The sequence below is a fragment of the Pelobates fuscus genome, chromosome 13, assembly GCF_036172605.1.
Source record: "Pelobates fuscus isolate aPelFus1 chromosome 13, aPelFus1.pri, whole genome shotgun sequence".
NCBI lineage: Eukaryota > Metazoa > Chordata > Amphibia > Anura > Pelobatidae > Pelobates > Pelobates fuscus.
Window position 1 is genome coordinate 97,061,852 of NC_086329.1, and position 135,868 is coordinate 97,197,719.

The 135,868-nt window shown below is 42.4% G+C and overlaps 1 protein-coding gene across 1 annotated transcript; it reads right to left on the bottom strand.

Moving 5' to 3' along the window:
- Nucleotides 1-26,664: 26,664 nt before the first annotated feature.
- LOC134582656 (uncharacterized) lies at nucleotides 26,665-96,984 on the bottom strand. Its single transcript, XM_063439310.1, has 8 exons — nucleotides 96,042-96,984; nucleotides 88,954-89,277; nucleotides 35,042-35,299; nucleotides 34,420-34,551; nucleotides 32,273-32,316; nucleotides 30,129-30,230; nucleotides 28,139-28,243; nucleotides 26,665-27,220 (listed from the first exon to the last, which is right to left on the bottom strand). The coding sequence occupies exons 1-8, from the start codon at nucleotides 96,982-96,984 to the stop codon at nucleotides 27,170-27,172; spliced, it is 1,959 nt and encodes a 652-aa protein (XP_063295380.1). The 3' UTR covers nucleotides 26,665-27,169.
- Nucleotides 96,985-135,868: the final 38,884 nt, after the last annotated feature.

The following is a 135,868-nucleotide window of genomic DNA, read 5'->3' on the forward strand; positions in this document are numbered from 1 at the left end:
TGGCCATGAGGCGACAGAGGATCAGGACAACCGCAGCCGTCGCAACAATATCAGGATACTTGAATCCCCAGAGGGAGAAAACATAGAGGAGATACTCACCTCCCTATTACGCATAATCTTGAGGGAGGACACACCAGCACTTATTAGTGGAACAGAGGGGGTGGAACAGGTACTCTGACAAGGGGTAGCTAAAACACAGGCACGAGACTAGGGGAGAGGGCCCCCCCCCCAGGTGCGGGTAGGCATCAGACTTCGCCTTTGGGCTGACCGAACCAAGGGATATCTCATCTATATATGGGTCCCCCACACCACAACAGGGTAATAAAATAAAAATAAATAAATTAGGATACTGTTATACTATAGCCCCACGCAATTAGATATCGGATAACCAGAGGAAAGACGAAGCGGGGGAGTAGGACCTTTGGGGAGGGGGGCCAACGGAGGGGAGGATGGGGACATAGGGATTGGGACCTATGGACTTCCTGCAGAATTGACTCTCGAGAAGACTAGAGGCAAGAGAGAGTAATTACTTCGTACAGAATGTATGGTTGATTTTGTGATCCAAGACTTCCCCTTGCTGTGTATTTACTGAGAGTAGCCTATTCTGACTGGCAAGACTATGCAATATTACTCTGTACTTTGCATCGGACCCCATTTACATCAAAAGGCCTAGATGTATATGCAACATACGCCCAAGGAGGTCTTTGAAAAACGCACAACCACAAGCACTTCTATTAGACCGCAAACTGGCGAGGTCTACTACCACCCACAAACGACACCTATGACTAGGGGGCACTAGATAGATGACCAGCCCTCCCTAGCAGCCCTCAGTTCTCCCCACTCCTCCATATCACCAACATCAACCACCCCACGACACATTATCGAAGACCATACTAACGCTATGATTGCTCTATCACCCCCTATACGTCCCAGACATAACCACTAGAGATTACAGCAACAGCCTAGAGAGGAGACGGGACACACGGGCAACGTCAGGCGAGGGGGAAGGGGGTGAAAGGCTGAACGTAGAGAGACGATACCCTAGAGAAGCAAGGCAGTTAGAGCATAGAAATAGGGAGGCACATGGGGGGGAAAGGGGAGGGATGGGAAGACAGACAGGGAAGATGGGGAGAAAGGAGTAGGAGAAGAGGGGATGGATAGGAGGGAGGGTATCGGCGGGGGGACAAAACACAAATAGAAAACACAAAAGTACAGACGTAACGACACAGTTATGAGGAGGGGGGGACCCATACTATACATACCCCGAAGAGAGATCCTCAAGTCCCTATTCTGACGACACGCAAACTACCCTCAGGGGGAATCCCCCTAATAGACACCGCAAAGGCGCAACATACAGGCATAGTGCTGACAACACAGCAAGCACAAAACCAATGACACTAGTGATGGCTACACAACAACTCTACTACAGTGAACGGACGTGGCAACCCCACACGGAAACACACTCCTACACAGTTAACGGAACACACAGACGATCCACAACCTTTTTTACGGATCAATCCTACAACTAACATTGCATATACCACATAGACACCCTTGCCTTGATCGATAGGGGCCCAGGCACGCTACCCACATATCTCGGTGTGCACACTTGATACTACGGGGGTCGGCTGGCGCACCATCGGAATATATCTCGGGGTGACCACCGACCGAAACCGTAGGCACATGAACTCCCTCTCCACGGAGAGGCCCACCTACCCACAACACCAAGACACGCACACCACATCTATTCTACCCTCCGACACCCAAATCAGAAACACACACTTTCACCACACGGACCAGGCTCAGAACCCAACATAACCGAAAGGCACTGAACTCTAGCCGACAAAACTCTCCTAGCTCACAGAGGAGCGGATAACTACGCCTCACGAACACTAGCCATCTCACTTGCACCCACAATCCCACAACCTACCCGAACACCCCACCTATCCCCCCCCCTGGCTCCTGACCCGGCCGGCGCCCCCGCCTCGAGTACCACACCCGCCGGAACCAGGGTACCAAACAACAAGGAAGACCGAGGCTCAAGCTGCGGGGCCCGGCTTCCTCGGCCGACTCCAGCGTCCACATTGGGGCGGGGCACGTGCGAGGGACCCCGGTACCCAACAGGACTCCGCCCCTGCACAGGGGCTCAGGCAAGATGACGTACAGTCCGGACCCGCTAAAAATCATCACGCAAAACTGCAGAGGATTAAATCTCCCCGAACGCAGAACTCATCTCTTGAGGGAACTTCAGAGAGAGAGGGTTGCAATAGCTCTTCTCCAAGAAACCCACTTCCGGTAGGGAGCAGCCCCAATACTCAAGAACAAACACTACCCCACCAATTACTACAGCAACCACCCTACAGCGAAGAAGGCAGGGGTCGCGATCCTGATAGCGGCCCGATTACAATTCAAAGAACAGGACCACCTTATAGACCAAAACGGCAGATACGCCTTCGTCAAGGGGGATATCTCAGGACGGTGCTACACATTCGCGACATTATACGTCCCCAACAACAACCAATCTAGATTCCTCAAAAACACATTGAAGACATTAGCAGACTTCACGTAAGGAACATTGATCGCGGGAGGAGACTTTAATGTCACACTGGATCCTACAGTAGACTCCTCAACGGGACACAGCAGCATCCCACAAAGAGAAATAAGAACCATTCATCAAACCTTCAAAACACTACGCCTGGTAGACTGTTGGCGAACACTGAACCCACTAGACAAAGAATACACCCACTATTCCACAATACACAAAAGATACTCCAGGATAGACTTCCTGCTAATGCAACAAGAAGCTCTGATAAGACTCCGGAGAGCGTCTATACTCGCCGCGACATGGTCAGACCACGGACAGGTTTCGATAGACCTTGCATCTCCCCTCACAAGACCGACGAAAACGTTGTGGAGACTCAACGACTACCTCTTAACTGACCTCCCATTGAGGATCCAAATCACCGAAACACTAACGGCATACTTCTCCGTGAATGAGACGGAAGACGTCTCCGATATGACAGTGTGGGAGGCCCACAAAAGCGTACTCCGGGGCAAACTAATCCAACTCGCGTCCCAACGGAAGAAAGAGGCAGGCACGATTATGTCTAACATCTTAGACCGGATCCGTACTCTAGAAACGCAACACAAACGCCACCAGGTAGAAGATACCTACAAAGAACTATTAGAGGCGAGAAGACAACTACACGCATTACTACTCAAGAGGCACCTACGACAACTCCGCAGATCTAAAGGATTCTTCTACTTGCATGCTAACAAAGGAGGCAAACTCCTCGCGCAAATGCTCAGGGGACAGCAACACCCCGCACAGGTCCACAAACTAAAAACGCATGGAGGCACAACCACCCAACATCCTGAGAAAATCGCCAAAGAATTCCTAATCTACTACTCATCACTCTACAATACACATAAACAAAGCGATGATGAAGGCAGACGTATCAAACAAGGCCGCATAGAATGCTTCTTAAGGGAATATCTCCACAGACGCAGAAACCCTAGACCGTCCGATCACCGAAGACGACATTAAAACAGCTATCAAAATGACGAAGACAGGACGTGCCCCCGGGCCCGACGGACTGACGCTAGACTACTACAAAAAATTCCAAGATATACTGGCCCCCAAACTCACAAAGGCTCTCAATGCCATCACCGAGGGACATGCATTCCACGCCGAATCATTATCGGCTACGATTACTGTAATACCAAAACCGGGAAAAGACCCGGAAACCTGTGGCAGCTACAGACCCATCTCCATGTTAAACGTGGACACAAAACGCTTCACCAAGATATAAGGTACCCGACTTAGCAACCTGATGCCAACACTAGTGCACCCCGGTCAAACAGGGTTTATACCGGAACGGGAGGCTCAAGATAGCACCCTGAGAGTCCTCGCTATACAACATCTAGCAAGACAAAACAAATCCCCACTCCTGCTTCTATCCACAGAGACAACGAAAAGGCGTTCGACCGAGTGGACTGGGCATTCCTGAAAATGGTGATACGCCTCTTGGGATTTAACGACAACATACAGAAATGGATCGGAGCGATTTACAGCACCCCGACGGCGGCGGCACGCGTCAACGGAGCCCTGACAGAGTCCTTCCCAATTTGAAACGGTACGAGGCAGGGTTGCCCCCTGTCCCCGTTATTGTTCGCACTAACATTGGAACCTCTACTGGAGGCAATCCGGCGAAATACTGTATTAACATCTCAGGCTACACCTGGAAAACCACCACGCACAAGGTTGCCGCGTATGCGGACGACATGTTATTCTTCATTACACAACCAAGACTCACTTTGCCTTGCCTAATGGACGAACTTGAAAAATACGGACACCTCTCGGGCCTCAAACTTAACTTAAGCAAATACGAACTGCTCAACATCACTGACCCGTCGGGGGAACACAGAGCTATAGCCTCGGCCTTCCCGTTCCGGTGGTGCCACTCCCAAATGAGATACCTAGGGATATGGGTGATGGCGGACCCCAGCGCCATCTACCAGAAACATTTCCTTCCACTCCTCACGCACATTCAACATGATCTCCGAACATGGAATTATCCACACATCTCATGGTTCGGCCGCATAGCGGTCATCAAAATGAATATACTACCCAGGCTACTATACTTATTCCATACAATCCCATTGGCACTGCCGATGACCTTTTTCGCGACACTAAAAACCGCGTTCCTGACCTTCGTCTGGAGAGGATGCAGACCACGACTGAGATATGAAATACTATGCAAGACCAGGAGACAAGGCGGACTGGCACTTCCAGACCTACGCAAATGCCACCAAGCGACAGCCCTACAACGGATACTGGAATGGCACACTAGCCCAAGATGCAAACAGTGGGTGGCCTTGGACAAGGAATCAGGCGGCCCATCCATATTTGCACCCCTATGGAATCAGAAACTGCCACGAAACAATGATCCCCGCACACCCTCCCCGGCGAGCCAAACCCTCCAAACATGGTCGACAATGAGGGGTACGGCGACCATCTCCCCAACACCCAGTCCGATGACCACGATAACACACAACCAAACATTAGGAGGAGGCCTCCCGATTAAGGCTTGGGACTTTCTGCAGGGTGTGGACTTCATCCCACTCCACAAAACGCTAACCGCCACTGGACTGACCCCCCTGGAACAACTGATGGAGGGCCCACCAACGCCCATGCGCAGATTCAGATACTCCCAGCTGACGCACTTCTATCACACACTACCGAACAAACAAGAGGTGCACAGAGCCCTCACGTGGTTTGAGGACATCTGCGACAAAAAAACACCAATCCAGAAACCAACGGCGACACTCTACCAATACCTATTTACGGATGGTCAACAGGCAACACGAAGATATAAAGAAAAATGGGAAAACATCACCGACAAAGTCTTCACCGACGCACAAAGGGCCAAAATTCTCATCCTTCAACACAAATCTACGATTAGTTCAAAATCCCAAGAAATGAACTATAAGCTATTAACATTCTGGTACAGAACCCCAGACCTTCTACACAGAATATTCCCCAACACCTCTGCGACATGCTGGAGATGTGAGACAGATATCGGAACGCTAAAACATATCTGGTGGGACTGCCCCAACTTCAGACCGTTCTGGAACCAGATTACAGCTCGCATTAAAGATGTGCTAGGGGCCACGACACAATTGTCTATAGAAAAAACTCTTGCATCACACTAGGGACCTGATCTCAAAATACAAACGATCCATCCTACGTCACCTACTTGACGCAGCCAAGGCGTTAATCCCTGCCCTATGGAAAACGACACACGCCCCTACCATGGAGCAATGGTTACACAGGGTAGAAGAGATCAGATTCGCAGAAGAAATGCACGTGACCGTGCGAGACACCCTCACGAAACACATAAACAAATGGCAACCCTGGATAATGTACGTAGCGAGACGAGACGGGAGGGACGCGGCGGGCGGGGTAGGGAGCTAAGGGGACTCCACCCCCCCCCCAAACACACGACACGCACCGCGCACACTACAGCTACAACACTCCCATGCACAACACACTACCCACGTACAGCCACCCCACAAACACAACCCATGAAGCCGCAAACAAAACATAGCAGCATACTGTACTCGCAATAACCTCCCGAACCCGATGAACAGAAACACACAGACCGTACATAGAACACAGGCCACCATAGCCGACTCACACACCACTACCCAAGATGGGACTAGACAACAGGAGACCCAAGAACGAACCACACACACTACTGCCCTAGAGACTGTATACCTTGATCTCAGAGCCACGATCGCATGCGGAATGAGGATAGTTCTCCTTTCTAAGGAACTCACATCGCACATACAAACAACCCAGCTATCTGATGAGCACAAGGCTTGGACATACGACACAGGAAGGTGAGGAGGGAGGACAACATAATTGGGATGGACATAGAAGCCCAACACACACTGAAAACAAACACCACTCGCTCCAACCATCCACGACCGCCAGACACACAGGTCACTAGAGTTATACCTACATGTCACTTACTGTTTATCCAAAAAATATACCGCACAGAATACTGATTACTAGGGAATACGAATTTAGAGGCCGGGACCTTGGAGCCCTTAGGAGCCACCGACATATGTGCCCATATAGATATATCACGCACTTAACTAATACCACTCTATGCAAATTTAACATAGGACCTACGTAACCCACACGATCCATACCACGAAAACATATTACAATCTGATGAACCTAAAAAAAAGAAACTAAAGTGAACCCCAAGCGAGATATTAAATACTTCTCCTATTTGATCGACCTGTCGAGTCCACAATGTTTTTCAAAGTAATGACGAAAAATGTTCAATAAAAAATAAATTTACAAATAAAAACTCACAATTCAGTTTTCAATTATTATTACTAATATTTATTATTATTAATATTGATAAAGTGCCAACCAATTCCGTAGCGCTGTGCAATGGGTGGAGTAACAAACAAGTATTTGTTACCAGACGAGTTGGATGCACAGGATTCCATTCTATACTCTTCACCACAGAGTGAATAAGATCATAAGAATAGTTTGGAAACACATTTTTTTTGCAAGAATTTCACATGTCAACTGTTTACTGCATGTGACTGAGTAATATGACTTTATCCATTCTCTGTCAGTTCCCATGTGGGCTTTTTATGGAAAATGTGCCCAAAATAAAAATTCCCACGTGATTCATTCACCACAAGGCTCTACGTTATACACACACTGCTGTAAAATGGTAGCAATGGTTACATCGAGGACCACGCGTGGGTGATAACGTGTAAATTGTACCTTAGTACGGTGGGTGGTGGCATTTTGGAATCTCGCCCTGGCTGCTAGATTCTCTACAAAGTGTTGTGGTGGAACCAGCCATTTTTATGAATTGCCCATTTATCACCCAATAAATCGTATTATTCCAATAGTCACACCTTGACTTCTTGAAACTGTTACTCAAGTGGATCGTGACAGGTTCAGCCAATCAGTGGTTTAAAGAACTATCAGGATTAATCAGAGAGGACTTTATGGTTTTACATTTCTGCGTAACCATAATCCCACTTAAGTGTAATAATTAGTCATTTCCTGATATGCATTTTCTTTTCTTGCATTAGTGATCCTTTCCATTAAGTAGAAAAAGATCATTGATGTGCTGTTTAGTCAAGTCAAAACTATTCTTAATTAACAGATACATATTTAGCATTAATAGCATCTGGCAATCATATGATAAAATGAGTGATGGGAGTGAGCTCACAACTTGTCTTTTTGTATTTGTATTTACTTTGTATCACACAGCCTTGTTACAATGCTGCCGCCCATCTTATGTGTTCCCTATTAAGGGTTAATAAGTATATAGGGGTGTATATAAAAAATACCCCTTTCTGTCTTATTAGAGATATCTTTGCCAGAAGCTCAAGGAAGCAAGGTGAAGGGTCAGCGTAGGACCCGCTTAGGGGGGGGGTCTGCCTTGACGTTGGCATTCCCTCCAATGGCCATTGGAGTAACTAAATGACCTCCATTAGTCTAAATATACGTAGGGATTAAGGAGAGAGCACAGGTAAAAAAAATTTTCTCTAACAGCTGTTTTAAATGTTGGGTTTTTAGGGGACTGATCATATTCTGATCAGCATTTATTGGGTTAATTTCCTTATCGTCACCTGGTGGGAGGTTCCTATTGGTCTACCTGTGTGACAATGAGAGTTGTGGCTTTTACCTATTAATGCACGGCTGACTGCAGCATAGCTAAACTGATATCGATGAAGTATTCCCTAAAATACGGGACTCGTAGATGGTAGCGATTAAAAGCATCCCGAGGGGATCTCCGACCTCTTTATCAGTGGAGTACATTAGTATGGAAGCTATTGCTATTGGAGATGTTCTCATGTTTTTATTCCCTACAGGGTGAATGCAAGTTTCTGCTTTTTAATTGATTGGAGTATGAAGATTTCCATCTGTATTCAGAGCGGCTGATGTATTTGTCCTTTGTTTGATTCCCACCGACAATCCTGAAGATGTACGGCTATTGTGAGTACAATACTGCTTTATATTTGGTCTTGCTTTTTCACTGTAATACCCCAGTGTCGTTTTAAAATACAACCAGGTCAGGATTTTTTTTTGTACTTAAGCAATTTGATTTGGAGAACATAAAATAGTTCTGCGTGGGTTTAGTGGGAGTTACAGTTGCCAAGATTAGAACGTCCCAGTCCTGCTCGAGGTTAAGACCCCCAGTCTGCTTTGCAGTGGTCCGTGCATTACCCGTTCATTGAGGAAAGTCATTTCGTGGGTGAGGTCACAATCCACGCAGTGCAAAGTTTGAAAACAGAATCTCCCCCAATAAAATAAAATATAATATATATAGAGCTTACAATTTCCAATCCTAGGCTACTAGCCAGGGCTTAAAAGTTACTTGCCACTGTAAGGATGGAGGGACTAAGGCACACTCACTTGCCAGGGAGTGAATTAATTAACAAATATTTAGGACAGGAAGGTGCATTATGGGTGTATAACACCAGTCAAAGTGTTCCGTAGCAGATCAAACGCTTACCCATGAAAATACAGAAATATGAAAGGTTACATACATTATAGTTCATGTGGTTTACCACTGGTTTGTTGCCACGTGTATTCTCAAAGGTTGTGTGAATACAAACCCTCGCTGAATTTCCTGCCAGTTCTACCTTTGTAAGTGTATGTCTTGTATGGAACTCCACAACCTCTGCTTGTAAAGCCTATTTTATTGGGTAAACGTTTGAGAAATAGCTGTCTATCACCTTTAGACATTTATTTAGAAAACCCCCAAAACCCCACACACATTCATATTATATATATATTAATAACTTATTTTTGTTTTTGTTTTTTGTTAAACCCCCCACACACATGCATATATAAATGTGTGTGTGTGTGTATATATATATATAATATACTATATTTACTCTAATCTAATGCGCATTCAAATTTTAAAACCTAGAAGCCATCATATGTTTTCTCTTGTGAATGTAATGCACATCTACAAAGAAACTACTACTATACAATATGTCGATAATAAAGAACTGCCCTCGGACCGGGGCAAATTTTGCCTGTACGAAATTCACTGGGGTGAAATTTTAATTCGCATTGCGACCAAGATGCCAGATTCAGCTTTACTGTTCACAGAAACCTAGTCTTGCGTTCCTGTTGCAGTGATGCAAATGCGAATTTCGCCAGTGCGAATTTGCGTTGTATGCCCTTCGTATCTAATGCACCGTTCGTACTTGAATCTAATGCGCGTTCAAATTTTAGAGGCTTTACGTTGCCAATAAAGGTGCGCATTAGGTTAGAGTAAATACGGTGTGTATATATAAAAACTAAGAAGACTCCATTCATATTAACACGATACATTCTAAGGGTTCTGCTGGTGACAGTTAATAGAACATACAAAATCCAGCACACTCACTCAAGAAACGCTAGCTTCAAAACTCACTAAATTTATTACTTTTAATTTTTTCATTTTATTTTAACTCTAGCAAAACGGGGATTTTGATACAGTATATGCACATACATTGCATACGCCTGCCACAATGCCAATGTACCCTTTTTTTTTTTTTTTTTTTTTTTTTTTTAGCAATCTAGTCCCTGCTCTCATGAGATTAATCCACTTACTTGGGAGATTATTCCTCCTAGGGCTGTCTGCAGTGCAAGGTTGAACACAGTCCTGGAATGGGACACGTGTGATGTAGAGGGGGAAAAAAATAGGGTACATTGGCGTTGTGGCAGGCTTATGCAATGTATGATTATACACTGTAACTAAAGCCACATTATTTATTAATTTTAAGAAAACAATTACATTTTCTGAGCTTAGAAGCTGCTGGTAATATATATATATATATATATATATAATACAATCTGTAAATTAGGTAGCACTCAGAGGTCTTTAGCCAATGTTATTTATTGTGTTGATTATATCAGATGCAAAGTGTAAAAAAAAATATTATAAAGCACAATTGTATGTGTCTGTCACTATAGACTAGTACTAAACAAAATAAGCGATATGGCAGAATAAATACTGTAACATAAACTACAGCCGGTATAGATTCTGTGTATCCAATAAGTCTCTCTTTGCAAAAGTTGTTTGGATCCATCACTACCTCTGGATGAAGGTGGTATGTCATCTATTGTCATGAATGGAACGGAGTCTAAGCTGAAACTGATTTATTTCCTTCTCAGAAGGCAGTAGTAATGGCTGAACAATGATTTCTAATACAGTAAATGATGTCGCCAGTTTATCTGTTGCCTAGTAATCATGTATTGGTTTGGACGTCATCATGCATATTCTCACTTCTGGGTTTGTCTCAATTGAACGCCACACACGGGTCACTGGTAAGTGCCATTTCACAGTATTTTATTTAAAAAAAAAAAAAAAAAAAAAAAATAATAATAATAATAATAATAATAATATATATATATATATATATATATATATATATATATAATAAACAATACACAAGAACGGACGTTCGGTAGATAGCTGGGGTCTGAGGGCACATTTCGTGGGAATACCGTTCAGATCCCAGCTAAAACAACCGAACGCCGCACGAAATACACTTTCTCATTAAGTTCATCTAAAAGTACCGAACACCGATGGGGAACCACAATAGGGGAAGACCGGAGCTCCCGAACGGCCTGGAAGTCCAGCGGTGTTCGCGCCTTTGAGTAGCCGTTTTCAGTTCCACGCGCTCGACGACCAAACACCGCTGGTGAGACAAAGGATCCAAGATGGCCGACCGCTGCGTGGTCGGTAGTCGAACGACGGCCACCCAGGAAATCACTTAACTACCGATTGCAACAATGTTGCAATCTGGTAATTGGTGCCACACGACCCTCAGTGTGTGGGCTCGGGTTCGGTACTTGGTTCGTTTCACAAACAGCCGGTAAAGTTGCTGTTCGTGAAACAACCATGTAAATGCTAGCGGCTTTCGGCTGCTAGCATTCGAATGCTCTAGGTATACAGGCAAACCGACATTTCCATACAGTAGCAAAATACGTTTAAACATAATAGTGCAGCAGTGTTCTGGACAACCTTTAAAGTCACAGCCATATAGTCTGAAGTGGCTAGGTTTGCCACCGAGGTGCAGTTGCATACACGACATCCTCATAGTCATTTGCTGTAAAATTAATTTTTTATTTACTGTGGGGTTTAGGCAGGATTTGTTTCTGTACAGGCCACCTAGTTTTGGATTAAGTTTTGATGAGAGTTTTTCTATGTGGAGGCCAAAAGATAGATTGGGGTCTGTAACATACCTAAGTATTTGAAAGAATGGACTGCGGTCAGTATGTCATTTGATTTTGTTTTGATGCATAGATGGGAATTTTGTAATCTTTGTAATTTAGGTACTGTTCTAAAGATCATTGTGACAGTTTTCTACCTCTGTGAAATGGTCTTGGAGCACAGCCTCAAGCTGTGGTAGATTGGGTTTGCTCGCGTAGATTACTGTGTAGTCTGCGTACATGTGTACATTTGAGTCTTTCCAGACATTAGGCAGATAATTTATGAATAATGTGAATAGTAGGGGTCCGAGTATGGAACCTTGGGAACATCACACGTGACTGGGAGAGACCAGACAGACCAATCTGTGCACAGCCTGGAGTGACTACAAGAAAGCCTATGACATAATGCCACACACATGGATACTGAAATGCTTTGCTCAATACAAGGACAACAAGACAATAAGATCCTTCATTAAGAACTTGGCAGGCAAGTGGGAAACCATTTTAGAAGCCAATTTCAGGATATTTATACAAGTGTACAATGTGGCTTATACTAAGGTGATGCGCTATCCCTAATGCTGTTCTGCATAGGCCTCAATCTCGGAATCTCATTCGGATTAGATAAGTGTGGGCAGATGATCAGGACAGAAGGAGTTAGTACCAGAAGGCAAAATAGGAGATGTAGAGAACAGCTACAAGTACCTGGGGATACAACAAACACATGGCAACCGCGAGAAAGAAGCAAGGAGGATAGCAACATCCAAGTACCTCCAGAGAGTCAGACAGGTCCTGAAGTCCCAGCTCAATGGCAAGAACAAGATCTAAGCCACCAACGCATATGCCCTATTTTATCAGGTACCCAGGAATAATAACTTGACCAAGAGAAGAGCAGGTTACCATAGATCTCAAAACCCTGAAAATACTTACTATTAATGGAGGATTCTACCCACAATCCAGAGACTGTACACAAGTCCACAAGTACATCACAAAGATGGTGCCCAAAGATGAACTGCTGCATCCCGATTAAGTGGTAAAGTGATTTGACTCCATCCCTGAGGGAATGGATGGACAAAGTTGAGTCCATACGACTGATGGAGGAATTAACTTACTCTCTAATTAATAAATACGCAACCTACTCCTCAATCATGGACACAATTCCTAGAAAGCCATCATACTGTATAAATACACAGGAGTGTTTTTTCTTCAACACGCAAAACACCAGCCCCAATAGACCACATACCACACAACACTAAGGGAGCTGACTCATACCCCTGCATGCTCCCCCCACCCCACCCCACCTCACCCCACCCTGGGTGCACACACATATCTTCCTGGTCTAGGGAAGCTAGGGGCAAACTTGGTGCCCATCGCAGATATATAGATGACATATTTTTTGTTTGGACAGGCAGTAGCTGTGAACTTACCCTTTTTCTTCAATTCCTCAATACCAATGATTGGGGTATTAAATTGACCAGCAATATAAGCGATAAAGACATAAATTTCTTGGACTTGAATATTTTTATAAAAGACTCTACCATTTTCACTAGGAATTTTTTTAAGCCAGTAGATACAAACAGCTATATCAATCGATCTAGCTGCCACCATACTCCCTGGCTTACAAATGCTCCGAAAGGTCAGTTTAGGAGAATAAGGAGAAACTGTAAAGATGAAGAAGATTATGTATAACAAGCGGAACATATAACGAACCAGTTCATTGATAAAGGTTATGATAGAAGAGATCTAAAGAAAAATATGGAAGAAGTAAAACTCCTGAAAATAAATGAATTACTTAAGTATGAACCAAAAATCTGTAAGAAAAATTGATCCTGGAACCAAAATAAATTATTAGTTAAAATTAATAAAATGCCTTCTAAAATGAACTTTATTTGTTCCTCCTTAACCCCTTAATGACACAACTTCTGGAATAAAAGGGAATCATGACGGAATATATCCGTCGTCTGTCCTTAAGGGGTTAAAAGATGATTTTTCTAAAAAAATGTTTCGCTGCTTCAAGTCCATTCTCATGTTGGTTAATACTATATAATGAGCTAACATCACACGTACAGGTACCCTTCCTGCCATTCAGTATGTTCTAATATTTGGAGCATATGGATTGTATCTTTGAGATAATATGGGTTTTTCACCACTAGAGGTTGTAGCATAATATATATATATATTCCGATATCCTTGTAGATACTGAGTCAATAACCGATATTATCGGTCTGCCTGGTGGATTGTGTTGGTCTTTATGTACCTTAGGCAGATGGTAAAACACTGGTACCTTTGGATATGTAATAGATATTTTGCTTCTTTTTCATTTATAATTTCCAATTCCTTCCCCTTGGAGATATACTCATCAAATTTCTTCTTTGTTTCTCCCATAGGGTTGGATGTTAATTTTTGGTATGTCAATGGATCTAGGAGAATTATTTCTGCTTCTTTTATGTAGTGGTCTCGGTCAAAGATAACAATCCCCCCCCCCCCCCTCTTGTCTGCTGGTTTTATAACAGTATCTTTCTCTTTCCTCATCTCTTTTAGTGTTTTCTGTTCTCTACAAGATAGGTTCTGCTGATATTTGTTCGTTTTTTTAATTTTATTTACTTCCTTCATAACTACGATTTCAAAAGCCTTCATTTGGTCAGAAATCATGTGTTTGGGGAAGAAGGTGGACTTGTCCTTTAAATCTGAGTGTGTGTAGTTTTCATTTTGTGTTGACTCAAAATGAAAACTACACACACTCAGATTTAAAGGACAAGTCCACCTTCTTCCCCAAACACATGATTTCTGTACTCTTCTGGACAGCGATCTCACTCCCCCAACCTGGGGGTCACAGCCTATCACAACTAGGACTACTACTGTCTTCCCTTACCACACCCTCCTCTTTCAGTCCTTGGTTATTGTCCACCTTCTCATGTTCATTCTTCTTAATATTATAGTCACTGGGTATTGACACATCCACCAACACGGCAGTTTTATGTTTTGTCTGCCACTACTTGCTTTCCTGTCTGGAACTGACTGATCTTAGCCCAGTCATTCTCAACTACCCTTTGTGGTATCTCCCATCTGGACGCCAGAAATATCTCTTTATTAGGACATTGCCTACTATGACCAAATCAGTAACACAATCCGTGTTGACACCCTAAGAATAAGCGTAAAAACCCTAAGCCCATATTCTGTACAGCTATTTCAACACACAATTCCAACAACTTGGTTGTGCCTCTCAGTGTATTATTCCTGCTAACATTTTACAACCGGCCACTATGTGCTGGATTGTCTCAGAAGCCTCTTTGCACAGAGTGCTGAGTGCCCGGAGCTGCTAGGATTAGTTCCTCAGTGCTATCTTTCAGTCTTGCATTTTCCAACCACTGGTTGGATTATTTCATGTGAGCCACATCCACTATCTGCCAGTGGTATACCCCTTGGAGATATTTGTCTTGCCATGGAACCTCCTCCTTTCTTGCTGAGACAACAACAGACAGAGCATGTATATATAAATATATAGCCTCTAGCAACATCAATAATGTAAACCCTAACTACAGAAATATTCTGCAGTGCAGCATCTCTATAGGGTAGCCCAAGGACATTGTGATAAATTAAAGGGGGGACTTTGGCTAGAAGAATATATTTATATATTCTGTCTGTCTGTCTGTCTGACATTGTGCACTCTAAAGGAAACCTGTACATTCAAAGGGAAAAGTATATTAAAATAGCTTACACAAAAGCATGTATATTTTGCTGTTATTAAAGGGGATGGAGTTTTAGCTTCTTAATTTATAGAAGGGGGAGTGGGAAGCTCACGGCGCCTTCTCATGCATGGGATTTGGGTACACACTCCGCTTTTGTGCCAGTTGGGGGATGGGGGAGACTTGCTGAACCTCCTTAGAGAAGAAGGAAGAGGGTGTGACCTCTCGCACATCTGTTCTTACTTCCTTTTCAAATGGGTTTTGAAATTAACTAGTGCATTTCTAAATTGGTTTGTGGAAGTAAAACACTTTGTGATTGATCTATATATTGGCGAGACAAAAATACATCTCACAGGTCTCAAGCCCTATACATTCCATTTCTCTGCACTCACAGGTCAACAGAAATAGCTAGCTGTTGAAATATTGAATGAGAATTCTAATGAGGAAGCTGTCAAAACAACAATGCACAGACCTTGGTTCTGCCAAAACCCAAAAAAGCATTCCCCCAAAATCTGAACTTCCAGCACAAACCTTCAAGTTCAGCGATCCTTTTATTAAGGTGCTAAAAGGAAAGGTGACGTTTGGGACACACATGACCTTTATCACACATAACACACAGCAGTTTTGTGAGAGTAGACACTTAATGGGTTACTCCAACCACCATGACCACTTCTGCTTTTAAAAGTGCAAAAAGGCACAAGTTGCAAAAAAACTAATTCAATATAAAGTGCTAAAATGCTTGTTTCTTTTTACACTTTTTATCGCGTGACTTGCTTCATGTGTCCTATCACATCATTCCCTACCACTTTACTAATTACAAATCAATCATTGTTTTGAGGGTGATGCTACACGTATTAAGTGTCTTTTTATTCTCACGAAGCTGTCGCGTGTTAGGTTTGATAAAGGCAGAAATGTCACCTTTTCGTAACGGCACCTTAAAAGGACACTATAGTCACCTGAACAACTTCAGCTTAATGAGGTTGTTCAGGTGAGAACTATAGCTCCCTGCAGCCTCTCTCATGTAAACACTGTATTTTCTGAGAAAATACAGTGTTTACATTGAAAGCTAGGAACACCTCCAGTTGCAGTCACTCAGAATGAACCAGAGGGACTTCGGAGTTGATGGAGGCATAATATGCCTCCATCCACTCAGATCTGCTGTCAGCAGAGCACAGGGCAGCACTTTGCACATCATCCTGTGATTCAGTATCTCGTCCCTCTGCATGCAGACACTGAACTTCCCTCATAGAGATTCATTGATTCAATTCATCTCTATGAGGAGATGCTGATTGGCCAGGGCTGTGTTTGAATCATGCTGGCTCTGCCCCTGATCTGCCTCTTTCAGTCTCAGCCAATCCTATGGGGAAGCACTGTGATTGGATCAGGCTACCAAATGTCAGCAGACTGCTTGTTTTTCTGAGTGTAACAGCATGTAGATTTACAGCTTCAGGCTTAAATACAGTAAGATTTTTACTATAGTGAGGCATGAAGTGCCCAGGGGGGCTAGATGGTCGTGTAACACTATAGGGTCAGGAATACATGTTTGTGTTCCTGACCCTATAGTGATCCTTTAATAAAAAGATCACTGAATTTGAAGGTTTGTGCTGGATATTCTTTTTTTTTTTTTTTAGGTTTTTTTAGGCCATTTCAGGTAAGCATCTTCCCTCGTCAATTTAGAAGGTCCATATCAGCAACATTAATATGTTAGTAGATTTTATTGCATGATGTAGACATTTGGATTTATCTTCTACCTATAGCCTTGCCAGTAACCTATCTATTTTGCATAATGTCTTTATAAAGGCGTTCAATGGTGAAAGGATCGGATATCTCCTTTAAGTGAGTGTGCCTTTAATTGTAATGAATTTCAATAGCTCGTTACTCATCTTGCGATATGACCTCTCGTACAGAAATGAATAAACAAATGGTAATCACAGTTTCACTTCTCCTTTTTCCCCCGGTAACTAAATATTATTCATATGAAATAGTCTTATCTTTTAATGAAAGAGGGTTCTTTTCTTGATATGTTATTGGTAGCCACGACTGCATGTTACTCAGATATTTATGTTAAAGAGACCCTCTAGGCACAAAAACAACTTTATCTTAATAAAGGAGGCCCTTGGAGGCAGTCTGCTAGGATTAGTTCCTCAGTGCTATCTTTCAGTCTTGCATTTTCCAACCACTGGTTGGATTATTTCATGTGAGCCACATCCACTATCTGCCAGTGGTATACCCCTGGGAGATATTTGTCTTGCCATGGAACCTCCTCATTTTTTGCTGAGACAACAACAGACAGAGCATGTATATATAAATATATAGCCTCTAGCAACATCAATAATGTAAACCCTAACTACAGAAATATTCTGCAGTGCAGCATCTCTATAGGGTAGCCCAAGGGCATTGTGATAAATTAAAGGGGGGACTTTGGCTAGAAGAATATATTTATATATTCTGTCTGTCTGTCTGTCTGTCTGACATTGTGCACTCTAAAGGAAACCTGTACATTCAAAGGGAAAAGTATATTAAACTAGCTTACACAAAAGCATGTACCGGTATATATATTTTTTTCTTTTTTCAGATTGAAATCTTTTATGATTTGTTAATATCTCTCTTCCATCTCTCAGACCACTCAATCTGTGCCCATTTTAATCTCTCTCTCTCTCTAATCACAAACTCTTCCCTCTCTCCTCAGGATTCACTCCTCCTTACTAGACAGAAGCTGGCTCCTGGAGTTTAGCCTGGGACAGAGAAAGAGGTGGGTGTTTTGATTGTAATAGGAAGGGAACATGCCACAATGCCACCAGCTGTCAGAATGACGCAGACTTGTTGAGAGATGCAGGAGAGTTTATCTATGGTGGTCAATGAGTAAAATTGAAGGAACACTTCAAGCAAGATATCCAGTACAGTCAAATGTTTGACAACTTACCCAGGGTCTCTTGTGCACCTACTGCCTACTCTGCCCCCAAAACACCTGCAGTGCTGGGAGGTGCTTGTTGTCTGACAGCTCTCAGCTGACACTCTTAGCCAATGAACTGTTAGGGCGCCATGACATGTCTGGCATCAGAGGTGGTTCTCTAATTAGGCGAGTTAGGCTGCTGTCTAAGGCCTTACACTTGGGTCTCGTGGCCTCCTAACTCGCTTTAAGGCAGGCTGTCCATTGGTCCTCAGTCTGTGCCTGAGGGCCCGACACCAGTAGCGGCCTCGCTGCTTGCCCTGTGTGCCTCAATCTGCGGGCCCCTCCACTCAGTCACCTGGCAGAACTGTAAACCAGATGACTATTCCACTGGACAACCAGGGAATTGATTACTTGAAGAAAAAAGTATTTTAATGAGAGGCTTGTCACTAAAACACAGCCTTCCCCACACACACTGTTACACCCCCCCCCCCCCCCCCAAAAAAAACCACACACTGTTACCCCTCAAACACTCACCCCTACACATGCTGTCAGCCCCTTTCACCCAGCCACACTCACATTAACCCCTCCCAATTCTTTCACTCTCACCCACTCCAACCTGTCACACTCATCCTCTATCGCTGTCACACTTATCCCCCTTCACCCTGCCACACTCACCCTATCATATTAACCCCTCCAATCCTGTTACTTATTACCCCAAGTTCTGCCACACTCAACCTGTCACATTAATCCAGTCACACTCACCTCCCCTCTCACTGTCACACTCCCTCCTGCAACCATGCCACATTCATCCCAACCCTGTGATATTCACCCTTCCACCCATGCCACATTCAGCCTGTCAAATTAACCCCCAATCCTATCACACTAACCTCCCCTCACCCTGTAACACTCCCTCCTCCAACCTTGTCACACTCTTCTTCATTCTGTCACATTAAACCCCCAACCCTGTCTCATTCACACACTCCTGACACTGACACAGTTACCCCTTTAACCCCTTAAGGAACAAACTTCTGGAATAAAAGGGAATCATGACATGTCATGTGTCCTTAAGGGGTTAATCACCCTGTCACATTCACCCTGAAGACATTAATCATACACACAAAGTCATGAAAAACCGCTTCACCATAAGCACAGTGCACAAAGGCCACAGGCAGCCCCACATACACACAACACACAACAAGCAACTACCCCACACATTTGGTCCCAGGCACAAACCTACACATGCTCGCAGAGACATTCAGACACATGAATACTCACTGTCAGACACACACTATCAGGCACACACACGGGTAGGCCATGCCAGACACACTCAGAAATACAGCCAGATACACATTGTGACTGTATGTTTATATATGTCAATGAGTGTCTCTGTGCATCATTGTGTTTGTGTGTATGCATGTGCGTTTGTGTATGTGTTTGTGTGTTAGTATGTATATGTGTCTAAGTGTGCATGTATTTGTGTGTATGTGTGTGGGTCCTATGGCTGCTATATAAAGGTAGTATGGTATGGATAATGCAAAGTTAAAGTGGCAACATATATAATATACATACATATAAAAAAACATGGAGAAACACATATAAAGGACATATCGAATAATATATGTAAAACAATGATAGACTATGCGGGAAAAATGTCTTTATTGTTATCTTTTCAATTAGTTATTTTTGTTTTTGTTTTTTATTAGGAAAAATAAGCTTTAAAAAAAAAAATAAAGGAAAGCATACAAAATAGAAAAGGGAAAATAGGGAGGAAAACGAACTCTCAATCCAAAATCATACTTAGAGGGACTAAACATTTTTTTACATACATAAAATATGACATTAAACCTTACATGCACTGTATGCATGACTCTAACTATATATGAAAAAATCTTTATTAAATGGGTATATACTATAGGACTGTCTCTTTAAATATTATCCACAGAAATACAAAGTCATGCTATTCAAAAGCATTTACCAGAAAAACCAATAATTTAGGCAGATATAAACGCTCAATGCGTAATAAATGAATGAAAGAAATATCATGCAAACAGACCACTGTAATACTAGTATAATGAAAACCCAGACATATAAAAAATGCAATAAACCATACCAAATTCACTGAGAAGCAGGGACAGAGTCAATAAAAAAACAAAACAACGTTTCGGCTGAAAAGCCTTTGTCAAGGGAGTATGTTGAGAAACTAAGTTCTTCCCTTATATACCCACAAGAAACACCAAAATTAAAAACACCTGAAAGTAATGGGTGGCCACCCATGGTGATTGAGATCCTCACAACCATCAAACACCTGTTTATGGTTACATAGGAAACCAAGTATATACACACCTATCATACACATATAGCATCAAGAAGAGTTGCAAATAAATATAATAATACAAATCAGATTAAAGACATCCATATACACATGCATTCAAGACAGTAACAGAATATCATCAGATGGTAAGTAATACTGTAAGAAATAAATCCTATTACAAATAACAGCATATTCAATTGAACAGACCAAAGGTCTTAACATAGACAAAAAGTAAAGCATATATTACATACACATAAAATAAATCATCACACCTAGATCCGAGATCAGCCGATCCGGCTACTAGAAAAGATAAAATTCGGTACGTCCAGGCTATGTAACAATACCCCGCTATCGTGTAAAAATGGTTAGCATTATTGCAAATTAATTTAGTTTGCAAATGATGCCACAACTACAGTCAGGGAGCTCACAACGCAGTGGCACAGAGAGGCACGGCACGGCACTGAAAGTCTTTGAACGATGAATACAGCCAGGGCTGCCATCAGAAATTTTGGGGCCCCTAACACAGCTCAATGTTTGGGCCCCGGAGGCCCGCCTCCAAGCCTGTCCCAAATCCCACCCCAGGGCCCGCCTCCGAATCCGGCCCACAGGAATACACAAACACACGCACTGAATCAAAAAGGACACAGATACACACGCACAAAGATACACAAATACTGACACACACACAAAGATACACAAATACTGACACACACACAAAGATACACAAATACTGACACACACACAAAGATACACAAATACTGACGCACACACACATACATACTAACAGACGCACATAATGAAACAGACATACACACATACAGGCATACATACTGAAACAGACACACAGACATATACAGACACATACTAACATACATACAGACACACATACACATACTGACATATATATATATACATATATATACACATACATACATACCATACACACAGACAGACAGACACACACATACATACACACAGAGATACATACACACAGACACATACTGACATAGATACTGACATACATGCATACACAGCTCATTTTTCAGCCACCCTCCTGTTTCTTACCTTTTCTTTGCAGGAGGGTGGCTGTGGCTGATGGGAGTCAGCTAGCTCTCCTCCTCGCGGAGGGAGCTGGTAGGAAGTGACCGGCCGTCACTTCCTCCCATCCTCCCAGCACTACTTGTGGCTGCATTTTTTTTTTTTTTTAAAGGGGGCCGGGTGCCTGAAGATATAGGGTTCATCGGGTGGGCCCTACCAGTGTGCGGTCCCCGATGCAGCTGCACCAGCGGCAGTTCTGCCACTACACGCGGGGTCCGGGTGTCACCCCCTGATGGCCCTGAATACAGAGCTCCTTATACACACACAATGCAACTTTTATTTAATTTTTTACTACATGGGGGCCTCATGTTCGAGATTCGACTAAGGCCTCACAAAGTCTAGAGCCGCCACTGTCTGGTACCATAACCACTACAGTGGGCTGTAATAATTATGATGATTGCAGTGCTCCTTAAAAGCTGGTTTTGTGCACTGTGCAAATGCTTCGGTCTCTAAATGCCCACACTTCCCTCCCTCTACACTACAAGATAGAGCACCAGCATGGTGCGTGATAGTGATCTAAAAGTGATTATCATCTTTTTTTGTTTTTTTATTATTATTACGATGTTGCAGGGACTATTACAGTCTGGAGATGTAGTCCCCGCATCTACCATGTAAATGTGGTCCAGGCTGTTAAAAAAACACAGCACTCTTGGACTTGATGCCAAGGATGGGTGGTGGGGCTGCAGCACTGGCAGGAGAAGCACTAACATTATCTAATCCCAGCTTTATACACACTGCAGGTGGGGAAGGCCTTAACCCTTCCATCAGTACCCCAGCAGTGCCTCATTACTTTATGGCCATTACGCAGGGAGGGACATAATCCTACACAGAGAGAATGCTCAATTCTACATATTCACCCCAAAATCCTCCTAACTTAAACACTTATCCCTGTCGTTACATGGTAGGTCCAAACACGCACAGATATAGAGAGATGTGGGTGGGTGTGTGTGTGTTACGTGCCCACTGAACTCTCAAAATGGGAAATAACCCATTTTTAAACATTCTGGTAATTCGTTATCTGTGTCACTACGCAGTTAGTAGGAAAGCTGCGGTTTTACTCTGGGCAAGAAGTAGTACATAAATAACCCGACTTTTTCTAAACTTAAATAGATGCAGAAGCTTTTAATTTTCATGCAAAACCTCCAGAGAGCTAGACTCACACATTCTGCTCAGTTCTGATGACCCGGGGTGTTGGAAGGAATGAGCTTTAGCAGCGCATGGCATTTGGGCAGCCCTGAATGGCATGCACGCCAGATTAATATGGCTCTTCTCTCCCTTCTCTGCCCTTCGCTCTCACAATCCCTACTCCTTTCAGACCTGCCAAACCTGGCAAGTCTGAACCTTTCAAATGCTGTGATACATTTTGCAGATACCTGCAGTTTTACACTTAGACCTGTAAACATGTTTAGTGGTTCTTTAACCCTTTACGGAATAATGGCAGTCTCTACGCCGTCATAGCAAAAGTAACTGTATTTATATTTGCATGTTTAATTCATTATTAAATAAAAAAATATATACTATAAAATATCCACCATGTTTTCAGGGACACTACATGTATACAGAAATAATTGGCAGCACGTGAAAAGGGTTTGCTTCGTAGAATTCAGAAGGTGTATAACATTAAACAAATAGGCAATAAGAATCCTGCAGAATATGCATTATATATACTGCAGAGCAACCCTTTTCATGCGTTTTTATAAATATGACAAAACTATATGTGTCCCTGAAACCTCGGTGGATCTGGTAACCCCAATTATACCCCTATGGCAGGGTTAGGCAACCTTCGTCACTCCATATTTTGTGGACTACATCTTCCCAGATGCTTTATGAGCATCAAGGGGTTAGATTAACACCTAGTTGACCTGCCAATACCTTGGGAAGAGCAGCCCACTTTCTGGACGGGACTGTGACGCGTTTCATGTCAATGACCCTGCCCTCTTTGACCCCATCCACCCACATCACGCTTCAAGGAAGGTAATGTTGGGGGTATAAGTGCTCTTTGCAGAATTACATGGATTGTTGCTCATTAGGGCTAAAGTTGTAACTTTACGACACAAAAGAAGTTCCCAAGGAAATACTACATGAAATGTAAACAAAATGACAGGTGTAATTGCCCAAAATTGTATTTACTAGAAAATCCCACTCAATATTAATGCTTATGTTTTATTGCTAATTAACTTCATTATTTAACTGACGGAAGTGTCCCTTTAAGAGATAATTAGCACATTATCTATGCAGCCGAACTGAAACTCTATGCATGATGCCACAGGCAGGAAGCATCGGAAACCACAAACTGACAGCGTGACTTATCTTAAATGTGAAGAGCTACTGAAGGAAATGCTAAAGTTAGCTATGACTTATTTTTTAGGAACTTTATTTTGTATTTATATAATGTGAAGTCTTGCATTAATTATAAAGCAGCCAACAGTGGCATCTGAAGTCTCACTGCTCAATTATCTACCATTTAGGCGTTTATCCACTTTTTTTTTCCGTTTATGAAGTCCAAGCCCCACTTCCCCTGGCTGTGACTCTCACAGCCCGCATGAAAAAAAAATGGTTTCATTTTCAATCAGATGTTAATCTCTACTCTGTATATTGAAACACACACAGCCTACTCCTACAAAATCTAGCAAGCTATGAACCGTGCAGGAGATAAGAAATTTGAAACTAACCGGAATTTGACATAAATTAAGTTTAAACATTAGATCTCACTTTACAGGAAGCGTTTAGGAAGGCTGTGCAAGTCACGTGCAGGGAGGTGTCCCTTTTAAGCATTTTAAAAAAAAATAAATTTACCTGCTCCCCCTTTATGTATTACTGTTGACTTCTGTATAGAAATCGTGATAGGAAGATAACAATTCGGGTCATATACATTCTTCACAGCTTTCTGCCTAAAACCAGGTATCGATCTAGACAGTATAGGTCATTGCAGACTTTTATTGCAGCCTGTGTGGAAGCCATGTTGTATACCCAGATAATTTCTCCCTCCTCACTGGCTGAATGAAAGCATCTAATGTCCACAGTCCATGTATAACTTTAAAGTGTAATAACGTTTGCATTCATATATTAGTTTATTTAAAGGAACACTCCAGGTCAGAAATACAAATGTAATGCATTTTATAGATTTTGACCTTGTTAAAGGGACACTCCAGGCACCCAGACCACTCCTGCCCATTGGAGTGGTCTTTGTGCCAATTCCCACTACCCTTAACCCTGCAAGTGTAATTAGTGCAGTTTTTCATAAACTGCACTAATTGCCTAACATGGTTAAGTCCTCCTCTAGTGGCTGTCTATGGGACCTCCAGCGTGGCCGGAATCCCCATAGGAAAGCATTGAATAATGCTTTCCTATGGGGCGGTGTAATGAGTGCACGGCCTTTGCCACGCATGCGCATTAGGTCTCCCCCACTGACATCAGGAGGGTTGGCAGGGCCTGACAAAGTGCTGAGGGACATTGGCGCTGGATACAGGTAAGTCACTGAAGGGGTTTTAACCCCTTCAGCAACCTGGAATTGGAGGTGGGAGGGAGAGGGAACCTGAAGTGCCAGGAAAACGGTTTATTTTCCTGGCACTGGAGAGTTCCTTTAATATGTTGCTCAAAACTTTATTGTTCTTGCACAAAAAAAAAAAAATTGTTTTGAAGAATGTTGTACCAGAATAATCCCTGTCTGCAGCAAGGTTGTGAATAAAAAGCCACTCATTTTGTGCTGTCAGTGGTTAAAATGTGTGCATACATTTAAAAAGGGATGCATGAGAGGGTGTTGCTAAAAAGGAAAACATTACAGTTGCATTGGTGACCAAAGTGTCCCTTTAACGTTTAAATTCAACATCACTGCTGATGCCATATGTAATAAGTAAAGGGACAGTCTAAGCACCATAAGCCATGTGTGTTCTTGTTGTGGTTATGGTGCCATTAGGCTGCTATTATCATTGCTTAGTTTTGGTTCAAACTGTCTTGAAGCGTCCTGGCTATTGCTTGGTGTATTGATAAGGCACAAGTTCAGCTTCTGAGTTAGTAAAATACATTTTGGCCATATTTATACAGCAGTAATACGTGGAACCAGCCAGCTAACACTCATTGCCGTCTAAATGTGGATTAAATTAATACGGGTACCGAGGAACTGGAACTTCCATATTAGCAACAGACAAGTAAGTTCGCTAGTGCCTCTGCGTGCTAAAGGTACAATTATTGAAGTGTCAAAACACAGTACCTGTTGCATGCAGTAACACAGGATAACGAATTTTGCCAGGGCCTTACATGCACCATCCTTGGTTAAGGATGAGAGATTCAGAAAGGATTTTGTTGGCGCACTCCTGTACCGATGGTTGGGGATCATGTGTGAGTCCATACTATAAGGTTAGCTAAAAAACGGGGGCATATGAAAAATGGCAAAACTACTCTCCTTTAGATAAATAAAGAAATGCATCAGGTGTTCCAGGAAGGCTCAGAGTGACAGGAGTTGGAGTTACTAAATATTGCATAAAAATAGTTCATCACGTGTCGAGACTTGTCTAAAAAGTAACTCGTCGCCCACTTTTAACAGTATAAAATGTAAGAAGCCGTGAAGGAGAGACATAAACAGTTGAAGAGAACTGGTCCAGGAGAAAGAAATTGGTAGGATAGTCAGTGCCAAGACAGCATGGGAGGTAAGGCGAGAGGGATGGACCACGAGCTTTAGAGGGCCAAGAGAGTTGTGGACGACAGCCTCAAACCAGTTTACTTAAAATTTACAAAAGTGTGAAATACGATGTCTTTGTGCACAGGTCTGCAGGAGTGAGACAGCAGTATGGAATTATCCATGACCTTTGGTAGCCTGGCACGGTGTACGTTTGTACAAGGCAACTCTTCAAGATGCTGCAGAGTGGTGTAGGAGGATGATTGGAAGGTGAGAACCACCTTTTTAGTCTGTCTTCTATGATCTTTTTTTTTTCTGTTTTCAATGGTGAATGTCACTCAAGCTTTGCGGACCTCTTTTTCAGGGGTGGAATATTAAATGGCAATTGTGTGTCTCTGGAACCTGAAAACGCCTGGAGCTTTGTGGTAGGTTGGCTGTGACTGTGAGCAACTGAGTCGAAAGCTCGTGGCCCATAACGTCAATCAAGGTGGAGGTCGGAAAACCACTCCTTGTACAAAACAATGACCCGGGTTTCTCCACTGGCTTATGCTTGCCTGTACCGATGCAAGTGATGCTTGTACCTCCAGCTTATAAAGTGGCAGATTGAGTCTTAGAGCTGGGAGCTTCCTTAAAAGCGGCCATGTTTGTTTGTCCACCTACCAGAAATCTCAATTATATACCTTTTTAAAATACTGTAAACAGCAGGACTTGGTAAAAAGAAAAGAGAGGTAGTTTACGTTGGGTGCCCAAAATTTCAAAGGATGTTTTGCTTGAGACAATCCCAGAATTATCAAACAATCCTCCTCCGTTCTTATTTAATGGTGTCATACACTGTGGTTTCCTTTGAGTCTTCTTGTTTGTGCTGTGAAATATACATGGGGGAAAAAACATTTGCCATAAATTTCATAGAAGACCAAATTAGTTGATAAACGTTCTTATAATGTTATAAAGTGTATATTTAACAACATAGGATTTTGGTTTTCTTTTGGAAGTTGGTATACAACTTGCTTATAGGGACACTCTAGGTTACAGTGTTCAGTTTGTGTTTGATGCATAAACCATAAATTGGACATAATAAAATCTATACTTCTGAGGTCCCTGCATTTTCTGCAAATCCCCAAGCTTTCCTGTGTCAGCAGTAACCTCTCACCCAAAACAGAAAGTGTGCAAGTCACAATGCTTATTTAATGGGGAACTCAAAAATGTAATCATTACAGTTCGTAGCAGTGGTTATTCTGCCAACAGTCTCAACAGTTATTTCTCAGACTGCCTGTTTGCGTGCGTGCGTGTGTGCGCGCTTTCATCATAAACTTGGGCTCCCCCCAGCAACTAGAAATCATGCTGTCTTCAGCTAATTGGATAATGTGGAATTTTAATCACCTAAATTATGTATAATTCAAATCAACTCAATTAGTTGCCTTGATAATTTCTTAAGTTGTACGAATGGCAAACCATAATAAAATGTATAAAAGAAAACAACAACTTTTCTCATGTCAAACAAAAAAAAAAACAGCACAAACAACAAATTAGTAGCTAATGGCCCTTCGAAAAGCACAGAACCTACTGCCTCCTACTTCTCACTTTTATCCCTTAAGACCGTTCTGTTCCCCTTACTGCGTAATCCATTTATGCAAACATTTTTGAAAAACTTTTCTGATGAACAATTTCAATGCTTAATTTTTATTAAGTTTTTAGCAATTGTATAATTCAGCTTGCTTGATGTATACTAATATTATATACACTGTACATGTTTAATTTATATCACTGTACTTTAAATTACCTTGACGGAATTAATCACGCTGTACAAGGTATTGACATCATTTTTTTCTGGTTTTATATTCTGCTCTGAATTGTTAACTCTTTCTTGCTGTGGTTTCTCCGGTTTCTGCATTAGAAAAAAAAAATAACTACATATTTTTTCTAAATTTTATATATATATTTATTAATAGTCTTGAAAACAGACATCATGCATTCTTCAAAATTCTGTGTAGGTGAAAATTAGCCAAATATTCAAAATCTTTATTCTAAAATTTCTAGCACTGAAGATTCATCATCTGAAACAATCAAAATGTAAGAAAAACTATCTAGCATAGGTGTGCGCATGGGGTGTTTCTGTTGTGCCTGGGCACACCCTAATCCCCGCGACGCGCCTATGGATTGAGACCGGCAGGGGAGATCTCAGGATCTCCCCTGTCGGCTCATGCAGGGCACGCGCTATCCGAATGCCGGCTCTGCTCTAAGCCTCCATGGGCCAGTGGGGAGACCAAATATCTCCCTCACCAGCCCAGAGGCAGGAGAGGACCCTGGGAGCTCAAGCCAGCAGCTCCGCCGGGTTCCTCTCGCGAGGTCTGAGCGTTGCCGCGGTTACTGCGGCAACGCTCATATCTCGCGAGAATGAACTCTAGCCCCTGGACCACCAGGGATGGATGGCAGCAAGGATCCCCCCGCCCTACATGAGGTAAGAAGGGAGGGGGGATATTTACTAATCTACCCCCACAATCCCTCCAAACATACAGCACACACACACATACAGAACCCTCACACAAACAGCACCCTCACACACAGCACACAAACCGCACCCACACACATAAAGCACACAAACAGCACCCACTACACACAAAGCACATAAACAGCACCCCTACACACACATCACACAAACAGCACCCCTACACATACAGCACACAAACAGCACACACACAGCACACAAACAGCACACACACAGCACACAAAGCACACAAACGGCACCCACGCACATTCAGCGCACATACAGCACCCACACACAAACAGCACCCTCACACACACTGCACACAAACCGCACCCTCACACACACTGCACACCAACAGCATCCTCACACCGACAGCACCCTCACACACACACAGCACACCAACAGCACCCTCACACACACACAGCATACAAACAGCACCCACACACACACAATACACTAACAGCACCCACACACACACCGTACATGAACAGCACCCTCACACACACACCCTACACTAACAGCACCCTTACACACAGCACCCTCACAACCAACACACTAACAGCACCCTCACAAACACACATCACACAAACAGTACCCTCACACAGCACACTAACAGGACCCTAACATAAAAAACACACACACAAACAGCACCCTCACACACACCACACTAACAGGACCCTAACAAACACACACACACAGCACACCACCAGCACCCTCACACACACATATCAAACTAACAGCACCCTTACACACACACAGCACCCTCACACAGCACACACACACAGCAGTGTATGTATGTGCGTGTGTATATATATGTATGTATATATATATATATATAGATATATACACACACGTGCACACCCTAATGCAATAGGCTGCGCACGCCTATGCTATCTAGCAACAATATAACTTACACTTACAATCAGCGTTTAATAGTGGATTTATTATTCAACATGTGCTGTTATTATGCCATTTGTGCTGTTGTTATGCTTTGTCCTCCCTTTAGCTCCTCCTTCTAGGATGTAATACGCTGGATAGCAATGCATTATAATCTAAGAAACGTTCCTTCGGATGATGATGGTAGCTGAGCAAACAGCCGTTTGGACTTCAGGTTATATAGAGGTGAACTGACACAAACAGGAAGTGGCTACAATATTACAACTAAAATGCAGTCTGTAAAATTAGAAATATTTTTTAATTTTTTTATTCTCTCCTAATTAGTTTTTTTCTTATTTGCCAGTCTTACTTTTTCTCCTATGATGTTGATATTTTCTTGGTATTTTACCTTGGGGTGCTGAACTTCACTATATAATGTTTGTGCTGTGGCATTGTTTTGTTGTCCGGAATTCTCTGGAATTACATTCTGTGTTTGTTGTTTCTGCTGCACCTACGTAGGTACAAAAATGGAATCAATAATACAAGGGAACACATTCTAGCACAATAAAGTAGCAAAAAATAAATAATAAAATCTTGAATCATATTTTTGGTTTGATATTGGTGGTTTTGTAGGTTCAAGCTCGTCGGTGGCTCAGAACCTGGGGGTGTAGGGGTATCTCAATATACCCCTACAATTTGTTATATATTGTTAAAGATGCCACTTGGTTGGTGTGTTATGTGATTATTATTCTTGTTATATTATGCTTTATACTCCTGTTTGGGGGTCATTGCCAAGGTTTTAATTACCCTTGGGTGGGAGAGGGGGGTATTTTAGTATGTGTGTTAAGTGTTGGCAATGACCTTATGTTATACGATGTTTTAATAAAGCTGTGGCCAAAATTTTCCAACGTTAAAATGGTAGTCTGTGTTTTATTGGGAATGCATATTAAAGGACCACTATAGTGCCAGGAAAACACTTGTTTTCCTGGCACTATAGTGCCCTGAGGGTGCCCCCACCCTCAGGGTCCCCCTCCCGCCGGGCTCTAGGGTGAGGAAGGGGTTACATTTACCTCTTTCTCCAGCGCCGGGCGGGGGACTCTACTCCTCGGCTGAATACGCATGCGCGGCAGGAGCCGTGCGTGCATTCAGTCAGTCCATAGGAAAGCATTCTCAATGCTTTCCTATGGATGCTGGCGTCTTCTCACTTTGAAAATCACAGTGAGAAGCGCGGAAGCGCCTCTGGCGGCTGTCAATGAGACAGCCACTAGAGGCTGGATTAACCCATAGGTAAACATATCAGTTTCTCTGAAACTGCTATGTTTACAGCAAAAAGGGTTAAACCTAGCTGGACCTGGCACCCAGACCACTTCATTAAGCTGAAGTGGTCTGGGTGCCTATAGTGGTCCTTTAAGGTTAAGCCGTAGATGCCGGAAAAGGCGACTATGTAAGACTTTTGTAGCTTGAAGTCAAAGCAGATCTGTCCTCCAATGATTTCTATAAAATGCAATTTGTTACAAAAAAACAAACCTATCTACTGTTTGTGTTTTCTTGTTGTGGGTGTTTGACATTATATTTACACAGTGTTGGCTATAATGAGTTTTAAAGTGTAACTATACAAGCTGAAAAGGCGCAGAGAAGTGGTCTCATCGTAAAATCTTAAATGGGCTCGACATTTCCAAGATGGCTACCTCTACACTAAGAACACTAATATTTAAGTTGTAATTATAGCTAAACGTGCCATGGTAGAGTTAGATGAATGTGATAATCAGTTGGTAGCAATAATTTTAACTTATTTATAAAGAAAATGTTACTTTAAATCTCCATTGTAACTCTTTCATTTTAAAGTTATGTCTTAAACTATACATCTCTCTAATTGGCAAGTGTGACCATGAGTTAATAATGGAAAGCTGGCAAATTTTATTAACGAAAATAAAACATCACGTGTCATATTCTCTCTATGTATTATTTAGTAATCCATACACGTAAGTAAATACGTTTAGGAAAAACCATGTCTAGTATATAATCCAACATGTGTGTGCTTGTGTCTGACTGTATATACCTGTATGCGTGGATGTGACTAGTAGTGTGCAACTGTGTGTCTGGCTCTGTATACCTTTGTGTCTGGAAGTGTGTACCTGTGTGTCTTGCTGTGTATATCTTGTGTGCGTGTCTAGCACATTGAAACTGTGTGCAGGTCTTTGTATGTGTGGTAGTGTGTGTTTGTCGGTATGTATCCGTATGTGTGTGTCTATCAATGTGTACCAGTATCTCAGAATCTATCTCTGAGAGTTTATTTTTGTGTGTTTTTGTATCTGTAAATGTATATCTGTATCTATACATGTGTGTATTAGGGCGTATGTCTGGGGGACATGAATGATTTTTAATAAAAGGTCCAACAATTTGCCAACTTTTCCAATTCACCACAGTTTACTTGTGTCACAGATTTTGATGTATAATTTTATGAGTTTTACACACATTTATCACAAATTGCTGTAAAATATGTTAGCACTCTTAAAAACAACAAAAAAAACCAACAAAGAATTATAAATGGACCTCCACGTAGGTTGTTGTTGCAAGTTCCTCAGCTTCTATCTCTCCTGAAATAATAAATAAAAAAAGCATTGGTTAAAAACTACAAATATTCAAGTTTCAAAATGTCATTAAACATATCTTAAAGAGGCACTGTAAACACCATAACCACTACAGTGCACTGTAGTGAGTATATTGCCAGGAGATGTTATCCCATGTTTAAGAGCAAACGACCTTCAAACAGTTTGACTACTGTTGCCCGGATGCCAAAGGTTTGTCCCTCTCCAGTGTTATCATGAAAGTGAATGTTCCTCTTCCGCATTCGTGATATCATATCTGTCTCTTAGGATGGAATTCATTGACTGAGATGATCTCTACAATGAATTAGATCCATATAGAGATGAAATTGATATAACTTACGTGGAAGGTGAAATTCTCCTCTAGCTATATCTATGAAGAGGGAAAGACATGGGACCCTGGTAAGTCTCAAACCATTTGCATTACAGCCAGCTGTAGTGATGATGGTGCTTTGAGTAGCCCTATGAGGGAGAAGCAGCACTGGGATTATTAAGCTTTATAGGCACTGGATTACTATTTCTGGCTTTGTTGTGGCTGTGACTCATTAGTTAAATAACTCCTGTCCAATTAAGGTTTTTCTTGAAACATGGGTATCCCTGTAACACATGGCCAGTTCTGAAACAAGTGTTTGTTATAATGACCAATCATGGAGTTTATATTTCAGTATCCAGAGGCGGAGGCCCTCGGGGTGATGTGATAATGAACAGTGGCCACCCCCAATGATCCATGAGTGTGACAGATTACATACTGTTTCTCCTACCACAGATGACCGTAGAGGGAAACTGTATCCGTCCATAACTTGATATATTGTTACTTCTGATTAAAGACTCCCCCAAGTTGCAACAGAATCTGTACTTCTGGACATTCATCCCTTCCCCTCGCAAAAAGGTATAGTCATTTTTGTGGTTTAAAAAGAACTACAGTTCAGTTCCTGTAGAATGTCTCCTTGTGAACTTTTCTCACTTTTAGAACAATTTTTAATAAATACAAACCGAATAGAGGCCAAAAATAATAAACTTTTCAGAACACTTTGATAAAGTGTTTATATGTCTCCTCCTCCGAAAACATTGTGTGGCTGTATCTTTAACAAAAACAGAGGATTAAATAAAATGTATTTGTTAACGCGAGTCTATAAGTGATTTTAAGTATTTTATTCAGTTGTGTAATTTCCAGAGAAGTGATGGTTTCTTAACAAGGGAATTGTCCTGGTACATGCATTTGTTCCCCTCTATTAACTCTTTGAGTGTCCTGTTTATTTTTAGGACTAAATGGAAAAAGGTTATCCAGTGGAACTTGAAGAAAGGAGATTTCACTTACAGCAGAGGAAATGACTCTTTAGAGCAAGAGCAGAAAGAGGGTTAAAAACATGATATTTAGGGTTATCACAGTTAATACGTGGGGCATTAAAGGGGGGATTTCACTTCCTCAATTTTAGCATACCCCATAGTTAACTAGAAGTTAGCTATTGGTTATGCTTTTTAATAAAATAAAATCTTTAAAGTTTATTTTAATTTACATACTGTGCTAGGTATCCGGGAGGGGGTAAGCACCAGGACACGTTCTACTTGTGCTAACCCATGGACAAACTGCAGAGTCTTTTAATTTCTTTTAAAACGTTTACAAGGTTACAATCTGTGAGTGTATGAGTGCGTGAATCTGTGAATGTATCGGGATGCAGCGTCTGGATGAGTGTGCGTGTCTTTGAATGCAGTATCAGTTTGAGTGTGTGACTTAATAAGTGAATGAGAAAATAAGTAGGGAGAACATTTACAAAGACGTCAATTGTGGGTTTTTATGGGGCTTACTTGCATGGGGATGTGGGCTGTTACTTGGAAAATGAGTGGTTCTAGTTTGGCACTAAAGGGTTAATTGCAGGACACTGTTTAGAAGTAATGGGTTATTTCCAGACCCATGTGGGATTCTAGTTCGGGAAAGGAATGTGCAGAAAAAATAGCGGTGAAGGGTCAGTAGTGAGGGGCAGGGCTAGCCTGAAATTTCACAGTGGGATTTCTTAATAAAAATCTTGTTGCGGATAGGACAATGTAATAATACATAAACCTTAGTTTTATTTACTTTCAAAGTGTACTACGTACGTTTTTTTCTATTTTTTCTGTTAGCCATCAATACGCCGACACCGATAAAGGCAACCGCTCCTATAGCCAATGGAGGTGCAATAACAGCAGTATTACGTAACTGAGACTGTTTATTCCCTGTACTTCCATTTTCTGAAACGAGAGTTAGCGCAATGTTATTTTTTCCCCATATACCGGCTGCAAAATTCAACATTATTTCGTCAATAAGTAAACTGAGATGATCTGTGCGTTTGCATACAAAGCATATTCAATGTTTTATTTTCTATGTGTTGAGTAACTTATTTAAATATTTATTAATACGTTTTGTACTAATTAGAAAAGTAAGAGAGATTATTTGATCACTCTGCTAGAGTATACTAGAGTATAGAGGTATAGAGTTTTAAAAAGGCAGGCTGTTGAATTGAATCACAGTATACCAGTTTGGCCATTTCAAGCTTACAGACAGATCTAATAAAAAAAAAAATATATATATATATCTTTCTGCATATTAGATGTAATAGGTAGTTTAAATGGATATTTGTAGCCATTACTTCTCCACTTTAAATCACAGTTTCCCACATCATAGAGTTTGAGCATTGAATTAAAATAATTACATGCAAAATATACTGTGTAACAATATTACCTTTGTTGCAGTATGTCTGTGGGATGACTGTTTTAAAGGCATTGCTGACTGGGTTCTGTGCAGTACAAGTGTAGCTGATATTTGTATCAGAAACACGAAGGGATCCATTAATTTCATTTATATTACTGCCGTCTGGGCTCCTCCACGTGATGTTCACATCAGATCCATTTACATTTACTTTACATGACAAAGTGACTGTACAGGTCCCATTTATGGTAACATTGGGGAGAATCTCAAGGTCTTCAGGCTGTATTTTTTCTGTAACAGATATATAACAGTGTGATACAATTTGAAATCTTATTTTTAAATAAAATAAAAATTAAGGGCTTTCTTTTTTTATTGTAAGTTTCAAATGTACAGTACTGTTAATGAAGTGATGGTTTCATCATATAGTTCCTTTAAGTACAGTTTTGGGGTCATCCGAGCATAGGCTTCCTCTGCCCTCTCTGGCAGAGAACAGATAGCATAATTCTCCTAAGCCTATTAGCAGCCTCCCAGTCTCACCACAAACAAATAACAGAATCACCACCACGCAATGAAATGTAAATCACAAAGTAACGGTATATGTATGGTGAAACAAAAAATACCTACTAGTTAAAAATGCATACATGCACAAACGATAATATTATAAGGGGTCTCCTCCAGCGGTAAGTGAGCTTTCTGTGATTGATTGGTGCGTGAAATGTCCACTACATGTAATACTCTCTCATTAACTAGACCAATATGTTTTATTAGCATGACTCCCCAGTTTACCTGATTTGGTATTGGATTTGGTATTGGAGAGTTTAACAGTAGAGTTGCGCGAACCCGGACTGTTAAGTTCGGGTTCGTACCGAACATTACGGTTTTTGGACCCCGACCCGAACACGGACATATCACTGTATGTTCGGGTTGGAGTTCAGTGTTCGCCTGCTCTTCATATCTAAGAGTCATATCTAAGAGTCAAATCGAAGCGTCGAATAGTGTGCTTACAGCGCAGTTGTAAAAATTCTAATTTTCTGGGTGCTAATCTGCTAAATAGTACATTTTGGGGCCTGCTCTTCATTTCTGAGAGTCAAATAGAAGCCTAACTTTAATTTGAATTTAATACATCAGTCACTTGTAATATTGTTTCACACCTACAACACTTGTTACACAGATCTAAGTGATAGAAAACAGACTGATATTTTCTACACTAGAAACTACCAGGTAACAAGCTGCTATATTTAAACCAGTTATCAATAGCTAAGAGGTACTTAAACAATATTGTAATTCTGGGGCAATACCCTCACAAGTCAAACTGAGAGGTCAGTTTATAGGGAAAACTGTTGCCTGGATACAATTCTAAAACAATTTCCATATGTCATTTGCAGACTTTACATGCTGGAAAAACATAGGTGCCAACTGCTGTGGCTTTCTGCAGTGTAAGCACACTATTATACTCTTCTATTTATGTCAAAATTGACATACGAATGCGTCGTCGCCTTCTCGTTGGGGAGCACATTGAAAAAGTGCTCTAGCATGACGAGATGGGTGATCTCCGGGAACTTAGCTTGATGGGAGTTGAGCCAGTTCTGGGTGGCCCTTGTGATACGGTGTATACCCAGATATATCAGAGCTGCTGCAGAAAGTGCGGGCCGTCTGTGCGCGCTTTTGGCGTTCTCACCCTGCTGCTGCTCGCCTGTCTTCGCTGCAGTGTAACTTCGGCCTTCCCGCTCACCGCCTCATGAGACTGTGCGAGCAGCAGCAGGCAATAGTGGAGTTTCAGATGCAGCACGCACGGGTCAGTCGCTCTGCGAAACAGTTTTCTTTTTTTATATGTCCCAATATTTTGGGGGCGACCCCAATTAAAAAAAATATAAATTAAATGAAAAGTGTTGGCTACCACCTCCTCCTCCACCGCCGCTTCCACCTACACCGCCACGGTCACCGCTTCCTCAACCTATGGGTCACTTAGTATAAACTAGGTACACATTAGCAGAAGCTTGTGAAGGCCTTTTCTCCATGCATCAGGACTGCAAGAAATGCACCGCAGGCCGCAAATGTTTTTTTTTTTATATGTCCCAATATTTTGGGGGCTACCAGAATTAAAACATAAAAAACAGTATTGGCTACCTCATCCTCCTCCTCCTCCACCGCTGCTTCTACCTACACCGCCACGGTCACCGCCTCCTCAACCTATGGGTCACTTAGTATAAACTAGGTACACAATAGAAGAGGCTTGTGAAGGCCTTTTCTCCATGCATCAGGAGTTGAGCTCAGTTTGAACAATGAAAGTGAATACCCTGCACTCCAACCCTCTCTCAAATGGATAATTCTGGTGATCCTCCTGACAGCCATGCTTTAGATTTTGATTTATGTTCTTCCAAAGCTAAAATCAAAGATTCCATCTAGTGCTATTTTATGGCACAGCTGTATTTTTAATTTTTATGTTATTTTAAGTGATTTCCCTATCCACATTTGTTTGCAGGGCACTTGTCCTACTCTTACCCCCATTTTACTTGCTTTTGCATCTCACTAGCCCTTTCCACAAGTTTTTTAGAGGCATTTTTGTGCCCAAAAGTTCGGGTCCCAATGGGCTTCAATGGGGTTCGGGTTCGGGTTTAAGTTCGAGCCCGAACCCGGACTTTTTTTTCCAAAGTTCTGCCGGACCCGAACATCCAGGTGTCCGCTCAACTCTATTTAACAGGTAAATTGGCATGTTTTAGACTTTAGAGCATAGCGATTGACATGCACTGAGATTTGGGCCCACCGTCATGGGGCCATTTATACCATGCTGTATCATTTTATTGCGCTAACTCGGTATAAGACTTTGAATGGAATATTATATAAAAATAAAAAAATAAAAACAGCATTTTGTTTCCCAACTTTTTATGTGGGTATGTTTTTTTCGTGTTTTTTTTTGTGTTTTTTTCGTGTTTTTTTTGTGTTTTTTTCAGTTGAGCAAATGCGGGATGAATATTTTGAATTTAGAAAATTCCCAAACTCCCCAGTTTCGGCAATAATTTCTCTTTTTTTTTTAACCTGATGGCGGATAATCATGGCATAAAACATCAATCCAATTGTCCCCCAAAACAAGGACAGAAGATGCCTGTAGCAAGTGTGTTAAAAAATGATAAGCTTAGAGTCATGTCTACAAATGCTCGCAGTTTAGGGAATAAGATCCATGAACTTGTGGCAATAATGGCAACTGATAGTGTAGATTTAGTCGCTGTTACTGAGACATGGTATAATGAGAAAAATGACTGGGACATAGCAATACCAGGGTACTCTTTATATAGAAAAGACAGGGAAGGCAAGAAAGGGGGAGGGGTGGCCCTGTATGTAAAGAATAGCATAAAATCTAGCCTAATAAAGGTTAGTGAGGCGAACATAGAGTCAGTTTGGGTTACGTTAGAATTTGGTAATCACACAGTAACTCGTGTAGGTGTGATTTATAGGCCCCCAGGACAAATTGAAGAGTTAGATAATCTACTAGTTGAAGAAATAGCTAAAATGACAATGAAGGGGGAAGTTATCATCATGGGTGACTTTAATCTTCCTGATATAAATTGGAAAACAAAAATAGCTACTTGTGCCAGGAGCACACATATTCTAAACTCCCTACTGGGATTGTCTCTAAAACAAGTCGTTGAGGAGCCAACTCGTAAAGAGGCCATACTAGATTTAGTGTTAACAAATGGAGATTTGGTATCAGATATTACTGTAGGTGAAAGTTTAGGATCCAGTGATCATCAGTCAGTGTGGTTTAATATAAAAACAGTGACTGAGTCACACCACACAAAAACAAAAGTTTTAGACTTTAGAAAAACAGACTTTTCCAAAATTAGAATATGTGTAAAGGAGTCATTATCAGACTGGAGCAATTTAAATGGAGTCCAAAAGAAATGGGATTATTTAAAAGTTGCACTACTGAAGGCAACTACTGAAGGCATTAGGCTTGTCAGTAAAAGCAAAAAATTCAAGAAACCACTGTGGTACTCCACAGATGTAGCCAAAATAGTAAAAAACAAAAAGTTAGCATTTAGTAATTATAAAAAAACCCAGAGTGAGGAAGACAGAATGACCTATAAGATTAGGCAGAAAGAGGCTAAGCAAGTTATAAGAGCTTCCAAATCACACACAGAAGAGAAAATAGCACAGTCAGTAAAAAAGGGGGACAAAACCTTTTTTAGATACATAAATGAGAAAAGAAAAGTAAAACAAGGATTAGTTAGATTAAAAACAAAAGAAGGAAGGTATGTAGATGAGGATAAAGGTCTAGCTGACTGCCTCAATGAATATTTTTGTTCGGTATTTACAGATGAAAATGAAGGAAAGGGACCTCAGTTAAGAAAAAGGATAAATGAGTCATTTATTACACGTGAGTTTACAGAGGAAGAGGTTCTATTTCAACTGTCAAAAGTAAAGACAAATAAGTCAATGGGACCTGATGGAATACACCCAAAGCTATTAAAAGAGCTTAGTGGTGTACTAGCAAAACCATTAACAGATTTATTTAACCAATCATTGATAACAGGAGTAGTCCCAGAAGATTGGAAGTTAGCGAATGTTGTGCCCATTCACAAGAAAGGTAATAGGGAGGAGTCGGGCAACTATAGGCCAGTAAGCCTAACTTCAGTAGTGGGGAAAGTGATGGAAACCATGTTAAAGGATAGGATTGTTGAACATCTAAAAACACATGGATTTCAAGATCAGAGACAACATGGGTTTACTTCAGGGAGATCATGCCAAACTAATCTTATTGATTTTTTTGATTGGGTAACTAAAATTATAGATCAGGGTGGTGCAGTAGACATTGCTTACCTCGATTTCAGTAAGGCTTTTGACACTGTTGCACATAGAAGGCTTATCAACAAACTACAATCTTTGAGTTTGGATTCCAATATTGTTGAATGGGTAAGGCAGTGGCTGAGTGACAGGCAACAGAGGGTTGTAGTCAATGGAGTATATTCGAAGCTTGGGCTTGTCACCAGTGGGGTACCTCAGGGATCTGTACTTGGACCCATTCTCTTTAATATTTTTATTAGTGATATTGCAGAAGGTCTTGATGGTAAGGTGTGTCTTTTTGCGGATGATACTAAGATATGTAACAGGGTTGATGTTCCAGGAGGGATAAGCCAAATGGAAAATGATTTAGGTAAACTAGAAAAATGGTCAGAGTTGTGGCAACTGACATTTAATGTGGATAAGTGCAAGATAATGCATCTTGGACGTAAAAACCCAAGGGCAGAGTACAGAATATTTGATAGAGTCCTAACCTCAACATCTGAGGAAAGGGATTTAGGGGTGATTATTTCTGATGACTTAAAGGTAGGCAGACAATGTAATAGAGCAGCAGGAAATGCTAGCAGAATGCTTGGTTGTATAGGGAGAGGTATTAGCAGTAGAAAGAGGGAAGTGCTCATGCCATTGTACAGAACACTGGTGAGACCTCACTTGGAGTACTGTACACAGTACTGGAGACCATATCTTCAGAAGGATATTGATACCTTAGAGAGAGTTCAAAGAAGGGCTACTAAACTGGTTCATGGATTGCAGGATAAAACTTACCAGGAAAGGTTAAAGGATCTTAACATGTATAGCATGGAGGAAAGACGAGACAGGGGGGATTTGATAGAAACATTTAAATACATAAAGGGAATCAACACAGTAAAGGAGGAGACTATATTTAAAAGAAGAAAAACTACCACAACAAGAGGACATAGTCTTAAATTAGAGGGACAAAGGTTTAAAAATAATATCAGGAAGTATTACTTTACTGAGAGGGTAGTGGATGCATGGAATAGCCTTCCAGCTGAAGTGGTAGAGGTTAACACAGTAAAGGAGTTTAAGCATGCGTGGGATAGGCATAAGGCTATCCTAACTATAAGATAAGGCCAGGGACTAATGAAAGTATTTAGAAAACTGGGCAGACTAGATGGGCCGAATGGTTCTTATCTGCCGTCACATTCTATGTTTCTATGTTTCTATGTTTCTAATCTCCTTCCTGCACTTGATATTTAAACATCTCAACTGCTCTGCTCCTCTTCTCTGTATGCTTTCTCTATCCTGGCTGTCAGATGTAAATGACAGAGCTTATAACCATGATTGACAGGGAGCTAAAATGGAGGCGTTCAGTTGCAGGATAAACATTTGTGGCTTTTTACATTTTATTTTTCACATCTTACAAATATGTTGGTTAAATCTAAGCGATATTTGATGCTTTAGTAAGAATATATCTAACACAATATGCTTATGAAGTATATCTGCAGAAAGTAATAGTAATTAATGTGTTCATGTAAACTAATTCCGTAATGGAACGCACAATCTATTCGGCATGCGTTCCAGTGACGTCAGCCGACATAGACTGCGCCACCCGGAAGTGGAACGCATGCCGTCAGTTTTTTTATTTTTTTTTTTTTTTTTTTTTGTAATTCTTTATTTTCGTTGTGCATAGGAGATTACAACATTGCTTGTATAGCCACAACAGCTCAAACAAGCGCGGTGTTCATAGAGTGATAGACATAGTTGTGGCATAAAAATAACTTGCACATTTTTTAGTTAATTAGACGTTTCATAGTATTGCTAACAAGTTTAGCGTGAGAGTAAAAAAAAGTAAAGAAACATAAGCTTAATATCGAGTAGAAGTTTAGCAGGTATGTGCCATGAGGAACAGTGCACTTTTTGCGTAATTTTTACATACATCAGGGAAGGCAAATATGTGCATCAAGGATAATATGTAGCTTTATAGTTTCATGGTATAGCGTATTATTTAAATACATAGCAGAAAATAACTAAGCCTACAGCACACAGTTTAGTCAAATTATGTCACCATGTATGTCAGTCTCAAAACGTTATATTTAAAATGATCAAAAACAGGTTAAACACGACTAACGCATATATTAATTTCAGTGATCCATAACAGTCGTCTACAATTGGTTATGTCAATTAATGAATGCTTATGAAAGAAAAAATAATAATAAAACTTTAAATAAGACAGGAGCAGTGTTGTCCTCAGCATCTGAGCTTTCAGCAGGATGAGTCCTTTATGTTGTCCAGTTAAGATGGGCCATTCACACCCGCGGGCATCTCCGCAATGGGTCACCCTCTTGTGCCCCCACCCTGGGCAGACTCCAGTCCGTCGGTGGGTAGATCCTTGGTGCCGTGGGCACTCGGTTACTTGGGCAGTCCAGCTGATCCCCCCCCACGTAGAATCCTCAGGTCACCCGTCCCCTGCACCTCCCCGGCTCTCCCAGGTCCACCCCTAGGCCCCAGCCATTCCATGCCTCGCCTGGTTCCGGTCACATACTTGGTACCAGTGCGCGCCCCCCGGCCACCGGTCCGCCGGAGGGTCATGCGCCTTCCGGTCCCACAGGGCTCACTGAATCAGGGGCAAAGTCCTCTGGATCCCCACCAAGTCCAAAGGGCCTGGCCGGCTCCGTGCCGACACACCGGTCACCTGAGGGCGGGCATCCGTGGGTCTGCCACCGCGGGGGGCCCGCGGTATCCCGGCCTGGTATGTGCTGTTGTAGGTGCATATGTCTCTTACCCGGGCTCCAGGAGGGAATGGGTAGTGTATTGGGTAGGATTCTCATCCGCAGTTGTTATAGTTGGGACTCAACGTGGGCTGTGGTGCCACCTCAGATGGTTGCATGCGTCCCTGTATTCCTCATTAGAGTTGTCCATATCTGCTAGCAGGCTGTTTTTCTTGCAGCTAGTGTAGGCGAGCGGCATGGGCCGAGCGCGGGATTTCCCGCCACCCTGCGGGCCGCCGCCATGATGCCGGGGTAACCCCCACCGGCCGGGGGGGGGGGAGCGGGGCCGTGCCCCGAGCCGGGGTATCACCCCATGCCTGGAGGCTTTGTTTATGCGGCCCCTCCTGTCCCAGTGGAGCGTGTCACACCGTGGCCGTACAAGGCTGTGTGCGGGCCGAGAACGGCTGTGTGGCTGTGTGCGGGCCGAGAACGGCCGTTTCTGTGAACCCGGTGCCCGGTGTGTCACTCACGGGCATCGGGCTGATGCTGGCGTCACCCTCCATACAGCGGCAGTGAGGGCTCCGATAATGCGGCTAGTTTCATCTTCATTTTGAGCCCTTTCCACGAGCTCAGAGCTGGAGCCCAAGCGGATGGCGTCCAGTCGGCTCGGCGGCCCGGCCCCGCCCCCCATGCCGTCAGTTTTGGAACGTACGTTGCGTTCCAAACGTGCGATAGCCGGAACCCGGAAGTAGAAGAAATGAGGGGATTAAGAAGACGCCGAGGTGCAGAAGAACTCCACTTACCGATTGAAAAAGCCCCTGGTACGGGGCGAAACGCGTTTCGGACATTTTGGACTTTTATTGCCAATAGGCAGGACTGATTCCAAGTCTAATTGTTTATTAATTTAATACTTTTTTATACTTATTTGTATTTTAATTTATTCAATTTTACTCCATATTGTGGAGCAATAAAGTTATTTTCCTGAAAGATACCACTGGATGTGTGGAACCTGGATTGATACCTAGCTGGAGGAACCATAAGGTCGCCTGGGAACAGGAAAGGGACATCCTGTACAAAAGGTCCCAAAGCATCATCCATGAGAGCCATATGCTGTGATTTGGCTCTAGGCTTGTGAGTACCTGACTCCCATGCCTATTAATACAATTGTACAGATAATATTACACTATATTGTTCTAACATATTTTACAGATATCAGAAGTGTGATCCACCTACTGCATTGTATGTATTTTATGATGATATTTCAGTTAATGTGCAAGGTTTAACGGGCGTACAGCGCTATGATCCCCAATTATAGTATATATGGTGATTGTCTTCTGGAGGGAATTATGTCCAACTCTCAGTGCTCTCAGTGTATACAGGGTATAAAATTAAGAACAATCGGACTACTATAAACAGTGAGGACACCCAATCACCAAAAGCACCTTAAAAGATATTTATCGCTACAGTGCAACTCTGAAATATGTAATGGCAACATCCCAATTACTTGATTGCACTTTATATATAAATATGTTTTATCTATATGCTTTTAAAATCTCTAGTTCACACTTATACTATCCTAATATACTTTGGCGCAGCCTTGCACTACTGTTTTTTGTGTCTCACATTCTCATTCTAGAGGGTTAGAGGGTTACCCTCTGCTGGGCCGCTGTCTACTCATCATTCTTTTTATTATTATTATTTATCTTTTTACACTGTGTAGGTTATGCCTAATTGTTGTGTGTAATTTATGTAAATTACTTGAAATATTTACAAGATAAATATTTATAATAAATATATAGGGGATATGTAAATGTGATTTTAAAAACCTGCCGGAGTATGGGTCCTGGCGGGCGCACATCGTTGCAGCGGCATTCCCACACATCAAGGGGAATGCCGCTGAATACTAACCTGAATTGCAGGCAGCCGCCAGGTCCGCTCATGCCCGGGAGCAGACTGGGACCCGGCGGGCGCATCTCGTTCTGGCGGCATTCCCACGTGGTAATGGGAATGCCGCCGATCACTCACCTCAAGCCTCTGACAAGAATTCCTCCCCCTCACACAGCGGCCGGGTCTGCAATCATTAGAGACGCCGGCCGCTGCAGATTAGATCCTTCTAAGGGTTTGTGATTAACCCTTAGAGTCCCATTCCATTTGGAACGCGAGAGAGGTCTTTCCCACACGGTCCTGGATATCCAAGGTTGGTCCAGGGTGGGAGGAATACAGCGAGATTCCAGCTAAGCTATGGCAGTTGTGGAGTCTGCGGTGCTTGTGGTGTCCGGTGCAGTGCTTATGGTCCTCAGTGTCAGCTTGGGAGCATTTGTTGGCGGAGGTGCCCAGTCAGGGTGCCAGGTGATCCGTTACAGCTCTATAAGACAACGAGAGATAGGGGAACAGGAGAAAGGGAAGGAAGGAGAGGGAAGAAGAAAGAGAAGGAAAAAGAAAGAGAGGGAAGGAAGAAATAGGGGGGGCGGAGGAAAGATGGTTACCAAAAGAGCACAAGAACCAAGAATTCCACCAGAAAAAGATAAGAAAGAAGTCAATCAAGACAAAAGGCTCTTGAATTTCTTCCAAGAAATTGATAAAAGTATATTAGACAACTCCCAACAGGAGAACCATGAAGGGGACCAAATACAAAAGGTCACCCCCAAAAAAGACCTAAAATATCTAACATATTCAAGAATAGACTTCTTTATAAATGCTACTCTCTTAGAGAAAGTAAAGAAAATTCTCATTGATGAAACTACCTGGTCTGACCATAATGCTCTAATACTAGAAATAAATAATAAAATAGAAAGTGCAAAAAGGAATAATTGGAGGTTGAATAAACTTTTTTAAATAATAAACTAAATAGGGAACAAATTTCCAAAGAGATTGACCTTTTCTTCCTAGAAAACGAAAACAAGGAAATATCTTTTCCGACGATCTAGTGCACCATGAAGTGTGTAGCAAAAGTAAAGGCTGGTGGAAGAAAATAAAATATCTCCAGATTAAAAAAGAACTAACATAATCACCGATTTCAAAAATAAAATTAATGATGCTCTTTTGGAACAAAGAACCAAAAAACTGGATTATCTAAAGACAAGATGGTATTATAAAGGTAATAAAGCTGACAAACATTTATCTATTAGGCTAAAGGGGAAAAAAACAAATAGGAAAATCCACACGTTAAAGGACCACTCTAGGCACCCAGACCACTTCAGTTTAATGAAGTGGTCTGGGTGCCAGGTCCAGCTAGGGTTAACTAATTTTTTTATAAACATAGCAGTTTCAGAGAAACTGCTATGTTTATCAATTAGTTAAGCCTTCCCCCTAATCCTCTAGTGGCTGTCTCACTGACAGCCGCTAGAGGCGCTTGCGTGATTCTCACTGTGAAAAATCACTGTGACCGGCTGAATGCGCACGCAGCTCTTGCCGCGCGTGCGCATTCAGCCGACGGGGAGGATCGGAGGCGGAGAGGAGGAGGAGACCTCTCCGCCCAGCGCTGGAAAAAGGTAAGTTTAACCCCTTTCCAGAGCCGGGCGGGAGGGGGTCCCTGAGGGTGGGGGCACCCTCAGGTCACTCTAGTGCCAGGAAAACGAGTATGCTTTCCTGGCACTAGAGTGGTCCTTTAATGGTGGGTGACAAAATTTGTAATACCCCAAAAACCATAGGTCTAGCATTTAATGAATTTTACCATTCTTTATATAAAATATTCCAAAAGAAAAGGAACATCTAAATTACTTTATGTCATGATCTGCTCTGCTCTGTTCTGATGTCTGGACTTGGCTTCTGGTATCCAGTACTTTTGTTTCAATTCTTGTTTAGTTTTTCTTGGTTTTTGGTTTTCTATTCTATGTCTGGTTTTCTTTATGCTGGGATTTCTGGGTTCATTCCTATAGTTTGTCCCTGGATTTCCCAGTCTCCAGGTTTCCTTTAAATGTTTGTTTTATTTGCCACACCCGTTTGTTTTCAGTCATTCATTATGTTTCAGAGTTCCTGCAGGCAGCTGCTCACTGCTTCTGTCCTTTCTTGCAGGTAAGTGCTATATATGTGTTCTGAATCTGTGGTTATTTTAGCATACATTAGGCAGTGTGGGACCTGCCAGATATGGGTACATTGGCGTTGTTGGCAGGCTTATGCAATGTATGATCATATAGTGTGACTAAATCCCCATGATTTTCATATGTAGTACTTAGTTATATCTCCTCTTGTTTTGCCTTTGTTATCTTGTCTTGTTTTAGTTTGTATACCCAGCCCATGTACAGTCCTGTCCAGTCATGCCCATGTTATGTTCATGTTTTCCTCATGTCTTGTGTATATGTTCTGGGTTTAGCTTACTATCCTTCTCTGGTTCTGGGTTCTCCTAGTTTTGTCTTGTTTCCTTGTTTGGTGCCTATCTCTAGTCTTGCCTTGTTTCTAGTACTGGATACAATCTTGCTGCAGAGCCTCCCTATTCAGCTCCTGGGAGGTCTGCTTAATATCTAAGCTCCTAGTTCCTGGTATCCGCTGAAGCTGATTCAGGGTCTTGGTATGTGGCTGCACAAACGCTGGTGCTCAACACCAGGGGACGTGCGGTTACCCTGCACCAGACCCTGCTAATCCACCTCCACGCTGTGACTCCTACTCTGAACATCAGTCATACTGGGTCCCGGTCCTGCACCGCCGCCTGGACACTGTGTCTGGGTCCCGGGCACCGGACCGCCACCCTAACACTTTAATAATAGACAATTCCCAAAATTAACTAAAGAACAAAATAATATTATTAATCAACCTATGGAAGAGTTGGAAATAAGGAGAATTATAGATGGATTAAAAACATATAAAGCGCCAGGACCAGACAAATATCTTACAGAAATCTGCCGTATATCCAAGAACCAACTAGTACATAAACTTATGAGAACTTTTAAGGAAAGTATCGAGGTCGGGAAATTCCCCAAATAAAAGCCGCTAATATAATACCTATATTGAGGGTGGGTAAAAATCCAGAGATATATAATAACTACCGCCCAATTTCACTATTAAATATAGATCAACATTTATTTTCTTCAGTACTGGCTAATAGACTCAAACCCTACATTCCTTCACTTATCCACTCAGACCAGGTAGGATTTGTACCAGAGAGATCATCGGCAAATCACATAAGAAGAATTATAGATATAATACAGGGGATACACAGATACCTCCCTGGCTAACCTCTTAGCCGGCGAAAAAGCTTTCGATATGGTTAATTGCGTTTTCATGCAACACACTTTAAAAGCATTTGGTTTCAAAGTTGTTGTTTTTCGAAGCCGTTAATTTTTTCTAATTCTTTCTATAATCCCCCATTAGCAAGAACAATAGGCACAGGCACAGAGACAGACTAGTTCAATATAAGTAACAGAACTCGTCAGTGTTGACCGTTATCTCCACTTTTATATACACTAACATTAGAACCCTTAACCAGAGACATTAGACAAAACGAGCAAATACAGGGCTTCAGATATAAGACCGTACATTCAAAAATCCTCTTATATGCTGATGATGTTCTAATTACCCTTCAGAAACCGAAAAATTCAATAGACAAACTAATGAAAACAATAGAATTTTGTAGTAAATTTTCAAACTATAAAATAAATGTCAATAAATCATTGTTACTGGATATAAACATACCCTCAGAAGAAAAAGGATATATTTAAAAAATATATAACTTTACGTGGCATAGAAATATCCTCCGATCCTGACAAAATAATTGAGACAAATTTCATATTGATGCTCAAAACAATGAACACAAATTTAAAGAAATGGAAAAAAATGGATATTTCATGGATTGGCAGGATTAATACAATCAAATTGTACATATTAACTACCGTATATACTCGAGAATAAGTCGACCCGAATATAAGTCGAGACCCCTAATTTTACCCCAAAAAACTGGGAAAACTTATTGACTCGAGTATAATACTAGGGTGGAAAATGCAGCAGCTACTGGTAAATTTCTAAATAAAATTATATCCCCCAAAAATTATATTAATTGAATATTTATTTACAGTGCGTATATATAATGCAGTGTGTTTGTATGAATGTGGTGTATGTGTGTGTGTGTATGAGTGCAGTGTGTGTGTGTGTGTATGAGTGCAGTGTGTGTAGTGTGTGATGCAGAGTGTGTTTGTGTGTCTGATGCAGAGCCTTGGTGGGGGGTGGGCATTTTTATTATTTTTAAAAAATTATTATTATTTTAATATAAAATTATTTTTTTATATATTATATTTTATTATTATTTTTAATATTATTATATTTTATTTTTATTTACATTTTTATTTATTTATATTTTTTTCGTCCCCCCTCCCTGCTTGTTAGCTGGCCAGGAAGGGGGGCTCTCATTCCCTGGTGGTCCAGTGGATGGGCTGTAGGAGGGGGGCTGGAAGAGAGCTGTAACTTACCTTCACAGCAGCTCCTGTCAGCTCCCTTCTCTCTCCTCCGGTCGGCTCCCCTGTCAGCAAGTGTTGCGGCCGCGCGGAGCGTTGCCACGGGTCTGACCCCGCGGCTCTCGCGAGATTTACAGTGGGGAGCTGACAGGAGCTGCTGTGAAGGTAAGTTACAGCTTCCTGCCAGCCCCCAACAGGGCCGCCGGGCTTGTAATGAGCCCGGCAGTCCTTGTCTGTATTATGACAATGTAAATTGCCATAATACAGACACTCACTCAAGTATAAGACGAGTGGGGGTTTTTCAGCACATAAAATGTGCTGAAAAACTTGTCTTATACTCGAGTATATACGGTAAATGGATTTATCTATTTAGGGTGTTACCGCTCAGATTTTCTACCTGCTTGCTTAAGATGATACAAATGGCATTTCATAAATTCATATGAAAGAATAAAAAACTAAGAATAAGTCTAGATACACTATCAAATACTTACATAAAAGGGGGTACCAAATATTATCGAGTACCATGATGCTTGTTTAGAAACACATGCTCTAAATTCCTTTTATACTGGCAGAGAAGTGGAATTGTAACAGTTGATAGAAATAGAATATGTAGGAATACAATCTACATTACCCTTATTTTGGATGACAAACATCAGTAATCATATCAAAATCAAAACCTTCCTTTCTCATATTGGATCCTTTGGCTGCTCTGACAGCGCTCTCTCCAGATCTCCCCTTGGAATCTTGGACCAGCAGAGGCATCAGCACAGTCAACAATCTCTTTACTACTGATAAGTTAAAAACTTTACCCATCGTTTAGGCTTAATTCTTACCGCCGAGGGAACTATTCCTCTACCTGAATGTGGCGAAAGTGACCTCGCCACTGACTTTTGGAGGGTCCTGATTGCCAGCCTCTTGCCCCAGGACTATGGCCCATGGCTAAATCTTTGTTTCCAGACAATAGAAAGGCTGTTGTTTGTGCGGTTGTCCTGCAATGGTTCAGTGAATGGGGCTTGCCGAATGGATTGTGCTAATGGTGTTCGTTTACCGAACAAACTGATGAACAGCCAGACCACCCGCAAGTGGAGTGTGCTGCTCGTTAACCTTCCAGAAGCTGTGGTTAACCGCAGCTTAATTGATGAACAGCTGGGTGGTCGGCGTTCGTATACACGAACACGTGGTGGTGCCCATTTTGTTTAGCCGAAGGCGCTCAGCGGTGTTTTGCCATTGAACGCCTGGAACAAAAATCGGACACATAAAGGCACGAACACCACTGGGACTTGCTCCTTCCGTGCGTTTGGCTAAATCCATACGAGCAGAGCGCTATTTGGTGAGAACAATCTACAGAACGAGACACTTTCAAGGAAGTTATGCGGCTCCGTTCATGCAATTTTTACCTTATTTAAAGGAGAAGACAGACCGGCCACACAGCCTAAATCTGTGAAACTAGACTTTGGGCATCAAAGCCATCCTTGCGGTCGGTCAAATGTGAATTCCACAGAATTCGGGAACCGCTGCTCTGACCTGGGTGATTTTTGGATATGTTGCGCACCCAGATCAGATCTATCCAGGGATGTGATATTTATGGGGGGGGGTGTTATGTTTTGGGGTGCTTTCTAGACTTTGGGGAAAATGTGTGTTTTTTCTGCCTGTGGATAATTAGGTTATTGTATTAGCTACTTTAATTATATCCCATGCAGAGGGGAGGGATTGGCTGCTGTATGTGGGAGTGTCGGTCAGTATTACAGTGTTCTTATTGGTTTGTGTCCTTTGTGTGCCTGTGTTCCACCAGGTCCAGGGGGTGTGCCTCTGGTTGGAGGAATTGTATAAATTGTGAGTACTGACTTCCATTAAATAGACCTGCTTTACCCCTTCATGAAGTCTTGGCTAGTGATGTCCCGAACGGTTCGCTGGCGAATAGTTCCTGGCGAACATAGCTTGTTCGCATTCGCCACGGATGGCGAACATATGCGATGTTCGGTACGCCCCCTATTCGTCATCATTGAGTAAACTTTGACCCTGCACCTCACAGTCAGCAGACACATTCCAGCCAATCACCAGCAGACCCTCCCTCCCAGACCCTCCCACCTCCTAGACAGCATACAATTTAGATTAATTCTGAAGCTGCATTCTTTTTTTTTATTATATTTTTTTTGTGTGTGTTTGTGTTTATTATACATTATCCTCCATAGCCAGTAACCTGTGTTTATTATACATTATCCCCCATAGCCAGTAACCTGTGTTTATTATACATTATCCCCCCATAGCCAGTAACCTGTGTTTATTATACATTATCCCCCCATAGCCAGTAACCTGTGCTTATTATACATGATCTCCCCCATAGCCAGTAACCTGTGTTTATTTTACATTATCCCCCACAACCAGCAACCTGTGTTTATTATACATTACCCCCCCACAACCAGCAACCTGTGTTTATTATACATTATCCCCCCACAACCAGTAACCTGTGTTTATTATACATTATCCCCCATAGCCAGTAACCTGTGTTTATTATACATTATCCTCCCCATAGCCAGTAACCTGTGTTTATTATACATTATCCTCCCATAGCCAGTAACCTGTGTTTATTATACATTATCCTCCCATAGCCAGTAACCTGTGTTTATTATACATTATCCCCCCCATAGCCAGTAACCTGTGTTTATTATACATTATCCTCCCCATAGCCAGTAACCTGTGTTTATTATACATTATCCTCCCATAGCCAGTAACCTGTGTTTATTATACATTATCCTCCCATAGCCAGTAACCTGTGTTTATTATACATTATCCCCCCCCATAGCCAGTAACCTGTGCTTATTATACATGATCTCCCCCATAGCCAGTAACCTATGTTTACTGGCTATGGGAGGGATAATGTATAATAAACACAGGTTATTTTACATTATCCCCCCACAACCAGTAACCTGAGTTTATTATACATTATCCCCCCATAGCCAGTAACCTGTGTTTATTATACATTATCCTCCCCATAGCCAGTAACCTGTGTTTATTATACATTATTCTCCCATAGCCAGTAACCTGTGTTTATTATACATTATCCTCCCATAGCCAGTAACCTGTGTTTATTATACATTATCCCTCCCATAGCCAGTAACCTGTGTTTATTATACATTATCCCCCCATAGCCAGTAACCTGTGTTTATTATATATTATCCCTCCCATAGCCAGTAACCTGTGTTTATTATACATTATCCTCCCATAGCCAGTAACCTGTGTTTATTATACATTATCCCCCCCATAGCCAGTAACCTGTGCTTATTATACATGATCTCCCCCATAGCCAGTAACCTATGTTTACTGGCTATGGGAGGGATAATGTATAATAAACACAGGTTATTTTACATTATCCCCCCCACAACCAGTAACCTGAGTTTATTATACATTATCCCCCCATAGCCAGTAACCTGTGTTTATTATACATTACCCTCCCCATAGCCAGTAACCTGTGTGTATTATACATTATCCCCCCATAGCCAGTAACCTGTGTTTATTATACATTATCCCCCCCCCCCCCCCCCCCCCCATAGCCAGTAACCTGTGTTTATTATACATTACCCCCCATAGTCATTTATCTTTGGACCTGGGCAGCATGATGTCTTAGGCCGGCCCAGAGAGTGAGTGAGTGAATAATATAATATATATGTTCAGAAACATATTAGTAATATATGTAAATTGGGTTCATGCAAAGAGGGTGAAAAGATATTAAAGAAAAACACACTTATTGCATCAAATTTACAAAGCCAAACTTTTAAAAGCTTTCCTCATGTCTTTCTCGGGATGAGGAATATAAACGGTTGTAGACTGAGGATTTCCATCTGCCCAATCTTTTCATAGTATGCACTGGAGTGTCAGTGTTGAAGGAGACCGAAGCTGCCCCTATTCTAAATGAAAGACCCGAGACATGGATACAACCCAATCTTAGGAGTAGTGTTCTGATGTAGAAGATTAATTTAGCCGTAGTCAGAGGGATTCAGTGAGAGTAGTGGTGAAATGTGTGTGGCATGACTGAGTGTGGGTAAGTAAGAGTCAAGTATTTTAACTAGGCACTAGTTCTAGGTGGGATAAAGTGGTATAGCGGATGGATGAGTAGTTTGGTTCGTTTTAGAGGTTTGTAGAGAAAGTATATAGTGATCATGATTTTTAGCGATATCCAATATTTTTAACCCCTTAAGGACACATGACATGTCTGACATGTCATGATTCCCTTTTATTCCAGAAGTTTGGTCCTTAAGGGGTTAAGGTGGTCTCAAACAAACATAAAATGCTATATAAAATTTGTGGGAATATCGAGTTGTCATGTACAGTAAATAAGAGAGGGCTCAGAATATCGAACCATCGATCGGTAACCTGGATGAAGTAGGGGGTCTATCTGTTTTATTAAATACGCGGTAATATGCTTTTAATGGGATAGGACGTTAGGAAAGGTGTGTGATTTAGATAAGTGGTTGTGGCTGTATTTACCTTATCCTGGGACCGACCTGGCTCCTAAGCTTGAGCCACGCGTGGCTGGATCACTCCTGCCTCCACACGAGTCGCATGCAGCTTGATCTCCTCTTCTGACTTAGCTGCGTGCACTGACCGCAGTGATTGGTCACGTGGCCCGCCTGGCACTAGGAGCACGGCTCGAGTCACGAGCTCGCTCTTAAAGGGATAGTGGGACCCAAAAGTTGATTCAGGCTCCCATTAGCCCACGTCATTCCAGCACCCCCACACACAAATGTTCTGGGGGCATCGGCATGACGTGGGCCAATCACTGGTGTAACAGTAGTGTACATAAAAAAAAACTAGAAATTTGACTGTGAAATAATAGCAGTCAGTTTCCTTCACACGTGTGCGTTTCAGGGCCTGCCAGGGCACAGTGTCACACCAGTGCAACTCATATCTGGTGTAACAGTAGTGTACATTTAAAAAAAAAAAAATACAGGGGGCTTGTTGTCAATGACATCAGTGAGGACAAGGAACGGGACAGTTTGCGGTTGTGCAAATGGGGAGTTTGCGGTTGTTTGCAGTGCGTTAAACGAGGAGTTTGGTCTGTCACTGTGAAGCGGGCGTAACCCTTACATTACCTGATCGATACAACATCATACCTGATGTTTTAAAGCACGTTATTCCAAACAATTTAGGAATGTTAGGTGATTTATGCCCTTTATGGATTAAAACCAGACTCTGCATCAACTATGTAATTTTCCATGGGAGTTTTGCCATGGATCCCCCACCGGCATGCCACAGTCCCGGTGTTAGTCCCCTTGAAACAACTTTTCCATCACTATTGTGGCCAGAAAGAGTCCCTGTGGGTTTTAAAATTTGCCTGCCTATTGAAGTCTATGGCGGTTCGCCCGGTTCACCCGTTCGCGAACATTTGCTGAAGTTCGCCGTTTGCGAACGGAAAATTTTATGTTCGCGACATCACTAGTCTTGGCTCATGTTTGGGGGATGGCATAACTACACTCTTGGGGATTGCTATAATCACAATACTCCCCTGAGTATAAGCTCTTGTAAGAGCTTGTTCCTGTTACGCTCTCTGGAGTAGGAGAGGTCTACCCACTGCAAGCTGGATCCTGGTCTTGGGTCCAGGGTGGGTAGAGGACGGCGAAACCCTGGCGCAGCTGCATTGCTGGAAGAGGGGTCTGCAGTGCTTATGGTGTCTGGTGGAGTGCTTGGAGTCCTCGGCAAGCACTAGGAGCATCGATTGGTGGAGGTACTCGGTTGGAGTGCCAGCGGTCCATCACACTGAGAATTAAAAATATTTTGCAAATGCGTAAGGCAAAAATGCCAACCCCTCCACACCTGCGTGCACTTCACTTAAAACAAATTGTGACTACGAGGCCATTTAAGCCTCTCTCCCTCTGCTATAATGTGCTACTATTTGAAAGTGCCCAAGACATGATTAGGTAAGTGAGGCATGGGGGGCAGCCTACAAATCAGGTAAGTGAGGGATGGGGAGGACAGCCTACAGATCAGGTAAGTGAGGCATGAGGGGGCAGCCTACAGATAAGGGAAGTGAGGGATTGGGGGCAGCCTACAGGTCAGGTAAGTGAGGATAGGGGGCAGCCTACAGATCATGTAAGTGAGGCATGGGAGGGAAGCCTACAGATCTGGTAAGTGAGGCATGGGGGCAGCCTACAGATCAGGTAAGTGAGGCATGGGAGGGAAGCCTACAGATCTGGTAAGTGAGGCATGGGGGCAGCCTACAGATCAGGTAAGTGGGGGATGCGGGTCAGCCTACAGATCAGGTAAGTGGGGGATGCGGGTCAGCCTACAGATCAGGTAAGTGATGGATGGGGAGAAAGCCTACAGATCAGGGAAGTGAGGCATGAGGGGCAGCCTACAGATCAGGGAAGTGAGGCATGAGGGGGCAGCCTACAGATTAGGTAAGTGAGGCATGAGGGGGGCTGCCTACAAATCAGGTAAGTGAGGAATGGGGGGCAGCGTACAGGAAGGGTGAGCAAGAAGCAGGAATGGACAGAAGGAGCAGAAAGATAAAGTAGGAGAAGAAGCAGAAAGGGGCAGAAATGAGCAGGAAGTGTCTGCAAGGAGCAGAAAGAGTTAGCAAGGAGAAAGAAGGGACAGAAGGAGCACAAAGGTAAAGGAGCACAAAGAATCAGAAGGAGCACAAAGGTAAAGTAGAAGAAGGAGCAAAAAGGGCCAACAAGGAGTAGAAAGGAGCTGAAAGGAGTAGAAAGGAGCTGGAAGGGGCAGAAGGAGCGAAGCAAAGGTAAAGTAGGAAAATGAGCAGAAAGGGACAGAAGGAGCACAAAGGTAAAGGAGCAAAAAGAATCAGAAGGAGCACAAATGTAAAGTAGGAGAAGGAACAGAAAGGGCAGCAAGGAGCAGGAAGGGGCAGAAGGAGCACAAAGGTAAAGTATGAGAAGGAGCAGAATGGGTCTGCAAGGAGCAGAAAGGGAAAGGGAGTTTAGAAAGAGAAAGGAGCAGAAGGGCACAAAAGAAGCAGAAAGGTAAAGGAGCAAAAGAAGCCAAGGATGAGAGAAGACAGTGTCAGAAGAATAAGAAGAAAAGGAGATTGGACCAAGAAGGACAAGTGAAGTGATCCCTCCACTTTATACTGGACACCACATCATAAAGCTTTGGAACCTGGGCCTGAAAGGGAAACTTTGGACCTTCTCATCTTCCCAGGTAAAAAAAAAAACCTCAGTGTTAATGTGTCTTTTATTTACGGAGTGTCAGGAAGCACAGAGTGCCGTTGGGTAGGGGTGTCACTGATTGGTTAGAGCGGTCAGCTGGCACTCTAAGCCTATCAGTAGCTCCCCATTCACAAAAAGTAAAAACATTTTTATGAACCGGGACTTAGAGCGTCAGCTGACTCTAGTCAATCAGTGGCACCCATGCCTGATGTCAATCTGCACATGAAAGTCGAATACCTCTGAGCGACCTGGAGATCTGGAGCTGGAGGAAGTCTTTTGTGGTCTTTCCTTTAACCCCTTAAAGGAAAGAGAGCACCCAAGGGCCTCCTGGCATCATAGCGTTTTCATTTAGATAAAGTTGTTATGGTGACCACAATGTTCCTTTAATTTGATTAACCCCTTAAGGACACATGACATGTGTGACATGCAATGATTCCCTTTTATTCCAGAAGTTTGGTCCTTAAGGGGTTAAAGGAACACCATAGTGTCAGGAATATATACATGTATTCCTGACACCAACGTTGTGAAAACGCTATTTACCCTGGCTTCATGTGATAATGACTATGCCCCCTCCCCTTCATGACACGGTCAAAAAGGGGCCAAACATGGATGTCATTATAATCATGCCCCCCCCTCCCCGGAAAAATTCCTGCGGATGCCCACGGTTCAAGACAAACTGCCATACATGATAAAATGGGGGCGAGACATGGGGATAGAGTTCACCCTGTCTCAATGGCATGCTGCTCTAGCACAAACCAAAAAAATCCTCTAGCAGTCTCTCTCTCTACGGGAGGCTTACTGCAAAATAATTATGTATGGTGGTATCTGGTGCCTCACAGGTTGTCACATATATACAGTACTGCCTCCCCACTATGCTGGAGGTATGAGGATGCTACGGGGACCATGCACCATGTGTTTTGGGAATGCACAGCTTTCTGGAATCTAATCCATACAACTATACATAACATAACGGCCCTCACTCTCCCTCTGCAACCTGAACACATACTCCATATTATGTGCTACTAATAATTAAGGGCGAGAGTGTAAGGTTGCTCTTTATTGTAAGATGGGGGGTAACCCCTATTTGTAACAATTTAAACAAAAAGGAAAAGGAGGGAATAGGGATTAAAGAACATAAAAAATCCCTATAATGACAGAGCAACCCATAAAAAGGTAAAACCTAACTTTTAATTAGTTCAAGACAACCTAAGTTGTGCTGCCATTGGGACGGCCGACAGTGATCTCTAACAACTCTACTTTTAGTGTATTGCGGGGGGGTAAATACATGACTAATTCTACATCCTCTTGAAGCAAACCTTCTACCTTATACCTGTTCATACAATGGTCCAGAGGGGGGGGCGGAATCAGGGCACAGCGGTGAGCAGGAGCCGAGTGAGGTGGAGGAGCAGCCGTCCCCACCACCTCAACGCAGTAGACCTCGGACGCTGGCTGTGTTGTTATTACACAGGCTGTTGTCTTCGGCTCGTTCAGCCTGCCTGCCTCCCGTGGGTAAGTAGTTAGGGCTGAGTTGTTGTCTGAAATTGGGGGTTAAGACCCCTGGTTTTGATCAGGATCAAGCTTTTTTCTGAGGAGCTCTGGCTTCGCACGTCTGCCTCGGTCAGCTGCCCGGCCCCGCCCCCCCAAAAAATTACTCGCTTTTCTTAAAGACTATAACTATATTTTATATATTTTTATATTCTATTTTTTTTTACTATATATCTTTTTAATCATATTTTTTTTTTTTGTCAATCTTTCTTTTATTGAGGCAGGAATTAAATGGGGTACAAAATAGAGAAGAGGGGATGCACAGTAGTTGTACAGAGTGGGAACACGTTAACACACCAGTACATCTCCTACGAATGGCAGCCTCATTTTATATTAAGCAAGCTTTTTTAAAAAGGTACTAACACGCATAAAATAACAGTTGTGAGAGTAGCTTCGGACAATACGAATGCATCGTCAGTGTTAAATTGAGTAAACAAGTGTAGAACAAAAGAAAAACAAAACCTATCTATGCTTGTCGTTGCTTGACTGGTTATGGTAAATAGTTAGATCTAGATGTTTAGGTACATGCTAGCTTGTGCACGGCTGTAGTCTCTTCAGTTGCTGTCATGTGTGTACTCAGTAAGCCTATCCTTATAACAAGGCATATAACGGTTGCTTATAACATTTGCTTATATCAACAGCAATAGAATTTGTGAGAATATATGTAGGTGCATTTGGTAACTCACTGCTGTATGAAAAATCAGTAGATACGTAAGGAGGATTAGCTAAGCCTCAGGTAGTAAGTAGTTAAGTATTAATCTGAGTTGCTGCACTTTTTAAAATTAAGTAGAATTGTTTCAGGGTCTTAGATCTATGTGCAGAGTAATAGAAAATTACATGTTTTAGGTTTAGAACTATGGATACACTGAAGCAACTTAGGTAGGTCATATAAAATAGGCAAAACGTTGCTAGTAATAAGGTTGCTTAGGCAATAGTGAAGATTAAATAACATGCTGGACAGGGCACCACTGCGATTACTTGTGAACAGGATTTTCTAGGCATATGGGGTGGTAGCATAATACTAACATACCAGTTTACGGTTTCTGAAGGCACTCGAGTAGTGTTGGGAGTGGGTGCAGGGAATGCCTTAACGGCATGTGTGTGCTGCCTTATGCCAGATCGATTCTAGCGAAGTTACAGGTTGGTGTCATAAATATGTATATTAGACTTGGTGATTGCTAGGGCAGATTAAATCATGCTGGCAACTAATGCAGCACAGAGGCATGCTAGGGGTGTCTATTAGGCAAAACCATAAACAATAATACACTGGCAAAAATTAACTGTACTAGGCTGTCTAACCATACGTAAATCGGCAAGTTTAAGACAGTTAGCTTAAGTATCCCGAGAGTCACTTAGCCCACGCCAGTTGCTGGTATAATATTGTCCCCCAAAGTGGCATTGTGACGTAATGAACAGTTTCAGCCTGCTAGTCCACATATAAATGGTTAGTTACATGAGTCCAGCATGCGGGTGCGGGTGAGTCAGAGAGTTCATTCTGCCCCGCAGTATCTGGGATCTTAGTGCTTTCTCAGCCGATTCCCAGCTTGAGGGGGGATTTCAGGGCTCTCCATAGTTGTGTCCCCGCAGGTGGTGCGTCCCATTTCTGAGTGCTGCGTGGATGTATGCACCATATTGTAACCTGTATTGTCGTTGTTGGGAGTTGCCGTCTCTGAGCACTTTGGGAGTCGCTGCCCCTGTTACTTGGACCTTGTTCCGGGGTTCCGCTGCAGTCTTCCCCCAGCACCGCAGGTGACCAGCTGCTTGGTGCTTTCTTGGTTTCCGCCTTATGTGTGTGTCCTTCTGGGACCGGGATGACCCCTGCCGGTCTGAGGGGGGAGGGGGAAGTGCAGAAATCCGCTCGGGTACCTGTATGTTAGCGTCCAGAGAGCGGCCGTCCTTTTGGCGCCAATTGTGCTTGTAGGCCGCACCGGGTGTCAGCGTGGTTGCACCGGTCTGATCATCGATTATTCGGTATCGGTCTATTCGTCTTGGTCTCCGCTACGCAGTGTGTAGTATCTAGCGGTGTGAACTGCTGACTGGTGTGATTTAAGGCGAGTTTTATCGCGTGGAGCTCAGGAGCTCTTGAGGTATGCTGCCATTCAGCCCGCTTGTCATGCTCCGCCCCCCTCTTTTTAATCATATTTTATCTGTTTTATGTGATACTCGTATTATCATTTTGGAATATTCCACTCCTTTTAGGCGCAACCTTATCTCTCGACACTGATGTAATGACTGTATTAGCAATGTGAATGAGATACAAGGAAATGCCAGTATACTGTTAAAGGATTTGATCCGATTAGTGTAAAATATCACTTATGTACTGATTGATCTGCTACTGACCTGTTACTGGTGTTAGACTTAATAACACTATATATGAAAAAAAATAAAAAAAACATTTTTAAACAATCTTATACCTTACAATTGTGGAACACTATAAAATCTAAACTCAAAATTCAAAACAAACTTCTAACCTGCCTCCCTCTACAAATATTAAACTTTTGTATTTAAGATTTAAATACAGATCACAGGATAGCCAAGGGTATAACTCTGATAGAGGATATAATATATAATAATAAACTAAAAAAGTTTCAGAATCTACAACTAGAGTATACTCTCTCCAGCCGAGATACTTTTCTATATGTAAGAATAAAAGGTTTTCTAGAGAATCATCTCCAACAGAAGTATGAGGAACCAGTTAAACTCCTAAATTAAATGCAAATCCGTTTACCAGAAAAAGGAACCACATCAAGAGCTAGACACTTTATTAGAACACAGTCTTACATAAACAAATACAATGTAGCTCGAAAAGGGGAAACGGATTTCGGTACTACCATGAATGAATCCAATATACACAACTCCTTTAAACAATGTATTGAAGCTGTAACATTTTTAAACATAATAGAAAGCCACTATAAAGTGTTGAATAGACTGGCACAGATATATATTCGAACCAAGATCCCTCCTGCTGGAGATGTGGGTTTCATAAAGCCAATTTCCATCATATCTGGTAGTTGTACAAAAATACAAGAACTTTGGAAAACGGTTTGGAACAAATAGACATTTATCTAACAATATGCAAATCACATTACATTTCTCACCCCGATCATTTTTTTTTTTTTTTTTTACTTAATGACTGATGACCACAGATGGCCATAGAAGACAAAACTTTAGCAATACACATTCTGGCTGCATCTAAATGAATGATAGCCCGATATTGGAGAAAACCCACACCTCCAGACTGGAGAGAAATAGAAGCCCAATATAGATATTGATGCAAAATGGAATTTAATATAAGTAGGAACGACACCTTCAGGTCATCAGATTTCAAAATCAAAAATCTAATCTTACTTTTCTTTCTTTTCACCTCCTGTAAACCTCAGACTACCTCTATGTTGGGGAAAATAAGGATTATACAACACTCTAGTTTATCTCCTAGCATACACTTTGAAGCAGCACTTAGAGGCAGCAGCCAAGCTAAATTAGCTAATTTGTGTAACTCCTAAAATCACCACCCACTAGGAATGTTTAACACCTGGGTAGGCCCATGCTTATTTGCAAACAATAACTAATTAAACAGCAATCAATCAATAGCAAGCACCTAGCTAATCAAATCTAATGCCTTACCAATTGCCAACAGGAAATCAAACCTTGTGCAATCAGTAACCTTTTCCTATAGATGAATCTTACCAATTGCCAACAGGAAATCAAACCTTGTGCAATCAGTAACCTTTTCCTATAGATGAATCTTACCAATTGCCAACAGGAAATCAAACCTTGTGCAATCAGTAACCTTTTCCTATAGATTCATTTTACAAGTTACCAACAAGAAATCAAACCTTGTGCAATCAGTAACCTTTTCCTATAGATGAATCTTACCTGTAACAGTAAAAAAAGAAAACTCTTAGCACAACTCTTAGACAGTTGAAGAATCAGTAAAACTCTCCAGAATATCTCCAAGCACACACTTTGAAGCAGCACTTAGAGGCAGCAACCGAGCTATAATGGTGGAAGAACATCCAAAAAGAAGGTCTCTGAATAGCTAGGCAAACAAAATATGTGTTAATTGAATAAACAGGAAAATTAATTGAAACACAAACTAGGTGAGACCACAACCATGTATGTACATGTCTCAATTTACTTTATGAATGGGGAGCCACTGATTAACTGAGAGTGTCAGCTGACCGCTCTTAGTCACCGCCCTGCCTATGGCTTCCGTTTTCAAACTTTTCACCAAGCCGATGTTGGAAGGAGCAGGTAGGGCTGGATTTACATCACGAGCGCCTGTAGGCACAAGTTCCCCCCCAACTACCCTCTTCTAAACTAATGAAAAAAAAAAAAGTAAATAAACTTTTAAATATGATTTAAAAAATTGTATGTTCGCACACAGAAAGTGTGAGTGTGTGTCTATAGTGTGTGCACATGTGCAGCAGTGTGTGTAAATATCCGAGTGCATGTCTGTGTGTATTTATTTCTAAGTATGTGTGTCAGTTTGTGTACAGTGTAAGTGTGTAGCAGTATTTGTGTGTGGGTAACAGTGACTTTATTAGTGTATGTGTAAACCTGTGGGAATAGTATCTTCTCAATGCTGGGCTTTACCCATAAAGTCATTAAAGGGATACTATAGGCACCAAACAACTTTAGCTTAATGCAGGTTTGGTGTATAGATCATGCTCATGCAGTCTCACTGCTCATTGCCTATAGTATCCCTTTAATATTAAGCCAGAAATGTAAGCAACAAGGGAATTGGGATCACCACTCCGATAATATACCCCTTTTCATATCGAGTGCTTAGTTTATGATTTGTGACAACTCTTTGCATTTACTGAAATAGATTATGTCTGCTATAGGGATCAATCCCAATAAAGCTGTATTAGTTATTAGCTCTACTCTTGTCTTTATACACTGTTTAAATACATCAGTACAAGATGTAATTAATAGACTAAGCAGTCCATATATACATAATAGGGGTATATTATCTAACTGGTTCCCATCCTCTTCAATTTCCCTTTTGTAAACATTTTGGCTGACTAGTTGCAGTATGTGCAGCACTGTGTGTATCTTTGATTTCTGAGTTGTCCCAGCCCTCACCCTCCTCTAGGTTACTGTAGATTACTGTATTCAATACCAGGTCGGACTGGGACAAGAATTCAGCCCGGGCAGTTAAAGGCAGAGCAGCCCATCACCAATGACAAGCATGCCCCTCCAGTGCATCCAGTGCTCCCGGATGGAGACTATGTCCTGTTTTTTTCCTGCACAACACAAGCATGCACATTTGCAAGTGAGTTGTTTCTGGTGTCCCCAATAATGAGAACAAAAGTGAAACAGGGCTGTTGATGTTTGCTGCGCATGTGTGGGGAGGAGACTGTGTTGTAGTGTGTAAAGGGGACTATTTGGGGTGTACTATGGTTGGATAGGAGCTATAGTGTGTGTGTATATGTGTGTGTATATATATATGTGTGTGTGTGTGTGCGGGCCCAGGGGGTGTTGTGTGTGTATCTAGGGACTGCACCTGCTCTAGGTGTTGCATTGTGTGTATGTGTATAGGGGTTGTAGTGCACATGTGTGTATAGGTGCTGAATGTGTGTATAAGGATATAATGTGTGCATTGGTAGTGTTGAATGTGTATGGGTGCACTTGTGTAGTATGTGCATAGTGTGTATTTATAGGGGATATAATGTGTGAGTGCAGGGGGGTGTAGTGTGTGTTTATAAGGGGTATAGGGTGTGTGTACTGCTATCGTGTGTGTGCGCGCAGCAGGGAGTGTAATGTGTGTTTATAGGGTAGATAGAGTAGAGTGTGTATAAAGATAGGGTAAATTCTGATACATAAATGTACAGAAAAAGAAAGAGGGAAAAAGACCTTAAAAGAGCTCTAAAACTGGAAAAGTATAGGAATCCACTAAAAACCTATAAAAACAGGGTACATAAAATGTATTGCACTATAGTAGCAAAAAATCCAGGAGCTAACAGATAAAAAAGATAAATAAAAGGATAAAATGAAAAAGGACAGATCTATGCTGGGAATAAAGCTTAATCTTAAATAACACACTACTAGGTGTGCAATATCAAGAGATAAAAACAATGATGAAATGATAGAATAAAATAAAGATAATGTCTGTGTGGCAAGGATATCCTTAACCCAGGAAACAGAAATATCTCAGGGCAGATATAACCTTATGCCTGATAATGTACCTCCATACACAGAGTAAAAATAGCCCAATGGCATACAATACTTAAATAAATTGAATGACACTGACTGCTGACCTGCAAGTCAGGTATGTATGTTTTAACCAAGCAAAACCAATACCAAGAGCTGGTTGCTGCAAGCAATATAAAAATATATATCGCCAAAAAACAACTGAGAATATAAAAGTCAAATTTATTTCAAAATGAAAAAATAAAGTTAAAAATAAGTCCACAATGACAGAACCAGACCATAAAAGGTGAAAAATACACAAAGACCTTATTCACAGGCACGGATGGATATGGATGCTCTTCACAGTTTGATATCCAAATTCTGCTCGCCGGTGAGGACGGCTTGCGTACCACAGTGCGTTCCACCTCAAGCCTCACTTCGGGGGATCTGCACTGCTCGTCGTATATTGTGAATGAGGTGCCTGGGATCCAAGATGATACCTAGGATCTTGTGTTGATGTCTTGGCTTCCTGTCGCTGTGTGGACGTTCTGTCCTGTGCTGTGTGGACGCATTTCGTAGGGAATAGCCCTACTTCCTCAGAGACATATGTATAAGCCTCCATAAAGGAGTGCTTATATATCCCTCAGTTGTTGATTGATTAATTAGAGTCCAGATTACATTACATTACATCAATTAAGTTTCAGAAAATAAATGAAGAAAATCGGAATGATACAAATTAATACAGTATATTTTCATGGAATAAAGACTATTTAAATTAAATACAGTAAAAACAGTAAAAAATAAAATAAAAATAAAAAGCTATATTGGAATAAAAATGTTAAAAATTTTAAATTTTTAAAAATACCCATTGCTTGTCTATATTATAGTGAAACTGTTGTTCTTTCATGTACAAGAAGGGAGGGGGGATATTAACCCCACACAATACACACTAACAGCACCCTCACACACACAGCACCCTTACACACACACACTAACAGCACCCTTAAACACAGACACACACTAACAGCACCCTCACACACACACTAACAGCACCCTTACACACACACACACACTAACAACACACACACTAACAGCACCCTCACACACTCACACATACACACACTAACAGCACCCTCACACACACAGCACACAATAACAGCACCCTTACACACACAGCACCCTTACAGACAAAGCACACACTAACAGCACCCATTACACACACAGCACACACAGAAAAACAGCACCCTCACACACACAGAACACACACACACACACACACACACACATTAACAGCACCCTGACACACACAGCACCCTTACACACACAGCAGACACACACTAACAGCACCCTCACACACAGCACACACACACACACACAGCACCCGCACACACAGCACCCTTACACACACAGCACACACTAACGGCACACACTAACAGCCTCACACACACACACTAACAGCACCCTCACACACACACACAGCACACACTAACAGCACCCTCACACACAGCACCCTTACACACAGCACCCTTACACACAGCACCCTTACACACACACACACAGCACACACTAACAGCACCCATTACACACACACACACACACACACAGCACCCTTACACACACAGCACACACACACACACACAGCACACACAAACAGCACCCTCACACACACACACAGCACACACTAACAGCACCCTCACACACACAGCACCCTCACACACACACACAATAACAGCACGCGTACACACACAGCATCCTTACATATACACACACACATACAGCACCCTTACACACACAGCGCCTGCACACACATACAGCACCCTTACACACACACAGCACACACACACAGCACCCACACACACACACACAGCAGTGTGTGTGTGTGTATATATATATATATATATATACATATATATGCGGCGTGTGTGTTTGTGCTTTAGGGTGCACATCCTTATACAATAGGCTGCGCACGCCTATGCCTGTGTGTGATCTCCAAATAGACATTCTCCATAATCTCTAATCCTGTTATTGTGTGATATTGGAATAAAAATGTTAAAAATTTTAAATTTTAAAAAATACCCATTGCTTGTCTAGATTATAGTGAAACTGTTTTTCTTTCATGTACAAGAAGGGAGGGGGGATATTAACCCCACACAATACACACAAACAGCACACACACACTAACAGCACACACACACTAACAGCACACACACACTAACAGCACCCTTACACACACACTAACAGCACCCTTAAACACAGACACACACTAACAGCACCCTTACACACACACACACACTAACAACACACACACTAACAGCACCCTCACACACACACACACTAACAGCACCCTCACACACTAACAGCACCCAATAACAGCACCCTTACACACACAGCACCCTTACAGACAAAGCACACACTAACAGCACCCATTACACACACAGCACACACACACAAACAGCACCCTCACACAAACAGCACCCTCACACACACAGAACACACACACACACACATTAACAGCACCCTGACACACACAGCACCCTTACACACACAGCAGACACACACTAACAGCACCCTCACACACAGCACACACACACACACACACAGCACCCTTACACAGACAGCACACACTAACGGCACACACTAACAGCCTCACACACATACACACACTAACAGCACCCTCACATGCAGCACACACACAGCACACACTAACAGCACCCTCACACACAGCACCCTTACACACACACACACAGCACACACTAACAGCACCCATTACACACACACACACACACAGCACCCTTACACACACAGCACCCTCACACACACAGCACCCTCACACACACAGCACACACTAACAGCACTCTTACACACACAAACACACACTAACAGCACCCTCACACACAAAGCACACACTAACAGCACCCTCACACACACAGCAAACACACACACACAGCACACACAAACAGCACCCTCACACACACAACACCCTCACACACACAGCACCCTTACACATACACACACACAGCACACACTAACAGCACCCTCCCACACAGCACCCTCACACACACACACAATAACAGCACGCGTACACACACAGCATCCTTACATATACACACACACATACAGCACCCTTACACACACAGCGCCTGCACACACATACAGCACCCTTACTCACACACACAGCACCTACAAACAGCACACACACACACACACAGCACCCGCACACACACACAGCACCTACACACAGCACACACACACACACACACAGCAGTATGTGTGTGTGTATGTATATATATATATATATACATATATGCGGCGTGTGTGTTTGTGCTTTAGGATGCACATCCTTATACAATAGGCTGCGCACGCCTATGCCTGTGTGTGATCTCCAAATAGACATTCTCCATAATCTCTAATCCTGTTATTGTGTTTCTCTTTCTGTCAACATCAGACAGTTCATAGCTAATTTGTTACATTGAACTCTCCTTTGTGTATCTTTATTTCCATCATTTTCTCTGCTTTTCTGGAAATTACACTATTGAATAAAACATCGAAAAATCATGTATAACTGGATTCTCCATTTTCTTTTAAATTTATATTAAAAAAACACACCAGTTCAATCTCAGAAATTATTACATTTGTCACTGTTTACAGTATCTCGGCACCAAGACAACTAAATTAAAGGGGAATAACTGTCAGGATTACTATATGATCCAGCAGGTAGAATTGTGTTACACAGATGACTAATAGGTAACATATACCGGGCCTTAGAATGGCCAGACTAACGTACCAGAGAATAGTCAGGGTGCTAGCCGAGGTCAGGGGACAAAGATAGGGACACAACGATAAAGGAAAGCCAGAGGTCAGGGATACCAGAATACAGGGAAGTCAAAATCAAAGCCAAAGTCAAAAACCAGAAGAAACTTGAATAAGGAATGCGCGCTCGGCGGACAACCACTAGGGAAGCCACGACAGGGCAATGAGGAAAGGTAATTTTAGATTTAAATACCTGTTTTACCTTTCCGATTGGCTGGGATCGCTCTTTGACCCCAAAACGTGCGCGCGCACGACATCACATGCACGCCAATGGCGTCAATCACGTGAGCGGACGTGGGGGTACAATTAGACGTGGATCCGCAGCAGCCGGTGTCCATTAACATGCCGCAAGTGTTAGTCATGCAGATGCACGCCCGCTGACCGCAAGGTGAGGAAGAATGTTACATTACCCCCCCTCCCGCTTGAAGACCGCCCACTGGGCGGGCAGGACCAGGTTTAAGAGGAAATGTACCATGAAAATAGCAAATCTTGCGGCCAGCATTTACAGTCAGGTCCATAAATATTGGGACATCGACACAATTCTAATCTTTTTGGCTCCATACACCAACACAATGGGTTTGAAATGAAACAAACAAGATGTGCTTTAACTGCAGACTTTCAGCTTTAATTTGATGGTATTTACATCCAAATCAGGTGAACGGTGTAGGAATTACAACAGTTTGTATATGTGCCTCCCACTTTTTAAGGGACCAAAAGTAATGGGACAGATTGTCATAAATCAAACTTTCACTTTTTTTTTTTTTTAAATTTGAAGTTTATTGAGTTTTGGTAACATAAAATGAGGGTTGGATGGGGGAGGGGGTACAGAAGAAAAAAGGATTGGGATAGGGAGGAGGAGGGGGGGGGGGGGTTCAAAGCAAGCAATTACCATACAAATTTTTATACATTTTACGTACATTCAACAAGCATTGCAGTGGGATATGTGGTGTTGAGGCCCTATCTAATTAATAGTGCTGTGGTGCGTTCGGTATTGGCCTGTTGTGATTGTCCACCGTATATGGGTGGCGTAATCCAATTATTTTCTTTGTGGTGACCCCTTCTACGGCCTATCCTGGGTCTTGTGCCCTTGGTTGGTCTGATTTGCTACTCCGCCAGGTGGTCCACAGATCCCACGTTTCCTTGTATTTTTGTGAGTTTGGATGCAGTGAGCTGTATTGCGTTTCGTAAATTAGTTGTCTATCTACATCTTGAACAAGGTGGTGTATGGGCGGGATAGTTGTGGACTTCCAGGACTTCGCTATTAACTTTTGTGCTGTCAGCAGGATATGGTACATTAGTTTCCTCGCAGCAGATGGAACACTATTGGGTATGTCTAATAATAGAAATATCCGGGGGTCGAGGTCTACTGTGGTTTTTGTGGTATGTGCTATCATTCGTTGTACGTTTTCCCAGAATCTCTTCAGTTCTGGGCATCTCCACCAAATGTGTAGCACAGACCCAATATCTTTTGTGCATCTCCAGCATGTCGGGGGTGTTTGGGGGAATATCTTATGTAATCGGGTAGGTACCATATACCACCTGTACACTGTTTTTTGGTATTGGTCTATAAGTTGTGCTGATTTAACTAGTTTTTTTACTGAGACCAACATACGCTTCCATTGATCTTTCGTGATGGTAGTGTGAAGGTCTAAGGCCCATTGTTGTGCTTGTGTGGAACTGTGGAACGGTTGGTGTGGGAGTATGGTTTTTTAGCAATCAGATAGAGGTTTAAAATTGGGTGGGATCGTTCCCGAGATCCCTATTTTTTCCCATGTTGACAATCCACTTGTTGAGTCTGGTTTGTTTGTCTGTTCTTTGTGATAGCTATGAAGTAGGGATTGGAGTTGTATGTGTGAGTACTGCATTTTATGCGGTGCGCCATAGAGAGAGCAAAGTTTTGGGAAGGACATTAGTGTGCCTGCTGCATGTATGTGGGCTAGGTGGGTGACGCCTATAGTTTTCCAGGGTGTTGCATGGAATGTGTGGATGCCGTGAACGATAGCGTCCATTGGAGTTGCCATGGATAGTGGGTGATTAGTCTCAAAGTGCGTTCTATGAGTTTCCCATGTTTGTAGTGCCAGGCCAATCTGTGCGGGTATGTTTGGGATTGTCGGTCTAGCGTGTTTTGGTAGCCACAACAGGTTTTGAACCCGGAAGGGGGTTATAGCTAGGTTCTCCATATCTAACCATTGGGGTCTGTTCACCGTTGAAAGGTGCGTTAGTAAGGAGGACAGTATTGCGGCTTGATAGTAAGATTTGACGTGGGGGAACGCCATCCCTCCGCTCCTCGCGGGGGCCATCAGTACCTTTTGTGAGATCCTCGCTTTTCCCATACCCCAAGTGAATTGTAGCAATTTCGTTTGAATGCTTTTGAAGTACGAATTTGGTGTTTTCAGGGGGAGGTTTCTAAAGAGATACTGGAGTTTCGGCAGAATGGACATTTTTATCGCTATTATGCGTTCTGTCCAGGACAAGTATAGTTGGCCCCAGCTCTTCAGTATTTCCGTACACTCATTCCATACTCTAGTGTAGTTAGAAGGGAACATATCGTTTGGGTTTTTAGTGAATGTTAGGCCAAGGTATTTTAAGTTCCCAGTACGCCATTCAAAAGAATATTTTTGTTGTAGTCGCGTTAGTGCCCGCGGCTCTAATCGGAGTCCTAGTGCTTGTGTCTTCGTTGTGTTAAGGGAGTAGTAGGACATCGTCCCATATTCTGTGATAAGGCTCATAATGTTAGGTAGGGATTTTTCTGGGTTTGTTATATATAGTAGTATATCATCTGCAAATGCGCTAATTTTTATTTGTTTCCCGTGCCATTTGATCCCATCTATGTCTTGGTGGTCTCTAATCGCTACAAGTAGTGGTTCTAAGGCCAACACGTACAGCAGAGGAGATAAGGGGCACCCCTGTCTCGTGCCATTTGTTATCTTGAAAGTTTGTGACAGGAACCCCACTTGTAGTACTTGAGCTGTGGGTTGGGCATACAAGGCAAATATCTGTTCGACAAGTTTCTGTGGGAACCCAAATTTTCCCAGCACCTGGTTGAGGAAAGGCCAGCCCAGGCGGTCGAAGGCTTTTTCAGCATCTAGTGCTAGTAGGAGACCGCCTGGGCCTGATCCTCTCATTTTCTCCAGTACTAGGGATAGCTTGCGGGTATTATCCATCCCCTGCCTCCCCAGGACAAACCCGGTCTGGTCATCGTGAATTAGAGTCGGGAGGATTTTGCTTATTCTGGTCGCTAAAATTTTAGCATATATCTTGGCATCTGAATTTAGTAGCAATATGGGTCTGAAGTTTTTGCATTGGTCTGGGGTTTTTCCCGGTTTGGGTAAGGTCACAATTGTGGCTAGGAGCATTTCTGGAGGGAGTTTTCCTGAGTCTGTCGCTGTGTGAAACACCTGTACCAGCTTTGGGCCGAGTATATCAGCAAATTTTTTATAATACAGGTTAGATAGCCCGTCCGCTCCCGGGGATTTCCCTGCTGGTAGTTGTTTTATGGTGAGTAGGACCTCATCTAAGGTGATCGGTTCTAGGAGTTCAGTAATTTGGGACTTTTGAATTTGTGGGAGGGGAATTTTTTCTAGGTATTCGCGTATTAAGGTTTCGTTTGGTGGTTTGGCATTGGGTTGGTCTTGTAGGTTGTATAGCTTTGAATAGTATTTCGCGAATTCCTGAGAGATTTCTAGAGGGTTTTGTATTTTTTTGCCATCTGTGGTATGTAAGTGTGCTATTCTGGCTGATGCTTGTCTCGCTCTTAAGCGGTTTGCTAGGTATTTAGTGGCCTTCCCACTATGGTGGTATGCTGTTGCTTTGAGCCTGTGTAGGTAGTAGGCAGTTTTGGTGGCGTTAATTTCTGTTAGTCGATTTGTCAGATTCTGAACCTGTTGGGCCAATGTTGGTGAGGGGTTCAGTTTGTTTTGTGTGGTCGCTATAGCTAGTTGTTTCTGGCATTCTAACTGTGTCATTTGTCTATTCTTATTTAGGTAGGAGGCCCGTTTAATAAAGAGGCCTCGGACAACTGCTTTGTGCGCTGACCACACAGTTTGTTCAGATACGTCTCCATTGGAGTTGTTTTGGAAATAGTCGGCCAGTTCTTGTTTTGTCTGGAGTAGGAAAGTCTGATCGTGTAAGAGCGATTCATTTAACCTCCATGTCCCTCTCCCTTTAAATTGAAATGTGTCGAATAGTTCTAAGTACACCGGGCTATGATCCGACCAGGTTATATCCCCTATGGTGCAGTTTGAAACTTGTGCTAGTGTTGGTTGGTCTACGTAGAATGTGTCTATGCGGGTGTAGGTATTATGTACTTTGGAGTGGAAGGAGTAATCTCGTTCCCCCGGGTGTAGTGTTCTCCAACTGTCATATAGGTTATGGAGCATAAGTCTTTTTGTTAATGTTTTACATACAGATACCATCTGTTTCTTTCTTGCCCCCCTGTGTTGTGCTGTCGTGTCTTCTTCGGGAGATGCGATGAAATTAAAGTCTCCGCAGAGAATCAGGCCACCTAATTTGTGTTGCTCAATCTTTAGTAATAAGCGTCTGAGAAATGTTTCTGCGCCTGTGTTAGGAAAATATGCAGAGACCAAGGTGTATTGGGTGTTGTTAAAAAGGCCTATCAGGATGATATATCTGCCCTGAGGGTCTATAAATTTATCCTGTTCTACAAATGCCACATTTTTGTGGATTAGAATAGATGACCCTTTGGTTTTATTCGTCGATATCGCGTGGTATTGGTTTGGGAATAATTTCGTGTACAGTTCCGGGGTTTTTGCGTCACTAAAATGTGTCTCCTGTATACAGGCTATGTCTGACCCTTTGTGTTTGAGTTCCTGCAGTAGTAGCCTTCTCTTGTCCGGGGTGTTCAGCCCCTTAACATTATAAGTCACAATTTTCATGTTTTATATGCGGTTTATTACAGTGTGCCATGGTTGTGTGCTCAAAGGCCAGTTGTGTTAGGAATGTATGGCTATTACCACTATCCATAAACAAAGCGCTGTGTATCTGATTAGTAACTTGAGTTTGCGGGCAGTTTTTTGCTTGCCTGAAGGAGGATGGGGTGGGGATGAGGAGGGGAAACAAAACTAACTGTGGGTGATGTGCCCAATTCGGCGCCCAAATCTGGGGCCTTTTCCCGCGGCCTATCAAGTAGGCGCGGTTAATGGGGGGGGTGCAGGTGAATATGCCTAACATGTCGGTCATTCACCTGGAAACCGTAGAGCAATTACAGTTGTAAATACATAAACCTTTAGAACATAAATTAGCAAAACATAAATTTCGTCCATGCCACACACAACTTTAAGAGTTGAAACATTTTAAACCTCAATGATGGAAAAGATTGTCGCCATCTACACCAATTTTCAGGGTTGTCTTCTAATTGATATTGGGCAGAGACAGAGTCTAACCAGCATGAGTAGCTGCTATATTGCCAGTTCACAATAATTGGTGCCATGTAGGATCTAGGCATATATGGCGTCGTCTTGCGGTATAAAGTGTGTTAGCTTTCAGTCATGTGTGTAACTTTTGGTACTAAGTTTGTGGTGTGTATGGTACATAGTTACGTATATCCAAGCTGGCTCACTGGGACGACCACTCCGGCGACATTCTCGGAACCTTGGTGGATGGAACAGATGGCGTGGTAGGTAGTGGTATTCCCCATTCTTTCAACTTTTGTAATCCTTGCGCCATCTCTGTGATTGAGTGTATTGAGTCCTGGTGTGAGATCAGGAGTTTGGCTGGGTATCCCCATCTGTAGTTTATGTTCTGTTCTCTTAAGGCGGTGGTGATGGGTGTTAGCGATTTCCTAAAATGGAGCGTTTCCGCCGACAGGTCCGCAAAGATTTTAATTGTTTTATATTCTTCTGGCATGTCTGCATTTCTGCTAGCCCTCATGATTTTTTCCTTGGCGTGAAAGAAGTGTATCCTGGCTATTACATCTCTTGTTGCTGTTGGTGGCAGATGTTTTGGTCTGCGTAGTCTGTGTGCTCTGTCGATGATCAATTGGTCCGGGTGTATTTCAGGCGTGAGGGCCTGGAACATTTCGGAGAGGTAGTTGTGAAGGTCTGTATTCTGTATGGATTCTGGAACTCCCCGGAATCTGAGGTTATTTCTCCTAGACCTGTCCTCAATATCTGCCAGCTTTAGTCTCTGCGCCCCCAGGATATCATCCATTTCCTGGATCTTGTCTGCCAGACTATTATGTGCCACGGCGTATTCATCCATTTTGTTTTCGATCTGTGCTGTGCGGGTACCTATCTCCTGTACCTCTTTACGGAGTTCCGATGCCAGTTCTTGAAGCTGTTTTTTCATGATTTGCTGTATGTTATCTGTGACTTCTGCCATTAGTGCGCGGATTCCTCCTAGTGTCAGCGGTAAGTCCTCTGCCGTGCGAGGAGATGTTGTCCGCGGTGAGAGGGAATGTTCCCGCGTCTCCTGGTCGCCGCCATCTTGCGCTGGCTCCAGGCTCTCTCTTAGTTTGGAGGCCGCGGTTTTTGTTAGGAAGAAAGAAGCTCGTTCAGACTTCCCAGCTTTGTTTTTTTGTCTCTGGGACATGGTAGCCTCTTTCCTCGTTTTGCTTGCAGGTTTTTGCTCAGTATTCCGATTATTTTTAGCTCTTTTGGTCTCGTCTTGGCGGAGCTGCTCTTACATGCGTCCGACCAGCTCCAGCGTCAGGCCACGCCCCAAACTTTCACTTTTTAATACATGGTTGCAAATCCTTTGCAGTCAATTACAGCCTGAAGTCTGGAACGCATAGACATCACCAGACGCTGGGTTTCATCCCTGGTGATGCTTTGCCAGGCCTCTACTGCAACTGTCTTCAGTTCCTGCTTGTTCTTGGGGCATTTACCCTTCAGTTTTGTCTTCATCAAGTGAAATGCATGCTCAATCGGATTCAGGTCAGGTGATTGACTTGGCCATTGCATAACATTCCACTTCTTTCCCTTAAAAAACTCTTTGGTTGCTTTTGCAGTATGCTTCGGGTCATTGTCCATCTGCACTGTGAAGTGCCATCCATTGAGTTCTGAAGCATTTGGCTGAATATGAGCAGATAATATTGCCCGAAACACTTCAGAATTCATCCTGCTGCTTTTGTCAGCAGTCACATCATCAATAAATACAAGAGAACCAGTTCCATTGGCAGCCATACATGCCCACACCATGACACTACCACAACCATGCTTCACTGATGAGGTGGTATGCTTTGGATCATGAGCAGTTCCTTTCCTTCTCCACACTCTTCTCTTCCCATCACTCTGGTTCAAGTTCATCTTGGTCTCATCTTTCCATAGGATGTTGTTCCAGAACTGTGAAGGCTTTTTTAGATGTTGTTTGGCAAACTCTAATCTGGCCTTCCTGTTTTTGAGGCTCACCAATGGTTTACATCTTGTGGTGAACCCTCTGTATTCACTCTGGTGAAGTCTTCTCTTGATTGTTGACTTTGACACACATACACCTACCTCCTGGAGAGTGTTCTTGATCTGGCCAACTGTTGTGAAGGGTGTTTTCTTCACCAGGGAAAGAATTCTTCGGTCATCCACCACAGTTGTTTTCCGTGGTCTTCCGGGTCTTTTGGTGTTGCTGAGCTCACCGGTGCGTTCTTTCTTTTTAAGGATGTTCCAAACAGTTGATTTGGCCACACCTAATGTTTTTGCTATCTCTCTGATGGGTTTGTGTATTGTTTTTTAAGCCTAATGATGGCTTGCTTCACTGATAGTGACAGCTCTTTGGATCTCATATTGAGAGTTGACAGCAACAGATTCCAAATACAAATGGCACACTTGAAATTTCACACTTGAAATTAACTCTGGACCTTCTATCTGCTCCTTGTAAATGGGATAATGAGGGAATAACACACCTGGCCATGGAACAGCTGAGCAGCCAATTATCCCATTGCTTTTGGTCCCTTGAAAAGTGGGAGGCACATATACAAACTATTGTAATTCCTACACCGTTCACCTGATTTGGATGTAAATACCCTCAAATTAAAGCTGAAAGTCTGCAGTTAAAGCACATATTGCTCATTTCATTTCAAATCCATTGTGGTGGTGTATGGAGCAAAAAAGATTAGAATTGTGTCGATGTCCCAATATTTATGGACCTGACTGTATATCAGAGGCTGGGACCCAAGAACAGTCGGTCGGACCATAACCTTTCCAATCCACTAAGTACTGCAAAGTGCCCTGAGAAAACCTGGGATCAATTATGGAGGAGACCTCATAATATTCCTGTCCAGAAACAACCAAGGGAGGAGGAGGGACACTTGGGACAGTATATTTATTGCAAATAAGAGGTTTGTGTAAAGATACATGAAAGGTATTAGGAATTTTCAAGGAGGCCGGAAGGGCAGAGAATAAGAAACAGGATTGAGTCTTTGAAGGATACGAAAAGGACCAAGGAACCTAGCAGCAAACTTCATGCTAGGGACTTTAAGCCTGATGTTGCGCAAAGATAACCAAACCCTTTCACCCACTTGGTAAACAGGGTTGGCACCGCGCCCTTTATCAGCATAATGCTATAATGCTTGAAACGGACAGCAGCAGTCCCCAGGGCATAGTGAACTTTTACCCGGTATCACGAATGGAAGCAAGACGGTCATCCAAAGCAGGAATAGCAGTGTCAGAAAAAACTGCCGGGAAGACAGTAGGATGACGGCCATTATTAAGAGGTGGGGGAGGACAGCAGGTCCCCCCCTTATTGTTATTTAGGGCCCTCACCCACCACGCAGGGGTGGGGGCCAGGACATTAGGTCCCCCCCTTATTGTTATTTAGGGCCCCCACCCGCCACGCAGGGGTGGGGGCCGGGGGGGAGGAGGTAAGGTGCCCCCCCTAATTTTTATTTATGGCCCCCACCCACCACTCAGGGGTGGGGGCCGGGGGGGGGGACAGTAGGTCCCCCCTTATTGTTATTTAGGGCCCCCACCCACAGCTCAGGGGTAGGGGCTGGGGAGGGCAATAGGTCCCCCCTTTAGTTTAAAAGCCCCCACTAGCGCGTCGCGGGTGGGGGCTCAGGAGGGGGTCAATTTTTTATTTTTAACAGTGAGCAGCCACTGGCTGCTCACTGTTTAATAGACATGCCCCTACTCGCGGTATAGCGAGTAGGGGCATAATTTACTAATACTCAGTGACCAGCTTCCATAGAGGCTGGGTCACTTTCTGCACTGGCCAATCACAGCCATGCCATTAGTAGGTGTGGCGAAACCGACCTCGCCACGTGTCCTTGGAGGGGGCTGATTGCCCGCCTCTTGCCTTTGGACTATGGACCAGACTTTATGGGAATGTGATACCCCAGATAGCCATACCATGGAGCCTATTCATATAATGAAAGACTATGGGAAAGACTTTAGCTCCATGGCAATTGTACTGTGTGAGTAGGATCTGCGCGCTATTCGGTAGTTTTGTGCGTGCAGATCCCAGCTATCTGGGGATAGGTGAAATGTCTGTGTGTTATTTGTAAATGTGACTTTATGTATTTTAAAGTGTTTTATGTTGTTTTGCAACCATGTGGTTAATGGAGTCTGCCTTTAGTCCTGGGTAATTGGATTACTTCTCCAATTAACTCCAGGGCAGAAGGGAGGAAACCAGGGTGCATTGTGGGGATGTATTTCTGCCAGCCAGAAAGGAACAAAAGAACCCCTGGTCGGATTCATGCCATTTTTTAATATGTTGTTCCCCTGAATGGATTGATTGTGGATATGTATTTTTATGTGAATGTGATGTATGGTTTTAAAGTTATGAAAGTTGTGTAAAAGTATATTTTACACTGTATGCATAATGGGATTATGTGTCACACTAAGGGGAGGGGATGTGTGGGAGGTAACATCTATGTCATTGGTTCTTTTATGCCTCCCCCTGGGTGTGGCCTGTATGTGTGAGTTGGAAATAAAAGCCAGGCTGGATGAGCCAGTCCAGAGTTCCTGTTTTACCCTCAAAGTGATGTGTCGTCTCGTTATTGGGGGGAAGGATTCGTTGTATGCTGTTCCAGTTTGACTGCTAGGAGTGTAAACCTATCGTATGGTTTTTCCTATTCGGCTGTATACAGCATTCATATGCTAGAGAGGATTTCTATGCTTCTCAGAGTCGGTGGTTGTGGTGTCTGCTGCAGTGCTTGAAGTCCTCAGGAGCGCTAGGAGCATCCTTCAACGGAGGTACCAAGTCGGGGTGCCAGGCGATCCGTTACATTGGTGGCAGCGGTGGGATGGCGTCCTAGTGCGAGGAGAAGCAGCTCAGAGACACTGGTAACGTTTGGAATTACAAATTGAGGGCAACGCTAGTATCCGTACAGCGCCCCTGGCTACAGCAGGATGGAATCAGCTAGTTTTTGGACAGCGTTCCATGATGAGGAGGAGGAGGCGGCCGCGGACTACAGGGATGCAGACAGAAAGGAAGTCTGGTATGATGCCCTGGAAGATGCCCAGTGGCGGCGAGGTGAGAGTCTCCCCAGTGATGAGCAGCGGCTACAGAAGCGTGTGGCGATGCGCATGTATCTATTGGGAGAGCAGCCCCTGGATGAGTGGGTGACAAGACTAGAGACCCTGGTATGGCGAGAGATCTGGCTAGACAACGCATACCAGGCCCTCTGGTGGCATACCATTCGACTTACCCCCTGGACGGCCGAGCACGACTTACCGGAGGGGGATGATTATGATGGCCCGGGTTTATTATGGGATGCCTTGGAGGACGACATTGATCTTGGCAGCACGGAGGGGTCTAGGTTTTGGGACATCTACGACTACCGGATGGGCATGTATGTCTGGGCTGACGAATGCGAGGTGAGCAAAGACATGACCCACCTGGTAACAAGGGAGTGGGAGCTGGAGCAGGACTACCAACACCTGCTCAGCTTCGTGCAGCTCCAACCTACCCGACAAGCAGAACCAGACCTCATAGACTGGTCCTGGAGAGACCCACAGATGGCAGGTGGAGATGGGATCGAGGTCTCTCTACTGGCCCTACAGGGATGCTGGGCAGTCGGCCCAGATCCCCAGCGGCAGGTTACAGTTCAGAGAGAGGAGCTTGTTACACCCTCTCTCCAGCGGCAGCCTAACCCACCAAGTGGAGACCGTAAGCCCCACACCAGCGCAGATGGGACCGTGGTCTCTGCGCCCAAGTTACAGGGAGCTGAAGGAGCTGTCCTCCCTCCCCAGCGGCAGTGTGATTTGTTGGGAATTGGGAGCCCGGTCTCCATTCCCCAGCGGCAGAGTATCCAGCAGGGAATAGAGAGCCCATCCCCCTTTCCCCCACAGCAGGACTCTGTGCTGGGAGGAGAGACAGTCGGTCTCCCTCCGCAGAGACGGGAAGTATGCATGGGAGAGGAGATTGTTACCACCTCTCCCCAGCGGCGGATCATTAATGTACAGGGAATAGAGAGCCCAGTCTCCATTCCCCAGCGGCAGAGTGTTCTAATGGGAGAGGAGCTGGTTACCACCTCTCCCCAGCGGCAGCTTAATGTACCAGGGGGAGACTGTAAGCCCCACACCTGTGCAGATGGGACCGTGGTCTCTGCACTTCCAGCACAGGGGGTAGGGACGGTCGGTCCTGCCCCCCCACAACAGGGCTGTTTAGCCAAAGGGGAGACAGTCTGTCTCCAGCAGCAGAGCTGTGTAACTAAAGGGGAGACAGTCGGTCTCCAGCAGCAGAGTTGTGTAACTCAAGGGGAGACAGTCGGTCTCCAGCAGCAGAGCGGTGTAACTCAAGGGGAGACAGTCGGTCTCCAGCAGCAGAGCGGTGTATTTAAAGGGGAGACAGTCGGTCTCCAGCAGCAGAGCTGTGTAACTCAAGGGGAGACAGTCGGTCTCCAGCAGCAGAGCTGTGTAACTCAAGGGGAGACAGTCGGTCTCCAGCAGCAGAGCGGTGTAACTCAAGGGGAGACAGTCGGTCTCCAGCAGCAGAGCGGTGTATTTAAAGGGGAGACAGTCGGTCTCCAGCAACCAGGCTCCAACCAGACTACTCCCGTGGTAGTGCTGGCAACAGGACAGAGTACCGCTGGTCTCTGCCCCCTCAGCAACCTACCAAGGCAGCCTACCAGTCCCCCACACAGCCGTGGTGAGGCACCTGAACCTGGACAAGATTCTCCCTCACCCAGGTGTAGTAACTGTTTATTGTGGGTGGGCTGCTCTGCTGTTTCTGTCTTGTGGGTGGGCTGCTGGACTAACAAGGGCACTGACCGGCAGGAGGTCAAGTACCCTGTTAGTCTGGGGGGTAAAGGGGAGAAGTGTGGCGAAACCGACCTCGCCACGTGTCCTTGGAGGGGGCTGATTGCCCGCCTCTTGCCTTTGGACTATGGACCAGACTTTATGGGAATGTGATACCCCAGATAGCCATACCATGGAGCCTATTCATATAATGAAAGACTATGGGAAAGACTTTAGCTCCATGGCAATTGTACTGTGTGAGTAGGATCTGCGCGCTATTCGGTAGTTTTGTGCGTGCAGATCCCAGCTATCTGGGGATAGGTGAAATGTCTGTGTGTTATGTGTAAATGTGACTTTATGTATTTTAAAGTGTTTTATGTTGTTTTGCAACCATGTGGTTAATGGAGTCTGCCTTTAGTCCTGGGTAATTGGATTACTTCTCCAATTAACTCCAGGGCAGAAGGGAGGAAACCAGGGTGCATTGTGGGGATGTTTTTCTGCCAGCCAGAAAGGAACAAAAGAACCCCTGGTCGGATTCATGCCATTTTTTAATATGTTGTTCCCCTGAATGGATTGATTGTGGATATGTATTTTTATGTGAATGTGATGTATGGTTTTAAAGTTATGAAAGTTGTGTAAAAGTATATTTTACACTGTATGCATAATGGGATTATGTGTCACACTAAGGGGAGGGGATGTGTGGGAGGTAACATCTATGTCATTGGTTCTTTTATGCCTCCCCCTGGGTGTGGCCTGTATGTGTGAGTTGGAAATAAAAGCCAGGCTGGATGAGCCAGTCCAGAGTTCCTGTTTTACCCTCAAAGTGATGTGTCGTCTCGTTATTGGGGGGAAGGATTCGTTGTATGCTGTTCCAGTTTGACTGCTAGGAGTGTAAACCTATCGTATGGTTTTTCCTATTCGGCTGTATACAGCATTCATATGCTAGAGAGGATTTCTATGCTTCTCAGAGTCGGTGGTTGTGGTGTCTGCTGCAGTGCTTGAAGTCCTCAGGAGCGCTAGGAGCATCCTTCAACGGAGGTACCAAGTCGGGGTGCTAGGCGATCCGTTACAGTAGGCATGGCAGTGATGGCTTTTAAGGGCACACGAGTCAAACGCTTGTTAATTGGCTGCCCTGCAGCCTTTCAAAATGCGTCATTAAATCACCGAACTCCAAACTCCAACCCGAACATACAGTGATATGTCCATGTTCGGGTTCGGGGTCCAAAAAACATAATGTTCGGTACGAACCCAAACTTTTCAGTTCGGGTTCGCTCAACTCTAGTCCAGAGGAGTCACGGTCAGCATTGTTCCTAGCAAACTCAGCCCATAGTAGTAATTCGGACCAATTGTCTTGAGTGCTATTAACGAAACAACGCAAATATAACACAAAGACTGGTTAGCCCTCTCAGCCGCACCATTAGTCTGGGGGTGGTAAGAGGATGAAAAAGATAATTCAATCCCTAAATGCTTATTGAAAGCCCTCCAAAACCGGGATACAAACTGAGAACCTCTATCTGATACAATATTGTGAAGGATGCCATGCAGACAGGCAATCTCACGTATAAAGATCAACACCAGGTCTTGTGATGACGGCAGTTTCTTGAGTGGGATGAAATGCGCTATTGTAGAAAAATGGTCAACAACCATGAGAATAGTGGTATAGCCATTAGAGCTAGGAAGTTCGACAATGAAATCCATGGACAAGTGGGACCATGGAACATCAGGAAGGAGAAGAGGTTGTAACAAGCCACAAGGAAGTTTATGAGGTACTTTAGAAACTGCACAAACAGAACAGGCATGCACATACTTCTTAACATCTTTCCTAAGGGAATCCCACCAAAATGATCTCATGATCGTGGATGTGGATTTATTAATTCCCGGGTGTCCAGCAGTCACATTGTTATGGAATACTTTCATGACATTTACCCTTTCACCCAATGGAACAAACAATTTGTCTTGTGGTTTACTGCAGGGCGCCTGAGACTGAGCCTCCATGATGGTGCCAAGCAGTGGAGAAGACAAGGAAAGGACAGGGGAAGCAATGATACATTCAGGGAGAATGATAGGGGATGTTTCTTGTTACTGTATAGACTCGGTATCCAACTGTCTAGATAAGGCGTCGACCTTAACATTTTTAGTACCAGGTCTATATGTTATAAGAAATTTAAAGCGAGAAACAGTGTCCACCTAGCTTGTCTAGAAGATAATCGCTTAGCATCTCCTATGTAAGTCAGGTTTTTATGATCTGTAATGACCAAAAGGGCGTCCTTGGGACCCTCCAAAAGATGTCTCCACTCCTTGAGCGCTAGAATAATGGCCAACAATTCTCTATTGCCAATATCATAATTGCGCTCAGCAGGGGATAACTTTCTAGAGAAGTAGCCACAAGGATGCAAAGGAGTTTCGTGGCTCCCCCTCTGGGAGAGAACAGCCCCTACCCCTGTCTCGGAGGCATCAACCTCCAGTATGAAAGGTTTATTGGTGTCGGGATGTATCAATATGTCTGCAGAGGCAAACCTTTGTTTGAGAATTTCGAAAGCTTCTACAGCCTCCTTAGACCATATCGTACAGCGTCAGCTAGCCCCCTTGCATGTCATATTGGTGATGGGTGCTATTACTGAAGAAAACCCCTTTATAAATTGCCTGCCATAATTGGCAAAACCAATGAACCTTTGAATGGCCTTTAACCCAGTAGGTAGAGGCCACTGTAGAAGAGACTCCAGTTGTTTAGGATCCATCTGAAACCCTGAGGCAGAAATTTTATATCCAAATGACTGTACTTCCAATTGATCAAAGGTGCATTTTTCCAATTTACAATAAAGGTGATTTTTCAATAAGGTTTGCAAAACATGATTGTGGTGAGTTTGAAGGTCAGGGGAATAAATAAGGATGTCATGCAGATAGACCAAGACAAATGAGTAAATATAATCCCTGAGTACGTCATTAATAAAATCCTGGAATACAGCTGGAGTGTTGTACAACCCAAATGACATCACCAGGTACTCATAGTGGCCACTGGTATTAAATGCTGTTTTCCACTCATGGTTTTCCTTAATTCTCACCAAATTGTTAGCGTTTCTAAGGTCAAGCTTAGTAAATATTTTAGCGCCTTGGAGTCTGTCAAATAATTTAGCAATAAGGGGAATGGGGTAGGCGTTCTTAATGGTGATTTTGTTCAATGCCCTGTAATCGATACAAGGACGTAATTCACCATCCTTTTTAGATACAAAAAATAATTCTGCTCCAGCAAGCGAAGATGATTTGCGTATATGGCCTTTATTCAATGAGTCCTTAATATATTCCTCCATTATTCTACTCTCTTGTGGGGACAGAGCATAGACTGCTCCCTTAGGTGGCATAGCGCCGGTTAGTACGTTTATGGAACAGTCATAAGGTCTGTGAGGAGGTAAAGTATTAGACTGAGTTTTGCTGAATACTTCCTTAATTACCCGCTATTGTATAGGGACTTCGAGGGTTTGAGGTATAATAGTGGGTAATTCAATGGTGCCCACTCTTTTGGTGACATGCAATGTACTAGACATGTGCAATTCGTTTCGGTCCGAATATGAATTCGGACTAATTTCGGGCAATTCGGACATTTGGGTACTTCCGAATTGCCGAGGCCCCAAAGTTCTGAAATTACCGAATTTCCAAAGTGTCGAAGTGCTGAAGGTCCGAAGCACAGTATTGCCTAAGTACTAATATACTTACCCAGTGAAAGAAGAAGAATGTTACATTGTATACAATTTTAAATAAAAAGTATACAAACATAGCCAGGATTCAGCTGTAAGCATTTGCAACACTTACAACAATCAAGTAACATACATTCATATAAAATGTAAGTTACTTAGCTGTCAATGTAATGACCGTTATGAATAAGTAGATAACTCCCTAATTCCCACGGTATTAGGGAGCTATCTACTAAAAGGCTGAAAGACCTAAATTGGTCTTTCAGCCAAATTTACTAATACTAAGTAAAGATTACTTAGTATTAGTAAATTATGCCCCTATTCGCTATACCGCGAGTGGGGGCATGTCTAGTAAACAGTAAGCTAGGTCCCCCCTCCCAAGCCCCCACCCACGACGCGCGAGTGGGGGCGTTTAAACTAAAGGGGATCCATTGCCCCCCCCGGCCTCCACCCCTGAGCGGCGAGTGGGGGCCCTAAATCAGAAAAGGGGGGGGACCTAATGTCCTCCCCCTTGGCCCCTACCCCTGAGCGGTGGGTGGGGGGTGGGGGCCCTAAATTATAATAAGGGGGGGGACCTAATGTCCTCCCCCCTGGCCCCCACCCGTGAGCAGTGGGTGGGGGCCCTACAGTAAAATAAGGGGGGGGAACCTAATGTCCTCCCCCTGGCCCCCACCCGTGAGTGGTGGGTGGGGGCCCTACAGTAAAATAAGGGGGGGAACCTAATGTCCTCCCCCCTGGCCCCCACCCCTGAGCGGTGGGTGGGAGGCCCTAAATACTAATAAGGGGGGGGACCTAATGTCCTCCACCCTGGCCCCCACCCCTGAGCGGCGGGTGGGGGCCCTAAATACTAATAAGGGGGGGGACCTAATGTCCTCCCCCCTGGCCAAGGAAAGCCTAATATGATAGGACAAGAAGGAAATGCAATAACCTAAAATATTATATCTTCCTTATGTAAAGCCTCAATGGACATGCTAATGGGTAAAGTTTCGTGAGTAATTAATGGTTGTGAGAGTGGTCTCCCATCAATAGCCACAACAGCTAGAGGTGATAGTCTCTCCTTGATAGGTATAGCATTGCCTTCAACAAATAGAACATCAATGAAGTTTCCAGCAGCACCTGGGTCAGGGCTTTGCATGAAATTTTTGTCAAAGGTGATCGAAATATAAAGGAAAAACCTATTTTTATTCTTTCCAGAGGACGTCTCCATTACACCTAAGACCTGTCCCCTTAAAGGGACACTATAGTCACCCAGACCACTTCATTTCAATGAAGTGGTCCGGGTGCCAGGTCCATCAGGTTTTAAACAAGGTCAGGAGGGCTGCACTCACCTAAACATGCATTTATTCATGGATTTATTACAGGGTGCTACTGAGACCAAAATACAAAATATACAGATCAGTGCACTCGCTTGTTAACTGAACAGTGATTTCAAATCCTAAAAAGTACTATTTAAAAACACCTCACCTAGGTACAAAATAATGGGGGTTTGGTTACATTATATGATCATACATTGCATAAGCCTGCCAACTGCATCAAAGTGCCCCATTCTTGGCAGGTCCTACTCTAGCAGCCTAATGCTTGCTCTTATTAGATTAATCCACTTACTTGGGAAATGCTTCCTTACTGGGACTCTCTGCAAGTCAAGGCTAAATAGGGTCCTGGAATGAGACACCTGTGGCAGGGAGGGGTGCAAAACCCAGGGGTACTTTGATGCAGTTTGCAGGCTTATGCAATGTATGATCATATAATGTAACCAAACCCCCATTATTTTGTACCTAGGTGAGGTGTTTTTAAATAGTACCATCAGGTTTTAACCCTGCAGATGCAAACATAGCAGTTTCAGAGAAACTGCAATGTTTACATTTGGGGTTAAGCCAGCCTCTAGTGGCTGTCTCCATCGCGCAGAGCGTCCATAGGAAAGCATTGAGAAATGCTTTCCTATAGACACTTTGAATGCGTGCGCGACACTTGCCGCGTATGTGCGTTCGGCTCCGCTGAAGTCAGCGGGGGAGGAGAGGTCACCAGTGCTGAGGCGCTGGAATAAGGTAAGCTGCTGAAGGGGTTTTAACCCCTTAAGCACCATGGGAGGGGAACTCTGAGGGTGGGGGCACCCTCAGGGCACTATAGTGTTAGGAAAACAGCTTTGTATTCCTAACATTATAGTGATCCTTTAAGGTGCTTAGGTGGGGTAGTTTTCTGGACGTATGGGACAATTGATTGTCATATGTCCTTTTCTACCGCAGTGTAGACATAGGCCGTCTTTTCTCCTATATTGTCTTTCTGCTTCAGACAGTCTAGTGACCCCCAACTGCATGGGTTCAGGTACGGACTGTACAGGAAGTTCAGAGACAATTGGTCTGGAGATACGGGGTGCTAAATACATACTCATGCATCTGGTCTTGTTTCTAGTAGCTTCTCTGGTTCTCAATCTATTATCAAGTTGCATGACAAAAGTGATGAACTCATTAAGCTTCTTGTGTAGGTCTTTGGCGGCAATCTCATCTAGCATAGTTTCAAATAGTCCCTTCTTAAATGCAGAGATTAACCCACTGTTACTCCAGTCTACCTCGGAAGCCAAGGTACAAAATTCTATAGCATACTCAGAGATAGACCGGTTCCCTTGTCTGATGTGCATCAGGGCAGTGGAGGCGTCATCCTACCTGCCTAATGGTTCAAACGTAAGTTTAAATTCCGTAAGGAATTTCTGGTAATTGTGTGCCACACTCTAATTACCTTTCCATAATGGATTGGCCCAAGCTAGAGCTTTACCTTTTAGTTGGTTCATCAGGTAACCAATGTTAGCTCTGTCTGTGGGAAAAGATCCTGATGAGGCCTCAAAATTATACTCTATTTGATTAAGGAATCCCCAACATTCTTGAATATTAACATCAAAATGCAGGGGAGGAGATAGAAATATAGTAGGTGCCTTGTGTACTATAGGTGGAGGTACACTAGGCGGAGGTGAGGCAGTAGGAGAGGCCACAGGTTGCAAATGCGCTGTTTGGGTAAGAAGCGTACTGAAAGCCTGGGCAAATTGATCCATGCGGTGATCATTCTCCTCTAGTTTCCTTTTGCAAGCAGCTATGTGCTGACACAATTCTACAGGATCTGTGGCCATGTCTTAATGTCAAGATTACTATATGATCCAGCACGTAGAATTGTGTTACACAGATGATGTAACGGACCGTTTCAGCAGACAAGGGGTTAAAAATCCATTTAGGCGATAATCCCCTTTCTGAGACAGGCACAGCTACTGCAGAACACCAAACTCCCGAACTGGATACAAAATAGCACTCCGACTCCCGAACTGGAACCTCACAAATAGCTGCCAGCAGACGAACAGGAAAAGCTCCCAAGCGGCTTACACTCCTGGCAATCAGTCTCTATCAGCATACAGTGAATCCCCCCAAGAACGAGACAAGGCTCTGTGTTGAGCGTCAAGCAGTGGTCTGAGGTGCTGGCACACCCAGCCTGGTTTTTATTACAGTTTTGCAAATACAGGACCGCCCACAGAGAGGTACAAAACAACCAATCATACACGTACATCATTGAAAACACTCCCAGTAATTACACACAAAATCCTCCCCTCTGTCTGTGATATAATTATGGTTTAACATAATTATCACAGACAGTAAAAATACAGTTTTTACACATACACTGTAACTTTAAAACCATACATTCAATCTCCATAAAAATTACATATTAAACTCAGCATACTTCAAACATAAACACTCTCAAAAATCATACAAATCCCTCCTATGGTTTAACATAATTATCACAGACAGTAAAAATACAGTTTTTACACATACACTGTAACTTTAAAACCATACATTCAATCTCCATAAAAATTACATATTAAACTCAGCATACTTCAAACATAAACACTCTCAAAAATCATACAAATCCCTCCAGTGGATAAAAAGTTAAGTGGAAGTCCTTTATGACCGACCGCAAGCACATTTTCCTGCCCAAAACAGAATCTTCGAACAGGACTTAGTCGCTGCAGCTGAAAGTTCAGTATGGGAGAAGGTAAGGGTCAGCGGTGTTTGGTGAAATGTGTAGCCGATTTCAGTTCCATGAATTTGGCTACACACACCGCTGACCTCGTTCGAATGAACAAAGATGGCCGCCGCCACGTGTTCGACTGTCGAATGGCGGCCACCCAGCGTTCGGCAATTTACCTACAGCATGCTCCCAGCCTGGGAGGTAAATTGCCTGCACACTTCCACTTCTGGGTGGTCTGCATGTGTGGTACTTGGTTCTGTAAGCCCCATTTACTGAACCAAGTGGGAGAAAGCCAGGAACACAGTATATTAAAGGTTTAGGGACATAGTCTTAAAGGGGCATTGTTCACCAAAGTCACAATATGTCCCCAGATGGTTCTTAAAGGGCCATACACACCCAATAAAAGTCCATAAGTTTTCAGGGGCACAATCTTCCAGGGGCCATAGTCATGAGGAAGTAGGCTGGCAAAAAGGCTTCTCCACAACCTAGGGAAGCAGGGCAATCTGTCATTTAAAGGGCCAGTTACAAAAGTCATTTTGTAACACTGCCGGTCCATAATCCAAAGGCAACAGACGGGCAACCAGACTTCTCCAATGCAATGTGGTGAGATTGCTCTCGTCACAGATGACTAATAGGTAACCTATTACCGGGCCTTAGAATGGCTGGACTAACGTACCAAAGAATAGTCAGGGTGCTAGCCGAGGTCAGGGGACAAAGATAGGGACACAGCGATAAAGGAAAGCCAGAGGTCAGGGATACCAGAAATACAGGAAAGTCAAAATCAAAGCCAAAGTCAAAAAACAGAATCTTGAATAAGGAACGCGCTCTCAAACAACCACTAGGGTAACCACGACAGGGCAATGAGGAAAGGTAATTTTAGGTTTAAATACCTGTTTCACCTTTCCGATTGGCTGAGATTGCTCAAACCAAGAAAACCAAGCATCTTAAAGGTTAACACAAATTATTTTAAATGTTTTTATAGACACCCCATTAATTCAGTGTCCTCCTCAATAAGGACAGTCAATCCCAGAGCAAACAAATAAATTCAAGCAGGAGGGTTCATCTTCATATAATCAAAGCACATCACAATTAATTGCCTCAGCAATTAGGACCATAAATTGATAGCAAAAAGCTACCCATTTTCTTAAGCTAATTTTGTCTTTTTATGGTCCTGATTGATGAGGCACTTAGTTTATCAGCATGGTGTGGACAGTAAGGAGCGAATAAAATATTGACTTTTACAAAGGTGGATGCTCCTGGCATTTACTCAGCAACAGATTCTTCAGTTACCACATTGCTCCAGTCTCCAGCTTTCATACAATGTAAAGACGAAACCAATCCTACAAAATCCCTCTATTAGACTCTCATCAGTGTCTTTGTGTTGGGGAAGTCAGTGGTGCTGACAGTAACTGGTTTATTGCGAGCATTTTCCTGGGTTAGAGAAATACGAGGTTCCTGTTCCTATTAGTTCAGCTCCTGGAATTGCACTGATCCAACCAAGTGAAAATAACTGCTGCTACAAGCGTTCAACTGACTACTACAGCTAGGAATAAGAGATATATCACATGTTGTAATTTCTGTAATATCAGCGTATTAATGAGTTACAGTAACTTACTGAATACTCGGAGATTGTACTGTTGTTCACACTGTTTGTTTCCTGGGTCTGTGCGTATATTCGCTTTGTATTCTCTCTGGTCTTCTCTGATTAGTTTAGTAAATTTTAAAGACCCATCAGTCGTTCCATCCAGTCTGCCTTCATACCGGTTATCTCGAATGTCTATATCTCCATCTGGTTTTGTTGTAGCAAAATGAGTTCCACCATTAACAAACACCCAACTGGCGTCTTTAATTCCAGTCTGATTCACGGGTAGAATTACATCTCCTCCCACTTCGCCAATAACTGTCCTTTTATTTCCACACGACACTGTGCACAAAATACCTAATAAAATAATACAGTTTGTATTTAAATTGTTACACATCATTGCAATATATTCGTTTTACTAGATTTTGTCAGTCACAACAATAACAATAACTAAAGAAAAAGTCAAATCTCTATAATAACCATTGACACATTTATTAACTCTTTGTGTAATTTCTGAATGTAAACCACTTATAACTGATGGCGTATTCACTAAACGGTGTATTGTGATGGCGTGAAAACCATATTTGCAGGGTGCAAGTCAAAGTAGCCGTGCTGGGAATATATAACGGAGTTTGGGATTTTTACTAATTCTGCGTACATTTAGTAAAGTCAGTTTTCAGTTTACGACCATTCATTCAATTCTTTGTGAATATCTGAAATAACCTGATTGGACCCATATGCATTATATAACTAAATCCGGATTATCTTACAAATTACATGAAAATGCGGTTATATCAAACGTCATATCAAACCTTTCTAGTCTCCCAGCTGAAATTCTTGTATTATATTGCCTTACAGCATGCCCTTATTGTATTGTAATGTAACAGATTATTCGATATAAATTGCAATATGTCCTGGCAGGTGAGCTCACACTTTAATGGCCATTGCAGCGATACTGAAAACAATGTATTTAAATATACATAGGGATTTGGGATTGTGGTAACTTCTTGTTTTTCTTTTTTTTGGGGGGGTAAATTACTGAGAAACCTAACTGAAAAATATTACTAACAAAATTTCAATAAACAACAAAGTATAAGTTAAACACAACATAATGTATAATTGTCCCTTGTAGCACCCAGGAATAATCATCTACCATCGCTCTAACTCAATCTTCCTCCCCCTGTCTCTCACTCTCTTTCTGTTTCACTATAAATGTATAAATATTATCTGATGCTCAGTATGGATTATTTTCTAAAACTAATGCTAACCCATAATACACTTAACACTTAGCTCATTAAAAACCCACCTGTTTGTAGAGCAGACAACAGCAAAACCCAGTAATATATGCACATCATATTGTAAGCAATTCATATCGTCTCACTGCTGTGAATCGTTTACTTCCCTACTCTCTGTACACTTCTGTATAACGGAAGAGGGAGCCGCAGTTTATCCTTAACCCCTTAACGACTGCATGACAGTCACGCATTAAAATCCCAGCTGGTACCAAGGAGCCCCAGTATCTTTGGATACCTGAGAGTCCCCTCTGTCAGCTGAGGCCACAATTGGCACCCCCAGACTGACAGACCTGCTATGTGTAGGGCTAAAAGTGAGTAGTGAACATGGTCCTTTAAATTCAAGTATATACTGCAGGTGAGTAGAGTTACTGGTTAGATTAGGGGCAAGACCAGGGGGAAATATATACATGGTGGTATTGTAATTGAGAACAGTAGCAGAATACAAATATGATGTTTGCAGTAGTGGGACAGGCGTCTGAAAAAACACACGAAAAACATTTTGGCCAAGCTCTGTGATAAAATGGTTAAATGAAAAGTGTCAAAATACTATTAGTTAAGTAGCGTGGGGGTGTACTTTGTACAAATATATACTTTTGGGTGGCAGATTTGGATTCTCTCACTACTTTAAAAGTTGTTATCTCAGCATACCAAATGTTGCTAAATTTTTGTTTTAAGCACATAGTTCACTGTTTCCAGTATTTGTTTTATAACTTAGAATAAAAATTATTTAAATCATAGACATATTGGACAATTTAATAATCAGGACTAATCAGTGAATTTATTTTACATTAGTTTTCTTTAAGAAGACGAGAGAAACTAGCTCTAAGTCTATATTGTTGGAAATATAAATCGTATAAAACTTAACTTATTATATATACACAAAATAATAATAAGAAAAAAAGAAAATAGATAAAAATAGACAGTCTGAAAAATTGCCACTAGGTGGAGACAACACCTAATGGCGCTAAATAAGCATGATGTACATGTAGACAATTTAAAGGAACACTATAGTCACCTAAATTACTTTAGCTAAATAAAGCAGTTTTAGTGTATAGATCATTCTCCTGCAACTTCACTTCTCAATTCACTGTCATTTAGGAGTTAAATCACTTTGCTTCTGTTTATGCAGCCCTAGCCACACCTCCCCTGGCTATGATTGACAGAGCCTGCATGAAAACAAAAACTGGTTTCACTTTCAAACAGATGTAATTTACCTTAAATAATTTTATCTCAATCTCTAAATTGAACTTTAATCACATACAGGAGGCTCTTGCAGGGTCTAGCAAGCTATTAACATAGCAGGGGATAAGAAAATCATAATTAAACAGAACTTGCAATAAAGAAAGCCTAAATAGGGCTCTCTATACAGGAAGTGTTTATGGAAGGCTGTGCAAGTCACATGCAGGGAGGTGTTACTAGGGTTCATAAACAAAGGGATTTAACTCCTAAATGACAGAGGATTGAGCAGTAAGGCTGCAGGGGTATGTTCTATACACCACAACTGCTTCATTAAGCTAAAGTTGTTCAGGTGACTATAGTGTCCCTTTAAATTGTCTACATGCACCTTATGCTCATTTAGCACCATTAGGTGTTGTCTCCATCTAGTGGAAACTTTTTAGACTGTCTCTATTTTTATCATATCTATTTTCTTTTTTCTTATTATTTTGTGTATATATTAAAAGTTAAGTTTTATACTATTTATTTTTCCAACAATATAGGCTTAGAGCTATTTTCTCTCGTCTTCATACATTTAATTAACTGGGTTATTAGCCCTGATACTAACCTTTAGCTTTCTCTCACCTTCTTCCTTTTTTAGTTTTCGTTAGTTTCACTTGTTGTGTAGAAATTATTTGGTGTAAAACCAAGGAGTATTTTTTAATTAGAGCTTTTTACTTTGTCATGTTTATATTTTGTAATAGAAGAGAGAATCAATATATCACTATAGTGTAATATCCAGGAACTAAATCAACTCATATGAGGCTTATAGCCAGCAGCATACATATGGTACGATGTAGTAAATAAGTAAATGCTTATAGAGGTATCTCAATATCTCAGCCAAGTTGGAGTTTCCTCAGGTTGACCATGAGAAGGTTGGCAAAGGGTATATAGGGTAATTTCCCCTTGGCTATTAGCATGGGAGGGCTGGCAAAGGGATGTGGTATGTGGCTTCTCATCATTTTACTGATTACAATATCAGACGGTGCATTGAGATGCCTGTTTGCATGTTACTGTGGAGTTGAGGCAGCAGGCTGGAATTGTGCTGATAGCTAAATGGTGGCTGTGCCACAGGGAGTAATGGAATATAGTCAATGACAGGAAGTCCAGAGGTATAAAAGAAAACCTTTAGGTTCACACCAGATGGTGTCTTTATGATATATTCAATGGGAGATGTGAATTCTAAAACCTTGGGAATGGTATCCTTAATCAGTATCTCCGATATTCGGTCATATAAAACAGATATGAAAAGAGAGAAAGGGCCCAATATTGCAATATGTATCGTATAAAAGTGGTTATGGTGGAATAATACTAATAATGCACTTACATTTTGCAGAGCTATAGCCAGCTCTAGCGTCTAGCGCTTGTAGTGGTACAATCCCCACTTAGGGATATACTGTAGGTATCCTCAGTCTCTGGGTTAACTGGAGCTCAAACGACAACAAAAGTAGGGGAGCAACAATAGTGGTGTAACGATACCTTACCTTTACCCACCGGACCCGCGCAGCGCGGCGTTCTCCCTTGCTGCTTCCGGGAGGTGGCACAGTCTGTCTGATGCTGTCCGCTCGTGGTACGCCTCTTCTTATGATGCGTCATCAGAATATTGCCTCGGAAATTCAAACATGGCCACGCTCCCGAACCTTTTGGGGGCATGGCTTTAAAGTAAAAGACACCTCACTATAAAAGGGCGCGCCTGCCATTCCTTCAGCGCTCTAGTGTGGTTCTTGTGTGTTCCCTCTAGTGCTCTTGAGATTTTTGTCTGTTCTCTGGTATATTGACTCTTGGCTTTCCTTACTGACTACTCTCCTTTCTGGTTCCCCGATTATTGGTTTGGTTATTTCTCGTGTATTCCGATTTCTGTACTCGCTCGACCTCTGGCTATTCCTTTGACTATTCTTTGACATTGAGTCAGGCCACCCTAAGGTCCGGTATACATCTCTTTCTGGGTTACTCTCTGCGTGAAGGGGTCACTGTCGTGACAAGTGGTCTCAATAAAATAAAAAAACAAGTGTAGAAAGATATAGAAAATAAGCTCACACAACGTAGAGCAAGCTGACTGCTCTGTGGTATTGGCTCTGGTGGTATGATCCCCATCTATTTCTTTTGAGTGGTGGTTTAACCCCTTAAGGACACATGACGTGTGTGACACGTCATGATTCCATTTTATTCCAGAAGTTTGGTCCTTAAGGGGTTAAAAGCCAGGTAACAAAAAATTAAAAAAAAGTTTATAAATTAAAACATCCAATAAAGCGTTTCGCCACTGTGGCATTTTCAAATGTTTTTTTCTTTACCCCATTTGAAAAAGCCACAATGGCGAAACGCTTTATTGGATGTTTTAATTTATTAATTTTTTAAACATTTTTGTTACCTGGCTTTTTAACCACCAGTCTGAAGAAATCCAAGGTGGGGATCATACCACCAGATCCGATACCACAGAGCAGTCAGCCTGCTCTACGTTGTGTGAGTAAATTTTATATATGTTTTTAGACTTGATTTTTTATCTTATTGAGAGCCTTATTGTTGCCCCCCTACTTTTGTTGTCATTTGAGCTCCAGCTAACAAAGACTGAGGATACCTACAGTATATCCCGAAGTGGGGATTTAACCACCTCAAGTGCTAGACGCTAGAGCTGGCTATAGCTCTGCCAAATGTGAGTGCATTATTATTATTATTCCACCATAACCACTTTATATGATACATGTTGCACTATTAGGTCCTTTCTCTCTTCTTCTTTCCATTTTTCATATGACTGAATATCGGAGAGACTGATTAAGGATATCATTCCCAAGCTTTAAGAATGCACGTCTCCCATTGAATATACCATAAAGACGCCATCTGGTGTGAACCTAAAGGTTTTCTTTTATACCTCCGGACTTCCTGTCATTGACTATTCCATTACTCCCTGTGGCACAGCCCCTGTTTATCTTTGTACATTTCTGGTTTTTGTTTAAAGGGTGAGAGGGAACCCTATGTAAGTGTGTACATTGGCTGGTGACCTGCAATATTACCCACTGGGTAATATTGCAAAGGTCCTGCTTTGAGGATTGAGCTGCTGCTGGTGAACGCGTCTGCTTCTGTATTCTGCTGTGGAAAATACAGAAGCAGACGCGTTCACCAGCAGCAGCTCATTCCTCAACGCAGGACCTTTGGTAGAAACTGTAACCGGAATTGTCTGTTCTGCACGTCTCCCGAAGTGAGGCTCCTATTCGGGACGTGCTCTCAGACCAACGCCGTCCTCACCAGCAGCCGGAATACAGATCAGCTGTCAACGCAATCCATATCCATCCTCAAGCAATCCGAAGGTCCTTGCTGTTATTTGACCCATATAAGTCTGGTCTTATGAACTATCTCTGACCTGTATTTTTGCATTTTTTTAACCATTTTAATTTATATATTTTTAAGTGTGAAATAAACTGGCATTTTTGATTAATATATCCAGTTTTTATTGCTTCAGTCTATACGCGATACATTGTTTATATCGCCCAAGCTAATAGTTCCATGTACTGTGTTGCTTAATATTTAGATTCTTTCATCTTTGATATTACAAAGTATATTATTTGGAACAAGCATCATCTACCTCACACTTTATTGGGGATTAAGATACCTGTTCTATACATATTCACTGCACATCCATTCAGGAGCTCAGTCTATTTTTTTTATTTTTTATCTTATTTTTTTTTTTTTTTTTTTTTTTAATTCTTTATTTTTGACAGTGCAGTGAGATGTATACACATTTCAAAAGGCATGAATATATATATTACTAGACATACATTCAAGTAAGGTAAAGAGTTATTCATACTGCACTGTTTTTTTTTAAATAAGTCAAGAAGAACATAGTATAGGACAAACGTGTGAGGGTCTCAGCCAGCCTGACAGCGTTTGGGGGTCATAGTCGTGTGCAGTGAGTGGATGGGTCTGAGATTGAGGCAGCTAGGCTCCCTATGCGTCAGCTAGGCGTGAGAGAGAGTGAGTGACACGTCAATGAGTATAAGGCCATCTATGTGGGCAGTTTAATGAATAAAATAAAAAAAACGAAACAAAATGGTTTCAGAACGGGTGTCATTTATGGTGTCATTTATTAGGACCCTAGGGTACTTATGCGTTGTCTCTGATGTGGGTCGATTAGTTCCCTGTCAGGGGTAACCTCCCTCCTGTTTCCCGTATGCAGTTGCTTACTGTTCTGAAGCATGGCGCTAGGGTAGTGTGTGGGAGGTGGGGGAGGGGGGGGGGTTGCTTCGCGCATGGTGCGGTCATGTTTAGCAGAGCAGAGGGTGTGGGTGTTAGTATGTGCCAACTTGCTGCAGGTAATAGTTATGTCGGTCTTAGCATATTGACCATTAAAAACAAAGGTAACACATTAAACTTAAATAAAATGAGTAAACAACATGTTGAACTTGATCAGCCAAGGAACAGAGTACTTTCATGTGGCCTGGCAGGGCAGGTGTCTGAGCGTCTATCGGTGTTGGGGTTGGAAGTGACCCGATAGTCCTTCAAAGAAGGGCAGCCAGATGGGCTTTTACTCTCAGGTCAGTTGCTCCGGCCCTGGGCGTCTTGTCGTGCGGGGTATGAATTCCTCGATGGCAGAGGGGTCTAAGTGAGTCAGTCCCGTACCTGCCACACTCTTCGCTCCTGTGATACCAAGCTTGCCCATGAAAGCGTCCAGTTCTGCATAGCTCCGTGCCTTATAGGCAGTGTTTAGGTGGGTGAACATCAGTTGTCTAGGTGTACCCCAGCGGTATGGAATATTCTGCGATTGAAGGAGCTGTAGAAGCGGCCTCAGGGACCTGCGCCATGCAATGGTGTTCCGGGTGAGGTCTGGGAATGTCGTCAAAGATGAGCCTTCAAAACATAATGGGGTCTTTCCCTTTATGGCTTGGAGCAGGAGGGCCTTATCCGACATGGATTGAAAACGGATGATAAGGTCTGCGGTTGCGGACATGGGCGCTGTGGGAGGTTTCGGTAGACGGAACAGGCCATCTAATCTCACCGTTTTTGCTTGCTTGGGTGGCAGCAATGTGCTGAACAGCCTGCGGATGTAATGTGGTAAGTCCGCCAGGTCGATCGAGTCTGGAACGCCACGGAGTTTGAGGTTGTATCGCCGTTTTTGGTCTTCCATGGCATCCATTCTATCTGTGGTAAGTAATTGTAGTTTGGAAATTTCAGCTATTTGGTTCTCTACCACCGTGAGTCTGGAGTCCTGTGTGCTTGTTGTGGCCTCTAGGAGTGTGATCCGTGAGGTGGCCTTTTCAACCGCCGTTTTAAAGTCCGCCATGTCCGCTGCAATGTTTGTTCGCAGCTCGGCGAGCATGTCCTTTAGCTGGGCGGCAGTTACCGGCTCGGTTGAGGCTTGTTGAGGGATCGTGGGTCTCTTGGGCGCATTGTGGGGTATCTCCTCTCCCATATCGAATGGGTTATCTCCCGATGAGTAAGAGGTCTCGTCTCCCTTCAGCGCCATCTTGTTCCAAGCGGCCCTCTGGGCACCCCGCAGTAGTTCGCCTATGTCTCGGCTTGTTGGGGATCGATCACCCTTGGGTTTTTTATTCTTCCGACCCATATTCCTTACTGCACCTCCGATGACTGGTTTTGCCGGAAAAAATCGCCTTTTTCACTGAGTTTTGTCAGTTTTGAGGCTGATTGTGCTCGGAGCTCGGGGAAAACGTGTCCGCTCTGTTCCTCAGCTGGCTCCGCCCCCCTTATTTTATTTTTTACCGTATTTTATTCCTTTATATTTACATTTTTATTGTTTTATTTTTTTATTCTGTTTCATGTTTTATTTTTATATATATACATATACATTTTTCTCTCTTTATATTTATTTCTTCTCTTTATCCGTTTTTTTTTTATCTATGATCCCTTATTTAAAGGGACACTACACATATTGAGTATTCAAAGGCACAGCATATTCCAATCAGCTATTTTACTTTACATACTTTATGGATATTATCTATACACAGTGCTTTAGCCATTAGTCACTAAGCCAGCTCCTGGAATCTATACTCTTCATCTAGAGTGTTTTCTTACTTACCTTATAACATGTGCTGATAATCTTCCTTCCTCTGCACACAGTCAAGAGGAAACTGTGGTTTATGGCCGAACATACACTTGTAGCCTCCAATTGGGAGACAATACAGACTCTAAATAAGGACATTTCCCTATGACATTTCCTGGCTACATAATCCTAACATCTATTACTATGCAAAGAATATTTTTGCACAAAGCCACTCTTTCATTTAACCAATAATTGTAGAAACGTGTTTACAAGTAATTTGAAAGGAACACTATAGGTTAGGAATACAAAGCTGGAATACCGTGCTCCTGTTCCTAGCGAGGTACAGGTTCCCCCAGCCAAGTTTGGAAGATATGTAAATCCTATATCATAAATAGGATATGCATGGAACAATGACTGATTTTAAACCAGACACCAAGTGATACAAACCATTTTGTGTTCATATAAACACATTTCAACCACATTTGCTGTTAGTAAAAATTTGAATTTTTAAATTCGGTTGAAAAACAATCATTCTTTTACCAAATTTTGTCTGTTGAATTTTGATACGTACAAAATAACCCTGTGGTGGTTCCGGCCACCTGAGCACATCATACACAGTTACTGGAGACTGCACTACTACTTAAAACCTACCCATGTTGGAAATGCCTGCACAAAAGCATCGGGAACATAGGGACATTTGGCTACTTTCTGGAGGGCAAGTCCCTACATTACCTTATCCAGTGTGTTGGCGCGGGCTGCCCACGCGCCAACACACTGGATCCTGGGCCTCAGGATTTAGAGGGGGACCTGGAGCGAGTTGTCCCCACTGCTGTGAGCCCATCGGGGCGAGATCTAGGAGGGGGGGGTCAAGTGAACTCCTGATGATTTTGAGTGCCCACCGTGCTGCAGAACCTGTGGGGAGGAGTCGTGTGCAGAACTAGTGAGTCGGGAGGGGATCGGGAACGCTGGTGGGTCAATCATTTAAATCACTAAAATGCACTGGTCCATTTTTTGCTTGTCTAAATGGCCCACTGCCGCTAATAACCCAAAATCCCAATAACTGCTTTTTTTTTCTCTTTTTTTCATTATTAGTGTATTTTTTACATTTATTTTTCTTCTCTTTCCCAGCCACATGTGCATGGAACTAGATCTCAAGAGGCATTGGGACATATTCTCAGCTGCGGATCTTCATGTAACTGGTCTATTTAGGCCCCTGATATCTGATAAATCTTGCATAAGCAACAACTTATTGATGCAAAATGCTTTTCATTTTTTTAGTTCCATTTTATTTATTATTATTTATTTTTTTCTCTTTCAATCTAAGTGTTCAACCTCAGTTGTCGGGCTCTTTAGGCTCCCATTAGCTAACATATGATATTGCTAAAGTGCGCATATAACTAATGCTGCAGAATGTCCTCTATTACTGCATAATTTAATTTTAGCTCTGGTTAGGCTTTACAGTTTTGAAATATTACCATATTAAACCACACATGCATGCACATGACATGCTGTAGAATTGTATGACGTACTTTTGACACAAGTACCATGACACACGGTGCCTCATTTACGCATATAATCAATACTACTGCTTGTGACCTTTCTCTGCCTACAAGAGCTATGTTTGTTTCTAATATCATACATACAAAACATATATGTTGATTATTGAACTGTTATTTCAGCCTTTTAAGGCTCTGCAGCTACGGTTTCCTGGATGCAACTATACTTTCACCCGCCTTATCATTCACAATCATGAATAGTTTATTTGAGTAACACGGTGTGCTTGGATGCAGTCAAGTATTTTAAATACACAGTCGCCTCCAATCCCTAACGCTCAACACCTCTGTGCGGGTTCCTCGATGTGATGTTTTATTACCTTTCACTATTCTACTTAGCCTCTGCGTAGGCAAATGTAAAACTGCTATATGACGGCTTGTCTGCTAAACAAATAAAAAACTATTTAAAACAAAATAATTCTGTGAGTGGACATTTTTTGAACAGAAGCATTGGAATGACCATTACATGCAACTTCTGGCAATGCATCCAAAGGTGCCTAAACATCATTCTTGTGACGAGACCAATCTTGCCAGTGTTCATTGGAGGAGCCTGGTTGCCTGCCTGCTGCCTTTAGACTATGGCCCCATGTTGAAACGTTTGATTTTCCCCTGCAAAGACACAAAAGCCTCCCAAAGACTATGGGAAAGACTTTGGCTCCATGGCAATTGAACTGTATGTGTGTGATCTGAGCGCCATTCAGTAATAATGTGTGCTCAGATCTAAGCTATCTGGGGATATGTTGAATGTACCTGTTTTATGCAATGGCTGCACAGTTATATATTTTTATGTATTTTATTGTCTTTTGCTGCCATGTGTTCAATGGAGTTTTACCTCTGTCCTTGGAGATAATTGGATTACTTCCCAATTATCTCCAGGATAGAAGACTCTGTGGAACTGTTTTTGGGCAGAAAAGCCATGCTTCATTTGGTCACAAAGGACTACAATCTATCTTTTGAACCACTGCACAAATTTGTATGATTTTGACGTATGTTTGTATTTGGAGTATGCTGATTCTGAAAATGTAAGTGTGTGAATGTGATGCATACTTGTAAAATTATGAATAATGTGGAAAAATGTATTTCTCTGCCTGTGATAATTACATTATCCATTCTGTAAGGTAATTGTATCACAGGCAGAGGGGGGATTTTGTGTGGGAGTGTCTGAATGTATTGTACGTGTTTATTGGTTGTTTTCCAAAACCCTGTGGGTGGTACTAATGTGTAAGAATGTGTATATAAGAACAATAAACCCACAGCTCTGTCTGTTCCTGCTTGACCCTCAAAACGGAGCCTTGTCTCGTTCTTGGGGGGATTTATTGTATGCTGTTCCAGTTTGACTGCTAGGAGTGTAAACCTATTCGTATGGTTTTTCCTATTCGGTTGTTTACGGCATTCATATGGTTTCCTGTTCGGCGGTTTGGTGTCTTTGGTAGCTGCCTGTATATCTGGAAGGGGAATATCTCCTAAACGGCTTTTAACCCCTTTTATGCCTGGGGGGTGCCGTTACAATTATCTTAATACTCAGGGGAAAAAAAAGTGATATTTCAACATATTTTCCGTGATAAAATTATATTCCAAATTCTCTTCCTTTTTTAAATTTGCTGTCTGACACCAATGCAGTAGAAGAATGATATTAAATTCTGAGATCCTTCTCTGTGGAACCATGGTCTGTTTTTGTTACTGTGACCACAATCCAGTTTTATGGTTTCACTTATAAGAACAGGAACTTACCTTTGACAATGTGGGCTGTATATCCCGTCCAATCAAGAGGTGGAAACAAAACCTTAAACCATCTATAAATGATGGTTAGGTAATAGCCAACAGATGTGAATTTTATTCAGAGATCATGTGAGAAGTGACAAATAAAGAGAAGAGAGCACTAAACCATTTATGCATCCCGGCAGGCTTGTTATAGACACTTTGAATGCAGTTATTGAAGGAGACAGACCAGCAGGCAAGGATTGACTGGCTTTTCTATTACTGTGTCTGTGTGGGAGATAACTTGTATCATTGATCGTAGTGTAAGACTGGTTAGGTTTAGGTTACTGCTGTGTCATGGTAGTGTGAGGATATTTACGGGGTGATAAATATTAAAATAATATTTTAATAAAAATTATCAAAAAATTATTTAATAATTTTTATTATATAAAAAATGTATATCTTGGCACTGTTTCCCTGATTAATGATTTAAAGCTGAGAATTACCCACTATTTTAATTCTCCTAGATCCTAGAGTAAGTTCCATTAGAAGATTTTACTTAACACATTAATCACCAATTAATTATAAAAATATAATTCATTGTAATAATAATATTAATAATAATAATAATGTAACATGAGTGACAATAATCAGTGAATATTTAGGTATTACATAAGTATACAATATAGCAGTGGTTTAACAAAATATAGACGGCTAAAAGCAAGTTATCCACAAGATTTACGACCGGACATTTCACTTAGAAATCAACCCTTACACAGAACACAGCAGCACAGGGTAAGGCAATACAAACTTTGGCTGACAGTCAAATCACACTGAATTAACTCTTTAACTGCTAGCTACAATTCTCATAGGCAAGATATTCTATTATATTGCGAGTTTACAACTACAATAATTCTCATACCAGATCATTCACCATTCCTATGTCCATCCAATAAGAATAATTCTAACCAGGTTTACGTTTGCAGAATTTTAACTTTCCTAATCAAGATTCATTATCCTTAATATCAGAACAAGTCAATACCTCTGGATAAAAATGTGGTATGCTAACATTTGGCAAATTTACCATTAATATATCGTTATCTTTATTCCACCTGCAGGAATTGAATTTTTATAACCTTATATTCCTTAGCTAATTATGATTTCTAATAATTGAAATCTGACCAATATTTATCCAGATATATATTCCTGCTATTTATTAATTTCATTAAATAAAACCAGCATAATTACCAGTTAGGTTGTAGATTTTATATCAGATGTGTAGATATGTCCCAGGAATTTTGAATGCAAGTATAATGTATAGAGAATTGTATGGGAATAGAAAAGTTTTCCAGAGTTCTTAAGTTGTGTTAGTTGGAAACAAACAAACTAAAAATTAGGTGTGTCCAGCTTTGGCTCCAGATGTCAGCCCTTAGATGTTAGGTGTGATTTTGAGTGAGTCTAAGAGTGATTATTAAGTGTAAGAGTGTTTTAGAGTGAGTGTCTTGAGTCCAGTCCAAGAGTCAGAGTGTAAGTATGAGTCCCAGAGTCCCTCTCTCCCCTTTGTCCTTACTTTTTAAAGGAGAAAATTCTATGCACGTCACTAGTTGATAGGACCAATAGGGAACTGTGGGCGTGTCTTCCCTACAGACTATCATGTAGATTTTGGTCAGTAGATGGCGCAATTACATCACCGAAAATTCTTGTCAGGGGGTCCATTTACCTTTTTGTATAATGGATTAACTAAATTTCGTGATGCGTTTGACATAATTTTCATTATCTCTTATGATATACATCACAGAAGCTGTCGTCTTCAAAGTGTTTAGTTCACTCTTACCCAGACTTGTGACACGTTCTAACCTTAATTTCACCCTTCCTTACAATGGAACTAGTTTTTTTTTTTAAAGTAAAATTAATTACTTAGTGTTATCTGTCATTAGTGTCTGTCTGGTTTTCTTGTGGAAACTGTAGTTAAGATTACACATATTCCGCTAATATTAGTAAATAACATGACTTTTCTTAATTGATATTATATCCATGAATATTCTATATTATTAACTTAGTACTATTTATATATGTTTAATATAATATAGTAAATTATGTGTGGATATTGTGTGTGTGTGTGTGTATACATATATATATGTATATTTGTCTCTGGGTTGGTGCATTCAACCCCCCTGCTGTAGACATCATGCCTTATCTCTACTAAATGTTTAGATACGTCGCATTCCTTAGCTCAGACGTGAATAAATAGCGTTACAGAAAGAGACTTACTTCCTCCCAGTTTACAGACCGCACGGGCTGAGAAGAGACAGGATGCAGGCAGCTCTGAGAGGAGGAGGAGGAGAGAGAGCTCTGCAGCTTCAGACTCCCATCAGGATCAGCCAGCCCCAGGAAGTCACCTCCCTGCAACCAAAAGGTACTGAAGCAGGGGGGGTGCTTAACATTCTGGAAGCTGCAATTTGTGTGTTTACCAGTGTGTATGTTTAGGTATGTATGTATCTGTGAGTGTCAGTGTGTATCTTTGAGTGTCAGTGTGCATCTGTGTGTATCTGTGTCAGTGTGCATCTGTGAGTGTCAGTGTGCCTCTGTGAGTGTCACTGTATCTGTGAGTGTCAGTGTGCATCTGTGTGTGTCAGTGTGCATCTGTGAGTGTCAGTGTGTGTATCTGTGAGTGTCAGTGTGCATCTGTGAGTGTCAGTGTGCATCTGTGAGTGTCAGTGTGGGGTGCTTAACATTATGGAAGCTGCAATTTGTGTGTTTACCACTGTGTATGTTTAGGTATGTATGTATCTGTGAGTGTCAGTGTGTATCTGTGAGTGTCAGTGTGCATCTGTATGTATCTGTGAGTGTCAGGGGGGGGGGTGCTTAACATTATGGAAGCTGCAATTTGTGTGTTTACCAGTGTGTATGTTTAGGTATGTATGTATCTGTGAGTGTCAGGTGGTTGCAATAGGGCTAGCTGCGGCTGATAGGAATGGGCTGCCGCTCTGTTCAGACTCCCCCTCCTCCTGTTCACCGGGAGGAAGTGAACTTTAATTACTTTCTCCTTGCTCTAAGGCTGCGCAGGGGAAGAGGCATGCTCTGTGGTTTAGGGGCGAGCCGGAGGCGTTCTCTGGAGTATAGAGGCGGGCTGGGGGCGTGCTTAGTGGAATAGGGTCGGGTAGCAAGCAGAGCAGATTTTACCAGGTGTCCTGCCAGCTTGTGGTTCCCCTGCGTGGCCTCAGCGCCGGAAGGAAGTATTTACAGTTCCCTTCACTTCCTCCCGGCGCACGGGCAGACAGAGAGCTTGCACGGCATTGCAGGACAGAAGGAGGAGGGCAAGGGCTGATGAATCTCAGATGCCAGGGCAAAATTCTTAGTCGCCATGGTGATCTGACGCCTGGGATTTGTCAAGCCCTGGCTTAAAGAAAATTGCATTTGCTTTGCTTTCAACCTTTGGGTCAACATACATCTGTGAGCAAATATTTTCCCACATCAAGATCATTTTGAATCCGCATCAAAGATATCTCACAACTGCTCATTCAGAAATCTACGTGAAACTTAAAGTTACACAGTATGTTCCTGACATAGAGGAACTAAGCAAGGGCAGGGATCTCACTAAGTTTGTTCTGTAAAAAAATTGAAACATTTTGTTGTTGTATGTTCTTTGTTATTAAGTTTTTTTAAATTTTCTCAACAAGTTTAAATGTAATTAGAAATTACATTAAAAAGAAAAAGATAGGGGGGGGCGTGGCTACCAGCGATACCGAGCGGACGTCTCTGAGCAGAGCTCCGCTCAGGCCGGGGAAATATACCCAACATAAAGCGACAAAAAGGCAGAGAATCAGCCCAAGCAAATGATATCCCCCCACAGAGACAATAGGGCGCAAGAATAAGAAAGCTCAAGGACCGGCCGGTCCCCGCCAGCCAGATATTAGAAGCTCCTTCGAGCGGCCGACAAACATACAGGCCACGAATATGGTGCCTGACTCGCGCCGCACACACGCGGCATCTGAGGCCTCGCAAGACGAAGAGGACTCCGTACTTTCCCCCCGGTTGGAAACACCATCTTACCTAACTGAATCGGAGGAAGATGAAACACCCTCCACAAAAAGGGACATTAAAAGACTCCTCACAGAAATGAGACAAATATGGGGAGCAGACCTCAAGCGAGTCCAGACAGAAGTGGGGGAGGTGAGCCCAAAAGTCCAAGCACTGGAAAACCGTGAGTCAGCCAGGGAAATTGTCCTAGAGGCCAGAGACACACACCTAAAGCTACTCACCTCTCAAGTGCAACAACTGAAACGCTCGGTGGCCACAATAGAGGCAAGGCACCGGAAAAAAAACCTCCGCTTCAGGGGGATCCCTGAATCAGTGACTGATGAGCAGCTCCTTCCCTATGCCCACAAGCTGATAGCAAGTATGGGAGTGAGGGGTGATGCAGACAGGCAGCGGTTCTCCTCTGCATTCCGGGTGCGGAAATCGGCGGCAGCCCCAAGCGGAGCACCCAGGGACGTCATCATGGTGACACTGGATACAACCACAAGGTCAGATATAATGGCACGTTCCAGAGAAATGGGGATAATTACAAATGAAGGACACATGGTGGCAATATTCCCTGACATACGATTCACCATTCTCGCAGAGAAGAGAAAGCTAGCACCAATAGCCAGGAAAAGGAGAGACTCAGGAATAAGATACCGCTGGGGGTTGGAGGGTTCCCTCCTAACCGAAATAGAGGGAGACAGTATGATCCTGACATCAGAGGATGACCCAGAGCCCTTTCTGCAAAAGTTGAGGATGGCCCCAACAGAGGGAGTCCCCTCACCCACCAAGAGACCCGAAACAACAGAGGGTCCGACTGAGAACGACCGTACGCAGAGCAAGCCAACCAGCTTCAAAGTGAAGAGACTAATCCCAACACACAAACCCACAGAACCAGAACCACAACCATCATCAGTGAAGAAAAAGCAAACAAAAACGGTCACCAACAGAGACTCCCTATGGTGAACAAACCTGACCTGCTGACCCACCAAAGATCAGCCGCTAATCCCGAGGAAAACCACAGAGGCAAATATGATGTCTATCGGGTGCCCCGCTAAGTACCGGACAGACACCCATAAGGGACAATAATAACAGAGAACTGCATAACCCACAGAGACTTCCTATATACACCCCAAATGAACCTACCTAAATACACTGCATTACTAACAAATGACATCACTAACTATACTGCATAAGTGTATAAATAGCATTACTACACATATAGCATCGCTAGACTTGCTGCACTCTCAAATATAGCGCATTACTTGCCACAAATTTATTATAGAGTTGCCAAATATGTAACATATCTACATGGACAGCAGCACTTCACAAGTCACAGTGTTAGACATACTACAGTGCTAGATAGATGGTGCTACAAAGATGATGCATAAGCACACTACTGCACTACTAATATATTGTACTACTGAATATATTGCATCACTATGTTAACTACATAACCGCATATACTGCATAAATGTACAAGTTGATATCTTCAAAATAAAAAAAATACAAATTGAAAAAAAAAGAAAAAGATAAATGAATACGATTAGTTGTTGTTAAAACTGACCTTTATTTGATGTTATCATTAATAAAACATTTAACATTCTTAACCTTGCATTCCTCTGACTATATTGCCGGCACACCAAGGGACGTCAAAGTACCAAAAGGTTGCCTACCCCTGGTCTAGGGCAACTCCATCAGATTTTGGAAGAGTAGGCCATTTTTGACTTTTTGCATCATCCTCAACACTTTTTATGCTGAATGTCCTAAAGCCTCTAAGCACTCTTATACAATGAGATATGAAAAGAATACAATTTCTGTAACAAAGGCTGTTCCAGTCTGGTTGTTCCCTGTGTTAGCTGACTCTAAGAGTGGAAGGGAACCTTTCAGTATTCCGTTGATTTGATTACAGTCCAGATATAATAATAGACATCAGAGTGATTTTTATTTCTTTCAGTGGGTCCTTTGTATGAACTGTCAGTTCTTATTCCTTTTGCTGGGAGAGTTCTGCCTGTTGGTAAAAAGCAGAATATTAGCTGATACTCTAAGCCAATGAGCTAAGCCCTGCCCTGCAGATTCTAGCTGAGGAGCACTAACAGGAGTCCCTTTTTAGGAACTTTTGGCTCTCCAACATTAATCGTAGAGACAGAGAAAGGTGCCTGTGGACCCCATGTAAGTCAAAAATAGCTGCATTTTTTTTGTTTTGTTTGTAATTTATTTTCTCTTCTGTGTCTTATCACATATGTTAATATTATCATCAGCACGGTATTTTACCGACGGGTTCTGAACTCTACTCGATGCTGTGTTTACTAGACTTGTGCACCGTGGAGAAGTTTGATGGATTCTATGAAAAGCCTGTGATTGCACCACACGAGGCCCTAGCTGACATCAGGAAGGGGAGTGGAAGTAGGGGCAAAGCTCCTAGTGCTCCCTTCCAGGTAAGTTAAAACCTTTTGTTTTTTTGCAGGTTAGAGGGGGTGGACCTAATTAATATTGTCCAGTAGGGCATTTTACACAGAAAAGGTTCTCCACTTGAGATCATTATAAAATACAATTTGCTAGTTCAAACTATTTACATTTTTGTAGTTTTGTTTGTTAAACATTATATTTAATACAATGTTAGGACTGATGTGTTTTAAGTGTAGAGAGATTGTATGTAAGATTGTGTATGTCTCTGTAAGTAATAGGGAGGGGAAACAACCCGGTAGGGATGCATTTTAATGTCTTAAGGGTCTAAAATTGTATGAGGTATTCAAATATTAGATTGGGTAGGCTTCTTGTTGCATATTCAATTGAACTTTGATAGCCATTAATCCAGTATATATAGTTTTGTTTTTGGGAATTTAATATAGTAAAACTGATTTATTTTTCTATTTGAATTTGGTAGAGCAGTTGGGCTTTTGCTTTGTTTATTCCGTTTTTATAAAATCAACAGCAGATACAGGTATGTGTGAAAGTTAAGACCTTATTTTCTTAAAGGGACACTATAGTCACCTGAACAACTTTAGCTTAATGAATCAGGTTTGGTGTATAGAACATGCCCCTGCAGCCTCACTGCTCAATCCTCTGCCATTTAGGAGTTAAATCCCTTTGTTTATGAACCCTAGTCACACCTCCCTGCATGTGACTTGCACAGCCTTCCATAAACACTTCCTGTAAAGAGAGCCCTATTTAGGCTTTCCTTATTGCAAGTTCTGTTTAATTAAGATTTTCTTATCCCCTGCTATGTTAATAGCTTGCTAGACCCTGCAAGAGCCTCCTGTATGTGATTAAAGTTCAATTTAGAGATTGAGATACAATTATTTAAGGTAAATTACATCTGTTTGAAAGTGAAACCAGTTTTTTTCATGCAGGCTCTGTCAATCATAGCCATGGGAGGTGTGGCTAGGGCTGCATAAACAGAAACAAAGTGATTTAACTCCTAAATGGCAGTGAATTGAGCAGTGAAATTGCAGGGGAATGATCTATACACTAAAACTGCTTCATTTAGCTAAAGTAATTTAGGTGACTATAGTGTTCCTTTAAAGCTTTTTTTTTCTTTCTTCAACCTATATTATCAAATGTCACTATATATCTATAAAATACTAGACTGGAGTTTCACATGGAGATTTATCAACAGGAAAATCAGTCTGCACCTAATGAAATGCCAACACAGAATAATAATTATAATTCTTTGATGACCCATAGTTTTGTTTTTTTTATTTGTGGACATGTGCGACTTACATTAATGTTCATGTTTTTTTGTAACTATCCACACGGTGAAACAGATGCAGATAGCGCCTATAACTATTAAGACCACTCGAGATGCATTGGCAACTGTCCGATGAAACGGTCTATAAATTGTTACTTCGGGTTCTGAAACAAGAGTTTAAACAACGTTATTTAAAATTACAATCATTTATATATTGTGTTGGAAAATTCTGCAGCACTGTAGAATAGGTAAATCAAGACAAACTATTCTAAAAAAAAAAAAAACATTTGATATTTGGGACCAGAAGATGAAGCGGGCCCTGTCTAAATGAGCTTACAATCTAAAAGGATGGGAGATAAATACACTCGGGCCTATGGATTATACATGGACCATGGAACTTTAATTTGATTGGCTCTATTCACCATCCTTACGTGAAAGATAAAGGTGTCTGGGAAAAACTTACAACCTGCCTAGGGCCCAGTAGAATATTAAACTTTTTGGGAGGAGGGAGCACAGTAGGTGGGAAATAGCAGTGAAAGTGGATTCATGAGAGAAATTAAATGACAAAATAATTTTATAAAACAGGGAGAGAACATAGAAACATATAATGTGACGGCAGATAAGAACCATTCGGCCCATCTAGTCTGCCCAATTTTCTAAATACTTTTATTACTCCGTGGTCTCATCGTATAGTTAGGATAGCCTTATGCCTATCCCACGCATGCTTAAACTCCTTTACTGTGTTAACCTCTACCACTTCAGCTGGAAGGCTATTCCATGCATCCACTACCCTCTCAGTAAAGTAATACTTCCTGAAATTATTTTTAAACCTTTGCCCCTCTAATTTAAGACTATGTCCTCTTATATAGTCTCCTCCTTTACTGTGTTTATTCCTCCTATACTGTATTTAAATGTTTCTATCATATCCGAAGGGCCGGATTAATGTAGGACTGATGGAGCTGCAGCTCCAGGCCCAAGCCATGGAAAAGTCCCATTGATTTAAAAACAAAAACAAAAAAAACACACTACTCTTAGGGTTGCCAGGTATTTCTCAGGTATTTCTTAAGGTTGCCAGGTATTTCTCAGAAGTATTTCTCAGGTATTTGAGGCTGCCTAGCCGGTGCCGGTATTACAGTAATGCTGGCAATACAAATGTCAGTCTCAGTATAAACAGAGATAACTCTGCAATATCAGCACTGGCCAGTAGAGGTTAATGTGTGTGTGTGTGTGTGTGTGTAGAGAGGCAGGGATAAGAAGCATCTCCATCCCTGCCTGTCTCTACTCACTGATCTGCGGGGGAGCAGCTCTGCACAGAGAGTGAAGACAGCAGCTCTGAGCCTGCAGAGACAGCCAACAGCTCAGGTAAGTGAGGGATGGGGGTAAGGCTGCAGGGAGACATGAGGACACAGACACTAGGGAACACTGGGAGACACTAGGGGCTACTGAGAGAAATGGGGACACTGAGACACTAGGGGGCACTGAGACACTAGGGGACACTGGGAGATGTGGGAATATTTATGGGATGATAATATTAAACAGTCGAGAATTGCCCACTATTTCAATTCTCTTAGATCTTAGAGATCGTTATCATGTAAGTGAAATGTATTCCATACAAATAAAATCACAATTTGTTATAAAAATAGATATAATTTATTGTGACAAATAAAATAATAATAATATTATTCAGCATGCATGATATTAATCAGTGAATATTTAGTATAACATACGTATGCAATACAATGGCAATGTTAAAACAATCCAATGGTTAACAGCATCATCTGTCAAGACTTTAGATCGTTATGAGGGTACTTCACAGACAGAAAGCTAAACTTCCAGCGAAAAGCCATAAAACCTTGGCTAACAGTTAGATCAACTGAGTAACACTTTCAATGCTGGCTAGATCCTCCTAGGCATACTATAACCTATTTCCTGTAATTTTCAATTAAAATAACCAATTCAATAAATTCAAACCAGCTCATTAATCATTTCCTGGAACCATCCAATAAGAATAATCTACCATATTCTATAAGCCGAATTTTAATTTGCCTAAAAAGATATCTTATCTTAATTAGAGCAAATCAATACACCTGGATAAAAACAGCGGTATTCTAACACGTGATAATATCACATTAATATATAATTATTCTTAATTCCACCTGCAGAATGAAATGTTTATAACTATATATTCTTTAGTTAACTAAGATTTCTAAATTTTGAAATCTGACCGTGATTTATCCAGTCATATATCATGCTATTAGATTTTTAATTAATTTAGATCAATTAAATAAAACCAGCATAATTACCAGTTAAGTAGATGTTCTCATCAGATGCTCTTAGGTAACTAAGTTATATACATGCTTGATCAGAGCGCGGGTTAGGTTAGAATCACACGTTTTATACAGATATACATAGTTAGTCTAGTTAGTCTAGTCTAATAGACAGGCTGATGCTGTTGAACACTATATCCGTATCCTGAAATGAGGCGCTTACGCATCTCTCCGCTGGTGGTCTATCTTGTGCTTCCATGTTTGTAAAGACATTAGACTATGCAGTCGTGTAACCTTAACGAAAGAGTTTTATGCTGATTGAGTGTAGGTGTGAGTTCCTGAGCTATCTGTAATGTGAGATATTCTAGGCTTACAGGTGTTTCACAACTTTGCTAACAGATGTATTCCTAGCGGGAGTGAATTTCATCTTCTTCAGACTCTGTAGCGTAGGATCGAGGAGAGGGCACTGAGTCTTCCTCCTCCTGGGAGGTTTCGGATGCCTCGGGTGTGCCGCGGGCCTCTGGCGCCATCTTGGATCTCTGTGAGGTCGCGGGCCTCTCAAAGGCCAGTCTGATGTCTGGCTGCTGGGGCTTGATCGGACCTTGGGGTCTCTTATTTTTCCTTCCCATACTCTCTGCTCGGGGGGTGTCCTTCTCTCGGGTTGGAGTTCTGCGATTTCGCAGTGATTTCGGTTGTTTGTCTTTGGGTCAGAACGGAGCTCCGTGGAAAGACGTCCGTTCAGGTTCGTCGTAGGCCACGCCCCCGTGAATTTCAACGTTTAAACGGGGGAATAAACTGGAGTGTGAGCTCGCTTGGCTAAGTTTACCAATTACCCTTAGTGCAGGGAGGCAATGCTGGATAGTAGCACAGGACAAAGCCCATAGAACAGAGAGACCTGTAGACCTGTAGCGCCACGACAGCGTTTACATGTGTTTCAGTGGCATACATAGTCATGACACAAATTAACCGCACATTTCCCCCCTCCCCCCCTCCAAGAGACAAAACAGGTTAGTGACATATTAAGGTTCACAAACATACTAACTAAATGTTGTAAGCTCAAGCTAAATGATTGGCTAGGCAGGGGTAATTTCAAGCATTAGGCGGCCAATCTGGCTGTTAATTGAAATGCATTCTCATAAAATTCTGTTTTACACCGTTGGAGACTGAGAATAACAGTCCTAGCATTATAGTCAGGTTAGAAAACAAAAGCATGTCATCTTTGGCTGTGTCTCCGGCTAGACATGGTTAATATGTGCAGTCTGGCATGGTACTGCTGTCTTGGCGGGTTACAGTGCCTCGTGTAGATGCTTCTTGAGGTATTAAGTCCCATCCCAGCCCGTGTCATATCTCTGGTTTGGGTGTGTGGGAAAATGCGAGTATGCGGGGCAGGGTCTGTCCAAGTCCCCCCTATAGCCCCGTGCTTGTGTGAAGGCCTGCACCTCAAGTCCGCGAACCGGGTGACTCACGTGGGAGGCCGAGTTCTTCCCCTATGGGGGGGCTGCTGTGTGTCTTAGTCAGCATAAGCGGTCAGTGCTCTGGGGTTCCATCCCCGGCGGTCTTCAGCCCAGGTGGGCCCATTATGTGTGCCAGCCTCGAGTCTGATAAGGAGTGCCCAGGGAGGTCCTGTCCTTCCCCTGCTCTCCCTCTATCCCCGCATTCCCTTCCGTTGTTAACGCAGATGTCACCAGGTGGGCTTGGATAGGGAGCCGCGGCAGTTCTCCGCCACGAGGTTACAGCCAGACTTGCTTGTGCGCTGCTCGCGGTTGTGCCGTTTAGTTGTTCGTCGGCCATCTTGGTACGCGCTGTCCGTTCCACAGCGCTCGGCCAGAGTGGAGATGTAGCCGTGTACATTGGTGGTCGCCCGTGGGAACCGGGATGACCCCCCCGGCCCAGAGGGGAGGGGGGTGGCAGACCGCCGGCCAGAGAACTGGGTGAGCGTCCGTCTCACCCGAGCTCAAGCCCGTAGGCCTCAGGCCTCGATCGGGTGACTTTGGTGCCTTGGGGGACCCATCAGGTATCCCTGGAATCTCCATCGCATGGGTGGTGTTGTGCTCGCATTTTCAAGCTGTTGTGTGACCATGGCCCGCCGTTGGCTCCGATTTTTCGGCTCCGAGGCAGGAGCTCAGACAAAGCGTGTCTGATCCGGCCGGCGGCCAGGCCCCGCCCCCCTGAATTCTGTTTTAAATAGTTTTTATTTTGTGAGCGCAGCATAAAGTCAAGTACATTACATTTATGACAATTGGAATGTGCTACGCAGAGGCTTAGCTCAGACCAGTGGCGTACACACACTCCATGGGACCCTGGTGCGAAACTGATCCGTGCCCCCCCCCCCGACACATACATACAGACACAAACACATACACACCCCCCCGACAGACACATACATACATACACACATGCAGATACATACATACATACAGAGACACACACGCAGACACATACATACAGAGACACACAGACACATACAGAGACACACACACACATACAGAGACACAGACACACACATACATACAGACATACATACAGATACACACATACAGAGACAGACACACACAAACACATACAGAGACACAGACACACAGTCATACAGAGACACAGACACAAATATACATACACAGACATACATACAGATACACACACACACACATACAGAGACAAAGACACAGACATACATACACACAGAGACACAGACATACATACGGATACACACACACAGAGACAGACACACATACATACAGAGACAGACACACACAGAGAGACACACATACAGAGACACAGACACAAACATACATACACAGACATACATACAGATACACACACAGAGACACAGACACAAACATACATACACAGACATACATACAGATACACACACAGAGCCACAGACACACACATACATACACACATACAGAGACACAGACATACACACATACAGAAACACAGACACAGACTTACATACACACAGATACAAAGACATACAGAGACACAAATACACAAAATGTTTCCTACCATGTGTGACTTTCCCTGGGGTCCAGTGGTGGCTCAGCCTGATGGGAGTCAGAGTTCCCACTCTGACTCCCTCCTCCTTTCTCTTTCCTCCCGCGCGGGCTCTCAGTATGCTGGGTGGAGTGTTGTGCGGCCACTTCCTCCCAGCAGTGATGATTTCATCACAGGGGGCCCGGTAGCGCTCTTAAAGCGCCCAGCGCAGACCGGGCCCCCTTACAATCCATGTCCATGGGTTTGCCGCACGGGCCAGGGCTGCAAAGCGTGGCAGCTGCTACCTGGTCGCGGGGGGCCGCAGGTACGTACGCCACTGGCTCAGACGTGAAGAAGCGTTGTACAACAGTAAGCCGTCAGATGCAACAAGTCAAATCAACGGTTTCAATATAGCGGTATCACAGTGAACTCTTTACAGTTAACAAGTATAAGTTGGCAGGTAGTAGTGCTGTGAAGATTTGTATTAGAAGCTCCCTGAGCAAAGGTTAGGCGAGAGCATGTGTTCTCTCTACCCCGTCAAGTGGGCTACACTAGCAGAGTTCGTCTGAATTCTGTATCTCGGAAGCACTACACGCATGTTCAATCAAAAAAACAACTAGAACAATGACCGAACATATTCGTTTTAATCCATATTTGAAGTTTTGTTTCTGATGCCGAAGAAATAAAGATGATTGGTGGGAACATGGATGATTGAAAGCCACTAAATTTTGTTTTTATTCACAGATCGAGTGAGAAGCAATTAACAAAAGAAAAATAATAAGGTGGAGCAGTAAAAAAATAAAAATCTATATTTATACATTATATATTTAATTTATAAATATAGATTTATTGCGGCTCCTTTTCTTTTTCTCTCTTGATTTGTGAATAAAATAGCGAGAAAAGCAAAAAAGGAAAAAGGCACAACAATTAACTAGAATCTTAGGTCAATGCAGATTGTGAGGAAGCTCTAATTGTTCAGCTCTGCTCTCTCGCGTGCCGCTTAGTAATGCCGGGGTCAGAGTCATGTCATATTCTGGCTCCTGCATCATTGCGGGGTGCGAGCCAAAAACATAAGCAGATGCCAGCCTCAGGGGTGGGGAACTGACGGTGGCCAGCCAGCCAGCACTTGGCCCCACAGAACAAGAGGCTGACAAAGCATCTTCTGGTGTAATTGGGGGCAACATTTTTCCTGGCCTCCTGAAAGTGCCGCCCAAGGCAAATGCTTTGTCAACCTCACGCTAAATACAGCACTGCTGATGGCATTCCAATAATTCAGTGTAAACCACAAATGAATGAAGCCACATGGTTAGTATAAAGTCCATGTCTCTACCCCAGAAGCCGTTTTCCACCAGGAATGCAGCAATCACAGATCTACGCATTTCACCCTCTTTATGGGCTTTATATATAAAACCAATATATGAAACAAAATGTGTAAGTGAGTCTAACATGGCATGGTAGTTGTTTGAGTGATAGTATTTTTAGAGAGCCAACTAAGGTTATCTGACTACTCTACAATATATAGCCATTGATGCCACCCAGTTGTAGTGTTGCTTTGAAAGCAGAGTTAATTTTGACTTCTTATCTGCTTTTGTATTACGAGTTACAGTGCTGACCCCATGTGTGTCCTATATAAGATGAATTAACTTGTAGGGGTTCATTATAAAACCTATGTAAGACTTTCAAGATATTATTTCATTACAATATCATTTGAATATTTCATAAAGATAATCTTTATGATTTGTTTATATTGACTATGCTGGAATATCACTAAATTGATCTGTAGAGGATACTGTAGTCTAGTAAAATCCTCCATAGATCTCTGTGCTGTATTCTCACATATGTGCGAATGTATAGCAGTGACATGGCTCCTGGAGGATGAAGCAACAGAACTGAAAAAACGATGGCGGCACCCCTTCATGTAACAATACCTTTAGCTTCACATCTGGGAGCTGTACACCAAATGTCTTTACAAAATATTAGAAGACCCCTGTGATGGAACGCCTGCCACCCCAACTGGGTGCCTCCGTCAAAAGATGCTACTAGTGCTTGCCAAGGACCGTCAGCACCGCACTCGACACCACAACCACAGCCAACCCCACGAACTGCCGCAGCTTGGTCTGGAGTTTCGACGACCTCCACCCACTCTGGACCCAAGACCAGGGTTCAGCTTTCAGTGGGTAGACCTCTCTTAGATCCAGAGAGCAGGAACCAGGAACAAGAACGAGCTTACTCTGGGGAGTATTGTGATATAGCAATGCCCAGAGTGTAGGCAATTCTCCAATCCCCCAAACATGAGCCGAAACTTCATGAAGGTACAAGATTATCTGTTTAATCAGCACCAAAGGGCTTTCTTTTATGCAAGTTTTCAGGCCAGAGGCACACCCCTTGGACCTGGTGGTAAACTGTGACAAAAGGGACACAAACCAATGGGAACACTAATTAACAAAATAACACTCCCACATACACAGTAAAATCCCTCCCCTCTATCCTGGAGATAATTGGCTTAAGGAGCTGCAGTAAACCCAATTATCTCTAGGTACAGAAAATATCTCCATTTTACACTAACAGTAAGATACATAAAAATACACAATTCCTATTACATTACACAGAACCCCCAGCTCGGATCTGAGCGCCCAATATAGGTGAACGGCGCTTGGATGCCACAAACAGAGTAAATTTGCCATGGGGTTAAAGTTTTGCAAGGGCTGATGAGAGATTGAGGAGGGACAAAGCAGCCAGTTTAACCCCTTAAGGACACATGACATGTGTGACATGTCATGATTCCCTTTTATTCCAGAAGTTTGGTCCTTAAGGGGTTAAACTGATCTGGAAGTGTCCCTGGGACAACGCCCTGCTGGAGAACAATGGGATAGGTATGAAAGGGGAATGGGAAGAGGCACATTCACCCCTGGAATCAAAGGGGCAGAAGCAGTCTTTTAAAAGTCCCAATATGCCCACATATAGTTTTTAAAGGGCCGTACACCCCAGGGCCATAGTCATGAGGCAATCAGGCTCCTCCAAAACCCAGTGACAAAAGGCAGTTTATCACAACCCCAAATGTGACAAAGCTGCTCTAACTTAAAGCAACAAAGTGAACTGTTAGTGTTGGAGTTTTACCTTGATGTTGGCAGGTGACCTTACACTTTACACTGCAATGTGTTACTTTACTGTGCGTTAAGGTTTGGGCTGGCATGCATGTGACTATTTGTTTATATGATTACCTTTATTGCAGTATTCTTCTAGGTTCACAGTTTTGGAGATGGTACTGAATGGGTTCTGCGCAGTACAAGTGTAGCTGGCATTTGTATCAGAAACATAAAGGAGTCCATCAGTCACATTTATTTTACTGCTGCTTTGGCTGCTCCATGTGATGGTCACATCAGATACATTAATTTTACATAAGAATGTGTTTACACAGGTCCCATTTCTAGCAATGTAGTCAATCTCAATATCCTTATCTTCTAATTTTCCTGGAACAGATATATAAAATGTTTTTAACTATTAATTTACTGGACAGTAAAGTTAAAGACCATATCTAAAACGAATGTATATGTATGGTTTAATTCTTTGATTTTTTTTTTCTTGGAGAATGAAATACGGCAGATCCATAGAAACTTTAAACAAAGTGTAAAGCCATTGCTGATGCAGTCACAGACTCTGAGCACCATAACTCACCAACCACAGTTCTTTGAAATCATTGATTTGCCCAACTGATGCCACCTTCAGTTACACTATTAACACCAAATAAACAATCAACGTTTCGACCCTCCTGGGTCTTTATCAAGATCGATCTCGATAAAGACCCAGGAGGGTCGAAACGTTGATTGTTTATTTAAATACACTTTAAAAAAATAATGCTTTCAATGCTTTCCTATGGGGATTTCAGTGACGCTGGAGGTCCTCACATAGCGTGAGGACGTCCAGCGATGTTATAACTCACTTTTCGTGTTCTATGAACACGGAAGTGTCCTCTAGTGGCTGCCTAGTAGACAGCCACTAGAGGAGGAGTTAACCCTGCAAGGTAATTATTGCAGTTTATAAAAACTGCAATAACTACCTTGCAGGGTTAAGGGTAGTGGGAGTTGGCACCCAGACCACTCCAATGGGCAGAAGTGGTCTGGGTACCTGGAGTGTCCCTTTAAAGTTGATTGCTAGTTTTATGGAACTTGCACGATTGCATATGAGATTGAAAATCACGAATCGCTGGATTCTCCATTTTCTTTTAAATCTATATTAAAACACACACCAGTTCAATCTCAGAAATGGTAATGATTACATTTGTCACTGTTGACAGCATCTAGGCACCAAAATAACTGCCTTAAGGGGTAATAACCACTTCCCATGATTTTTAATATTATTTTATTTTATCCTTAAAGTGGTGGACCCATCCGAAAAGAGTCCCCTCTGCCCAAATTACTGGCAGGTCAGCCTGGTGTGAAGACGTGTCAGGCTGCCTATCTCTCATTTAAGCTAGACCACTGAGGGCAAACCCTGCAGGGAGATCTGATCTACTGCCCTCTGCAGTGTTCTAGTGCCTTATCAAAAGGGTAAGCACATCTAATGATACACTTGTGCTATCCATGTTGGGGACAGTTCCCTGTGTCCTCAAAAGCAGTACAACAGTGAACTAAATTGAGACAACGGGACACGACCCGAAAATTGGGACTGTCTCACCAAAATTGGGACAGTTGGGAGGCGTGGCAAGATTTGAAAAATAAAATTTAATGTGGAAATCCTAACCTCTTCATCCTGCTCCCTGTCAATCATTGTTATAAATTATGTCCCTTGTACCGGGCAGGCAGTATAGAGAAAACATACAGAGAAACCATATCTCTCTGTCTCCTCTTCATTAACAATGTTAGCATTGGCTTCACCTTGTCTGAACTGGATTAATATGTCATTCACTAAATCTTTAACAAAAATGTAAAAGAAAACAGAGCATCTCAAACAAAGGTTAACACAAATGATTTTCAATGTTTTGTTTTTTTTCTTCAGTGGTGTAAATGCCAGAGAAATGTCAGGTTCCCTTCAAGCTGCAGTGGTTTTGGTGGTTTGGGTGTCCATTTAGTCTGCACAAATATACAAAACCTGTGTCCTCCAGTGTCCTCCTCAGTGAGGATGGTCAGTCCCAGAGCAAACAATAAAATCAATACATTCCTATAATCCAAGCGTTTATTCTCCTTATTGAGCTCTATAAACAACAAAGTGTCCACATCACACTAATACATTAATTGCCTCTGTAATTAGGACTACGGTGTGGACACGTTGTTGTTATAAAAGCCCTCAGGGGGCGAATAAAAGCTTGGATTGTATTGCTTGCTTTAAATCATTGTTGGACTGTCCTGTTTGAACAGGGGCCCACATTATGTAGATGGCATTTACTCAGCAACAGATTCTTCAGTTATAACATTGCTCCAGTCTCCAACTTTCATACAATGTGAGACAAAACCAATCCTACAAAATCAGTTCATGAGTTATTCCAGTGTCTTTGTGTTGGGGAAGTCAGTGGTGCTGACGGTAACTGGTTTATTGAGAGCATTTTCCTGGGTTTCAGATATACGAGGTTCCTGTTATAATTCAGCCCCTGGAATAGCCCTGACCCAACCAAGTGATAAGAACCGCTGTTACAGGTCCAGCAAACTACTACAGTACAGGTATTAATAAGGGAGATATAGCACATGCAGTAATTTCTGTGATATCAGCGTATTAATGAGTTACAGTAACTTACTGAATACTCGGAGATCGTACCGTTGATCACACTGTTTGTTTCCTGGGTCTGTGAGTATATTCGCTTTGTATTCTCTCTGGTCTTCTCTGATTAGTTTAGTACATTTTAAAGACCCATCAGTCGTTCCATCCAGTCTGCCTTCATACCGGTTATCCCGAATGTCTATATCTCCATCTGGTTTTGTTGTAGCAAAATGAGTTCCACCATTAACAAACACCCAACTGATGTCTTTAATTCCATCCTTATTCACGGGTAGAATTACATCTCCTCCCACTTCGCCAATAACTGTCCTTTTATCTCCACATGGCTCTGCGCACAAAACACCTAATAAAATAATACAGTTTGTATTTAAATTGTTACACATTATTGCAATCTATTCGTTTTACTAGATTTTGTCAGTCACAACAATAACAATAACTAAAGAAAAAGGCAAATATCTCTATAATAACCATGGATACATGTATTAACTCTTTGTGTAATTTCTGAATGTGAACCACTTATAACTGATGGCGTATTCACTAAACGGTGTATTGTGATGGCGTGAAAACCATATTTGCAGGATGCAAGTGAAAGTAGCCGTGCTGGGAATATATAACGGAGTTTGGGGTTTTTACTAATTCTTCGTACATTTAGTAAAGTCAGTTTTCAGTTTACGACCATTCATTCAATTCTTTGTGAATAGCTGAAATGATGACCTGATTGGACCCATATGCATTATATAACTAAATCCGGATTATCTTACAAATTACATGAAAATGCGGTTATATCAAACGTCATATCAAACCTTTCTAGTCTCCCAGCTGAAATTCTTGGATTATATTGCCTTACAGCATGCCATTATTGTATAGAGTTTGCAATGTAACAGATTATTGTATATAGATTGCAATATGTCCTGGCAGGTGAGCTCACACTTTAATGGCCATTGCAGTGATACTGAAAACAATGTATTTAAATATACATAGGGATTTGGGATAGTGGTAACTTTTTTTTTTTTTTTGGTAAATTACTGAGAAACCTAACTGAAAAATATTACTAACTCAATTTCAATAAACAACAAAGTATAAGTTAAACACAACATAATGTATAATTGTCCCTTGTAGCACCCATGAATTATCATCTACCATCGCTCTAACTCAGTCTTCCTCCCCCTGTCTCTCACTCTCTTTCTGTTTCACTATAAATGTATAAATATTATCTGATGCTCAGTATGGATTATTTTCTAAAACTAATGTTTACCCATAATACACTTAACACTTAGCTCATTAAAAACTCACCTGTTTGTAGAGAAGACAACAGTAAACCCCAGTAATACAAGCACATCATATTGTAAGCAATTCATATCGTCTCACTGCTGCGAATCGTTTAGTTCCCTACTCTCTGTACAGTCCTGTATGACGGAAGAGGGAGCTGCAGTTTAGCAAAAAACACAGTTTATTCTTAACCCCTTAACGACTGCATGACGGTCACACATTAAAATCCCAGCTGGTACCAAGGAGCCCCAGTATCTTTGGATACCTGAGAGTCCCCTCTGTCAGTGGGGGCCACAATTGGCGCCCCCAGATAGACAGACCTGCTATGTGTAGGGCTAAAAGGGAGTACTGAACATGGTCCTTTAAATTTAAGTATATACTGCAGGTGAGCGATTGTGCAGATGAGTCCCCCAGATGTGGGATTAGGCAGATTAGGGGCTGGATTAAATGTAGAGTTAGTGGTTAGACTAGGGGCAAGACCAGGGGAAACTATATACATGGGGGTATCATTGTAATTGAGAACAGTAGCAGAATACAAATATGATGTTTTCAGTAGTGGGACATGCGTCTGAAAAAACACACCAAACATATTTTGGCCAAGCTCTGTGATAAAATAGTGTCAAAATACTATTAGTTAAGTAGAATGGGGTGTACTTTGTACAAATATATACTTTTGGGCAGCAGATTTGGATTTTGTCACTACTATAAACGTCATCTCAGCATACCAAATGTTGCAACATTTTAGCTTTAATCATGTAGTTCACTTCTTGCAGTATTTGTTTTATAACTTAGAATATAAATTATTTAAATCATAGACATATTGGCCAATTTAACAATCAGGACTAATCAGTGAATTTATTTTCCATTAGTTTTCTTTAAGAAGACGAGAGAAACTAGCTCTAAGCCTATATTGTTGGAAATATAAATTGTATAAAACTTAACTTATTATATATACACAAAATATTAAGAAGAAAAAAAGAAAATAGATCAAAATAGACAGTCTCAAAAGTTGCCACTAGATGGAGACAACACCTAATGGCGCTAAATAAGCATAATGTACATGTAGACAATTTAAATTTACTCTGTCATATGGGGTGTACAGATAGAGGAATAAGTCGACACGCTGATTCCGCTGTGATTTGCTACAATATTAGTATACTATGTTGCAATATGACTTTAGATGCAAACCGAGACAGTAACTAAATGGTTGCTATGTAAAGCCCCCTGAAGAGCCGCCTGACCGGCGAAGCATACGTCGGGGCTCTGTCTCAACACCCAGCCTTGATGGCAGACTACAATTTGATATATCTGTCGTGACCAGCATTCTATATGCAAACTTATATTTACAATTGTGATTTCTACCAGCAGCGGTCAGACCTGGATGCTTTGACACTTTGGCAATTTATTTTATTTAAACAGATAGTGATAGCTATATCATCTATTCAATAGGTGCCCTCGAAGGCACAGCATAGTCTATAGTTGCAGGGTCCTGATGTACCGATTAACTAGCCTATATACCTCTTCAGCGCTAGATATAGTTAGAAGAAATAGCGTTTGAATAGGTGCCCCTGAAGGCACAGATCAGTGTACCTCTGTCTCTAAAACTTCTACATTTGCTCTACTTGAGAGCACTTCGATCTTTAGGCACTACTGTTTCTTATATTTTTTTCAGTATTATTATTTTTCCGGCCTTTTTTGTGACGGAGCTTTGTATTTTAGAAATGGTGTTTTTTACCGTTAGTGCTATAGGGTGACTTACTATATACACCAGCACTCAGGTCTTCACCACACTGACCATCATCAATTACTCTGTCCTTACAGCCATTACTAGGACCTTGCTCTTTATATTACGTAGCAGACGCGGTACTTTGCTTTTATTTTTCACATCGCCAAGGACTTAACCCGGCATGACACAGTTATCATTTAAGTGACTGTTTTGTATCCAAAGACAATCTTGCAACATAGCACTCTATATTGTAGCATATTATAGCGTACTTAGCAAGTCGATACTTAATCACTTTGTTTTTACAGTCGACCTTGCTCGGTACATTTCATAGCAACCGTACTATACTGTTTGTATTAACATCGCCGAGGACTTAACCCGTTACTGCATGACATAGCAACCATTTAGTTACTGTCTCGGTTTGCATCTAAAGTCATATTGCAACATAGTATACCAATATTGTAGCGAATCACAGCGGAATGAATCAGCGTGTGGACTTATTCCTCTACCTGTACACCTCATATGACAGAGTAAATTTAAATTGTCTACATGTACCTTATGGTCATTTAGCGCCATTAGGTGTTGTCTCCATCTAGTGGCAACTTTTGAGACTGTCTCTATTTTTATCATATCTATTTTCTTTTTTCTTATTATTTTGTGTATATATATTAAAAGTTAAGTTTTATACTATTTATTTTTCCAACAATATAGGCTTAGAGCTATTTTCTCTCGTCTTCATACATTTAATTAACTGGGTTATTAGCCCTGATACTAACCTTTAGCTTTCACTCACCTTCTTCCTTTTTTAGTTCTCGTTAGTTTCACTTGTTGTGTAGAAATGATTTGGTGTAAAACCAAGGAGTATTTTTTAATTAGAGCTTTTTACTTTGTCATAATCAATATATCACTATAGTGTAATATCCAGGAACTAAATCAACTCATATGAGGCTTATAGCCAGCAGCATACATATGGTACGATGTAGTAAATAGGTAAAGGCTTATAGAGGTATCTCAATATCTCAGCCAAGTGGGAGTTTCCTCAGGTTGACCATAAGAAGGTTGGCAAAGGGTATATAGGGTCATTTCCCCTTGGCTATTAGCATGGGAGGGCTGGCAAAGGGCTTCTCATCATTTTACTGATTACAATATCAGACGGTGCATTGAGATGCCTGTTTGCATGTTACTGTGGAGTTGAGGCAGCAGGCTGAAATTGTGCTGATAGATAAATGGTGGCTGTGCCACAGGGAGTAATGGAATATAGTCAATGACAGGAAGTCCAGAGGTATAAAAGAAAACCTTTAGGTTCACACCAGATGGTGTCTTTATGAAATATTCAATGGGAGATGTGAATTCTAAAACCTTGGGAATGGTATCCTTAATCAGTATCTCCGATATTCGTTCATATGAAACGGATATGAAAAGAGAGAAAGGGCCCAATATTGCAATATGTATCGTATAAAAGTGGTTATGGTGGAATAATAATAATAATGCACTTACATTTTGCAGAGCTATAGCCAGCCCTAGCGTCTAGCGCTTGTAGTGGTACAATCCCCACTTCGGGATATACTGTAGGTATCCTCAGTCTCTGGGTTAACTGGAGCTCAAATGACAACAAAAGTAGGGGAGAAACAATAGTGGTGTAATGATACCTTACCTTTACCCACCGGACCCGCGCAGCGCGGCGTTCTCCCTTGCTGCTTCTGGGAGGCGTCACAGTCTGTCTGATGCTGTCCGCTCGCGGCACGCCTCTTCTTATGATGCGGCGCATGCACTCCGACGTCATCAGAATATTGCCTCGGAAATTCAAACATGGCCACGCTCCCGAACCTTTTGGGGGCATGGCTTTAAAGTAAAAGACACCTCACTATAAAAGGGCGCGCCTGCCATTCCTTCAGCGCTCTAGTGTGGTTATTGTGTGTTCCCTCTAGTGCTCTTGCGATTTTTGTCTGTTCTCTGGTATATTGACTCTTGGCTTTCCTTACTGACTACTCTCCTCTCTGGTTCCCCGATTATTGGTTTGGTTATTTCTCGTGTATTCCGATTTCTGTACTCCCTTGACCTCTGGCTATTCCTTTGACTATTCTTTGACATTGAGTCAGGCCACCCTAAGGTCCGGTATACGTCTCTTTCTGGGTTACTCTCTGCGTGAAGGGGTCACTGTCGTGACAAGTGGTCTCAATAAAATAAAAAAACAAGTGTAGAAAGATATAGAAAATAAGCTCACACAACGTAGAGCAAGCTGACTGCTCTGTGGTATTGGCTCTGGTGGTATGATCCCCATCTATTTCTTTAGAGTGGTGGTTTAAAAGCCAGGTAACAAAAAATAAAAAAAATTTAATAAATTAAAACATCCAATAAAGCGTTTCGCCACTGTGGCTTTTTCAAATGTTTTTTTCTTTACCCCATTTGAAAAAGCCACAATGGTGAAACGCTTTATTGGATGTTTTAATTTATTAATTTCTTTTAAATTTTTTGTTACCTGGCTTTTTAACCACCACTCCTAAGAAATCGAAGGTGGGGATCATACCACCAGAGCCGATACCACAGAGCAGTCAGCCTGCTCTACGTTGTGTGAGTATATTTTATATATGTTTTTAGATTTGATTTTTTATCTTATTGAGAGCATTATTGTTGCCCCCCTACTTTTGTTGTCATTTGAGCTCCAGCTAACAAAGACTGAGGATACCTACAGTATATCCCGAAGTGGGGATTTAACCACCTCAAGTGCTAGACGCTAGAGCTGGCTATAGCTCTGCCAAATGTGAGTGCATTATTATTACTATTCCACCATAACCACTATAGACGATACATGTTGCACTATTAGGTCCTTTCTCTCTTCTTCTTTCCATTTTTCATATGACCGAATATCGAGATTGATTAAGGATATCATTCCCAAGCTTTAAGAATGCACGTCTCCCATTGAATATACCATAAAGACGCCATCTGGTGTGAACCTAAAGGTTTTCTTTTATACCTCTGGACTTCCTGTCATTGACTATTCCATTACTCCCTGTGGCACAGCCCCTGTTTATCTTTGTACATTTCTGGTTTTTGTTTAAAGGGTGAGAGGGAACCCTATGTAAGTGTGTACATTGGCTGGTGACCTGCAATATTACCCACTGGGTAATATTGCAAAGGTCCTGCGTTGAGGATTGAGCTGCTGCTGGTGAACGCGTCTGCTTCTGTATTCTGCTGTGGAAAATACAGAAGCAGACGCGTTCACCAGCAGCAGCTCATTCCTCAACGCAGGACCTTTGGTAGAAACTGTAACCGGAATTGTCTGTTTTGCACGTCTCCCGAAGTGAGGCTCCTGTTCGGGACGTGCTTTCAGACCAACGCCGTCCTCACCGGCAGCCGGAATACAGATCAGCAGTCAACGCAATCCATATCCATCCTCAAACAATCCGAAGGTCCTTGCTGTTATTTGACCCATATAAGTCTGGTCTTATGAACTATCTCTGACCTGTATTTTTGCATTCTTTAAACCATTTTAATTTATATATTTTTAAGTGTGAAATAAACTGACATTTTTGATTAATATATCCAGTTTTTATTGCTTCAGTCTATACGCGATACATTGTTTATATCGCCCAAGCTAACAGTTCCATGTACTGTGTTGCTTAATATTTAGATTCTTTCATCTTTGATATTACAAAGTATATTATTTGGAACAAGCATCATCTACCTCACACTTTATTGGGGATTAAGATACCTGTTCTATACATATTCGCTGCACATCCATTCAGGAGCTCAGTCTATTTTTTTTATTTTTTTTTATCTTATTTTATTTTTTACCGTATTTTATTCCTTTATACTTACATTTTTATTGTTTTATTTTTTTATTCTGTTTCATGTTTTATTTTTATATATATACATATACATTTTTCTCTCTTTATATTTATTTCTTCTCTTTATCCGTTTTTTTTTTTATCTATGATCCCTTATTTAAAGGGACACTACACATATTGAGTATTCAAAGGCACAGCATATTCCAATCAGCTATTTTACTTTACATACTTTATGGATATTATCTATACACAGTGCTTTAGCCATTAGTCACTAAGCCAGCTCCTGGAATCTATACTCTTCATCTAGAGTGTTTTCTTACTTACCTTATAACATGTGCTGATAACCTTCCTTCCTCTGCACACAGTCAAGAGGAAACTGTGGTTTATGGCCGAACATACACTTGTAGCCTCCAATGGGGAGACAATACAGACTCTGAATAAGGACACTCCTTATGACATTTCTTGGCTACATAATCCTAACATCTATTACTATGCAAAGAATATTTTTGCACAAAGCCACTCTTTCATTTAACCAATAATTGTAGAAACGTGTTTACAAGTAATTTGAAAGGAACACTATAGGTTAGGAATACAAAGCTGGAATACCGTGCTCCTGTTCCTAGCGAGGTACAGGTTCCCCCAGCCAAGTTTGGAAGATATGTAATCCTAGAATAATTGCCTGTATGACTGTAAAAACTGACCGTGAATGAAACCTAGCGCTGACTGAAATGGAGAGCCCAATGGAACAGAGATATTCACATTTTAACCAAGGCATGGTTTCAAGCTGCCTTTGCGGCCCCTGGAGTGGCTGAGCCACTTCTAGGCTTCCCGGGCTGCCCACGCGCCAACACACTGGATCCTGGGCCTCAGGATTTAGAGGGGGACCTGGAGCGAGTTGTCCCCACTGCTGTGAGCCCATCGGGGCGAGATCTAGGAGGGGGGGTCAAGTGAACTCCTGATGATTTTGAGTGCCCACCGTGCTGCAGAACCTGTGGGGAGGAGTCGTGTGCAGAACTAGTGAGTCGGGAGGGGATCGGGAACGCTGGTGGGTCAATCATTTAAATCACTAAAATGCACTGGTCCATTTTTTGCTTGTCTAAATGGCCCACTGCCGCTAATAACCCAAAATCCCAATAACTGCTTTTTTTTTTCTCTTTTTTTCATTATTAGTGTATTTTTTATATTTATTTTTCTTCTCTTTCCCAGCCACATGTTCGTGGAACTAGATCTCAAGAGGCATTGGGACATATTCTCAGCTGCGGATCTTCACGTAACTGGTGTATTTAGGCCCCTGATATCTGATAAATCTTGTATAAGCATCAACTTATTGATGCAAGCCTTACAGACCCTGCACACTGTTCTTCCCATTTTGTTTTAGTGATGTTTTTCTTTTTTTTTAAGCCTATGCCTAGCCTAATCAGCTCCTATTAGTTTGCGTGCCTCCCAGCCTGTTCGGCAAGTAATTGTATTACCTTAAATGTAACTAAGCACCGTTTGAATGAAACAGATAGGTGTAGATGAGCATGCGATGACTCCTGCCAAAATCAAAATGTATAGTAACCTACAGCGACTGTTACTACTCACTTAAGCAATTTATTATGAAAGCTGTAGTCACAACGTGTACCTAGCCTGTACAGTTAATTTAACTTTCACAAGGGGCCTGCTTTATGTTACCCAGCGTGTACCTAGACAGAATTGTCACAAATATTCGCAGTTGAACCCCGCTTAGCATGTAACCTACTTCTAACACTAACTTAAGCAAACGCACCGTTAGCGATGTTTAGCCTAGTTAATGTGACCCACGGAATCGTTATTTTAGATTGCTTCTTAACATAACTTGTTTAATATACGCTTCAATTTTTTTTTTTTTTTTTTTTTTTTATTGTATTTTTTGAAGCGGTGCTAATACAGTGCTAATACAGTGTTAATACAGTGCTAATACAGCATACATTCTTTGAAACATACCATCATATAGTTCCACATAAATCGTCACATGTACAGTAATGCAGTTGAGATATTACCTACAGGTTTACAATAATTCTACGCTGTAGTCATTTAATGCATAACTTTTTACCTTCCTACAACAGTAGGGTTCTTATTCTTTGGGAACTGGTGCACCTTTTTTGTGTATTGAATGAGTGTAACATAATAATAACCGGGGAGGGGGGGGGGGGACAGGGGGAGGGAAAGGGGGAGGAGAGTTGTCAAGGTATACAGTACTCCATTTTCCTATTTTTCCTTGTTTGTCTTGTCTATACTATGTGTCGTTCATTATGAGGAATGATTCATGTGGGCGTGACATCCCTAACCTGCAGGGAAGCAGTTACCCGCGTGTCCCACATCTCCCAGGCTATCACCCAGAACAGTTGCCTGGGCCTCGTCTTTCTGGCCATAGTTTCATATTTTTTGGATAAGTCTATGATTTGGGTGCACGCTGATATTTGTGGAGTGTGCTCCGACAGCCAACACCTGCCTATTAGTTGTAGTGCCGCTATTAGTATATGATACGTTAAGTATTTAACTGCCTTTGGTATGTTAGGGGGGAATAGTTGCAACAGGTATAGGGAAGGTGATGGTGGCAGAGCGACCTTTGTGGCGGCTTTTATTAGTTCAGAAATTTGTATCCAAAATGGTATAATTTTCGGGCACGACCACCAGATATGGTATGTCGTACCAGGATGGGCCATGCATCTCCAGCATTTCCCTGTGTTTTGGGCATTTATATGTTTCAATTTGATTGGTGTCATGTGCCATCGGTATAGTAGTTTCCTGGATATTTCTATATGTGAGGTACACATCGATAAGTGCCTGTTGGCAGAAAATATGTGGAGCCACTGTGTTTCGGTTAATTCCATATTGGAATCTAGTTCCCATGCAGATTGGAATGTGGGTTTTGTGAGATATGATTTACGGATAATCTCGTGATACATATGAGACATGGGCTTGGTTGGCAATTTTTGCTGCAGGCACAGTTGTTCAGTCGTCGACAGCTGCCTGACTTGCCCTGGTTGGACTTTCAGCATATAGTGTTTGCCTAGCCATGATTTGAGTTGTATGTGTGAGAAAAAAAGTGTCTGCGGTAATTGATATTTAGTTTGCAATTGTTCAAACGTGAGCATTTTGCCATTGTTAGATAGTTGGTGGAGATGCGTTACTCCATGTGAGATCCACTCTTTTGCATTAAATTGGGGTAGGAGAGTTGAGAGGGCTAGTAGTTTCATAGCCGGCGACGGGTGCGCCGATGGCCAAGTTTTTTGTACGGTGTGTATCCCATGTGGACAAGGATAATCTCGTTGTAGGTAGCATGTTTTTGTATTTGGGTCTAAGTGAGCGAGGTATCCATGCCAGTGTAGTGATGTCAAGTCCGTCCGTGTAAGCGGACTCAATGGTGAGCCATTCTGGCGGGGGGTCTTGATGGAATGCTGTGATTATTGGACTGAGGATGGACGCCGAGTAATACGTGTGGAGATGTGGGAGTCCCAGACCTCCTTGTTTGAAGGGTGTATGTAGTGTGGATGCTGCCACTCTCGATTTTTTCTTGTTCCATATGAATGTGTTTATAGTAGTTTGCGCGTCTCGGAGAAAGGTGTTTGGGAGTTTGATGTGCAACGCACGAAATAAGTATTGGAGTTTGGGTAACAGCAACATTTTTGTGGCTGCAATGCGTCCCAACCAGGAGACATACTTGCCCGACCAACCCATGATTTGGCTTTTCAGTTTGTGTACTAGTTTAGTGTAGTTGGCCTGTAGCATGGCCTGTGGTGCGGCTGTGAATGCCACTCCCAAAAAAGTGAGATGGTCAGTTCGCCAATCGTAGGCGTGAGCTTGTTTTAGCTCCTGTAAAGCGTGGGGTGGTAGGGTTATACCCATCGCCTGCGTTTTTGAGATGTTCAGCTTATAGTAGGAACATGCACTGTATTCAGTTAGAATGCTGTGTAGATGCGGAAGTGAGGTGTGTGGTGCTTCCATGGATATCATGATGTCATCCGCAAACATGGTAAGTTTGTGATCTATGGGTCCTATTCGTATGCCTTTGACTCTATGGCTCAGCCTAATGTGTTGCGCTAGCGGTTCCAGTATTAGGATATACAGCAGCGGGGATAATGGGCACCCTTGCCGTGATCCGTTAGAGATATTGAATTTTTTGGAAAGGAAACCACTGTTTGCAACGTGAGCAGACGGTGAGGAATATAGTGCTGCCAGTAGGGACATGAAATTCTGAGGGAAACCAAATTTTATCAGCGTGGCCTCGAGGAATCCCCAGTGCACCCTGTCAAACGCTTTTTCAGCGTCCAACGAGAGGAATACACTAGGTCTTCCCGAGGCTCGTGCGCCTGACATCAGGTCCAGTAACTTCCTGGTGCCATCCGAGCCCTGTCTCCCCCTGACAAAACCCACTTGGTTAGTGTGTATAATTGATGGGATGATTGATGCCAGCCTGTTTGCATAGATTTTTGCAAGCAACTTTGTGTCAGTGTTCAAGAGTGAGATAGGTCTCAGATTTTGGGGTTTGGTTGGTGGCTTCCCCGGTTTGGGAAGCGTTGCTATGTGGGCTATCAACATCTCTGGGGGCATAGAACTGGACTGGATTATGGCGTTGAACGTTTTCTCTAATTGTGGGGCCAATTGGGATTTGAAGCATTTATAATACTTATTCGTAAGGCCGTCTGGACCCGGTGTTTTCCCCTGTGGTAGGGCGTCTATAGTTTTTTCTATTTCGGCGATAGTGATTGGTTGTTGAATCATTGCGTGTTGTGTTGGGCTGATAGAGGGAAGTTGGGCCCGTGCTAGGAAACTGTGAATTTCTTGACTTGTGGGTTGATGTGTCTTATTATCTTGTTGAAGATTATAGAGTTGATCATAAAACTCTGCCATAGTGTCGTTTATCTGTTGTGGGTTTGTGATTTTGGTACCTGCAGGATTAAAAATGTGCGGTATTTTTGATCTAGTTTGCTGCTGCCGTAATAGATAAGCTAGTGCCTTCCCCGCTTTATTACCTTGGGAGTATTGTTTCATCTTCAGCCTAATCAGTGTATCTGATGTCTTTTGGAAAAGTAGGTCATTTATCATCTTGGTGATGCGATATATCTCGTCTTGACCTCCTGTAGACGGGGAGAGGAGTTGGGCATTTGTTTGGTCTCTAAGTTTTTTGAGGAGTGTGGTGTATTCATTTTGTGTTTTCCTTTTTAAGTAAGCCGCTCGGCTGATGATTAGGCCCCGTACTACCGCCTTGTGGGCGAGCCATACAGTTTTAGGGCTTATGTGTGGTGTTGAGTTTGTATCAAAGTATAGTTGTATTTCATGTTCTAAGATATCTTTGAATGTGTTATCGAGCAGAAGACTATCATTTAGTTTCCATGGGGATGTGCCTCTGAAAGGGAATTTGTCTTGTAGTGTTAACAGTACCGGCGCATGGTCCGACCATGTCAGATCCCCGATCGTGCAGTCTATCATCGATGTAAGAAGGTGTGCAGTTATGAGAATGTGATCAATACGGGAGCTTGTTTTGTGAGCACGCGAGTGATGTGTATATTCACGTGTGTTTGGATGGGTTGTGCGCCACGAGTCATAAATGTTGTATTCAAGCAGCAATTTAGTTAGTGCTTTACATTGGGGTTTCAAGATGGCCTGCCTCCCAGTATCAGCGGAGGTAGTTGTGTCTAAACTTTGGTCGAGTACATGATTCAGGTCCCCGCATAAGACCAAATTTTGTAATTGTGGATCAGGTATTTTAGATAGAACTTTGTGTAAAAAATTACGTTGGTTAGTGTTCGGGCTATACACTGAGACGAGTGTGTAGTTGATGTCATTGATCGTGCAGTGGAGAATGACATATCTACCTTGGGGATCCTTTTTGATTTGGAGTAGTTCAAACGAGAGCGATTTATGGATTAGTATGGAAGTGCCTTTGGATTTGGAAGAGTGTGTGGAGTGGTATTGCGTGGGATATTCTTGTTGTGCAAAGGTAGGTATTTTGGTGTGCGTAAAGTGGGTTTCTTGAACACATAGAACATCAGTTTTGTTTTTTTTGGCCATGTCTATCAAGACGCGTCTTTTGTGCGGGGTGTTCAGACCGCACACATTAATAGTTTGTATTCTCAGGTTGCATTATTAGGTGGTTTATTTGGAGTACTCTGGTAGGTCTGCATTTTGTGAAACTAGTATACCTCAGACAGGGAGGGGACAACTGGGATATAGTAGAGATAAGGGTGTTAGGGGTAGGATATATACATGTTCCCCATACTGGGGGATTGGTGCGGTAGAGACGCACCGTGGGGTGCGGAAACATTCATCTCCTGTGGCGTGGCGTGTGGGCTTGTTAGTTTTGAATCTTTACAGAACCTTTTTTTTTTTTTTTTTTTTTTTTTTTTTTTGGTATTTTTTTGTGAATTGTGTGAGTTTCAGGAAAGAAGAGCTGGGATGGGCCGGCCGCATGAGCGACCACAGCGGCAAGCGCTGCGTTATGAGAGATATGTGTAAGAGCCTGTGTAACAGGTATCGAGCTATTCGGGCCTTGTTGGCACGTTGGAGAAGCCTGCGGTCATATAACAATGTAAGCCTATCAATGGACCTCATGGTTCCAGCCTTATCTGGGGCCTAGGGGGCGACCACTCCACATGAGTAGTCCATAGCTCAGCGAGTACAATTTGAACAAAATTTTTTGGGCCGGGTGCCAAGAAATTAATGTACAATCAAGCAACAGGAGTCTCACCTCAAGAGTACAAACATGCCGAACCTCAGTGCGGACCGCGAGGCACCCCGCACGTCCCCCTCATCCCCCCCCCCCCTCGGAGGGGAACGACAAGGGGAAGGAGCCAGGGCCCACGCCCCCCCTCCTCCGCAGGGGCACCCCCCCCGTGCAGTACCCACACACCTCCATATATTCCCCGATTCAGACTCTAATCAGGCTCAGGGGAGTCTCCGGCATCTCCGCGATCCCCCATGACTGCCCGGGGGCACAAGAGTCTGCCTCAGTGTCCCCCGACTACACCTAGTACAAGTAACCAGGGGCGGCGGCCCGCGCGGGCGCGGGAGCTTAATTGCTGTATGAGCCATATGTACTGTCACCGGGGTACCCCACACGTCCCCCCGTCCCCCCCCCCCGTGTGAGGGGAACGGCCGGGGGAAGGCACCGGGCCCCCAGCCCCATCCAGTTGGCCCAGGCCTCTTTTAACAACTTGCATGTACCTCGCTAGGATTAACAACCCCCGTGCACCCCTTCCCTCCCCCCCACCATTACCATCACAGGACAACTGGGAAAGTTCACAATGCCCGTCAGGCCATATCATTGGCTATTGTCCCGCGGCACATCAGTAAGTTCGGTGCCAACTATGTAAGAAGTCCCATTGTTATTAAATAGGTGAGATCACTGATGGCGGGAGAGATTTGTCAGGGTGGGAGTCACTTCAGGCCCTCCAACTCCAATATGCCTGTGTGAAGGGGATGTGTAGTGTATACGCTTCAATTTAAAGCCGCATAAAACTAAAAAATGAGGCACGTCTATTATGGAAATGTAGAGAGCTCTGTTACAGCTGTATTGACCCTTATCTTTTGTGGAATACCTTTGCATTTCCCTTTCTTTATTCTGTACCCTTCTTATATGCCTCAATAAAATAAAGATTGACCAAAAAAAAAAACTTATTGATGCAAAATGCTTTTAATTTTTTTAGTTCCATTTTATTTATTATTATTATTATTATTTCTTTTCTCTTTCAATCTAAGTGTTCAACCTCAGTTGTCGGGCTCTTTAGGCTCCCATTATCTAACATATGATATTGCTAAAGTGCGCATATAACTAATGCTGCAGAATGTCCTCTTTTACTGCATAATTTAATTTTAGCTCTGGTTAGGCTTTACAGTTTTGAAATATTACCATACTAAACCACACATGCATGCACATGACATGCTGTAGAATTGTATGACGTACTTTTGACACAAGTACCATGACATACGGTGCCTCATTTACGCATATAATCAATACTACTGCTTGCGTCCTTTCTCTGCCTACAAGAGCTATGTTTGTTTCTAATATCATACATACAAAACATATATGTTGATTATTGAACTGTTATTTCAGCCTTTTAAGGCTCTGCAGCTACGGTTTCCTGGATGCAACTATACTTTCACCCGCCTTATCATTCACAATCATGAAGAGTTTATTTGAGTAACACGGTGTGCTTGGATGCAGTCAAGTATTTTAAATACACAGTCGCCTCCAATCCCTAACGCTCAACACCTCTGTGCGGGTTCTTCGATGTGATGTTTTATTACCTTTCACTATTCTACTTAGCCTCTGCGTAGGCAAATGTAAAACAGCTATATGACGGCTCGTCTGCTAAACAAATAAAAACCTATTTAAAACAAAATAATTCTGTAAATTGGAAATTTTTTGAACAGAAGCATTGGAATGACCATTACAGGCAACTTCTGGCAATGCATCCAAAGGTGCCTAATCATCAATCTTGTGACGAGACCAATCTCGCCAGTGTTCATTGGAGGAGCCTGGTTGCCTGCCTTCTGCCTTTAGACTATGGCCCCATGTTGAAACGTTTGATTTTCCCCTGCAAAGACACGAAAGCCTCCCAAAGACTATGGGAAAGACTTTGGCTCCATGGCAATTGAACTGTATGTGTGTGATCTGAGCGCCATTCAGTAATAATGTGTGCTCAGATCTAAGCTATCTGGGGATATGTTGAATGTACCTGTTTTATGCAATGGCTGCACAGTTATATATTTTTATGTATTTTATTGTCTTTTGCTGCCATGTGTTCAATGGAGTTTTACCTATGTCCTTGGAGATAATTGGATTACTTCCCAATTATCTCCAGGATAGAAGACTCTGTGGAACTGTTTTTGGGCAGAAAAGCCATGCTTCATTTGGTCACAAAGGACTACAATCTATCTTTTGAACCACTGCACCAATTTGTATGATTTTGACGTAGGTTTGTATTTGGAGTATGCTGATTTTGAAAATGTAAGTTTTATGTGAATGTGATGCATACTTTTATGAATAATGTGGAAAAACTGTATTTCTCTGCCTGTGATAATTACATTACCCATTGTGTAAGGTAATTGTATCACAGGCAGAGGGGAGGATTTTGTGTGGGAGTGTCTGAGTGTATTGTACGTGTTTATTGGTTGTTTTCCAAAACCCTGTGGGTGGTACTAATGTGTAAGAATGTGTATATAAGAACAATAAACCCACAGCTCTGTTTGTTCCTGCTTGACCCTCAAAACGGAGCCTTGTCTCGTTCTTGGGGGGATTTATTGTATGCTGTTCCAGTTTGACTGCTAGGAGTGTAAACCTATTTGTATGGTTTTTCCTAGTTGGCTGTTTATGGCATTCATATGGTTTCCTGTTCGGCGGATTGGTGTCTTTGGTAGCTGCCTGTATATCTGGAAGGGGGATATCTCCTAAACGGCTTTTAACCCCTTTTATGCCTAGGGGTGCCGTTACAATTATCTTAATACTCAGGAAAAAAAAGTGATATTTCAACATATTTTCCGTGATAAAATTATATTCCAAATTCTCTTCCTTTTTTCAATTTGCTGTCTGACACCAGTGCAGTAGAAGAATGATATTAAATTCTGAGATCCTTCTCTGTGGAACCATGGTCTGTTTTTGTTACTGTGACCACAATCCAGTTTTATGGTTTCACTTATAAGAACAGGAACTTACCTTTGACAATGTGGGCTGTATGTCCTGTCCAATCAAGAGGTGGAAAAAAAAACCTTAAACCATCTATAAATGATGG

What these genes read in the sequence shown, in the direction of transcription:
- LOC134582656 (XM_063439310.1), bottom strand. Translation starts at nt 96,984, where the DNA reads ATGGGTCGGAAGAATAAAAAACCCAAGGGTGATCGATCCCCAACAAGC. An exon ending in CAACAACAACCTACGTGGAG is followed by an intron (nt 30,231 to 32,272) that starts GTCCATTTATAA and finishes GTACCTACGTAG; the next exon opens with GTGCAGCAGAAACAACAAAC. An exon ending in GCGTGATTAATTCCGTCAAG is followed by an intron (nt 27,221 to 28,138) that starts GTAATTTAAAGT and finishes TATATTTCACAG; the next exon opens with CACAAACAAGAAGACTCAAA.